A 143,871-nucleotide genomic window follows, 5' to 3' on the forward strand; every position below is an offset into this window, starting at 1 on the left:
AGTTACTTATTCTTATCCATGTCACGGATGGAGATCAGATGACAAAATGTGTTCTGTTGAAATAAAGCCATTTTAATCCCTCATTTTAGACTCTTAGGAACCCAGCAGGCAGAAAGAGCTTTTGTTCAGCTTCCTATTCTGCCTGTTAGTTCGGGGCCCTAACATTTGACTGTAATTTAAATTCTTAGTTTACCTTGTCTCTCTGAGTTTTTTTTTTCCTTCATTGATCTTTCTTCATTATATGGCATCATTATGAGAAGTATCACTTTTTATTTTTAAAGGAAATAGTTTCTTAGTTTGCTAGTTTACTAATTAGTATATGTTTTAAAAGGATTCCTCTTTCTTCTGTTTTGTCTTTTATGTTGTGTAGATGGTGATTTTCAGAGCACCTAATCCCTGAGGATGAGTTAAGCTAAAAGAGGGTAGAAGAATGATTCTTGTTATGGTTAACTCTTGATCTGAATAACATAAAACTAATACACAATCCCCCAAATAGTTTTATTTTAGAACTCAGCTGTAATTTTTCAGGTCTTCACCAAGTTGCCCCCTCATATCTCTGCCTGTCCTCCGTCCTGGAGCAGGGCTGACAGTCCACTCCGTCTAGAGTGCCTGTCCTGCCAGCCTACTAGGAGATGCACTAGTCACGCTCTTTGCACGAGGCCCCAGGGCCCTTGCTTAAATGCCAACATGTTATTTGGGAAACAGAGAAGGAAAACTCTGACTCCAAAAAACCTCCGCTGCCTTGCGGCATACCTCTTCAGGGGAAAGGCTAAGGGAGTAAACCCCGACAGAAAATCCGGAGCTGGAGTCCCTAAGGCGGTTTGACGTTGTAGTCAACACCGGCAACTCCTGCGGCGCACCTGAAGCCAAGCTGTATTGACTCCGTCTTTCCCTTGGACCCTTCAGCTGCGAAGAGAGGGGGGGTCTGCTGCATGGGCAACAGCAGACCCTCCATATCACCCTGCCCAGGCTCTGTAGCTTCAGCTTCACTGGAGAGGACACTCCAGCGTCATCACAAGATGTCGATTCAACACGGGAGGAGACAGATACCGTGTCACTCCCGAGTCGGACTGCACAGCCATTCTCGGTGGTGCAGATAGACTCTTGGGAAGCTACACCGTCGTCTCTCGAGACGGACGGCTGCCGACGATTTGGGAAAGTGGGAGTACTTTAAACCATTGTTTCCTTCTAATTAGCTCTGTCTGTTGGCAACTCTGGTTGGAGGTCCCTAGACACTGTGGGTGCAGGGGCCAAGAGGGTATCAATGGGGATAGTCAAGAACTGACTTCATCTGCACAGGAATACGGAATGTCAGAGGACCTAGTTCACGCATCCTGGCTTGCACCCTCTCCTGATGTGGTGCACGCTGCCCTGAAAGGCCAGCCCTGCTTAGACTGAACTGAGATAATTATCTCATACCGCAGACTGAACTGAAAGCATTTCCGTCCTTCTGACTTTGTTACCTGCTATTAATTCTTAAATTTCTCTCTCTCCCTCAGTGGGTAACCTGTTGCCTTTCTGCCAGCATACATTTCAGAAACTGTTGTATTTAGAGTCAGCATTATTATAAGCATGATGTGTGGTCCAGAATATTCCTGAGTTGAAGAGGCTACTTATATCCCACCGCTTCTCAAAGATCTCCCTTCTCCAGCTGCACCAGGCCGGGGCCTAGTTGGGATTCTGAGAGCTCAGGCCACCAGGGTCTCCACTAAGTCCTGGATGAGAATCAGAAATTTGAGCTTAGTGAGCTAATGGGGCTGAAAAGAAATGGGAGATTGAGACGTGGGTTGTTTTAAAATAGGTCTGTTTATTTGGTGGGGGTGATGAGGGTGTAATTCATGGACTTTGTATTTTGCTTTCTCCTATACTCAGTTCTGTCTTGAGCTGGAGGATCAGTGAGTGAGCTGGTGACCTGGGTTCTGGTTCTGGCTGTCCACTGTGCATCTTTGGACTCATCATCACTTAACTTTTCTGGGCTCCTTTATTTACCAATAAAATTACGGGTTAGAATTAGTTGTGCCGTTAGGGCCTTCTTAGCTGTGGCAGTCTGTAATACAGCCCACTGTTTCTTTATGTGGCACTACCCCTTGGGTGCTGTGTGCCTTCTGCCTCCTTGCACACTCTTCCTGCCTCCAGCCCTGGGAGTGGAGGCTGTGCATGGAAAGGAGGGAATGAGGGAAGCAGGATGCCACATCATGTCCCCTTGGCCTCGCTGGCGAGGGTGGAGCCTGCTGCCTCCATCTGCTGCTCCACCTGGGTCAGAAATCTTTTCACCACCTATGCACTGTGTGTGTGCAGGCTTAGGAACTCAGGTTTCTACTCAGGTCACTATTTAACAGTGAAGAAAGAAGAGAAACCTTTATCTTCAGCCACATTGCTAGCGCTATAAGGTTTAATAAGAGATAAGCATAGAATGGAAGGAAATAAGGCAAGGTTGCCAAGTATTGTAGATGGAAGGATATTGAGAAGACAAGATATTTTAAGGACAGGAGAAATCAAGGCTATACTATATAGGGGAATTGAATAGACTTGGATACTTTAAAAGGAAAACATTAAACCAGTAAGTTAAATATATATATATATATATATCGTCGTCAGCAGCCGTCCGTCTCGAGAGACGATGGTGTAGCTTCTTAAGAGTCTATCTGCACCGCCGAGAATGGCTGTGCAGTCCAACTCGGGAGTGACACGGTATCTGTCTCCTCCCGTGTTGAATCGACATCTTGCGATGACGCCGGAGTGTCCTCTCCAGTGAAGCTGAAGCTACAGAGCCTGGGCAGGGTGATATGGAGGGTCTGCTGTTGCCCATGCAGCAGACCCCCCCTCTCTTCGCAGCTGAAGGGTCCAAGGGAAAGACGGAGTCAATACAGCTTGGCTTCAGGTGCGCCGCAGGAGTTGCCGGTGTTGACTACAACGTCAAACCGCCTTAGGGACTCCGGCTCCGGATTTTCTGTCGGGGTTTACTCCCTTAGCCTTTCCCCTGAAGAGGTATGCCGCAAGGCAGCGGAGGTTTTTTGGAGTCAGAGTTTTCCTTCTCTGATGTGCCCTGACTGGAAGATCAAACCAGCGACACTTAGCTCGCAGGCCAACGCTCAATCCACTGAGCCAAACCAGCCAGGGTTATATATATATATATATATACATATATATATATATATATATATACACACACACACACACATATATATATATTTATGTTATGACTGCCTAAGAGAATTTGAAGGGCCCACATATTAACACATTGTTATCCATCTGTGAAGTCTAAGATATGATGAACTCACAAGGAGACTGGAAAGTCTCTAGGGCCTGTGTTTTGTATAACCCTGATTTGCCTTGGACCTTGTCCTGCTTACTTTTGTCAGGCTAGACAAACATGTGCAAAATGTAAAATTTGTATTTTATAAGCTGCTGAAAGACACTTTTCTCTGTATCCATTCCCAGTGACCTGGCAGGAAATAAATTCTCCAGTACATCCCTGTGCTTATTTTCAGTCCCAGAGAGAGTACGGTGTGTTGGCTTTCCTTTGTGTAGCACAGATTTGCACCAAGTATGCTAAACTTGAAGCTCTTGTTACAGTAATCACCTAAACATAGACACGAGCCCCCATTTTCTCCTAAATTGGTTGTTATTCCAGAAAAAGTGACCAGATAGCCAAAGGGACGCTAACGTAAATTCTCTGCCCTCTCCTAAGCGGACCCTAACTTTATGTAAAATTCTGACATCTTTCGTTATATCCCATAGGCGTCCCAGTCAGCTAACTTGATTCTTTTTAATCAAGATGTGTATGTTGGGCCCTAGAGGCTTAGTAGGCCTGAGCTATAGCACATATGGCTTCCTCTGAGTTCTTGGATACAACGAGCAGGACTAAAGTTGGCTCAGAAAAGGAACAGAAGATAACTCGGGGTTAGTTTTTCTTTTTTAAATTTTATACAAGTGCAGAGCAGTTGGCTGCCATCCCCTCTCAAACTGTCAGCAGAGCCTGACCTTGGCCAAGATTTTGCCTCATCCTCTCGGCATTTCAGCATAGAGTTGCGTTTCAGCCGTGGAATGCTTAACCAAAAGCACATGCTGTAGTGGCGGTTTCCAAAGAGCAAATTTTTGCAAAAAGTCCACATCATGTTGTTTTCCAAAAACAACAGCTTTCTGTGAACCACCAACCCAATAACCTCCCCGAAGTCTTTGGCTTATTTGTACACAAGGCTGAGATTTTTGTTGTTGTTAATAACACTTTATTGAATTTCAGTATAATGAACATACAGTGAAGTGTACAAATCCTAAGAGTACAGCTCGGTGAAATTTGACAAATGTATACCCCCGTGTAACCACGAAGGGCTGTTGGACTGGGTTTTTTATTTTTACTTTTTAACGTGAAATCTCTCTCCTGATGATGTACAGCTTGGAATTAGAAGGTTGTACATTCATCTAGCTGAGCAAATTACTATAAGACAGCACATCCAGATCAAAATGTGAGGCAGATTTGGTGGTCCGAGTCCAGGCAGTTTGCCCTTTTCTCACTAGTAACCTTGGTTACTGCAAAGCTTCATGATGTTTGTTTTTAGCAAGTTGCTTCTGAAAATAGGTAATATGTGCACCTAGTACAAAACTTTTTAAAACATGTAGCGTGAAAAGGGAATCTCCTTGCTAGTCCTTTCCCTCCTTGAAGGTAACCACTGTTACTGTTACCTGTGCATGGCATCGCCTTGAGAGAGAGAGGGAGACAGAGGAAGAGAGAGTGAGAGAGATGTTTGTTTTCTTTATTAAGTCCCAGGTTTCCTCTGATTGTTAATCAGGAATTTGTTTCCCTGCCCTTCTCTTTATTCTCTAGGCTCTAGTCTGGGGCATATATTGCAGAAACTTGGATTCTGCAGCCTCAGTAGGACTAATCCTATTTGTTGAAAAGTTCGTTCTCTCTGTCATTTGGTTTAAAGTCCATGTTTCTCACAGAATTGGCCATGAGCTGATAATTGTTGAAGCTGGGTATTTTTAACATTAGGTTTGCTGCTTTCTAAATACGGATTTGAAATTTTCCACAATAACGTTTTTCTTTAATTCCTATTTCTTTAGCAGTAACTCCTGCACATACCTATCTATTAAGTTTTTTCTTCGTTTTAAAGTAATGCTTGAGCCCTGGCTGATGTGGCTCAGTGCGTTGGGTACCGGCCTGTGAACTGAAAGGTCGCCAGTTCGATTCCCTGTCAGGGCACATGCCTGGGTTGCAGGCCAGGCCCCCAGTTGTGGGCATGCGAGAGGCAACCAGTTGATGTTTTTCTCCGTCTTTCTCCCTTCCTCCCCCCCTCTTTAAAAGTAAATAAATAAAATATTTTTTTAAATATTATTATTTAATAATAATAATAATTTTAGGATTGCAACCTAAAAGCAAACTATAGGTGGGTCGCTGAACAGTCCTACCCTCACCCTGACATCAACTCAAATCAGACATTCAAAATTCCAAAGTTATGACGTGAACCGTGATGATTATTCACCTCCACAAGCCATCCTTCTCTTTAAACATAGGGTTGACCTCAAATTTATTTTGAAAAGCCAACTTCTTTGGCAGGCAAAATTTGATCTGATCATAAATCAATAAATCACTTATAAATCTCAGGCAGAGCACTATTTTACACAACTTACAGGCTCCACAGCCAGGGAAGGAGCCTCTCATTCCCAGCCTTCTCAGTCAGAGAACAAAACGATGCTTGCTTGGACAGCTTTCCTCGGCTGCTCCTCCTAGCTCCCATCCTTGTTCTGTACTCCTCTACGGCAGGTGGATGAGGAATCATGTCTTCTCTGGCTTAGCGCTTCCCAAAGGTACACACTCCAGGAAAAGGAGCGAGGTTCTTGGTGTTTTCCAATTCAAGTTCCATATGGCTTCCCTAGGGCCATTTTATCCTGACGTCTTTTCATGCTCTCTTCTTCATCTTGCTGTAACCTAATAACCCAAGGCCTCTCCTGTCATCCTTAAGAGTATTCCCACTGGCTAGGGAGCCTCTTTCAGCATCCCTTTAGAGCAGATGTCACATTTGAGCAGCATCTGCCTTCTGACAAGCTTGAAGACAGAATGAAGGAGCTCACCGAGTGTTTCCCAATGGAAGTGGGTAACACAGCAAGCAACCTGTGGGCCTGCGACCAATATGCTGTGAGTTTAGTACCCCTGCAGCTTATGTGGGGGTGGAGGGGCAGGTGATTCTCAGATGGGGCAGGGGTCTTCATGGTCGCAGCCCTGTGGTCTGTGCAGGGTCCTGACGCTGGAATAGGTTCCCTTTGGCTCCAGCCCTTTCTGGGCAGGGAGGCAGGATGAGGCAAAATGCCTGGTATGTTTTAAATAGATTCTGCTCACTGCAGCCAATAAGCCCAACAGCTTGGGAGGGGAGTGACCCTTCCTGAAAGGCTTCTGTTGCGCCATTCCTGCGGCTTCCAACCCCTCGAATACGGGCCACCCCGGCCTCCTGCCTCTCTTCTTTGCCTCACTGCACTGGCGTTAGTTGCCCTTGCACCACCCTCAGGCCCTTCTGGTCTTAGCACTGATTACACTTGTATTGGTTTTCGCTCTCTGCTTTATCTTTCCCTGCAGCTGTTTTTCCTCCTGTGCTGTATCTTTCCATCCCTTGGAGTCTGTTCGGTCCACACTACCACGTGCACAGCTCCATCTGCTGCTCCTTGTCTGCCTCTGTCATCTCTTCCCAACTGTCCTCTTGCCCCCACCTCCCCATGGCCTGTTGGGGAACACTCCACCCCCACCTGAGAAGTTGGGTGCAAGGAATGTGAGTGGAGGGTGGAGGAACCTACCTTGACCAACCCCAGTGAGGGGGCAGGTGATAGCTCCTGTCTGGGGAATGGACCTTAAAGATGGCAGATGTTTCTGGGCAGAGTGGCAGTGTAATCGGTAAGCCACATTGGTAAGCAAGAGGAGGAGTCAGAGAAATCAGAGGAGAGGTGGAGGGAAGTGAGGGACTCACATGTGACGGGCCTGCACCCATCCAAGGTGATAATCAGGAAAGGGGGCAGAAGAGGAAGGCCAGGTGGAAGCTGGATGTCCTGAGGGAAAGCCGCAGAGGCTCCAGGTCAAGGGATGGAAACAAGGGCAGTTGGGCCCTGCAGGCGCCAGCCCAGCTCTGCCAAGTGGAGACTCCTGGCGTGGGCGCTGGGCCAGGAGGAAAGGAACCCTTCAGGACCCTTTCTCCCCCCCTTGTCTTTGGTTCTTTTGCTTGTTTTTCTTCCCTGTTCCTGTCCTCATGTTGTATGAGCAGGAAACAAAACAAAACAAAACAAAAGACAGTCTATCTTTGAAAGGGAATGGCAAGATCTGGAGAATTTGAGGCTGGATGCACCTGTGCCTTTGCTGAACTCTTAGGTCCCTTTGCCCATCTGGCTGCTGGAGCCAGGGGAGCCAGCCCCTGACTGGACTCCTTGAATGGAGTCCCTATACCAGCTTGACAGCCCAGCTGAGTGTCAGTGGCAAGGGCAGCCAGCAGTGGTATGCACCCACAGAACCCCTCCTGTGCACGGGGCAGCCATGGAGCAGGGCTGCTGGCCAGCCTGGCTGGAGTTGGTCTTAGGCAGGGTCTGGGCTGAGGGGTGGCTTCCAGTGTGTGGTGCAGGCCCATCAGGGGCTCCTCTCCCCCAGGAACTGAGCTGCAGAAAGGCCTGTGGTAGAAGAAAAAGGAAAACTCTTCTCTTGCTTAAAAAAAAAAAAAAATTAATTAATGGAAGAGGTGATAAATACATGTGGCAAAAAATTAAAAAGGCACAAAATATACAGTGAAAAGTCTCCCACTCCTGTTCTCAAATTCCGCTCCTCGGAGGCATCCCTGGATGTGCCAGTTTCTTGTACATTCTTCTCATTTATCCTTTTTAGGTGTGTTGTAATCCAAAAGTTTTCAGATTGATTCAATGGAATAATTAAATTTTTTGGACGTATATATATGTAGGTAATATATTCAGGGGAACCAAATGGTAATAAAGACAACTGTGTCTCAGTTCATTGCCAATAATTCTTGCTAGGGCAGGGAATGGCTGAAAACATTAAAATAAGTAATTAGAATCCTAAAACACTAGCACTAGGAAGGACTCTCCAAGTCATTTGTACTGAAGATTTTATCTTAAACATAAGAAAGAGGTCCAGGTGACCTACCAGGGTCACCACGCTAGCTAATGGCACACCTGGGAATCATACCCATGTTTCCCACCTCCTAGTCATCCCATGCCCAAGGACACACTAAATGCTCCATCTTTAGGCACTGGCCTTTATGAAATATGTGATTCGGCCTTTATAAAATATGTGATTCAGAAATGGAAGGAAAGACAAATGATTGGACTTGGATTCAGAAGTTTTATCATTGGACACAAATATAGGGAAAGAAATCAGTAATTTAAGGAAAAACCTGAAGTCAAATTCCAATTTGGAAACAGCATGCACACACATGCACACACATAGGCATTGGCAGAAGGCAAGATGAAAATCGGTAATGCCTACTGTCTGTCTAGAGGCGCACACCACCACCCCTCTGCTGAAGAACTTGCAGCCTTCGGACCTACAGTCCAGGCAGGGCTGGAGGCAGAAATAGGCATCTTTTTGTTGGGCTGGAGGGAGAAATGCCAACCTACACAAGAGTAAGAGGACAACCTATACGCAGACACAGGGCCAGGATGCCAAGGGAGAGGGGAGGATGTGCCTGGCCCTGCCACCACAGAGCTCTGCCATTACTGGCTCCTTGAGCACTGACAGCCCCAACTGTTTATACCACTTACCAGAAGGCAACACCCCAAGCTTCACATGCTGACACAATGGCAGGATGGTTTTTTAAAAAGTTCTGTCTGCTTTGACATCAGCTCCAGACACTATGAACAGTTTCAGTATCCAAGCCAGATTGATGGGCCTTTTGATGGCTTCAGAGGGTGGCTGGGTGAGAGGGGACATGTATGACTAAACACTGGCTGTAAAAACACTCCATCGCTTGGCACTGGTACATTTCCAGGCAATGTAGGTCTGATGTAACATGCCTTCTGCATTACTGTTCAATTATTTTGGCTGGTAACAGAGTGGAAATTACACTTCAAAACATATCGATGGGTATTTTCAGCCTTGCTGAGAGCTTCAAAATATACCATTCCTGAGAACCTTCTCTTAATTTCTGCTTCCCAGTTCCTCAAGGGAAATGCAAGCATGCCCTGACTGGCGTGGCTCAGTGGGTTGGGCATCGTCCTGCAAACTGAAAGGTCACTGGTTTGATGCCCAGTCAGGGCACATGCCTGGGTTGTGGGCCAGGTCCCTGGTTGGGGGCGTGAGAGAGGCAACTGATTGATGTTTCTCTTGCATATTAATGTTTCTCTCTTTCTCTCCCTCCCTTCCCCACTCTCTAAAAATAAATAAGTAAAACCTTCTTTAAAAAAGAAAGAAAAGCCCTGGCTGGTGTGGCTCAGTGGATTGAGCTCTGGCCTGCGAACCCAGGGGTTGCTGGTTCGATTCCCAGTCAGAGCACATGCCTGGGTTGTGGGCCAGGTCCCCTGGTGGGGGCACATGAGAGGCAACTACACATCGATGTTTCTCTCCCTCTCTTTCTCCCTCCCTTCCCCTCTGTCTGAAAATAAATAAATAAAATCTTTAAAGAAAGAAAGAAAAAAACGCAAGTATCAGTTACAGGCACCGTTAGACTGAAGGAAAAAACAGGACGAAAACCATAGATCTCGTTAATTCAAATTCTCTTTGGTCTTATCATCTGACCTCTTTGTGAGCCAAATTTTGTTCTAGCCCTAGGTGTGAGGTCCATCCTAATATGTACCAGATGATGAGGTCCTTGATAAAGAAATGAGTATTCTTAAGAACCTGGGTTCAGGGCCTTGAATCGGGGCATCTGATGGAGACAGAAAAACAAAACAAAACACAAACCAGTTCTCTGCCTCATCACATGAGGGATCCAAAAGGCTTAGCCTCCTCTCCATGCCTAGGTGCTGGGTACATGGGCAGCCACCCAGCAATGTCTTGCCCCAGTTGTATTCTGGTTTTCCTATCTCTAGCTGATTGGCCTCTTCCACTCCTCTTCCTGAGCCCCAGACCTGGATTCACAGCTGCCTTGCTGAATGGACCACAGGGAACTCAAGTTCAGGGGATCGTGCCTCCAGAATCTGCACCACCTGTATTCCCCATTTCAGTTCATGGTTACCTTATACCAAAGCACTTGTCTCCTGCACAGGAAATTTACATGTTATTCTCAAATCCTTTTTCTCTCCTCCACTCATCACCAAATCCTTTGAGTCTAATGTCTTTCTCTTCTGCTCCAGTGTTTCTTCACTAATCCAGGCCCACAGAATTGCTTGCTGGGACTGCTGCAGTATCATCATGTTCCCCTGCCACTAGTCTTCAGCCTCTTCACTACAATTTATAACTGATTATGTCACTCTGTTTCAGACTCTTGGACAGTTCTCCATGGCTTACCAGAATAAGTCCAAAGTTCTTACAAAGGCATAGAAGACGTTGGTTAACTGGTCCACACCTGCCTCGCCAGCCTCATTACCATCACCACCCCTGACCATACACACCAAACCACACACTATTCCTGAGCTCCCATACACTTCCACATCTTAGTTCCTTTGTTTGCCTCTTTGGGCTTTTATGGAACTCTTATTATATAATCTGGACCATTTATGTATATTTCTTGTCAGAAGCTGGGATCAGGTTTTGTTCATTTTTATATCCCTGGAGCCTAGAAGGGCCTGGCATGGTAGGCATTAAAGAAGGAAAGAAAAGAAAGGCACTGGAAATATCACCCCCATGGGCAAACAGTCATTGGCTTTACAACTTGATTGGGCTATGTGGCGTTTTCTTGGGTCAGAATGGGGAAAAGCAGCAGCCTGCTGCCTTAGATGTTTATTCATTCATTGCTCATTGCTCGAATATTTAGTGAGTGCTGCCATGATGCCTAATACTGTGCTGGGAACTGGTGATACACAGGCCCTGCTCAGAGGAACTCCCATTCAAGGGAGTTCAGGCATGTGACAAGCACTGGACTAGCATTGTGGGCCATCTGGTCTGCTGTGAAGACCTCTGCCACTCAGCTCCGCTGAGGCTGTGGGGGAGGGGAAGGGACCAAGAAGAAGGCGGTGTAGGTGGGGAGGTCAGGAAGCACTTGGACAGTGCTCTGCCTCTGGGATCAATTCTGCTGACCAGCTGGCTTTCTTTATGCATTTCTCCTTGGTAGGAATTCCTTGCTGTTAACAGAAAAGCATTTGACACATTTCTAATTAGCCTTCAGACTCTGAAATCCTATTATTCCCAAATGCAACAGCTGGGGTATTTCATGATCAGTAATGACATTAGTAGTTCCTGCAGTTATCCATCAAATTGGGGACATTGCTTCCCTGCCTTCTGATGGGACTGCAGAGGACTTTCTCACCCCTCGTCCTGGGCAGCAGGGTTTGGGGGAGGGAGCCAGCTGCTTCTGAGGGAGCACAGTTAGGGAACCTGGGTTACTCGCTATGCTGGCCCACGCTGACCTTAAGTGCATCCCTCCTTTTCTCTGGACTCTTCCTGCACCCGACTCTCAAGTGCTTGACCTAAGAGAAGTGCATGTTTCACAGAACTACCCTGCCCTTTTCCTTACTTCTGTCTCCCTCTTTCCCTCGCTTCCATCAGTGGATACTTAATGAGCATATACTGTGTGCCACTATATGCCAAGCACTGTTCTAAGCACAGAGGAAACAGTGGTGAACAAAATATCAGAACCCCTGCACTTACGGAGCTGATATTCCAGTGGCAGAAACTGATATGAAAAGCCATGGTTATCAGAAAAATAGAATGATGACTAATAAGACTCTTCAAGCCCTGTCCAGGTAGCTCAGTTGGTTAGAGCATCATCCCAATACACCAAGGTCGTGGGTTCAATCCCTGGTCAGGGCACATACAGGAATCAACCAATGAATGCGTAAGTAAGTGGAACAACAAATTGATGTTTCTCTCTCTCCCTCCTTTCTTCTCTCTCAAATCAATAAAAAACAAAACAAAACAAAAAACAACTCTTTGACTTCCTTTCAAAGAATCAGGTCTTCTCCTCGAACTATCACAGTTTATGTAAACTGAACTTATAAATAACTTTTCCTCAGATGCACTGGCGCATTAACTGTGGTCACCTGGCAATGGGTGGCATATGTGCTACTTAGTCCCTGCCTGACTTCTGCAGGCATCAGTCTCTCGTCTGTGAAGTAGAGATGGTCACACCTTCCTCACAGGGTCCTGGGGAGTGTTCTGAGATTGTGTATGGGCATCGCGCCTGATGCATGGTAACATACATTCTATTCACCCTCCCTGCCTCCTTTCCTGCTTAGAGCAGACATGGGGGTCTAAGCTGTTCCCTCCACCCACCTTCTGGGCCCCCACTGCAGCTGCAGACAGGACAAGATGCTTCTGAGCTGGCACAGGGACTCAAGGGCAATGTGTATGTATGCCATCAAGAACAGACATCAGCCTGGCTTGTGTGGCTCAGTGGATTGAGCACTGGCCTGTGAACTGAAGGGTCACCGGTTTGATTCCAGTCAGGGCACATGCCTGGGTTGCAGGCCAGGTCCCCAGTTGGGGGCGCTCAAGAGGCAACCACACATTGATGTTTCTCTCCCTCTCCCCCCCCCCAAAAATAAATAAATAAAATGTTGAAAAGAATAAACACAAGCAGAGGCTGGAGCCCCACACTCCGACCCCCCAACCCTCCAGCCCTGCCTCCCGTCTACTCAGCAGAAACTCGGGAAGAGGCAGCCCCCCACCTGTGAGGCAGGCAGATGTCCTTGTTGGCCCCTGGGTGTGTCTGAAGAGGCCTGTCTGGTGGCTGCACTCTCCTCAGCACTGGTCAGCAATGCTGTGTGTGTGCCCGAGGTAGGCCCTTCAGGAGCCCTCCTCACCCAGTGGCCAGTAGCAGTGCCTGTGACAGTGGCCTCCAGGGGGCTCGGCTGGATTTTGTGTGCTTTATTTCATCCCGCCTTTCCCGGAAACACTGCAAGTTAAGGACTGTCACGCCACATTTTACAGTTGAGGAAACTGAGGCTAGGAGAGGGTAAGAATTTGCCCAAGTCACTCTCCTAATATGTGACAGAACCAACAATTTGAATTCAGGTCATCAAACTCCAAAGCTAGGGTCTTACACTGAGGTATGCCACTCCCCCACCCCCCCCACCCGTTACCCACCACCTCCCAAATCCCCACATCCAACGCAGGGGCAGAGGGTGCCCTGGGGCCTCTGGGAGCAGCAGGAGCACATGGCACTTTGCCGAGCTTACCTGAGTGCTGGCTTAAGCAGCGTTAAGAGAGAAGGGGACCATGCCCCAAAGGAATGCCACAAGGGAGAACATGCCCAAGGACCTGGAAGTCCAAAATAGTGCAGTTGGAGGGACCCTGGAGTTCATTTCTCTGCATCCCCCCTTTTACAGAGGTGAAAGTGGAGGCCCAGAAGGGGAGGTGCACTCCTTGCATACAGAACTGCTGACCTCCCTACAGACTTCCCAGGGGGTGGCAGAAGCCCTGCAGTCATGCCCAGACACTTCCATGGAAAAAGGACTGAAATCCAGCCCCCCACTTACGTGCTGTAGGGCTCTCGGCAATGGAGAGCCCTGCGGAGCCTCCAAGCCCTCATCTGCGGCGGTGGGCGTATTAGAGATAATGTGCATGAGATGCGGCACAGCAGCTGGCACCTGCTATGTACTCAGTGAACTGTAGCTATTATTATCACTCCTGTTGTTTTAGAAGTTCGACAATTGTTAGGCAACACTGTCTCTTAGGTGTCGCTTGATTCTATGGTTCTGCTGGAATCCATTCATAGTACCAGAGCGGAAAGAATGCTCACTGTCACCTCTGAACACAGAAATCCACCTCAGGGATGCTGAGGCTCAGCTCTGCACCTATTTGAAATTAGACTCTGGAAGAAAGGCCATGAGCTGTGGCCGAGGGAGCAGCTGCCAGTTCTCATCTCTTCCAGGGTCCCTGTAGCTTCAGGTCCATCACTCACCCTCTATGGCAAATTTCTGTGGTCAGAGGAGCATGGTCATTACCTGCCCTCTGTCCCCCACCCCCAGGGAAGTTTATTGTGTCCTTCTAAGGAAGGGTTGGCTGTGAAGTCAACCACCATCCAGAGAGGCCACTGCTCCTACAGAGTTTTCTGGTGGGGGTGAGGTGGGATGGGGAAGGCTTCTCTTTGGGACAGAGCTACTGGGGAGTTACAATTTGGTGCAGATGTGTAGCATCCTCTCCACTGAGCCCTGGGGAGTAAGGAGTGAGACTTGTAGAAACTGTTAAATTCCAGCTCTTCCTTCCCTCCCTCTTCTCATGGAGCCCTTCTTCTGGTGCCAACAGAAAACCCACCAGCCTGATTTCAGTTTGGCATGGTCCAGCTTCATTCCCCGTGCCTAGGGCTGAATTTCACTAGGGGTTAATTTAATGAGTTTGGGTACCACATCTTCTCACCTGGATCTCTCAAGACCAAGGGCAACTAGACATGCATAGACCAGGCTGGGATGAGGGGTGCAGCCTATGGTAACCTGGCTGACCAGAAATCCTGTGTGGAAGTGGGGACACCAGCAGGACAGTTCTCTTATACTTCCTTATTGTCTAGAGATTCCCCTGGGGCCTGATTCCTAAGGAGCAAGGTCGCCCTGGCCTCCCACAGAGGATGTGACCACTGCATCTGCCACATAATTCCTGCATCTGTTACTTGTGTGGGTCAGTCTTGAGAGCTGGAGAAATGGGGAAATGAGTGGTGATGATGTGGGGGTGAGTGGAGTAGGGAGCACATTCTGTGACACGACCGTGTGCCTGTTTCCCGAAGTGGCTTCATTTAGTGATCGGGACCCTTTGTGGGCCTTCAGATCAGCCACTGTCCAGCAGCACCAGCAGGAAGCAAACTCCCCAGCATTCGAGAGCCTCCTGAGACCAGACTCGCCCAGCCTGGCCAACTTCAACTTCCACCAAAACCACCCCAGCCTCCTGCACCCCAGCAACGCCAGGCCACTTTTTTCCTTGAACACATCAACTACTTCCCTCCTTAGAACCTTTTCTCCTGCTACTCATGCAGCTGATACTCTGCCCTGCCCTCCTCCTTCCCTGCATCTTAAGAGTTTATTCAAAGATTTATCCACCTTCTGTAAGAAGCCTTACCTAACCTTGCAATACATTATTTCTCCCTCTGTGATCCCCACTTGGTTTGTTTATTTAACATCTATTTATTTAGTGTCTGCTCTGTGCCTGCCAGCCCTGTGCGGGCCTTCTAGAACCAATTTAGCCCATCTTGTCTTCTGCCTCAGTAAAAGTAGTTCGCATGAGATTCTCAGTGCCGCCAGGGGCTGGGGCAGAATCTCAATGATTTCTGTGTCTGTGACTCTGACTACTGTGTTTCCTACTTTGTCCAAAGTGTCAGATGGAGAGATGGCTTCTGGACTGGGCTCTGCCCACTAATTAGTCGCATGGCCCTAGGCGAATCTTCCAGTCTCTGGTCTCCCTTCTTCCTGATGAAATGGTGATGGTGATACCTCAGGGTTGTCCAGGGGACAGCGAGGCAAGACGGAGGAAAGCATCATGAAAGCTGGGAGCCCCAGGCCAATGGAACATGAGGGTTGGTTGTACCCCCATTCTCCTTTCACTGACTGTGAATCAGCGCTCTCTTCGAATGTCAAGTGCACTAGCTTTCGATCCCTCCTCAGGGCGGGCCCTCGGTCGGCTTGGAATCCTAGGCTGCGGAGAATTATGGTGCAAACTAGAGACTTTCCTCTGGCCCAGCCGCCCCTTCGCAGAATATAACTTCAACAACGCGCCAGAGCGCAGTTCAAGCGCAGCTCATATCTGCAGCTCCGCGGCGCGGGCCCAGGCCGGGGTCGCGCATCTCCAGCTGGTGACTCAGGGCCGCTCAGCCCGGGGGTGGGTGGAGGTAGGCGGGACCGACCAAGGCCGCGCGGGGGCAGCTGCTGGGCGCTCTGTCGCCGAGCGTTGGGAGCCGAGATTAGCTCTGGCCCGTCGCCATTCTGCCGCGGGCGTCTGCCTCTCCGGGCCTTCTTCTTGCGCCACTTAGCACTTGTGCTTCTCTTCCGAAGCGCAGCGGCCCGGACAGCCGGCGCGGGCTGGAGCTCTAGGCAAGCTCTGCGTGCGAATGAATGGGCCCCCAGGGGACGCGCGCGCGGGACTGAAGGGCATTAGGACCGTGAGGATCGCTTCGCGCGCCTGTCTTTCCCTATCACCCCCCACCCCCCACCTCTCTCCTTTTTCTGCTCAGCAGGACTGAGCAGCCGGGCGCGAGCGAAAACAAACAGCTGGGGCTGCGAGCGCCCCCGCCCCAGCCCCTAAAGCTCGCCGACCCAGGCCCCTACTCGGGGCGCCCACCCGCCCACCATGAGGAAGATCCGCGCCAATGCCATCGCCATCCTGACCGTAGCCTGGATCCTGGGCACTTTCTACTACTTATGGCAGGACAATCGAGCCCACGCAGCATCCTCAAGCGGCCGGGGCGCTCAGAGGGCTGGCGGGAGGCCGGAGCAGCTCCGCGAAGACCGCACCATCCCGCTTATTGTGAGTCCTCCCTGTGCGCCCAGGCAGCCAGCCGGGGAGCCGCGGCGCGCGTCCTAGCCCCGCGGGGCTGCAGAGGGCGCGGGGCCGGACCAGGGGCTTCGTGCCCGCCGCGCCCTGCCGGCTTTGTATATGTTGGAGCATTCCAGCACGTTGTTATGGCAACCTCCATCGGGCCAGCAAGGCCAGGGCGCACGGATGGAGGAAGGGTGACAGCGGGTGGGGGTTGGGAGAAAGTGCTGCAAGTTTGGTGGGCCCGGCGTGCTTGAGCGACTGGGAACGTGGCGGCTCTCTCGGCACTGCGCCGCGGGGCCGAGGTGCGGGGTTGCCGGTGCGTCGCCCTCTTTGGAAGGCGGCTGGACCTTGCGCGCAGCGAGCCGGCAGTGAGAACAGCGCACGGCTTAAGAGCATAGGTGGCCATGCGCACCCCCTCTACAACCTCCTGGGGGCCAAGGACGTGTGGTGGGGACGTTAGGTGAGGCAGGATCGTTATGGGCTGCGCCCGGCTTTGCATCTCCTTAGCCCGTGTCAACTTGAACCTGCTTCTTTGACACGGAGTACTCCCCCACCAGCACCCCAGGGGTTCTCTGGGTCTGGGAAAGGTCTCGTCCTGTACCAACCCCTCACCCCATCACAAACAGGTGAGCAGGCAGTGTCTGCGGCCAGGCTCGGAGATTTCCTTTCAAGAGGTCAGCCTCGAGAGGTTAAGGCGAGCGGGGAAACAAAGGCGGCAGAGCACGGCTAGGGCCTCGGCGGACCTGCCGGGGCCCTAGGCGCTCCAGGGACCGGGGCTGGGGCGTGCGGAGTCCCCGCCGTCCTGCAGGGGGCGTTTCTGCCACCGCCTCCGCCGGGGCGCAGGGTGACGGCTCTGTGGCAGGGGCACCTGTTGAGGCCGCAGGCTCTGGGACCCACGGACAGGCGCGCTCCGGCGGGCTGCGTTCTTCCGACCCGGGCGGGTGGTGGGCGAAATCCATGGGCGACCCTCGGGACCAACTGCTGGGTGAATGCAGTCTGGCCAGACATGGACCAGGAGGAGGAAGAGCAAAGTGTGTGGCTGAGGGTGGGGAGTGGAGCAGGGCGGCCATTCTGACTTGAAGAGATGTGGGCCCGGCGAGGGAGGGGTGAGGAGCTCCTGCGGAGGTGCAGGGTCAGGAGGGCGAAGGCTTGTGTGGAGAATTTGAGATGTTTGTGCAGAGGCAGCTGTGCCCCGAGAATGTGGTTGTGGTAGTGGGGGCGTCGGTGTGGAATCTCTCAAATTCCCATTCTACCCCAGATTCTGTGTCTTGCTACACACCCTGGAAGTAAAAATCCCCTGCGAAGGAACTATATTTCCTGGCTTTGCCTAAGAAGACCTTGGGGTTTGCTGGTTTTCCCCAGCCCCCTCCCCCACTTCCCAGACCCCTGTCTGGTTGAACTCTATGGCGGTGAGCCTGATTAGGTGGAATGTCCCTTTCTGTCACTAGGACACTGGTTCCAAAGCACTTGTGAATGTTTGGACACAAGGGCTGATGAGGAAAAGGCTCCAGAGTGCTGGGATCTGGGTGGACTGACAGATTGGGGTGGAACTGGCCAAACCAGTAGTGGCCCCATGTACCCACACCCTGAGCTTCCACACCAGGGACTCACCCAAGCTGCCCCTATTTTACATCCAACCTTGGTCTCGGGTAGGTGGGCCCCGAGCTGCAGGGGACGGGCAGGCTGGCCAGATGTTCTGTCCTCTGCGTGTGGAGGAGGGTCTGAGCTGGAAGAGGTGGGGGAGGGGAGAGAGGAGGGAAAACGGAAGGGAGGAGAGCACAGGGAGACTGCTGCTGAGAACCCCAGGCGGGATCTCAGCCCATTTGTCTCTCCTTTGGAGTCCTGACCTTGCTCTTGGACCTCTCCCCTGCTCCTCCTCCCAGGGCCCCTGGAGATCAGCCCAAAAGGCCGCTCAGACTGAGAGCCCCAGGATGGTAGGGGGGAGGGGGGACACTGCTGGAAGCAGGCGGCACTCATTTTGAGGGGTGGGAAGTGGAGGTCATGGGGGTGCGGGTTTCAGTGAACATCCTCTCACCCTGTCCTGCTTCCTTGGGGTTTGAGTTGCTGCAGATTAGAAAAGGGCTGTGAAGTGGAGGCCGACTTGAAAAGGTGAAGGAGCCAGGGAGTGGAGGTGCAGGAAGAGAGGGAGAGAGGAAGTTCCTGGGGAGTGGGTGGTTAGAACCTTCTTTGGCCACATAGGGGCATAGTCAGCCTCCTCCCCGTTCTTAAGCTTTAACCCTGGGTGTCTGTTCTGTAGTCACTGGTCCCCAGACACACACTGCCTTTGTCACAGCCTTGTGTTGTGTCCCTATGTTCCGAGGCAGTTCACTTCAGTGGGATTCTCAGTCATTGTCCTGCCTCCCCCTGAATGTACGCTACCACGCAGGGGCTGTGCAGGAAGCTTCTTGCACCCCCATGCTGATGCACACAGCAAGACCTGAGTACCAGTTAGATGAATGAAGTAAGATTTCTGCCCATCTACGAGAGCAGTCTGTGGTCCTAGCTGCAGACCTCTCTCTTACGTCATTCACTCCCAGCTCCAGGCTGACTTACCTAACCTAGGAGATAGGGGAATGCCTATTCAGCTTCTTCAGCAGTTGAACATTTTGTGCAACTTAAAAGGTGCAGGTGCAGTGGCCAGAGGGATGGAGGCAAGAGTGGAGCGAGGACTGGAGGAGCAGGGAATAAAGTTAGGGGAAACTGAGTGCTGGAGGCTACAGGAAGGGAGACTTGAAGTGGGGGGCCTGAGGGAAGGGTTACTTGAAGGGCCTTAGAGAAAGGAGAGTTGAGGGATGAGGTCAGAACAATTACAGTTGGGTTGAAACTTTTAAAAAAGGAGTACTGAGGTATTATCCAAAATAAGAAATTGAAAACACGGAAAAAACCAATATGGTTGGCGGAGTCTAAGGGAAAAATGAGAATTGGAGGGAGAGGGTATGAGAAATGGGTATTTTTCCTGTTCCTCCGAAGGTTGAGGAGCTTGGAGAGGTGGTGAGATTTGGGCAGAGCTAAACTGATTAGATAAGGCAGGCTCTGAGACTAGAAAGCAAAAGGGACTGGATTAAAACAAGATGGGTGACAGGTGAAGGGATCGCAACCTTGGAAAGATATTATAGGATTTGGTAATGCCCCTTCCCCTTGTCTCTGGGATCTGCCCCATCTGTTGAGCACTTACTACAGGCTCCAGGAACAAAACTAATCTTTTAAGTTTAAGGGTGCCAAACAAGTATGTTTCCCCTTTCTACATGACTTTCCTGTGATCTTTGATTACTCAGCATTATCACTCAGGTTGCAGCTCAAATTAAAAAAAAAAAAAAAGGTTCAGGTGCAGTTGAGGATTGGCTTTCTCCCTGAAATCTGGTTGACTTCTCACTGATCTTCTTGCCATTCCCAAACACGTCTCGCTTTCATGGGGCCAGGACACTGCATGGGGATTTTTAGATTCTTAGAGAATGATGAGGCCAGCCCTGCTGACAGAGGGTGAGAAAATTCAGACGGGTGGCGTCATCCTCACTCCCCTGGGGAACCAGAGAGCTGAGTTGGGAAAGGGAGGGGTCTGCATAGCGGCACGGCATGACCAGGAGGCAGCTCTGCCTTTGCAGTGTCGGGGCTATTCGAAGCCAGCCAAATTGCTTCTGGACCTCAGAGGCACTTGTCTGATGTTGTGGGGTGTCGGCATGGCAACCATAAGGCCCTGATTTCTTGTGGAAGTCCTGATTTTTAATATGCTGTCCTGCTGTCAGCCCATGTGTCACAGATTTTGATGTGAAAAATTGGTCATGGTCTCTGTAAAACAAAAAGGAGATACTGACTGTATCCCTCAATGGCTGCTTACGATGTGATAGGGTTTGTGATTTTCCCATGCTGTACTTTATGGGTAAGACAGTGGGTTTGGGGACGTCCACTTGAATCTACACTGATGCATGCTGGCACTGGATGCAGTGAAACTGGAGGCGAAACAGGCATGGCTGGCCTTCAGTCTCCAGGCCTCACAGTTGGGAAGAACATTTGTGATGGGCTTGGGACTCAGGTTTTCCCTGTGTGAATTCTCTAACAGACGTGGGTGGGATGCTAAGGTGTTACATGGAATTTCACTTTACAGACATATTTTTAAAAGACTATCTATTATGCATATTTTAAAGATAGGTGTACTCATTTGCAACGTCTCCTATTTTGGAACTAGGGAAGTTTTAGGCAAGAGTTTTACTAAACTGGAGTTTCTTAGCCAACGATTGGGATACAGCTGAGTGACCATGGATAATATACTTGACATCTCTGGACCTTGGTTATATTACGTGTTAAATTTGGGTTAGATGATTTCCGTTGATCCTCAGATAAACTTATTCATTTCTAGAAGTGACTAAATGGCCGTCAGGGAGTTCTCCTGAAGGGTACTATGAGGTTTACGGCTTGTAACCCTCGAGGCTTCGCAGGGATCCCCCCTTACCTAGCAGAAAAGAACACAGGTGACGGCTTTCCAGCGCTGTTCTCTGAGAGCAGAGGCTTCACTTAGATCTGTCTGGGTTTATATTTTATTTATAATGTGTGCATTTGGGAACCATGGGAATGTGATTTGCTCAAATGACAGAAAATGATTTTATAATTAATTTGTCTAGGTGAGGAACACAGAAGAGACAGTGGGGAGGGAGAAGCACAAACACCCACAACTCCTTTTGCCAAATGTTCAGGTTGAAAGGGCCTGATTTTCCGCCAATGGAGTCCCATCCTGCGTCATGTCAAGATCTGCTCCGAGGAGTTAGGGACAGCACAGGGCCCTGATGGCAGGAGAGTCCCCTGGGGGGTCTATAGCCCAAAGGTATGGGATTAGTCATAGGGTGCTGCCCATACTGGTCACTTACCCCACTGCACCGATGGTGTTGGGCCTGGCTTTCTTCTCTGGTGGCTATCTGTTGGTTCTGTGAGTGCAGTGCTGAAGGGCCATTTAAGTCTGTGTGGAGGGACACTGATAGGCAAGGTTGGGCCGAACTCTCAGGGGATGCCCAGGAGTTAAGAGGTGAGCTTAGAGCCAAACAGTTCATTACAGTCAAAAGATTGAAGATTTATCCCTGTCTGCTTCTTGAGACCCAAAGCACCTTTCCGGGAAAAAGCAGGGCAAAGACACAAGGAAGCTAAACAGACAGGTGATCCAGGGCTTCTGGAAAAGAGCAGAGAGCAGAGCTTTCAGACGTGAGTCTATGATGATTACACTTGCGCGGCCCTTCGGTTCACTAAATCGGGCACTGTGCTTGGTGTGGCTGTAGACCGCGTACAGCCCGCTCTGGAAAGGGTTTCAAGTGGCTGCACCTCTCTCTGAGCACTGGTGGTCTTTGCTCTACACCCATCCAGCCTCCATAATCTCTGTCACCTCTGTGTCACATTTATGGTGGCTGATTCATTGGACCCTTTGACGCTGTGTTAGGTGTTTTACAAGCCTCGAATCCTTTCAACAACTTATGGGGAAGGTGCCATGATCAGGTCCAGTTAACATATGTGTAAAGTGAGGCTTAGAGAGATTCAGTGACTCACCCGTGACCCAGCAGCTACTGCGTGCCTGTGAGGCTCAGTGTTTCTGCCTCTGAAGGCCATGTGAGGGTCTTGTTTGCCCCAAGCATCTTTAGGGTAAGATCCAAATCTGATGCATCAGCTCGGCTTTCTCAGAGCATCGAGAGCAGGACCCTGCTTTGTATTCATTCCATCAACATTTATTGGGGGGAAAACTGCAGAACCATACGGAACAAAATGTTGGCATAGTAAAGTAGGATTATGGATAATTCCCGTTGCATCTTTTGGCTCTTTCCAACATTGTCTACAATAAGCATCTATTAATGTTACAATGATAAAGCCAATAAGGATAATTATTTTTAAAACTATTTGAAGACTGAATAAAATCATTCTTGATTTCTGAGCTAAAGTGTAGACTTCTTCACCATGTCTCACACTTCTGAATCCCCCATCAATGCTTTGCACTGAGCCAACAGAAAAAGCAGTAGACTTATTTGAATTATTCTGCAGGAACAGAACTGAGGCCACTGGGTAAAAGTCGCAGAGAGAGAGAGAGAGAGAGAGAGAGAGAGATTTCTTTTCACCAAAAGAAAACTTTCTCACTGAACCCATCCATCACAGAATGGCCCAAAGGCCGACCAGCACGTTTCTCTTCACACTCCCTGTCAGAGAAGTCAGTGCTTCCCTCCAACAGCCATGGGGAAGAGGAGGAGGAAAAAGGCTCCTTGTCCCGGCTGTCTCCTGAGATGTCAGGCAGTTCTGTAACAGTCTGAAATCGGGTCTAATTACTGCACCGCAAGAGACCTGGCCACCTGGGATGCAGGGATGGCCCAACACACAGAGCCCAGGGCGGAGGTTGACGAAAAGAAACGTGTAACTGCTGCTGGGCTGTCTCCTCCCTGTTTCTTTGGAGCTGCCAAGCAGGGAAGGAGAGGGGGCCAAGGCTGATCAGAGGCAAAGCTGCAAAGTAGTAAGCGCTGGTGCTGATTGTTCGTGTCTTTCCTGCTCCTGGGCACAGATGCCCACAAAAGGTTTTCTGCCCCACCAAGGCCCCTGAGTCTGAGATTCCCATATTCCACTTATTTATTTTTTTTTTTTTCATTTTCCTTATCTAACCTGGGGAGAGTTTACAGGTAGCCTGTCTTACCTTCCAGGGTCCTGCCCATTGCTTGTCAGGGCAATTTCGGGTGGCAGTGTACCTGGGCTGTGTGTTTATGGAGGAAAATAAAATAAAGCAGCCAGAGGTGACAGGAAGATGAGAGAAAGATGCCCCAGAAAGGCCTCTCTGATAAGATGGTGTTTGAGCTGCAGTTGAATGGAAAGAGTGAGCTATACAGGCACCTAGGGAGAGTGCGTTCCAGATAGCCAAAGCCCAGGGCACCATCTCTGCGTGGTGTGCGCTTGTGCGCTTGGTTGGGACAGTGCAAGGAAGGGTAGAAGTGGTCCAAGTGGAAGGCCAGATCATTAGGCCTCACAGGGTATGGTAAAGACAGGCTCAGAAACGTCCCTGAGTCATTAGGAAGTGATAAATTACATTTGATTTACAGGCTTGGTACCTCAGGGAACTATGCCATTCAGTTAAGAAAATTTTCCAGCAGTATGGTCAAATATATTAGTAAGTGTTGGTTCTTAAACAGGTAAACCTAAGTTCTTTGAAAAAAATGTTCTATGGCTGGAACACTTCATTTCTTTATAATGTGAATCTAATGAGGTACTTGTGTGTGTGTGTGTGCGTGCGTGTGTGTGCGTGTGTGTGAAGCTAGTCAGGGGACATGGAGGGTGCTGGTGCTTGAAGAGACTTAAAAGACAAAAGTTAATGGCACTCAGTCCTGGCCGGGTACGCATTTGGTTAGAGCGTCATCCCAAAACGCCAAGGTTGAGGGTTCGATCCCCAGTCAGGGCACACTTGTACAAGAGTCAACCAATGAATGCGTAAATAAGTGGCCTACACAGTAGCCACCATCCACATGTGGCTATTGGGCACTTCAAATGGGGCTGGTGCAACAGGAGGAACCAACTTTTTTATTTTGTTTTTTTTTAAAGATTTTATTTATTTTCAGAAAGAGGGGATGGGAGGGACAAAGAGGAGAGAAACATCTATCGGTTGCCTCTCTCATGCCCGCAACTGAGGACCCTGCTCAAAACCCAGGCATGTGCCCTGATGGAATCAAACAGGCAACCTTTCGGTTGGCAGGCTGATGCTGAATCCACTGAGCCACACCAGCCAGGGCTGAATTTTAAATTTTATTTAATTCTAGTTGATTTAATTTTAACACAGACACTCGTTTCAGTTATTGGAAAACTTTTCAGGAGCATTTAGAAGAACATCAATACGTGGAAACTACGTTTCCAACTGCACATTTTATGACATCTCAATACAGGTCAAGGATTTCTGGTGAAAATTAGTATATAAATTGAAATGAGTGGTAAGTATAAAATACATACAAAAACAAAAAAATACATACAAAAGAAAAAGAATTAAAATACCTCTGATGTTAAAAGAATATTGTTGATGTGTTGAAATGATAATATCTGAACATTGGACTAAATAAAATCTATTATTAAAATTAATATTGCCTCTTTTCTTTTTACTTTTTTAATATGGCTAGCAGAAAAATTTTAATTACATATGTGGCTTGCTTTGTATTTCCATTGGATAGCTCTCGTCCTTACAGGTGTTCATGATGCCTCTCTAAAGTGCTCAGAGGTTGTCAGTGGGAGGTTATATATATATAAAGAACGTGGATACATTCCTGGTTTACCTTGACTCCAGGATAGTTCTTCCTGATCCATCTGCTGCTGAGTTCCTAATTCACCATCGTCTCTGGGCACGGGACACCTCTCAGCATGCGCCCTTGTCCTCATCCCATCATTAAAACCCAGGTCAATGTTTTCTGCAGTGTCTTCTCATTTTAAAATCGCTTCTAAGCTCTGGCTGTGATGACACTGGGTTTGGAGGAGGGGTAAGAGCAGTGGAGGCGGGGAGCCTTTCACTCCCTTGGGAAGGAGAGAGATTAGTGCCAGTCTGTTGCTTTTGGTGTTTCATCTTTGTCCTGTTAGAGCGAGAATGACAAATAGGCCTCAGCTCTGCTTGCCAACTCAGAACCTGTGGAAGTGGCCATCAGGAGCATGGTGACGAGAAGGGTTCTGAAGCTGCCTCCGGACTGAGTGGGAAAGAAGCGATTGTTTAGCCATGTCTGCACAGGGCATGGACGGGAACTATAGAACATGTGCTTTGTATCTGCTGACCCTGCATTGAGGAAGTTGTCTTCTATGAGTGATTTTGCTCCACCTTAAAGACCTGATATGCTGTAAGACATTGGCCAATTTGAAGAAGCAGTGATGAGGCTTGCGTTGAATTGGCAGACATGCAGAGTGGAAAATGGTCATCTCCATGGATTAGAACCCTAACTAAGGAGATGTGCCAAGAGTCCAAGAGTTTTAAAACATTGTGCGAACTTTTAAAAAACTTGGTGAAGGTGAGTTGGCTGTGGTCTGGGACCAGCTTACTGACGGCCTAGGAGATGGTTAGAGCTTGAAGGCAAGGAGGATAGGAACATGGAGGATCTGGGGGAAGAAAAGAGGGTTGGCTTTTTTCATTTCTTTCCTTCTTCCCTCCCTTAAAATGTCTCTGTGAATTTGAGAACATTTCTTGCTTTTTGGTGCCACGTTTCTGGTTATAGTTTTGTTCAAGGGCGCAGCATGAGGTAGTGGTTATGGGCACAGTCGCTGGAGCCAGAGTGTCAGGGTTCGTGTTCCAGCTCTGGCACTTGCTAGCAAGTTACTTAAGCATGCTGTGCCTCAATTTTCTCACCTATAAAATGGGGATACTAGTAGTTCCCATTTCAGATGGTTGCTCTGAATGAATTCACATAAACTATTTAGAATAGTGGCTAGCCCTGGCTGGGTGGGTCAGTTGGTTGGAGCGTCATCCCATACACTGAAAGGTTGCGGGTTTGATTCCTAGTCAGGCACATGCATAGGTTGCAAGTTTGATCCCTGGGTGGGGCACATCTGGGAGGCAACCCATCAGTGCTTCTCTCTCACATCAATGTTTCTCTCTCTCTTCCTCTCTCTCTCTTTCTCTCTCTCTAAAATCAGTAAAAACATATCCTTAGGGGAGGATAAAAAAATAACAGTAGAATAGTGCCTAGCACATATTCGGTGCTATTCTAGCGTCAGTATACAAATTGGTAATAACAATACAACTTGTCATTATTTGTTAGCTTGTATGTTACTTAGTTAACATAACAAGTCACCATAAACTTTAATGGATGAAAAAACAATATCATTTATTCTCTCTTGTGTCTGTGGTTCACATACATGGGAGTGGCTTGGCAGGGCGGCTCTGGCTCTGGGTTTCTCAACAGGGTTGCAGTCAAGTGTCAGCTGGGGCTGCAGTCATGGGAAGTATCAAAGGTGGCTGTCCCACGACTGGCAAGCTGGTGCTGGCTGTTGTCAGGAGACCTCAGTTATTCACCACGTGCGCCTCTTTACAGGCCTGCTTGAGTGTCTTCACGCTGTGGCAGCTGGCTTCCCCCAGAGCAAGCACTCCAGCAGACCAAGGGAGATATTGCAAAGCCTTCCTGACCTAATCTGGGAAGTCACATTAGCAAAGCAGTGATGTGGTCTGATTACATTTTGAGAGGCCGTTGTGACTGCGGGTTTGAGAAAAGACAGAAGGCAAAGGCAGCCTTTGTGATTGCTTGATGTGTGCCCGGAGATTGCCAGTTGTGTTTCATCTCCTCTTCCTCTAGACGGTCACAGCTGGCTTGCGACCTGAGTATTACCACTCTCATTTTACAGATAAGGGGTCTGACTCAGGGAGGCCAGGTTACCTGCCAACAGAGCCAGAGCTCAACCAGGTTTTCCTGGCACCAAAGTCTGCAGAGATGCCAACTTCTCAGGATGCCCACCACCTGATAGCATGGCTTACGAGAGGAAAACAGACTTTGTGAAGGATTTGAATTTTCTTATTTCTTGAATTCAGGATGGAAAACCTAAAAAGACCAAGAAGTATTCACAGGTTAGACAAAGGAGAGGGTGGGGCCCAGAGCTGGAAGGAAGATCCTGGGCTTGGGGTGGAGTTTGGAGTGTTTTATGGACTAGAAGGATGTGGTCTGGGCAGAGCCCCTGCATTTGGTTTAGGCTCTCCAAGTTAGCAGAACCTCTGAGGTGAGGAGAAGTCTTGGTGTTAACTGAGCTCCAGAGAGTTCCATACAAAGGATTCAGCTCCCCTGCCACACACACACCTGGGCTGGAATACCTTCCAGAAGTAAAATAAATGAAGTAGATCAATATGTATCAGCACGAAAGGAGTTTAAAAACATGATGTTAGAGGGGGAGAAAAACCCGATTGCAGATAATTTAGTATAATAAATACATTTATGCAAATTAGAATAATACAAAACAATTATTTTTATTGTTCCAGGATGTGTGTGTGTGTGTGTGTGTGTGTGCATATGTAAATTTCAAAGTATAGCAATGGACCAGTTGTATAGCAATACACAGCACACGTAGGACAGTGAGTGTTGCTGGAGAGAGATGGGGGAGCAGGCCAACAGGAAGTTTGACTTTATTTGTAACGTTTTATTTCAGTTGTTTTCCTTAAAGGAGAGAGGCTTGAAGCCAATCTGACAAAATGTTAACAAACTGAATTCTGGTGGCAGTGCAAGTGTGTCTTAGTCTGTACTTTTTGAAATTAAAAAAACACTTACATCTAAAAACATTTTAAAAGGAAAGACAGAGCTGGTGCCTCGAGGTTGCTGGGTCACACTGCATGACCGTGGAGCATGAGGGTCGCGGAGGATGGAAGGCAAGACTCCTGCTCCGCTAGCTTTCATGGAGCCTATCCCCACATGGCACTCTTTCATTTCCCTGGAGGACAGTAAAGCAATTCTTGGCGCTCATATATGGAGAGAGGAAATCCATTTCAGCTCCGTGCCTTGTGAGGTTGATGAGGTCTCACTGAAAACCCCCAGTTGAATCCCTGGAGCAGGAGGGAGGGAAAGGATGAGAGGAAAAGCAGGGCAGTGCCGAAGCCCGTGGACCCCAGTGCTCTGCGTGTCTACCCTCCCCACTTTCAGAGGCTCTGTGAGCTCAGCGGTGGAAGTCCATCGTCTTTGTTCCAGCGGGGCTTTGTGGTCATGACAACTGACCAGCTCAGCCCTGCATCCTCCTGCGCTCCACATGCTCATGTGACCCGGGGAGACTCGGCTTGCAAACACATTGACACGGCTCTCTCTTCTCCCAGGACTCAGGCCTGTGGCATTTCTGAGTCCTGATGTTTCACAGGCCTGGGCAGCCCCATGCAGTCCCCTGTCACTGCAGGCTCAGTCCTCTGCCCGAGCGTGGGGCTGCTGGGTAGGAGCTGCGCCTGTCCCCAGGGCCCGTCTAAACCCCAAGACATCATGAAGATTATTAGAGAAACAAGATTCATTCTGAAATTACTTCCTGCTGGTGAGTACTTGTGTTCCCAAAGCACTTCAAAGACCAAGTGTTAGGACTTAATTTTCATAAGTTACCTGATGGAGTTTGCCCCAAAGGACCTCTGAGAAACATCAGAATTGGCAAAGATTATATCTGTACTAGCTGATTTTTTGTTTTCTTTACATGCAGACAACTCAAGCTGCATGATGAGGTTCTATACCCTTCAAGAGAGGCTTGGAACCTGGGCCCCCCCTTGTCTTCTAACGGCAATTCCTCATGTATTTCCCTTGCACACTGCTGCTTGGACACAGTGTTGTGTGTTGGAGCACATAAGCCTGGAGTCAGCCAGATCTGGGCTTGAATCCCTCACTTTACTGATCTCGTGTTGTTCCCTCCACACTTCCCTCCTGTCTTTCCATCACACATCAAGTTGTTCTGCCTCAGACCCTTTGCACAGGTGGTCCCTTCTGTCTAGAATCCTCCACTCCCACACCAGAGCCTGGGCTCAGGCAGATGAAGAGCTTGGAAAGATAGGATGGTGGTCATCACAGGAGTTAAGACCATGGACTCAGGGTCTAAATACTGTACTCAACTGTAGCTCCACTACTTACTAGCTGTGTGATCTTAGGCAGGTTACTTAACCTTTCTGTGCCTCAGTACCTACATCACAGGGTAGTTATAAGAGTTTGATTACTTACTAAAAGTGATGCTGTTAGCATGGTGCCTGGCACTTAGTAAATGCAACCTTAATTATGTTATTATTGTCCTAGTGATTTCTCAGCTTCCCTGTATTGTATGTTCATTCATTTAAGTTACTGTATATTAAGTTGTTGAAGCACCTGCTATGCATCAACAACTCTGCAGGGTGCCAGGGAGTCAGAGGTGAACAAGATATCCTGGCGCCTGTCCTCACGGTGCTCGCATTCAGGCCGGGAAATAGATGATGGCAGAGGCAGGGGTTAATACCTGGGAGGGTGTACCTAAAGAAGAAACATTCGGCTCAGCCATGCCCCTCTTGGTGTGAAAGAATGGACTGCTGCCTTGGGGTGCTCATGCCTGCCCTGCTGCACCATCTCTTTGACCCTCCCCTGGGAGGGACTAGAATCATCCTAACTTCTCAGAGGTTGCAGGGGCGGAGGCGACCCCAACCTCTTCCTTGTCTCTACTTGCTGCGGTTCCTCACAGGAGGGTACCTGCTCTGCAGCCACAGGGGACAGGGAGCAGAGCTGCTGCTTGGTGCCAGCAGTGGGGCTGTCTCACCACCGTCCTGTCTCAAGGGGCTCTGGCTGTCATCGTCAGCAAGGACAGGTGAATGAGCACAGGTGTGTTGGGAGTGGGGTTGGAACAACAGGTTGTTCTGGCAGACGCCATGGCACCTGGGAAGGCAGAAGGGAGGAACCCCCAGCCCTGGGTCAGCTAATTCACCCTGCCTGGTGTATCTCGAGGATGGTGACAGTAGGAGCCAGAGTAAGGAGCTTCTTTACAGATGGGCTGATCACTCGTGACAAGTGCTCCAGGGCAGGAAACTGGTCACCTCACCCTGCATGTGACACTGGGGCCCCAGCCAGCACCTGCTCAGGCATGTAAGCCCCTCATCCAGCAAAATCCTGGGACTCAAGCCCTTGATAAGGTGAGCTTTGTTCCACAGCTTCCTGTGAGCCTGAGCAGTTTCCATCTCTGTTCCGTGTCTGCTTCCTCAACTGCAACATCGGGACAATGAAAGGAGACTGCCTGCAATTTGGAGAAGACCGTGGTGGGGTCAGATTAGATGATGCATTAAAATGTGCCGAATGCAGCCTGGCTTTATTAGGTTGGTGTCACTTATTATTGTGTTATTTTCCAGGGACAGTTGGGTCATGTCTACAGCCCAGACCAAATGGAAGTAGGATGGCTCTCGTTAAAGAAAGATTATTTCATTTTCATAACAAATGTCCTTTGTACCATCAGCTGCATTTCCATTTTAGGGGGCTGTTGTAGCTGCCCAGAGGACAGGTCCATCCACGTTACTCAGATATTAGAGGACTGGACCTACAGCTATAAACGAAGGAAACTGAGCGCCCCCCGCCACCCCTCCCACTGGGGCCATGTCCCTCTCATAGAGACTCTGTGTGTCCCTGGTAAACATCCCAGGTTCCCACTAACTCTGGCTTCTCTGTACTTTTGCTTGTGGCCCATGAACATGGTGACCCAATCCCCAATCCCTTCAGCTCAGGGTCCTTGTCCAGCCAGGGCAGTCTCTCCATTTCCCACCTCCTGAGAGCCCTGCTCATTTTGCTGAGCCCAGCCACAGAGGGTAAAGGTCACTAGTAAACACCTGGATGGACCACTTTTGGATCAGGTGCCCACCCTGATCAAACAGTTGCCGCAAAGCAATCAGAATCAAGGGGCATAGAACACACAGATTCGAACAGCAGGGAATATGTGGAGGGGACAGGGGCAGAGCCCCTTAAAAAGGGGTGGGCAAGAGAACTCTCTGGAGTGATACTGATGTTTTATTTCCTAGTAGGGATTTAGATCACACAGATGTATGTATATATCCAAATTCATCTAAAGGTTCTCTTAAGCTTTGTACATTTTACGTCTCTCCACACACAAAACCTTAAACAAATTTTGAATTCTAGTTAATGATATGCATGTTGAAGCATTTAGGGGTGAAGTGTACTGAGGTCTACAGCTTCCTTTGAAATACACGAAAAAAATGGAGATGGCCTGATTGATGGAGGAAAGAGTGGAGAGGGGATAGATATATAACACAACAAATATAGCAAGACACTAATGGTAAAATCTAGGTGGTAGATATGTGGCTATATACTATACAATTCTTTATACCTTTCAGCACATTTAAAAATGTTTCTAATAAAACATCAAGTTTTAATTGAAAAAAGAAAGGCAGGGACTGACTGCCACCTCAACATGATTTGCTCTTTCTCCAGTCAAAAAATGCAGGATGCTAGTGCCCCAGGCCAGCTAAAGAGTGCTCGGCATCTCTTGACCAGTTTTGAGATGAGTTGATTGATAATTGAGAGAGTCTCCAGTATACGTGAGTCACTCACCACTCCTAGTTTTCCAGATCAAGTCCCCACATGAAGCCAGGTCACTGGAAGGTGGCATACCCGGCAGTGATTTGTGATTTTGCTCGCTGTTGGAAAGTCTTTGTGGAATCACATCTCTGCTGTCACACCATCACTTTTATAGAACCCCTTTCAGCATCCCTGTACCATCACCACTGGCATCATTGTCATATTTCCATTGTGTGAGAATCCCCGAGGTAAAACCACCGGCCCTGCAGGGGCTTCGGGGCTGGTTGCTGTTGCAGGCCCAGCACAGTGGGCCTCTCCTAGATGCTCAGTACATGTTCACTGTCTAAATGCAAGGATGAGTGGATTGCAGAACTCAGTGCAGAAAAGAAGAATCTCTCTCCTGGCTGATGGGTAAGCTTTCTTTTAGCGAACAATGAGAACTAAGCAGCGCACAGTGCTTCCTTTTTGGTACATCTATAGATTTAACAGAACAATTACAACTGCGCCGGTAGCCTGGGGTCCCTCACTGGCAGTGGGCGGATATCTAGACCCTCCCTTTCAAAACTCTGAATTTCTTGTTTTCTTGTATTTAATGATACAGGAATATGTAATAAATAAATGAACAGAATTCAAGTCTAATTCTTTCATTTAGCTGTTGAGGAAAATGACTCAGAGAGGTTAAGTGACTTGCCTGAAGGTGAACAGCAATCTGCTCAGCAGCAGAGTCAACAAAGATCCCCCCTTTCCGGCCTCCACAGTTCTTTCTCCTGGACCACACTGCCTCTTGTGTTCGTATCTGAGATGATGCAACTACCTGTAAGTGAGACACACTAACTGAAAATCCTAACAGCAGGGCCCAAATCCAGTAGAAAATCTTCCATTTAATCCTCATCTGGGTATTGAGTGACTAATTCTGAGGACTCAGAGAAAGCCCTCCATAGCAACAGGAACTCTGAATTATCCTGCAAGTTTCCTGAGTCCTCCAAGACTGTGGAGCTAAGAAACCAAAATATTTCTTGGAATCGGTGATCATGCAAGTCCGAAGCAAACTAGCAAAGGTACCTGCCACTGCCTCTCTCAAGTCTGCACAACCTGCTTCCCAGCACAGACTGGAAGAAGAGCCCATAGGATCTGAGGAAATGACCTGGAAGGCCACTTGGGAGCCTGATTTTCAGGGGAGGAAATGACAGAGAGAGGGTCACTTGTTTCAAGTCACACAGTTTGTTTCTTGTTTGGCAGATGAGGGCTGAGATTCAGGCCTCCTGGCTATCATTCTTCCCACTCTACCCTGCTGCCCCTTTGGAAAGCCACAGGACATTTGTTCTCCATTAGGGCGAACAATGATGCAATCAGAATAAGTTGAGAGCCAGCTGCGCAGAAGTCTCAGTGGTGAATGAATTAAGTGGAGAGGCTACCAAACCCAACCCACACCAACATGGCGGGCCCACGAGACCACAGCACTCCTGCGGTAACTCCAGCATGTGTGTCCCTGAGGCCTGGCGGGGCCAGCACTGCCTTCATTCTTCTGCTCTGAGTGAGCACCTAGCCTGGCCGGTGAGTTGTGGCCCCAGACCTCACGAGTTTACCACCTGGAATCACTCAGAGATGATGAGATGCAGGGGACCTTCACAAAGTACATCCTCAAGGACTAGAAGGTTTCGTAGGTTTCCATCAACTCAGAAGTCTGTGGATTGGAAATTAGTCAGTCTCTATAGCCTCAGAACCTTTAAAAACTCACCCCAGCATCTGGGAAAGTCAGCACCCGGAAAATGAGAGTGTGCCCATGCGACCCGCGCTCGTGTTTGGGTCTGATGTTCCTGGATAAAAAGCCCAGGTCAGCAGTGGATGGAGATCTTCAATTGTTTTCCCTTTGGGGCCAGTGAGGGCTGCTGTGGTGCTGGAGGCACTGGAGAGGTTGAGAATGGCTGAGCCTGTGCTTTGATAAGATCACCATTTGGGAATCTCTGGTTAAATTAGCATAACAGACTTAAGTCTGACGGGACTATATTGCTAGGCGACCTGGGAGGCTAGCAACCAGCTGCTTCTGGTGGTCAAAACATCTGAAATCTTCACTTTGCTAGAAGGCTTAGGCTTTGTAGTTCTCTGTTGCTGGTCTCAGGCCTAAGGCCTGGGAGGGCCTTGTTGGCCCAGCTTAAGTCCTGTCGTTACCTTTTGGTGGGAAGAAGTGGGATTTCTTCAAAGGGTCCTGCAAGGACCCCTCTGACTTCTGTGGTGATGTTGGTGGTGGTGGGGGGAGCACCTTTGATTTAATCCCCCCGAATGAGGTTGTCTCAGAGATAAGAGACAGTTCCCTAAAAGAAAACCAGGGTGCCCTTTGGAAGAGGGAATGGATGCTGGGCTTCCTCAGACAAAGGCTGTTGTTTATGCCCTATGTAGAAATTGTTCCGGGGCGTTCTTACTAATTAATTCAACAAACATATGCTCTGTTGGTCAAAGTCAATGCTCTAACATGTAGGATTTTTAAAAGCGAGAGACAGTGCCACAAGGCCAGTTACTGTTGCGTACCCAGATGTGCATATTTATCATCAGAACTGAATGTTTGCAGACGCTCTCAAGTTTGCCCTTAGTCCCACACCAGCTTGCCCGATCTTTGCAAGGTTCCCAGGAGGCAGTTGTTCCCTTTGCCTCAGGAAGCCAACATCTTGGACTGCCTTGCAGGCAAACAGGAAGGGGAGGAGAGAAAACTGTCCCAAGTCCTCAGAATTAAACCCAGGCTGCCTGTACTGGGAACAGCTCTGCACAGCAGACTCCACCGTCATCCGTCTGTGGCGCCTCTCCAGAGAGGTGAGACCACAAGACTTGAGCGTGGGTTTTGCCCTTTGGTTTCACTGTTGATAATTTTAACCTAACAGAAGCAAATGAACGGGTTATAAAAAGCAGGAATGCTCTCATTGACCCCAAGATGCTGTGGTGGAGGGTGATTGAAAGATTCATATTACGAATGTGACTCCTGAGAGAACCTTCCAGGACTCAGACTTGTACACTTCACCTCTGAGTTGGGAACAAAATCTCAGCCCAAATGGTAATAGTCTCAGGAAATTACCAGCCCTTGAAAATGAGGGTGGAGAATGAAAATGCCATTTCAGCTCTATCTGGAAAGAATTAAATGCCAAAACCCTCCATCCCAATTCCATTATTTGTGCCAGTTAAGTTGTGTTAGAGCAAACAGACCTCACCTGCTCTCAAGACACTTGGAGCCCCCGGCCCCCGTGGTTCTCAGAGGTGGAGGGCACTGCTGCCCAGGGGGTGGGAGAGAGGGGTTAGAGGCTTCCAGACCCACTGAGGCTCTGTGACCTTCTTTTCCTATTTAGATTTTCCTCTTCAATGCTCTTTACCATAAAGTTAAGGGTTAGGGAGATTGTTTTAAATATATTTTTTAATATGTTTATTGATTTTAGGGAGAGAGGAAGGAAGAGAGAGAGAAACATTGATGTGAGAGAGAAACATCGATTGGTTGCCTCCCATATAGGCCCTGACCAGGAATTGAACCCACAGTCTAGGTATGTGCCCTGACTGGGAATCGAACCCCCAGCCTTTGGTGTACAGGTTAATGCTCCAACCAACTGAGCCAACACCAGCCAGGGTGGGAGATTCTTTGTGGAAGGGCTTGTCTTTGTTATTTTGGTAAGACTTGATATTTAAAATTTTTACATAGAAGTGTTTCAGGTTTGTCCCCAAAGTCTACTGGTGGGACTCAACTCTGACTTCCCCACGTCTCTACACTGGATGGCCCCCAGATGGACCAGCTGTGCAGACAGCTGGGCACAGCTGAGTTGGTGAGGATACAACCGAGTGAGACCAGGACCCATCCCCACCTCTCCTGCTCTTGGCCAGGGGAGTGGCAGAGGGTGCACCTTCCACAGACAGACACCAAGCCCTAACTTTGACCCTGGCCTGACCACTGGGCACCTACGCTGTGGCAGAGGGCCCACCTCTGCTGGGAAGGCCCCGGATGAAATGGAACAGGAGTCTGATCCCCTGGGTTTCAGTCCATCTTTTCAGCTGTGGAACCCCCTTAAATCTCTTTATTTTAAAATCTGTAAAACAGCTATTATGATAATACACACAGGCCTATCTAATGAGATCGTGCATGTGAAATTGCTTTACAAGCTATTCAGTACCATTAAGTCTAAGGAACCACAGTCATTACTGCAGTGGGGGCTCCAGGTCCTGTAAGGGGTGTGACCCCCAGGACTGCTAACTTGGGAGAGGTTGGGCTGCCCCTCTTGGGCACAGACTGGATGGTGTCCACATGTGTCCCTCTGTCTCATCCTTAACATTACTTTAAGAATAGCTGCAATTTATGGAGCATTAACTCTGTGCCCAGCACCATGCTAAGCATTTTACACACATGATCTCATTTTCTTCTCCCAACGTATCTGTAGGGTAGACACAGAGAGGTCAAGTAACTTGTTCAAAACGACACAGCCAGTCAGTGGCAGAGCTGGGACTCCCACCCAGGTCATCTCATTCTCAAGTTAGTGCTCTTAGCCCATATGTCAGACCTCTTTGTTCCCCATTATGATCTCTGTCCTGAGGCAGATGTGGAGCGCCTGTGCTGGGCGCTCCCTGCTCCTCCTGGGAAATGAGGCCAAAGCCAAGGCAGGCAGGGCAGGGAGTGGGAGTCGCAGCTGAGAGCCTGGGGAGCATATCTGATTGCTCCTCAGTTCGTCCTCTCCCTGCCCCCTAAGACACCACCATACCCTTCACCCCACCCTTCATGGATCTTATCTCCCACAGGAAGTCCTTCTTTATGCCTCTCCCAGCCAGCCTCCTGCCCTAACTAGACCCAGCTGCTCGCTCTTTGCACTCTGGGGAGAAGGAGAATCTCTTCCTCCTCCCCATGATAACATTTCTTCTACCAAACTCAAAGATCTACCTAAAGGCCCTGAGCCTTTGCTCTTCAGTCTAGTGAGGTTGGCCTCCCCTTGCCCATTTGGTTGGCAGGTGCCCTGTGGAAAGGCTGGCAGATGCCTCCTGGGGACAGTGGCTGCAGTTCTTGTAGCCCCTCCAGGGTGAGGACAGGGTTGGTCCACTAGGCGGCTTTGTCTCAATGTAGAGTTGGATCATAGTATTATCAGCGGAAGTGGGGTTCTTGTGGTATCGTAAGGGAAAGAATTTCCATAGACTCGCACGGGAAGATGGGGTTCTGTGGTATGGCTTATTGATGTACAGTTAAGAGGTTCTCCTCCTAACTTCCCTATGTCTCATCTCCATCGATCTTGCCATGGAAAAAGTCTAATTGTGTCTTCAGTAGGGCCAGGATGAAGGCCACTGCCCAGAGTTTATGCTCCATGTTACAGTCCAGTCCAGCATCCAGCTAGCTTAGTGTGTGTTTCCAGCTGTAGTCCATTGCTGTGCTCCCTCCCAGAGGCCATGGACCACTTGGCTGCTAAGGCCACATGGCCATGAAGAGAACAGGTGCGTGCACCATGTAAGTGTGGGTCACAAGCAAGAGAAAGAGCTTCTTTGTTCCCCTGGGGTTCGAACTAGGAGCCTGGGTTTGGGATGGAACGGGTGTTTTCTCAAAACTATCAATCAACTTCCCAAGTTTCTGCGGGCTTTGGATAGGGCCAATTCTCCAGTTAGATGACAGGCTTCTATGGTCCAGCACCATCCCCTGCAGCCCCAACAATCTGGTACTGGAGTGGAGAAGGTAGGAATGTTATTCCCCTTGGTGGAGCAATGCTCTAATCCACTGGAGTGAGAAAAGCTGTGGCTTCCTGGTGAAGCAAACAGGCTCCTGCTTCCCAATTTGTTAAGCTCAATGTCTAGTCTCTTCCACTCCCCTTCTCAATATCTAGCTAAACACTGACAGTAACAATAGTGCTGGGAGCAGAAGACGTTTTGTTAATTGTCCTCAATAAATTGCAGTGCTTCCTTAATGACCTACAATGAGAAATGTAGGCAATAAGAAAATTCGATGGAGCCTAGAGGCTAGTGTGGCTCAGTGGATTGAGCACTGGCCTGTGAACCAAAAGGTCACCGATTTGATTCCTGGTCAGGGCACATGCCTGGGTCGTGGACGAGATCCCTGGTTAGGGGCAACCGATTGTATATCGATATTTCTCTCCCTCTCTTTCTTCCTCCTTTGCCCTCTCTCTAAAAATAAATGCTAAAATATCTTCTTTTAAGAAAAGAGAGTTAGAACCAAAGGGTCGTTGGTTCAATTCCCATTCGGGGCACATGCCTGGGTTGCTGGCCAGGTCCCCAGTTGGGGATGCACAAGATTCAACCACACACTGATGTTTCTCTTCCTCTCTTTTTCCCTCCCTTCTCCTCTCTCTAAAAAATAAATAAAATCTTTAAAAATTATCTGTTAAAAAAAGAAAAAGAAAGGAAAGTTAGAGGGCACTTACATCCATTTATTAAGCCCTAAGTATATGCTAGGAACCTGTTCTGATCACTCTACACATCTTATAGTGTGTAATCCTTATACCCCACAAGCTGGTACTTTTTTTGCAACCATTTTATAGATGAGAAAGCTGAAACCTAGCAGAAGTTAAGTACGTTTCACTGATCTAATGGCCAAATCAGTAGAAGAGCCAGATCAAACCCTATTCTGCTTTGCTCAAAGCTGGGGCTCTAAACTCTTCAGCATAGTGTCCAACTCTCTCACAAAGAAACCCAGACACTTAAGTAAACATTAGGAATTGCATTGACTTCTCTCTCCTCTCTCCATCCCTCAATGTCTGAACCAGATATAAAAGGGATCTGTAGGTTTGGCACTTCCCTTTCAGACTATTGCTTAAACAGGCCTGGCTCTTTATACTCTCTGAATATTTAAAAATACAGTTGGACAAACCCAAGCCATTTTATTCAATTAGATGGTGAGTTCTTCCCTGGCTAGCATTTATTGAGTACTTAATTTATTTAATTAGATGGTGAGTTCTTCCCTGGCTAGCATTTATTGAGTACTTAATGTATGTCAAGCACTTTGTACTAATTGTTTTATTTATTTCTCATAATAACCTTAGTTAGGTGGTATCCTTATGAGGTAGTGCTGTGCAGTGGTTAAGCACTTGGTCCTTAACATCAGACTGCCTGCTCTGCTGCTTGCTAGCTGTGTGACCTGTGTGACTGTGGGCATGTCACTTAACCTCTCTGTGCCCAGTTTCTTCCTTTGTAAAATGATGTAAAGTGATCACCATAGAAGAGTTTGTGAAGGTTAATATGTGTGAAATACTTGGAATAGCTGCCTGGCAATATAGTAAGCATTAGTTATTATAGACCTGCTTTACAGACAAGGACATTGGAAGGTATCATAGCTTGCCTAGCTAAACTGGGAGAGCTGACATTTTAAGCCAATGAGTCTAATGCTGGAACCCATGCAATTAACCACTACCACCTCTTAGTAGCCCCAATCCCATTACACTTTACTGAGTATAATTTATACCATAAAATTTACTCACTTCAAGTGTACAATTCAATGACTTTTCCTAAATTTATAGTTGTGGAGTCATCACCATAAATCAAGTTTAGAACATTTCTATTATCTCTAAAAGATCCCCTTTGCCCATTTAGTCACTACCCTTTCCCACCCCCAGCCCTAGGCAACCACTAATCTATTTTCTATTTCTATGGGTTTGCCATTTCTGGACATTTTCTATAAATGGAATTATATAGTATGTTAGTATGTAGTCACGTGTCTGGCTTTTATCATTTTACATAATTGTTTTTGAAGTTCATCCATGTTGTAGTTTGTATCAGTAGTTTGTTCCTGCTTATGATAAATAGTATCCCACTGTATGGAGATATCTTGTTTTTTTAATTCATTTACCAGTTGATAGACATTTAGATTGTGTCCACCTTTAGACTATTGTGACAACCTTTTAAATATTTAATAACTTGTTATGAAAAATTTCAAACATGCAATGAACCCCCACGGACCCATCAACCAGTTTCAACATTTAACATTAACATCCATTTGTTTCATCTTGACCCCTCTCAGACATCATATCATTTCACTCTTTAACTTTGTCCTTTAAGCATATACTTTTGAGTTAATTTTTAGTAGGTAGTATAATCATAAGATTCTAAAACCAAATACATAGTTAAAAAGGTCTACAGTGAAAAGTTTCACTCTGGAAACTTCTATCTCCCATGTGCTCAGTTTTCACTTAGTGTTATTCTTCTTCTTATTATTATTTTTTAATCCACACCTGAGTATATGTTTATTGATTTTAGAGAGAGAGAAAGTGGGTTGGAGAGAGAGAGAGAGAGGGAAAGGAACATTAATGTGAGGGAGAAACATCCATTGGTTGCCTCCCATATGTGCCCTGACCAGGGATCAAACCCACAACCTAAGTATGTGTCCTGACTGGGACTTGAATCTGCAACTTTCTGATGTACAGGATGACACTCAACCAACTGAACCACCCAGCCAGAGCTCAGCTATTTTTATGTATTCTTCCAGAATGCATATGTAAGAAAATATAAACCTATAGTCTGCCTACTTTTTACTTAAAAGGTCAGGATATTTATGATATATACTGTTTTGTTCCTTGATTTTTTTCACTTAACCCTATAGCTTAGAAATATTTCCAGATCAGAAGATTGATAGTTTCCTTTTCTTTTTATTTTTATCTTTACAGCTGCATATCGTTGCACTGTATGGATGTACCATAACTTATTTAACAAGCCTCCTACTGGTGGGCATTTGGGCTATTTCCAGATTTTTACTATTATAGGCAACGTGGTGGTCCATAAACTTGTACATACATAATTTCTCACTTACAACAGAATATCTATGGAATAAATTTTCTAAAAAGGAATGGCTGGGTCAGAGAGTATATGCATTGGTAGCATTTGTAATTGTCATTGATTTTCCGTCTTCGGCAGTTGTACCAATTTACACCCCACCAGCAATAGATGTAAGTATTTGATTTCCATCACCTCACCAATGGAGTGAGTCATCCAACTTTTTAACTTTTACATAATAGTTCTGTTTTTAGTTCTTGCCTCATTTTCTTTCTTTTGCTTCTTATTTTGCTTTAGTTTATACATTTTTATGTGAAGAAGTTTTGAATGGGTTATTACCCACACACCTTGAGTCATTTTAAAGGCTTTTTTGTTAAGAGCCCTTCTGAGATATAATTTACATACTATAAAATTTATCTGTTCAAAATACAACCTTCAATGATTTTGAGTCTGTAGCTCATTTTAAATGCTCATCTCTAACCTTAAAAAAATTTTTTTCTAATTATAGAATACCTGTTTAGTCTAAAAAACTTGGAAAAACAAAAAACACCAAGAAAAATAACCATAGCTCAAAATATCCATTGTTAACATTTTTTTAAAATGAAAATGTTACTAAATGTATATACATTGCTGAAGTTTGCTTTCATCATTCTCAGTTCTTTTAAGTCTCTCACTTAATGCCTTAAACCTCTGGGTCTGTTAGTCAACATAATCCTCATCGATGGTGATAATAATAGCAGTAATGATGGTACTCCCTATTTACTATGAGCTTGTTGTGTGCCAGGCACTGCCTGTTGCATAATTTACTCGATCTCAATTATTCCTTGAAATAATTTGGTGACATTGGTACTATGCTCATTACATTTTACAGCTAAAGAAACTGAGGCTTAGAGAGGTTAAGTAGTTCGCCTAATGTTAGACAGGTAGCAAGGGAAGGAGCCAAGGCTTGAACTCTTAATCTGTATGACTTCAAAACCTGTCGTCACTAAAATACACTTCAGATTAAAGACATTCAGGACTGGTTCAAAGAAATAGCCCTTTCCTGGGAAGAGCCATGAGGATACAGGGGTTACAGCCCCTCAAGAGCAACCTGGGCGCCCACCAATACCAGGTCCCTTTGTCTTGGGGTGGGGCTGTTTCATGGCCTTCAAAAGCACCTGCAGGATTCTCTGGCTGTGTGTGGCCACTCCCTCCATGTGCTTGCAGGAAGGGAGTGGAGGGAGTGAGGGATGTGTTTGTGAAGTGGCTAACATCACAAGAGGATGTGGGTACCCCTCTTGGCACAAGTCATTTTACAGCTCTCCAAGCCCCAACCTGTTGTTGTGGAATTATGATGCAATTGCAAAAACACTGAGCTCTACACTCCATGAATGCCTTCCTGTTCCCCCCTCTCTAACTTCCCACATCCCCCCACCATGTTCCAGCCTCTCAGACACTTTGGGGGTACCTCCCCCAGGTTTACCCAAGCCAAGTAGCCAGCAGGAAGCTCCTGGCTGTTAGCTAGAACAGCAGGTTGGCTGCTTGGTTGCTATGGCAACAGCTGTTGTGAGTAAGTAGACCTTGCGGCAGAAGACAAATTAATAAGCCAAATTTGGGGGCCCAGTGAGAAGATCTGGTAGAGGCTTTATTGGGTAGATTCTGTGTTGCTGGAGTACGGGTTGAGGGTGTGACTGAGGAAGGCTGGAGGCTTTTGTCCTGCAGAGGTTGCTCTCCTGGGATGGGAGAGCTGCATCCATATCCTCAGAGATGCTGAGACTCAGCTCTGGACATCACCAAGGCCACGGCCTTGCACTTCTGCTTCCAGCTGTGATGTGTAACAGCAGCCCTCCCTCTGAAAACAACCAGAAGAGCTGGACAAAACATTAAAAACATCTGTGTGAGGTTGAGACTGAGGTAGACAGGGCAGGTGCCCATCCTGGGAACCCCCTGTGGTGCGTGGGGTGGCCCTGGGGCGGCAGTGTGTTGTTCCCTCATCTCTGTGCTACACTTAAAATTGCAAAAGTCCTGGAGAGAGTGGTTTGTGCCTTCTGGACTGCCCCTCTCCTTCCAGTCTTCCTTCGTCCACTCCAAGCAGGCTTTTGTCCCTACTGTTTCTCTTAAATGCTGTTTTCAAGGTCACCAATGACCTCCATGGGACTAGCTCCTCTTGTTACCTCCCAGTCCTCATCCTTCTTTTCTCTGAGCTGCTTCTGAGAGTCAGTCACTCTCTTTTTCTTGTCACTCTTGATTTCTGAGGGTCCCCATGTGGCCACCTGTTACCTGTGTCCTCCATTTCTGTGTACTGGGACTTGCCCCTCCCTGATGCTCACACTTTGGAGGGCCGGGAGCTCAGGGCTTGATCATCTTGTTTGTTCTCTTTTCACCCGCTCCCTAAGGGATTGTATCTTGACTCTTAGGTCCCTGGGGAACAGGTTCTGAGCCAGAGACTTGCCTGCAGCCGGTTCACTGGGCATGCCTTGGGGTGAACACCTGTAAGGGAGTAAGGGTTGTGGAGGGAGCAGTGGAACTGTGATACTCTTGCAGCAAAGTCTTCAGCCAATGGGGCTGGAATCTGGGGAATGCCAGGCGCAGTGCTCTGCAGTAATTAGCTCATCAAGTTCTCATAACGCCCTTGTGGAGGAGGTTCTGCAGGTGCAGAGGTTGAGGCTAGGTGAAGTTATCCAGCCTGCCCACGGTAAGGAGTTGGGTGGGACTCAGACCCAGTCTGGCTGCCGCCCCAGGCTCACTTTTGCTTTGTAGAGCTTCTAAACAGCATGTTGAGTCAACTCTTGGGCCAGGTCCATTGGAGGGCCTGCCAGGATCTGCAGCTCTGCCAGTTACTACCCTCCCCATTGGCACCCTAGAATGCACCCTGCAGGGCTCCTCCAGCCTGTCCCCAGAGCCCCCCACCCTACCGAGGAGAGGGAACACATCCCTCCAGAGGTCTGGGGCAGGAGGTGGAGGCCCCACAAAGCTGTGGCATTCTCTTTTATTTAAAGATGGCATGCAAAGTTTGAACCTGCCTCTTGTTTAATGGAAAAAGAATGTCCTGTCTCCCCAGTCTTCAAACAAAAGGAAGATGCACAGTGATTATCTCATGTCTGTGCATATAAGCCTGAATGGATTATCTCATATCCTTGAGGTTCACGGGCTTGCCTTTGAGAAGCACAGACCCACCCCTTTCCCTAATATGTTGGGGGCTGAGAATGAGGGCATGTGAGCAGATTCTCCCTTGCATCACCTAGGCCTGGAGCAAACCCCACCACCACCACCACCACCATCCTTCTTTCCTTTCCTCCCTTCTCTCCAGGTGCCCAGGGCTGCCTGCCGGACCTCCAGCTTCAGTGTGTGGCTGCCAGGCTCGGGTTGGGGGGGCAGGAGGTGGTGCCAGAGAGGCCGTCTCTGGATTCCTCCTCTGTCTCCTCTTATGACACAAAGGTGGCTTGGGATCAGCATCTGATAGAACTATTCTCAGGTGATAAAATAATTAAAACAGCCCTATAGGCAAGATGAAGGGATGAGGACCCAGAGCACCAGACCTCTCTTTTCTCAGTTCCCCACCTACCACTTTCAGGGAGGGATATTTCATGTGGTGCTGCCATTTGCCACAGATTTACAAAAAAAAAGTCAGTGCCAAAATAAGCAAATCTCCATCCTTTGGGGTGAAACCCTCTGCCTTCCTGAAGAGCTTTTATATTTAAAGTATATGTGTGTGTGTGCCACACATGCAAGCATACCTGCACACATGTACATATATGTCCCAATATACACACCCCTGCCTATGTACATACATGAACACACCCATGCCACCTATAAGTAGGCCCGTGCGTGCACATGCACACACACACACACACACACACACACGTACAACCACATACTCATACAAGCATGTAGACCCAGAACTGGAAACCCTGACCGGAGTCAGGCCTGGAGTGAAGCCGTTCTCACCTTTGCTGTCCCTAGGGTTGCCACCATTGTTGCTGCCAGGGCCACCTCCAAGAGCTGCTGTTTCCCCAGGGAGCGAGGTGACATTCTCTGATCTCTGGGAAAACTGTTTTTGCTTTTGCCTCCCCAGAGCCCCACCTGATGTTTGAAGCCTGCTGGAGAGGCTTTGCATGTAGATTGGGGGAATGGCCATTGAAGCCCCTGCAGAATTTTCATAGCATCCACCATGTGGCTGGAGGGATAGTGGGGTGGGTTGGCTTTGGATGGAACCTTCTGGGTTTCACTGACTTTTGAAGGGAGGGGAGTCAGTTTGGGCCCATGGGAGGAGGCCTGAGGGCTGAGGACTGGGGCATTGGTGTGGGTGGGAATTGGAGGTGGAGGAGGGGTACTGGTTTGGCGTGGAGTCCCTGAGCTGCCCAGTGGCAGAGGCCAAGGGGACTAGTCCACCTCTGAGAAGGCCAGCTAACATGAGGGGCAGAACCAAGAATTAAAACCCATGTTCACTTAAAATGTTTATTAGGTTTTTTAAAAATCACAAAAGCAGCACATGCCTGTTTTAAAAAGTGCAAAAATACAGGGAATTTATATTTTTCTTGTTTTTTAAATTTGTTTTCTTTCACACAGGAATAATTTCTAAAGAAAAAGTTAAAAGTCTCTCTTCCTGCCCCTCCTCCCTACCCCACTCCAATCCCATCTCCCTGAGCTTAAACATTAACAGCCTGCCATGGAATTTTCTATTTCTTTCTATCATCATAGAAATACATGTATACATACATACATAGCTGGCTCTCTCTCTCTCTTGCCCTCTTTACACAGAAAATGGAATTGTACCTTATAAATGATTCCTCAACTTGCTTTCTCCCTTAAATATTGGGGACATCTCTCCAGGACAGTGTGCTTAGATCAATGTCCTTCTGCAGAACAGCCCCATGACAGTTCATTTAAACAGTCGCCACTAATGGACTGTTTAGTGTTTCAAGTCTTGGCCAACATACACAATGCTGTAACAAACACCCTTACATATCAGACTGTACGTGCTCATGCTTTTAGTTCTGCTGTGTAAAGCTTCCAAACTGAAACTACTGGTTAAAACTGTGTATCTTAAAGTTAAACCTACCTTGCCAAATTATTTTCCCCAAGGCGGTGAAAATGAATACTTCTGCTAGCCCTGTTTCCCATATCCTTACCAGCACGGATGTTATTATTCTTTTCTCATGTTTGCTCGTCTGCTAGAGGAAAATGGAATCTTATTCTATTTTTATTTTCTATCTCTCAGTTCTTTGGTATGTTCATTGGCAATTTGCATCTCCTCTTTAATAAACTGTCCATATCCTTTTCCCATGTGTTATCTTGTTTGTCTTTCTCATATCAGTTTGGAGGACTCTATGCGTATGTCAGGGATTAACTTTTTACCTGTCCAACATTGTATAAATATTGAGTTATTAAATAATAGGATATTATATGTCTTTTGAATTTGTTAGTTGTATTTCTGCCATAGGAAAATTCTTAATTTTTTGGATAATCCAGTCTATCTACTTTTTTTCTTTCTTTTTTTATTTTAAGAGGATGTTTATTAAAGCTGGGGACAGTGACACAAAAGGGCCTAGGAGAGAAGAAGCTACAGGAGAGAGACTTGACAGGGCTTCTTTGGCTCCTTAGAGATGTTACAAGAAGGAAGTGAGCCGAGGCAGGGCTCACTGGGGAGTCATAGAAAAGGGGGCCTCGGGGACAGGTTTAGAGGGTTAGCTCAGGATAAGCTGCCACTGTCCATTGCTGTCCTGGTTGCAAGTCTTGTGGGGGCCTCTTAGAGTTTAGGAGATGCGCACCTGTGAGGGACGAAGTGGGGGAAGGGAAAGGTGCCGGTGTGCTCCTGGGAGGGAAAGTTCACCTGCCTACTTTTTTCTTAATGACTGTGAGCTTCCTGCCTGCCTTAAGGGTCTTCTTCACTGTTTGGTTATTCTACTAAGGTTTACTATAATATTTTTATTGATTTTTATATTTATAGTTTAAATTAATCCAGAATTTACTTTAGTATCTGTCGTGAAGCAAGGGCCTAATTTTGTTTTATTCCATAGAAATAGCCACTTATGCCAACACTATGCCAAACTATCTTTTCCTCACTGAATTAGAATACCAATTTGTCATATACTGAGTTTTTGTATGTATTATTCTACATTGTATTCTGTTCCATGATCTATTTGTCTTATGCTCAGCCAGGACCATATTATTTTTGAGTATAGTGGCTTTAGAGTTCATTTTAATAATTAGCAAGGCAAGTCTCTTCCATTTTTTCTGCTTTCTTTGGGGGGTTTGGGGGCAGAGGGAATAGAAAGAAGCAGGGCTCTTTTCAGATGTTTGTTCTTCCAAATGAACTTTAAAAATCTATTTTGTTAAGATGAAAGCAGAGGGAGAGAAAATGAGAGCTGTTCCCTCTGGACGGTCCTTTGTGAGTTTGGAAGCCTCTGCTCCTGCCACTGCAGGGGGCTTTTAGGCACTTACTGCTGTGTGATCCTGTGAGTACACAGCAGTGAGGTGAAAAAGATAAAGGCAGCTTTAGCCCAAGCTTAGAACTTTCCCTGTGCAGAATATTGTGGTGGTTTCCCTTGGAAAAGAGACACAAATTCATATTATGCTTATAGGGTTTGGTAATTATGTTTTGGTTTAAAACATGTAATGGAGCGCGCTTCAAAGAATATCCTGTACATGCCACTGTGGGTATGTAGGTAAGCTTTGTTCGTTTGTGTCTAAGAGATACCAAGAGGCAGAGTTGCTGGATAGGAGGGCATGCACATTTAACATTCCACTAACTACCACCAAATTGCGCGGCCCTCCATGGGGCCATCCTCCCAGGCTCTTGGCCATCTCCCTCGCCTTGTCAGTTGGCCCCTGCGTGGTTCTTGGGCAGCATGCATGAGGTTGGTTCCTGGTACAGCTGTTTGAGGAGCTATTGAAGGGGGTGGACGGCCGGCTTGGAGTTGACATGATGCTCCTACCTCCATATCCCTGCCCCATTCAGCCATCCCAAGGCATAGCTCATACAACTTTGGGTTTCCCTTTGGTTCTTTTTCCTGTTCGTGAAACCCTCCCAACTCTAATGTTTACCAGCATCATCTTCTCCTACACACACACACACTACTTTAGAAGTGCTTGCTGTGTGGCAGTGCCCTGGGACTGCTGAGCTGGATTCTATCCCTAGCTTTGTCCCTTTTTTCAAAATCTATATTTAACCAGTTTAGCCCTAAAGGGAATTAGCTAAATCAGGGCTCCAGTGAGTGCCTGAGGCTTGGGATTGCACTAGGGGCTCTGAATCTGGGGTCCAAGAGGGGACCTCAGGGAGCATGTGAACCTCTGAAACTGCCTACACCAGCATGTGGGTTAACAGGTGTTGCTTTTACCTGGGTCTCAAAGCAGGTGTATGACCTCTGACCCTCCCCCAAAAGGTTAAGAACCATTGCCACAGGGACAGAGTAAGTAGCTACTTCAAAAGTAGGCAGAGTGAAGGAATGGCATTCTAGAATCTAGAGGGATTCTTAACAAGAAGGGATGGAAAGGGAAGCTATATGCAAAATTTTGCATGAATATACCTTCTGAGACTAGGACACAGAGATTACATTGGATCTCCCGAGAGCTCATAACTTCCAAACTTAAGGATCACAGATATGGAGGCTTAATGATGTTAAGGTATTCATGTCATCTGAAAGGGGGAAGATATTTCTAATAGTGACTTTTTTCAAGTTATAAATGCATTTATTTCGTGGTTGAAAGTCTGAAAATATCTTCTGGAAATCTAAAAATCACCTATAAGCCCAATACCCAGAGATCATACTGTTGAAAAAAAGTTCTTTTCAGAGTGTCTGGTATCTGTCTGTCTCTCTCATTCTCTCTCCATATATGTTTATGCGAGTCTATGCAAACCTAGAATCATACTGATTTTTTAAAGTATATTTTATTGATTATGTTGTTACAGTAGTCCCAATTTCTTTTCCCTTTGCTCCCCTCTTCCCAGTAACCCCCTTCCCTCTAGTAACACCACCCCCCTTAGGTCATGTCCATGGGTCATGCATATAAGTTCTTTGGCTTCACCCTTTCCTATATTATTCTTAACTGCTCCTGTCTATTTTGTACCAACCAATTATGCTTCTTAGTCTCTGCATCATTTCCCCATTTCTCCCCCTCCCCCCTCCCAACTGATAACCCTGCAAACGATCCCCACATCTATGATTCTGTTCCTATTCTAGTTGTTTGCTTAGTTTGTTTTTGTTTTTATTTTTTAGATTCAGTTGTTGATAGTTGTGAGTTTGCTGTCATTTTAATGTTCATAGTGTTGATCATTTTCTTAAATAAGTCCCTTTAACATTTCATATAATGACTTGGTGATGTTGAACTCTTTTAGCTTTACCTTGTCTGGGAAGCACTTTATCTGCCCTTCCATTCTAAATGCTAACTTTGCTGGACAGAGTAGTCTTGGTTGTAGGTCCTTGCTTTTCATCACATTGAATACTTTTTGCCAGTCCCTTCTTGCCTGTGAAGTGTCTTTTGAGAAATCAGGTGATAGTCTTATAGGCACCCCTTTGTAGGTAACTCTTCTTTTCTCTTACTGCTTTTAAGATTCTCTCTTTATCGTTCACCTTTGGCATTTTAATTATGATGTGTTTTGGTGTGGTCCTCTATGGGTCTAGCTTGTTTGGGACTCTCGTGCTTCCTGGACATGTATGTCTATTTCCTTCACTAAATTTGAGACATTTTCCTTCATTATCTTTTCACATAAGCTTTCTCCTTCTGACACTCCTATGATTTGGATGTTGGCACATTTGAAGTTGTCCCAGAGGTTCATAAACCTCTCCTCATTTTTTTCAATTCTTGTTTCCTCCTCCTGTACTGGTTGACTGTTTTTTTCTTCCTTATATTCCAAATCATTTATTTGAACCCCAGTTTCCTTCTCTTCACCACTGATTTTGTGTGGATTTTCCTTCATTTCATTTAACATAAACTTTACTTCTCCCCTTATGCGTTTGCTGTACTTAAGCATAGCTGTCAAGCCTGTGAGCATCTTTATCACTAGTGTTTTGAATTGTATGTCCGTTAGGTTGACTATCTCCTCATCTGTGAGGTTGGCTATTATTAGTGGTTTATGTTGACTTGTCTTGCTGTCCTGGTGAGACTCTTGAGATATTAGGCTTCAAGGCTAGGAAGTTTGATCCGCAGGGTTCAGGATGGCCAAAAGGGCTGGTTAGCCCAACAGTGTTGGGGTCAGGGGTTAGGATTGATGAGACAGGATAGAAATGTGTGAGACTGTCAAAGGAGAAGAGGTCACAGTGACAGATCTCACCCAGGAGAAGTAAAAATAAGCTGTAAAGAGCCAGGCTCGTTGTAAGGCATTCTTTTTAGTAAGCAGCCTGTGTTCCATAAATACAGACATTCCAAGCACTGGAGAGGAAAAGTCTCAAAGGGTTTCTTTTTCCACTTAAAAAAATAAAAATGACATAAACATAGTAATAACCAAAAGGATGGAAAATCACCCATAATCTCTCCATCCTAACACATTGCTCTTTTTATTCTTCAGTGTGCCTTTCTTATCACAGTCCATAATTTTTACATATCTGCAGTCACAGAGTATATGCAATTTTTATCCTGCTCTTTCCTCCCATTATTGAGCAAGCATTTTTCTATGCTGCTATAGCGCTTTCATAGCTACTGTTGTTAGTTATTTTTTCTTTATTTCACAGGTAGTAATTATTCATTAAGACAAATTGGAACATCCACATAAACAAAAAATGGAATCACAATGCACATATTAATTTGTAGCCTGCCTTTTTTCACTGAACTATGTTTGGTGAACATCTTTCTTTGTATAACAATATATTTCTACATCTTTTTAAATAATTGCAATGTATTGTACTGAAGGAGGTACTATAATTCATTGACCTAATTCCCTATTACTGGAAATTTAGGGTATTTTTTTCTCCACAATCTTTTGCTATTATAAATGGAACCTATTTTTAATCATTTCATTAAGACAGGTTTCTGAAATTGAATCATAAATACACATCTTCTTCAGACTCTTGATACATCCTGGTAAATTTACCTCTAGAAGATTTATACCAAGTTATATTCCCTCTAAGGACACATAAGAGTGTACTTATTTCCCCACAGCCTATATCAATTATTGTAAATGGCTGCCAAATATTCTTTTCAGTTGATGGAACATAATTTACTTATTTGTTTCCCTACTGTTGACATTTGGATTGTTTTCAAATTTCCAGCCTTATAAACAAGACTGTCACAAACATCTTTGTGCTAAATAATTGTCTATAATTAGTTATATGGTTAAAATAGGAGTCCTGAATGAAAAAGCATATTTATACATGTCACTCCCTCCATCCAAAGGTTAAATTTTACTCTTCTGGCCCTGACTGGTGTGGCTCAGTAGGTTGGGCAGCGTCCCGCAAACCGAAAGGTCACCAGTCAGGGCACACGTCTGGGTTGTGGGCCACATCTGATGTGAGGCAACCGATCGATGTTTCTCTTGCACATCAATGTTTCTCTCTGTCTCTCTCTTTCTCCCTCCCTTCCACTCTCTCTAAAAATAATAAATAAAATATATTTTTAAATTTAACTCTTCTTGGTATATGGGATATTTGGGGCTTGGTTGGCACCCTGCCATAGTTACAGGAAGGTAATGGACAGAATGAAACAGAAAAGGCCATGTGCCAAAAGATACACTGCTAGAAATGTACTGTCAGACAATTTTCGAAAAAGGTACTAATTTAATAACCATTCTAGTGGCTTAAAAACAATTTAATGTAATATTCAAAGATATTAGTCAAGGAAGAAAAGCACTATAACCATTAATCCACAATAATGTCATTCCCCACAAAGAACTGTTCCAATGAAACATCTATTTCTGTCCCTCCCAGACCCAAAGCTGGCACACTGATCTGCCCAGCTCATGCACGTGGCAGGAGCCACTAATGGGGTTCCCAGGTTACCCTGTTTCCTGCAGTCCCTCATTCTAGAGATCCTTTGTATTCTTATCTCCTGTCCAAACCTCAAGACCCCAGAGGAGGAAGTACCATTTTGATGACAATCAGAGCTGCTGACCACTCCTCCAGTTCCTGTGAAACCGGGGTCTCTGGGGCACAATGTATGCACCTTGTTGATGTGACAAACACCCCTGAGCACCTATTGTGTGCCAAGCACGGGGTAGGTCACATAAGAAGCTCTTGGGTGTCCTCCACAATCTGCAATAAATGTGTACTGAAGACTGATGGAGTGAATGGATGTTGTTATGGATCATTTAATGTTCAAAATGGAAGAGGCCTCAGAGCTCATCTTGCTCAACCCCCACCTTTTATACAGTCATTTAGTGAGGGCTCCCATGGGCCAGATGCAATGATTTCATTTACTACTTGACACCCTTGGGCGGTAAGTATCATTACCTCCTTTCATAGCTGTGGAAACTGCTGCGCATGGAGGGTAACTCAGGTGCTGCAGAACGCTTTGTGGGCTAGCTTGACAGTCCTTCTCACATTCCTTGGCCTGCCTGCCCCTGTCAGCTGTTACTAGGTAAAGCACTTGACACCAGGGACTGTAGAAAAAGTTTTTAAAAAAACCCACAAAACTTCAAATGATCAAAATGGGGAGAAAGAGCGCCAATTGCTAGTATGCCTGAGTACCAGCCTCTTCAGGGTGCTCTTCTGTGGTTGGTGCCTACAGCACAGGTGAGGGGGGTGGCCCCTGATTAGGGTTTACTTCTTAGTCCCAGCCGCCCGCTCCATTTTCCATCGTCAGGCCTGTGCTTTGGGGAGAAATCACATTGTTGCCCAAGCATCACCTGAACAGGATGCACTTGCAACAGCCCTTCCCACCTCCACACTAGGGCTCAGCCCCCGGACACTGCGCCACTCCCTCCTCCGCTTTGAAGGGGAACAGAACATGCCACCCCCGAATATGCCACTTTGGCATATTTATTATTTTGAGCTGTAGGCACTGGGAAAACAGCAAATGCATGGAGAGCCTTTCTCTGAACTCCTTCATCTGCCTAAAGACAGATCCTCCAAAAGGAACTCACTTGTTATAAGTCCCCTCCCCAGAGTTTCATCACCCAGAGAAGAGAGACTCATCACGGGAGAGGAAACTAGAAGTTGGCACCACACCCAGACTGCTTGTCACAAACTGTCATACCTCCCATCTAGTCTTCTCAGAGCCCATCCATCTTCCCTAAAAACCATTCACTCTCCCCTAAGAGACCTGCATTCCTCTCTCCTTTTCCTATTAAGATGATATTTAATCCTGAATTCAAAGCCACTTTGGGGAATTACTCATTTTCCCCCAGTATCTCCCACGTATACATGAGGTATACATATTAATAAACTTCTGTTTTTCTCTTGTTAATCTGTCTCTTACCACAGAGGTCTAAGTCCAGAACTCAGAAGGGTAGAGAAAAATTATTTCTCTCCCCTGCAACTTCCCTTCCCTTCCTCTCCATCAGAAACAACCTGTTCCTGGCTGACACTTCTGCCCTCAAATGTTACAGCTGAGGAAGGACTTACTCTTCATCAATTTATTTATCCCTGAGATTCACTCTGAAGATGAAGAGATTGATGATGACAATAAATAGCTCAACTTTTTTTATCTGTTTTTAAAAAAATAACTTTTATAGCCCTGGCTGGTGTGGCTCAGTGAACTGAGCACTGGCCTGCAAACCAAAAGGTCAATTCCCAGTTAGAGCACATGCCTGGTTTGCGGGCCAGGTCCCCAGTTGGGGGTATACAAGAGGCAACTGATCAATGTTTCTCTCCCACTCTTTCTTCCTCCCTTGCCCTCTTTCTAAGCATAAATAAATAAAATCTTTAAAAAATAAGTTTTATAAAATATTAATGTTTATTTATTTAAAAACTCAGACTTGTATAAAATAAAAGGTAAAATTCTTCCGCCTTCCTCTTCAATCCCTATCACTTTCTGGAGGTGACCACTGTTTAGCAGTTTGCCATGTATTTTCCCACATATTACCTATGCATTTACATATGCATGTATTTATGAACTGTTTGTACAAAATGAATAATACTATGCATACATAACTATTCCTTCCAACATTTGTTTACAATTCTACTGTAAGGATAAACTATAATTTACTTAATTAGACCTCTACTGATAGGCATTCAAGTTACTTCCAGCATTTTTTATAAATACTACTGTGATTAATATAGTCATACATTTTATGTACTCATGTGAGTTTAATTAAAAGTTAATGCCTAGAAATGTAAGATGATCATATAAGGTGTATACTGGGACTATGTCAGGAAAATCAGTTATATGTTCACCTAAAAATGGAACTTCTGAGTCAATAAGTAGTATTTAAAATACTGATGTTGTCAGACAGCTTTAGTCATACCAATTCATAATCCACCAACATATAAGAACTCTATTTCTTCCAACTTTAAAAATACTGAGCATTAAAAAAAACACACTGAGCATTATACTAATAATTATTCTTGAATATGCCAGATAAATTAGTAAGAAATTGTATCTTGTTTAAATTTGTATTTATTTAATAATCAACAAGGTTGAACATTTTAAATTTATTATTGGTATTTTATATTCTGTATTTTTATGGATTGTTTATATATTTTATGTCCACGTTTTAAAAATTATTGGTACTTTTCCTTTTGATTTATAATAGCTCTTCACATATTAAAGAAGTTAGTCCTTTGTTGGCATATATTAGGCTAATATTTTTTTCCCGTTGTGATGTTTTTATTTTGAATTTGGATGTTTTTAGCCTTAAATATTTTTAAAGTATATGTAGGTTTTTTATGTGATATTTGGATTTTATCCCCAAGATTGTAAAAAAAATAACCAATTTTTTTTACGCTTTTTGAATTTTTAAAAATTTTGAGCCACCTAAATTTTATTTCAGTTTAAAAAATGAATTCAGCTTTATTCATTCCACATTGGCAAGTCATTTTTTAAACAATTTTTATATATTGATTTTGAGAGAGAGAGGTGGGGGGAGAGAGACAGAGAGAAGCATTGATTTGTTGTTCCAGTTAATGATGCATTCAATGGTTGCTACTTGCATGTGCCGTGACCAGGGATTGAACCTGCCACCTTGGCATATCAGGAACAACACTCTAGCCAACGAGCTACCCAGACAGGGCTCTAGTCACTTTTCGTAACATCATTCACTGAACTTCATTCATGTCTCTCCCATACCCCTGCCATTTGAAGTACAACTATATCTTATGCCAACTCTCTATTTGTACGTGTGTCTATTTCTGACCTCTTCCTTTTTTTTATTGATCTATTTGACCATATACCAGTAGTATCTTGCCATATAAAGTCTTCAGTCTTTAATATGTCTTAATATTTGGTAAGTCTAGATTCCTTTTTTTTTTTTCAGATTTTTTTCCTGATTGTTCACTGGTGTTTGAACTCTTGCAGTGGAACCCTCCCTCACCCCCAACATGGTTGTTATTTAATCAGGATTGCATTGAGTGTATAGGTTAAGTCAGGGAGGACTTACATCTTTATATCACTTAGACTATATGAAGAACATATATAATATTTTTCTATACGAAGAACACATATATTAAATGGTTTACTTAGATTATATTACAAGCATGACATAGTCATTGTGTTGTTGCTCATTAACAATTACAGTTCACTGTGCTATGGGCAAACACTGCAGGGACGGTGGTGCATAACACCCTATTTCCATTGATCCCAGCATGGGCATCTGTGATGCACTGAGATTAGATGATTAGTGTCTCTGATTTCTCATTGAATAAAACTGCACCTTTAGCATATCCGAGAAGTAATCAAAAGGCTCTATCCATTAAAAATATTAGCATTATTCCTGCCCTGGCTGTTGTGGCTCAATGGATTGAATGCTGGCCTGTGAACTGAAGGGTCACCAGTTAGATTCCCAATCAGGGCACGTGCCTGGGTTGTGGGCCAGGTCCCCAGTTGGGGGCATGTGAGAGGCAACACATTGATGTTTCTCTTCCTCTCTTCCTCTCTCCTTTCCCCTCTCTCTATAAATAAATATAAAGAAAATCTTTAAAAAGTATTAGTATTATTCCTGCTTCCAGATTTTATGGCCAATTTTTATTTTGTAAAAATTGGCCATAAAATGCTGGTCTGCAGGAAGAGGTGCCAGTCCAGGGGCATGGTCCCTCTTGAAGGGACAAGTTGTACCTGCCCCAGAGGTGGCCCTCAGAGAAGTCATATATATAAGGCAGGTTGCTTTTTTCCAATTCCCCTACTCTCTCTTTTTTCTTTGCTTAATCTATTTAAAAAGTCACCTCTATTGTGCTCTCTATTGGTGGATCAAACCTAATTAATTACTAGTCATGAACCATAGGTAAAGTACTTCTATACTTGACCTACAATGCCAATAGTGTACTGCGTCAGCCACTACTCTAATTTAGCTCTTTGTTCTGGGAAGTATTTTAAACTGAGTTGCCCAGCCCATGATGGGGTCTTGCTGAGTTCTAATGGGTTGAATGAGATCCTGACCCAGCTGGTCCCGACCTCAGTGGGTGAGGTTGGAAGCTGTTGCCACCCTTAAAATAGTCATACTGTACGTGTTCTATGTGTTACACAGCCCCATTATTCTTTTTATTTTTCCAGTTAATATCGGATAGGTTCAAATTCAATAGATTCCGAAATGAAACACCTGAAGTGCAGTGCTAACATACAAACATTGACATATTACTGTTGCGTGACTTGAGCACAACAGCTGGTGACCTGCACCCTATGTTGGCCGGGAGGCTGGTGCTGGGGCCCAGGAGCCCTGCGGTCGCCCTGCCTTGGCAGTTTGTCCCACTGGCTTCCTTTCTTGCAGCTGCCGAGTGTGGCAGTGTTGTTTCGGGGGATGGGACCAACAAAGAGACAAATCAGCTTTGTCTCCCCCCTTTGCTGTGATTGCAACAAAGGTCATCAGGACCCTGAGGGTGTCCCTGAGTGGGAAGACCCAAGACCCAAGGAAGTTTGGTTGTGGGCTTTTTTAGTCTCAGGAATACAAACTCTTGTACTTTTCATTTTTTCTGTAGTCTTCCTAGCTGTGAGCAGAGTCATGCCCATGTCAGGCCAAGAGATGATGGCTTTGGGCAAGTCCCCATCTGAGCCATGGACTGATGCTCTGAAGCCTGAGCATCAGGAGGGAGGCATCCTCCAGGCTGCACTTGTCTGGACCAGGTTGTGTTCCAGGTGCCAGAGTCCAGCTTCCTTTGGAGTAAAGAGACTCAGAATTGGAAGGAGGGTGCCTGGCACATCAGGGCCCCAGAGTTGTCTGGAGGCACATAGAGGAAGCTTTGTGCTTAGCTCTGCAGCCAGACAGCCTCAGATCTAGTCCCAGCCCAGCCACTCAGCTGCTGTGTGACCTTAGGCATGTTGTTTTACCTCTCTGGGCCTCCATTTTTCACCCCTATGAAATGAGAATAAGAGCATCTGCTTGATAGGGCTGCTTGGAGTTAGAAATAAGCACCTAGCCTAGCATCCAGCTTCTTGTCAAACTGGGTAAGTATCATTGCAGATCCTCAACAAGCAGTCAGCATCAGCTCATTCTATAGAAAAGGCCTAATCTTTTCTCACACTCTGCAGAAGTGTGGTTGGCAGGGTAAGGCAAGGTACTGGTATCCTTCGCAGACCAAAGGATGCTCTATTCCAGCTGCGTAAACTCATAAGCACAAAGAAACTCAGCTGTCACACCACATATCCCCCCCGTGGACCACCCTTAACAGTTTTTCTCTCCCTAGATGTCCTCTGGGCTGCGCAGAGCCTAGGAAATGAGACCTGGAATATCCCTGGATCTGAGCAGAGACTATCTAGAATAGTGGGCCTGATGCCTTGTCTCAGCCTTGAATAGAGGACCGTGTTTGGCTGAGATCCCTAAGTGAATTGGCAATGTACCCCACTCTTCCTGGTGAGACCACTTGTGCCATAAAACTGTGCAGGCATGAGCACTCCTGGAAGAGTCAGGTCATTGTGGGAAATGTAACTGGAAGCCCAAAGCGAGCTTCCCAGGCAGCCGCTACCCTGTACTCCTGAGTCTGTAATGGAACCAGAGCCTCCCTGGGCCTGCGGGCATAGGTGGTGCAAAGTGGTGGTTTCCATAGCAGCCGTGGAAACTCTAGCTGAGCTGCAGTGGCTCCGCTAATGGTGAAGCTACCAGTCAGTACAAATAGAGGCCGGACACCAGACTCATGGGCAGGAAATCAGGGACTAATAGCTAAGGACCCTCCTAATTCTTGGTCCTGTGACTTCACTGGCCCATGACTGGCAGCTGCTCACCATCCTGCATCTGTACAAAGCAGAAGCTCAGCCTTGGGACACACTGGAAGCTCCTCGAGAGATTTGAGAGCTCCCGGTGCCTGTGTCCCACCTCCAGAGACTCTGATTTAATTGGTCTTAGGAAAGGCCTGGACATCAGGATTTTTAAAGTCTTCCAAGCTGATTCTAATGTGTGGGCAAGGTTGAGAACCACTGGTAAAAGGCAGGCGAGCTAACAATAATTAATAATTAAAGGGGGTCAGGGGGAGGTAGAAGAAGGTATAGGGGGAATAAATGGTGATGGAAGGAGACTTGACTTGGGGTGGTGAACACACAATACAATAAACAGATATGTATTGTAGAATTGTACACCTGACATCCAGATAATTTTATTAACCAATAAAGTCAAGAAAGAAGGAAAAAATTATAACTACCATTTATGTGCCAGATACTGTGCCAAGCACATTATCTACATTCTCTCCTTTAATCTTTCCAAGAATCCCCATTTTTGCAGATGAAGAAGCATGCACAGAAAGGGGAAGAGAGCAATGAGCACTGGCAGTCTATCCCCAGGCTGTCGGATTTCAAAGCCCAGGCTGGTAACCCCTATAATAACTGCGTTGGAGTCACTGTGAAGAGGAAGATGGGGACATGTCTGGGGCAGGCCCCTCAGGTTCCCTTGATAACCCTGAATTTCCCCTGTACCCAAGCTGAGGTTCCAAACCCTGGGCCACCCCCACCCAGCATGTAGATAGGAGGAACACTGGCAGGCAGGTGGAGCTGGCTACTTCCCCAGAGCCCATTGACTCTTGGGGAGGCCCTGGGAGACCTGCCTGTTCGTTTGGGAGAGGTGGAACCTGAGACTTTGTGCTCAGAGAGATGGTGAATCATGTGCTTCGTTTCCCAGCTCACGTAATGAATGGCAGGCTTTCACTTGGGACATAGCATCAGATGAGAGTTTGTTTCCCAGGGGAGTGGTAGGGACTCACATTTTGTTCACCAGGTGTTTTGGGTTTAAAGCAGACTCAGAAAAAAAAGTCCGGAGGCATCCATAAAATCGGACCAGAGCCTTTTTATTTGCAGTTCCATTGAAATTTAGTGAAAGGCAAACCCAGCAGGTACCTGTTTTACTGGCAGTAAAAGGAAATTGGACAGTCTGAGTTGTTTAAACCTAAAATTGAGGGGTACATGTATGTTTTAAAAGAAAATTTACAAAGCTTAGGGATCTGTGTTGAACAGTTTTTGATGAACATGACATGGAAAATATTTTCCTTTCTCATTTTAAACCTTCCCATTTGCTGTTTGCTTTCTAAATTTAGAAGTCAGGGAAAAAAGATGCAAATCTAGCTAGGAAAAAAACGTCAAGCAAGTTAGGCAAGTTTCAAAGTTTAATTGAAGCGAGGGGCTGAAAATAAAACTCTCCAAAATGAGAAATAATTCAGTTCTTCTCATTTTATAGGACAGAGTTATTATTTCAGCTTAAACCATTTTAGATGTGATTGACCTTATTGGACATGGAAGTATCAGCACTTCCCAGAACAGACTGGAGAGGAGGCAGCTGCCTAAATGTCAGCCAAGACTGCTCAGCGAGAGGCTGGAGGGCAGTGGGAGTTTCCTCAGGTTGTTGTCATTCATTGTCCCCCCAACCTTGTCCCTGGCCCTGGCAAACCAACGGCCTCTTAAGCCATGGTCTGGATGGAAACCCCCACCCTCCCCCAACCCAAAGCCCGAGCACAGACCTGCTGGCTGGAAATGCCCCACCCGTCCCTGGGTTCAAGTCACTGGGCCAGATGCCAGAGACCAGCCTGGTATCTTGGAATGATTGGCTGCCACCTACACCATGTCCCTGTGATTGGGGTCTCATTTTGTTTCTTATTTTTGGAGAATGGTTTTCTGTTCATTGAAAGGACTTGAGGACTGACATCTCTGGACTTCTAGTCATCTGAGAAGAACACTCAAATCAAACTAGTTTAAGAAAATAGATATAGATAGATTTTTTAAAAAGGTAAATTTGGAACAGGTATGACTGACCCCAGGGACCCAAAATAATATTATTAGAGCTCTTTGTTTCCATCTCTTGGCTCTGATTGTTTCTTCTTGGTTTCATTCTCCAGACAATATTTTTTTCTTTTTTTAGTTGATATATAACAGACGTGCAACATTATATTAGTTTCAGATGTACATCAAAATGATTTAATATTTTTATATATTGCATAACGATCACCACAATAAGTCTAATTAACATCCATCACCACACATAGTTACAAATATTTTTCTTGTGATGAGAACTTTTAAGATCTATTCTCTTAGCAACTTTCACATGTATTGTACAATACAGAATTGCCAACTATAGTCACCGTACTGTACATTAGAGAGACAAGCTTTCTCCATGTAATTGGTAAGAAGATCCTTGCCTGTCAAACTCAGCAGTGCTGATAAAAAAGAGCTCACCTTATAAGAAAGTCTCAGGGAAGATTCTGATTGGCTCAGAGTGGGTCAAATGACCATTCCTGAACCAGTCCCTGTGTCGGGAGTACAGTGATAAGATTGGTCTAGTCTGGGTCTTGTGCCCACCCCTGTGGTAGTGACCAAGGTGTTGGTTAGACAGGGTACAGTGATTGACAGCCCTGTCAGGAGCATGTGAATGGATAAGAAGATCCCCTAAGGCAGGCAAAACCTATCCTGCCACCTCTTTGGTCCACCTCAGTCCTGAGTGTTCTATTATCCAAGAGTGTGTGTGAGGAGCTGGGGAGCAAGCAGGATGCTTGAGGTCAGGATGGTTCATCATTCATATGTTCATTAGCCATTGCTTTTGAGTCCCATGATCACTCAGGCACTTTCTGGTCTTTGGGATCAAGCATTCAACAAAATAGACAATCCATGTCTTAGTGAAGTTTCTATTTGTATGAGAAGAAACAGTCAAAAAGATAAAATAAATAAGCAAAATACACATAGAATGGCACACAGTGCTCTATAAGGGAAAATAAAGCAGGGCAGGAGGACAGGGAATTTGATGGTGGAGTTCGGGTCACAGTGTTGCAGATGGTGGTGGGGAAGGCTCACAGAGGAGGTCACAGTTGAGCAGAGTCCTACAGGGGGTGAAGGAGGGAGTCATGCTGACATCTGGGGGAAGAACCTTCCAGAAAGAAGGCAGAAGGAACAAAAGGGCTAAGGGGAAGGTGCCAGCCAGCTCAAGAAACATAAGGAGGCGCATGTGGCTGGAGCAGAACCAGGGAGGGGGCAGCAGTACAAGCTGAGTCCAGTCAGGTGACAGGGTATTCACTCACAGAGTCTCCTGAGCCACTGTGACCTCTGGGGTTTGTACCTTGAGAGACAGTGAAAGCCATGGAAAGTCATGGGAAGTGGCAGAGGCTCCTATTTGTTTCCTGTTTTCTCCTCAATCCATTATCAGTAAGTTGAGAGCCAGAGACACTATTTAGGTGTTCATTCACTCACTCATATTCATTCCTTCATTCAGCGAACCCCTACTCAATACCTACTGTAATGTCAGGTGCTGGGAGCTCAGAAATGAGGAGCCCACCACCTAGTGGAAAAGAAAGAGAAGTAAATACAGATGTCAGCACCATGTGATATAAAAACTCCACAAACAACTTCCAGTGCCCTCACCCCCTACAGAATGGGCAGCAGTGCAAGTCCCTCAGTGACTCCAAGCCCAGGATCCCATGCTTCTCAGGCTGGTCCACATATAGCTCCTCATGGTCCCACAGCCTAGAACCAAAGGATGCATTTACCCCTTGTGTGCCGATATGCTAAGTAAGCATTGTGGGTGGGAAAGGACGATAGCAGCAACACACTTTCCCTTTGGGATGGGGAGAGGGGAGCAGCATTCACTGGTATCCAGTCCATGGTGCCTGCACTGTTTCCAGTCTCCTGCCCCAGCTGGGCGGGGTGGAGTGAGCTTCCATGGCCAGTTCTCCAGCTACCTGTGCTCCGAGGTTGGGAACGGCGGGTTTCTTCGTGACCCTCTGTGGCCTACCTTGCATGGAATGGGGGAGCAAAGGGGCCAGGTTTCCAGATTCCTCTTCTGGGGGCCATACTGCTCTGTGTTTATTTCTGTCTTCATAGCCTCTTGTACAGTGTCTGCATATACTGAACTTTCAGTCACTATTTGTTAATACTAATAGGATGCCCACAGGACACCACTTGTGGGTACCCAGGGCAGGAGTCTAAATCAGGTTGTGGAGTATGGGGAAGGCATCGGGGACCCCTAGGTTTGTGGCTTGGAGGACCCATCTCTGCAATGGGCAGTGCAGAAATAGCTGCTTTGGTGATGAGGGAGGGATTCGTTTTGAGGTGTTGAGTTAGAGGTACCCATGGGATAGTCAAAGGCCTGGAAGTCTCCAGATCAAAGAACAGAGCCAAAGGAAAAGGCGAGTTGGAGAGCTGGAAGGAAATGAGCCGTGGTGTGGGTGTGGGAACTGGGGCTACATATCCCAGGAAGGAAAGCACTGGGCGGTGACTGGTGTGAGGCCAGGAAGGCGCTGGATGGAGAGGAAGAGACAGCCCAGCAGAGGTCACATCCCGCCCTTCCTCAGTAGTCCCTCTACTTGGCTGGTCCAGAGCCAAGCGATGTTTCAGTTCCAAACCCCAGGGACTGCTGGGTCAATGTGGAAGCAGAGCTAAGACCTCTGGGAGGAGGCAGGCCTGGGGTTCCCATGGCACCCTTTCTTCACAAGTTGTTTCCCAGGTGAAGGGTGTCACCTTGGAGGCAGGCTGGACCATCAGGGGCTATGGCTCTGTGGGCAGGAGCAGCAGATGCTTCCTGACAGCATCTTTGGGATGTCTACTCAGTTTTGGGGTCCTGCGAGGAACTCCTCTCGAGAACCTTGGCCTGAGCAGACAGATGCTCTTCCACAACGTTCTCTGTGGCCCTGAGGAACTTTGAAGGAGATGCGGGAAGGCAGCAGGCTGGGCATCAGGGAGCAGCCTCCTTCCCCTTCCTGACATGTGTCTGGTGCTCCGCAGAGCATTGTGGAACAAATGGGTGGATGGATGAGTGAGCGAGTGAATTCAAGCATTTGTGAGCAAATGAATGAATGCTCTGGTGCATTGGAACTCCCAGAAGCCTGCCCAGGGCCTGGTGATGAGATGAGGGGCTGTGTGCCCATGTTTATTGGGCAATGGGTGAGTGTGTGATCACAGAGTGGCCTTAAATCCTAAATAAATAAATGTCATTTCCCACAGTTGAAGGACAATGAAGTAGCATACTCTCCCTTGGGAGCTTCTGCAGTTTTTCTTTTCTTTTAGCTTCTCAGCCATCACCTGGAGGCTGCTCTCCATCTCCCTAACCGCAGCTGGAAGGACAAGGGGAAGTTAACACCCGTTCTTTTCCCGGGTGGGAAGGGCACAAAGGATCTCATTCTCACTCTCAAAGTTGGACAGCTTAGGTCCTTCCAGCATCCAGGGTTCATGTCAGGACATTCTCCTGCCCTCCCTCCTTCCCTCCTTCAGTCTTTCCTGAAAAGGATTTTGAGCCCATGGGAGCTCAGCTACACCTGTCCAGCTCTTGGCCTGTCACCAACTCAGAATATCACAGTGCGGCAGCTGTAACCTTGTCACCACCCTGAGCGCCTGCTTGTAGCACAGGGCTGACTAGGCCCAGTGGCCACAGTAAATCTCCCTCACTGGTTCTGACCTTGGGAGCTCAGGGACTGGCTCCTGGGACAGGATTCCGCTGGAGGTGGGAACACTACAGAGTGGCACCCTTTAAGGGGACCCGCGCTCCCTGAGCCTTCCACATTCCTGTCTGGTGAGGTTGGGAGCTGCGCTCTCCGGGGACCATGGAGGCACTGGCCTGCTGGGGGATATTCCTAGGCTCACCCAACACAGCTGCCTTCCTGGGACCATCTCTCAAGGGGCAAGGCCCGTGACAGAGTCCTCCTGCAGGGGTTCCATGCATGGACAATTCTCATCCGTCTTCCTGCCATCTCTGTGTGCCCACAGCTCCAACCCAGACTGCTGGTCACGTGGAAGGGTTGGAGTCAGGAGGCACTCACAGCTGATGATATTTTGAGGCATTCTGGGGAATGTCTGGCCAGCAGTTTGGTTCAAATAATGAGATATCAGGGTCCATCCATTCATCTCAGATATGTTCTTCCCTAGTGTCTTTCATGGGGGGACTTTGGGAGCGCAAAGTAGGGTGTGGCTAAGAGGAGGGAGGCTGGGCCATGGCATCTGTCATCCATCACTCCCAGCACTTAGCACGGGTGGACCCAGTAGGTCTGGCATGGGGCTGTTTCAGCAGCAAGCACAAATCTATGAGAAGATGCATCACTGTCTGTGCACCTGACTTCTAGCACTTCTGGCATGAGCCTGTGAGAACCTGCTTGTCCTCACAGGTAGTTCTCTGTGTAGCCGCTTGTCTAAGCCTTGCATGTTTTACTGATCATACCTAGCCCAGTGTCAGGCCCAAGTTCACACCTAAGAGACGGTCAATCTTCTGGTAGCTTGGCAGCTTCTAACCTCCTTAACGATTCTTTCAGGACACCACATCTTGGGGGCCTGGTGTGGTCTAGAGTCACATCCAGCACATAGAAGTGGTCAAGGATTTGGGTTTCAGAGTGAAAACAACTAGTTTGAATCCAGAACCTGTGACTTACTAGCTCTGAGCTTGGTCTTTTAAAAAAATAGACTTTACTCTTTTTTTTTTAAGAGCAGTTTTAGGTTTACAAAGTTGAGCAGAAGGTACAAAGAGTTCCCATATATTCCCTGCCCCCACACACGGATACTGTTTTTGACTTGTGGAGCCTCAGTCTCCTCATCTGGACAGTGGGGGAAATAATGCCGTGCACATGGAGTTGGGGTCAGGTACAAATGAGGTCTGGCGGTTGGCTCCCATCCGGTAGTAAGTGCTCACCACACAGGGGCTGCTTTATGCTGGGGCCCCTCTGATGCTGACCTTTGTCTCAGGTGACAGGAACACCTTCCCGAGGCTTTGATGAGAAGGCATACTTGGCCGCCAAGCAGCTGAAGGCCGGAGAGGACCCCTATAGGCAGCATGCCTTCAATCAGCTGGAGAGCGACAAACTGAGCTCAGACCGACCCATCCGGGACACCCGTCACTACAGGTGTGGCCTCCATTGTGCCTATGGAGAAGGGCGGTGAGGAGGAGGGCCAGCCCAAGTTAGCCTGGTTTTTTTCAGTCACATGGATGTAAGAAATGAGGAAGACTTCCTGAGACTCAGCCTACCTATCAGGACACTCACCCTTCACCCTCAGTTGCTTACCTGACTCCTGTTTATTTCAATTGACCAAAGAGAACTTCCCAGCTGGGACCAGGGAGGCCCCTCAGCACCACAGTCTGAAGTCCCAGTCAGAGTGACTTGCCAGGGGACCACAGGGAGGTTGAGGGGGTGGGTGAGCCCGGTGTCCTTGGTGCCCTGCTGGTGGTGCCTGAAGTGAAGGGGGGCCACCAGGCCTGCCCACACTGCTCAAACAGTGGAGAGCCTTGCACGCCCCATTAACACCCCTTTCCTTCTTCTCTTCCCACCCCACTGCCCTCACTCCTTGAAACCCCCAGAAATGCTTCCCAGTCTTGTCCTTAGTTCTGGCAGGGTGGTAGCTGGGAGAGGCCACCGACCAGGGCCAAGGGTGCCTTCCACGGTAGTCCCAGCTCTGACTCTGCTCAGTGTGAATGACCGAGCTTGGGAGGGTCATCAGCCCCTCCTGGGTTCTGGCCCTTGTTGTGTCCTGTCTAAATTACACTGAGACTAAATCTCCACCTTTAGTCTCTGTTCTTCCTGCCCTCGCCTCCAGGAACGGTCTCAGCTCCTTACCCTGAAGTGGGAGCCTCCCCTCCTCCCCACGGAGCCTCTGCTCCTCTTCACTGAGCACATAATGGGCCCCAGTCCTGTACTTCTCCTGCCCCGCTCCTCCTCCTTACACACTGTCTCCTCTCCTGAACCGCCCCCCCCCCCCACATACACCTTTATGGCTCCCTGCAGTGTCCTCTCTTCCAGGAAGAGTCCCTTGCCAGCCCAGGCTGGTTAGGGGGCCCCCTCTGCTCTCCCTGCAGACACCTAACAGAACAGCAAGGGGCTGATGGAGCTGCGCCACCCACGTGCCCGCAGCTGTGAATGGCCAGCATGGGCTGTGGCGGACCCAGCTTAGGTACCCGGAGCCACGCTGGTCCTGGTTTGAGGGTAGGCGAGAATGTCTCGGGTCAGCTGCTTTTCTTCTGAAGCAGCTACTCCACAGAACAAAACATGTATGTGAGATAAGGGTGCAGAAGGAGACCTGCTTTTAGCACCTTTCTTGTCACTCATGGAGATGTACCTGAAGAGCAGTGGGCTTGGCGGCCCGTGCCACGTGAGAAGGACGCGGCGTTGGGGGAGCTCCAGACAGTCCTCCCTGTCCTTAATCAGCCCCGGCACCCTTGGCCTCCAGAAACAATTCTTGCTCCCAAATAAGGCAATAATTCTGCTCCTCAGGAAGCCTTCTGCCCAGGTCTAAAGGCTAGTTCAGGTCCCGGAAACTCTTTCTCAGTCAGTGCTGGAGCAGTCTCCCCTCCTGTCTGCCTGCGCTGCAGGGCCTGCAGGCGTATGTTCACGCAGATCCACTCGGAGACCTTTTGTGGGCAGTCCTGACCGTGGCCAACCTAGACCCCAGGCCTGGAGGGTCTGTGGACCCAAATCTATGATTTGAGAGGCTGGCCTGGATCACCTCTGCACTCCCTCCCAGCTACCCCCAACACACTGAACCCTCTCAGGTGTTCACCGAGGAACTTAAAGGGGAAATTCCTTTTGGGAATCCATACCTTTAAAAATGAGACTCTTCAAATCCAAGGCAGTGGTAGGTCATTGAGCTGGGTCTCCCCTCCTGCCCCAGAACTGCTGCACAGCTCTCAGAAGCCTGAGGTGGATCCGGGGCACATGTGTGCATGTGTGTATTTCATGTGTGTGCGCACACATGTGTGTAGGGAGAGCAAAGGTGGTGCTGGCTTTGGTGGCTGGACCTCCCATGGTGGAGCCAGGTGTGCTGGCCTGAGCCACCCTCCAGGCAGCCACTTCTGCTGGACTCTAGGCTAGTTCCTGGCTCAGCCCTCAGTCTAGGGAGCTCTTCCCCAACGGGGAGCAAAAAGACCTAAACCATACAAAACAGACCTACCAGCTCCAGAGCCCCACACTCTAAGCACAAGCATGGGACAAACCTCTTCAGAGGCTCCTGGCTCCTGGGAGCTGCCGGATAAATCCCCATCACCATAGATGTAAACCCCAGGGAGATGCAGGCTGGAGAGAGTTGGAGAGGGTGGCCGAGAGGAGGTCAAGGCTACCAACCTCAGTGGAGAATGAGCATCGCAATCCAGATTCCCTCCATCGAAATCCAGATTCGCACCAGATGGTTGGAGTTCAAGGATAGAGACCTGGGGGCCCTGGAGGTCCATGCTGGGGGGTGGGGTGCCAGGAGGTGGCTGCTCCTCCCAGCACTCCCCATCTCATCAGACCAAGCCCACCCCCCTACACACCCCCTACCCACAAATCAGCATGGCTCTGGAGGATGGGCACTTGGGAAGCCGGGCGGAGGTGAATTTCCCTGCCCCTCCTACCCCCATCCCCTTTCAAGGAGAATTATTTTGAAGCCTCTCAGGATTTGTCCCATGGGGGCCCCAGTCTGGTGGCCCTCCTGCCTGTCTGACCCAGTCTGCTCTGCAGGGCAAGAAGTGGGCCTGGGAATTCAGCTGTAAGCTGCTGCCAGCGGAATGAATGCTGTAATGAAAAAATAGTCACTGCTGGAATAGTCAGAGAGCAATTGTAATAAAGAAGATTGCCATGAGAACCAGCGCAGCGGCTGCCTGCCCGTCGGCCCCAGGAGTGGGGATAACGCCTTCGCAGAAAGACGGATGAAGGCTGGCCTGAGTGGAGTGTTTTCACTCTCTTTCCTGAGGCAGGCAGCCAAGTGTGGTGTCTGGAGGTGGCGGGGAGAGAGTGGGCTGGTGGGAACTGCCTCTGCCGTCTTCTCAGGGGCTAGTGTCCTCCAGGAGTTCCTGAGAGGCTGCTCCCCTGCCTGGTGCCACCAACCAGCTGTTAGTGTGGGCAGTGAGAGGGAGGAATTCGCAGGCCCGCAGGATGGGGGTGGAGGGGCACTCCTTCAGATCCCGCCAGATGTCCTGGGGCAGGATGGAGGGCGGCAGGGTGTCAGAGACAAAACAGAGGCTGTTTATCCGCTGCCCTCATCTGTCTCTTGGCTGCTGCATTCAGAAGAGAGTTCTGTCTGCATCTGGGCCTGGGGCCCGTGTAGTGCCTGCTCTTGGTCAGAGCCCTCCTAAATGCCTCAGGGACTGTGGGGGCCCCAGTGCTCTAGGTCTTTGGTGAAGAGCTTCTCGGCCTGGGAAGGCCTCCTAACCTGTGGTGTCCTTCCAAGGACTCCAAGTGGGGCAGCCCGAGAGGGTGGAGTGTGGGCGTGGAAGGACAAGGCCCACATCCTGGCCTCAGGCTTTATTTCTCTGTCTCACAGAGGTATTCTGGGGGGCAGCAGGCTGGACAAAGAGAAGTCTCAAAACCTGCCCTGAGGACACTCCCACAGCTGCCCTCTGACCTCTCTGCTCCCTTCTCAGCTGCCCATCGTTGTCCTACTCCACGGACCTGCCAGCCACCAGCGTCATCATCACCTTCCACAATGAAGCCCGATCTACCCTCCTGCGCACAGTGAAGAGGTAGGCCCCGCCTCGGGATCCTCATCTCAATGGCACTGCTCCCCAAGGCCTCGGGGTGACCGGCTGAGCCCCGGGCTGGGGAGGACATTGAGGTCGGGTGCTGTGGCCAGACAGGCCCTGGGAGGGGGAGTCCTGCCTTCTGAGAAGCTGGGGCTGGTGAATCAGGGTCAGGGAGACCCCAGAAGTCAGTTGTTAGCGAGATGCACAGTCCAACACAAGGCCACGTTCCTAGGAGGCAGGCAGAAATGCAGGGGTCGGGAACTGAGAGAGGCAGGGATGAACATGAGGCCTCAGGTGATGATGCCAGCTCAGTAGGTACCTGTCAGTGATCCAGAGAGAGGTGCCCCTTTCATCCTCCTAAGGTTGGCCCTGTGGTCAAGTTTAACTCCTACTCACCCTGTTTCTTTAATGAACTTAGGTAAGAGTAGGGTTCAGAAAGGTGTTCCTGGTGGTATTCCGGGGATTAAAGAGGCTTAGGTTTCCTTTTCCAGGGAGTAGAGGAAGACGAGAGATGGTGGGAGGCAAAGAGTTGGGGAGCTTCCTGAGAACCCTCCTCCAGACTCATGAGGCCCATACGAGCCTGGCTAGCCTCCTAGGCAAGAGCCTGAGGAACACAGTGCTCCTCAGCCATAGATTAGGGCCCAGCGGTAGGCAAGCAGCTGCCCATGGTCAGGGCACTGACCCCTGAGCTGGGTGGTGGGGGAGCCCCCTGGCAGGGATAGGTAAACAGAAGGTGGCCCCTAAATCTGGGCTTCTCTGTCCCATCACTGCTCCAGCGTCCTGAACCGAACTCCTGCCAACCTGATCCAGGAGATCATTTTAGTGGATGACTTCAGTTCAGATCGTAAGTACGCACCTTCTTCTGTTGCCTGCCTCCCAGCCCCTGTGTCCCCAGAAGGCTGAGGCATACACTTTGGTGGTCCTGACCATCTTCGCAGGCTGGCCTCTGCCCCGCACTGGCACCTTCTGTCTTTTCTAGGTGCCCTCCCTGGTGCCAGCGGAGGAGAAAGAGTCATGTTGCTTTGGTGGGATACCAATGAGATGACAATTTAAAAAATTTGAAACAGCATCAGCAGCATCCTTTCTTATTACAGCTGTCAGGGGAGAAGACTGTCCCTTCAATCTAGCTCCATGGATGTTAGACTGGCGACATGCTGGTGCTCTCTGGCGCCCCTGGGGGTAATGCCATAAGTACAGGCAGTCCTTAGTCTCGCCTGGTAGTGGGGGACCCAGGGCAATCCTTTGGCATCTAGAGGTGACCATGCTCCTCCATGCCTCCTTGTCCCCAGTGCTTGTCCTGGGCCTGGTATGGGCCAGCTCCTGGGCAGTTCCAATGGCAGCCAAACCTCTTGTGGTCTGATGCCCGTATCTGAATGAGCTTTCTTTTCGCCACCCTCAGCTGAAGACTGTCTGCTCCTGACCAGGATACCCAAGGTCAAGTGCCTGCGCAATGATCGGCGGGAAGGTAAATTCTTGGACCCTGGGTGTCACTGCAGACCCATTCTGGCCTAGATCTCAGCACTTCCCACACCATTTCGGTGCCATGCCGTACAAACCAGCAAGGTCCTGCTGCGTTCCTGCGGCAAGAACCGAAGTCTGTAGAAAGACCCTCCTGCCGTCCCAGGCCAGCCCCTACCCCAGCATGACTGTAGGCAAGTTGCTCTGCTGAAAATGAGGATAATAATAGTCCCCTTTCTGTCTCACACAGTTATTGTAGGGATGAAATGAGGTAGGCTGTGCGGAAATGCTTTGGGACAATCCAAGGGCAGTACAAAGCAGATGTAACCCCTTCCAACTAAGAGGTGTTTGGGGCATCGATGACAGCGCAGGATTCTGCCCGGCACTCTAGGGGACACATAAGAAGTGTAAAAACGTGGTCTCTGCCCTCAGAGAGTTATGATGTCACCAGGGAGTCAGAATCCACCACAGTAACAGGCGGGTTTTAATTATGTGGTGGAATGGAGATCGGAGGAGAGGGTGCTGGAGGAGAGGGGCGTGATCAGGGAGGGGACCCTCGTTGGCGAGGGACAGCATGCCAGATTCAGGGACCCTGCCGAAGAAGCTTTGGTCAGGCGCGGTACACAGGGACTACTAACGGCCGTCCTCCCGAGCGCACATCCTGTAAAGCAGGCATTTACTTCTGCTTCCTCACAGTCAGTCCTCAAAAGTAGATAAGGAGACTTGGGTTTAAGGAGGTTCAGAAATATCCCCAGGGTGGGGATGAGTACCGGAGCCAAGATTCCAACGTGGGGAGGGGATTCATCCCAAAGCCCAGCCTTTTCACCTCCTTTTTACTCTCCCTTCCCAGGGGAATCCAGAACTGGTCAGCAGGAGGGATGAGGGTAGATGACAGAGGATCTTAAGCCAGAAAAAGGCATTTAGACTTGATGAGGCAGATAGTAGGGAGCCATTGAAGGGGTGTGTGTGTGTGTGTGTGTGTGTGTGTGTTTGCGGTATGTGATGGGCGGATTTAAGAAAGACCAATCAGGCTGAAGGGACTTTCTTACTAGAATGGAAAAGGCCAGAGAGAAATTTCTAAGTATGGCAGGTTTTCAAATAATGTGGTTTCATTATAATGTTGATGAGTTCCTATGGGAACTTAATTATTGCTTGTATTAATTAGCCTATGGTAAAAACTGGCTTTGTTATATGTCATTTCACTTGAAGTCACAGAAGGTGCCTATGACGTTAAGTGAGGACTTACTGCCAGGGTCGTAGGTACATTTAGGTCTGGGGATAAGCTTCGGGTTTTGCCTAACAGATGTACATTTATGCAATGAGATTAAGGCGGTTTAAATTAGGTGCTTTATAGCTCCCTACTGAGTGAAAAGATGGGACAGAGAGACTACTGGACTGATGGATAGAGGCAGAGTGCTGGGCAGAGGGGTGACCAAGACGTGACTTGTGTTTCGAATTCTTAGAGTGAGGCCCTTCCGTCCCCACAGCTCACAGGGCACCAGTGGCTGCTCTGTCAGGGGCAGGGCCAGCTGGATCTCCTCTCTCCTGACCAGGTAATTCCCCAGCCCTGACCAGGGAGCTGCCAAAAGCAAGGCTGTTGTTTGACTGTCAGTGCGCCATGGGCGAGTCTGGGGGAGTGGGGGTGGAAGCAGAGCAGAATCCAGCCCCTGCAGGCCTTCTGGGCACGGGCACTCTCCCCGACAGGCAGGGGTTGTTTTCTCTCTGAATCTCAACATAAGGCAGCTGAGGCTCAGAGAGATTCAGTAACATGCTTAGGGTGAGCGTAGGGGCTAGCATACTGACTCCAGCCTGTCCTAGGCCAGAAGTCTCTCTGCATGTCACTCTGATGGTACAGCTGCTGGGGACCACCCTGAGCGTCCTACAGGGTGGGGGGAAATGCTTTTGGTTTCTGGTTCTCCTTTGGTATCAAACCACATTTTATTGTCACTTCTATTCACTGAACTCTGTTCACCAGTGTGTCCCGTGAGCCCAGAACAGTGTCTGGCACACGGAGGGCATTCTGAGAATGACCTTGGAGTAATAATAGTTGATGGGTGGATGAGAGAAAGAAGGGAGGAAGGAAGTAAACAAATACAGAGTGAAATTCAGCACCAAAAGGGGCGGAGAGCCCAGAGACTTGGTGGGGACGGCTGGGCAACCAATTGGCCCAGCATCAACCCGTCCACATCCCCTGCAGGACTGATCCGGTCCCGAGTCCGTGGGGCAGATGTGGCCTCAGCGGCCGTCCTCACCTTTCTGGACAGCCACTGTGAAGTGAACACCGAGTGGCTGCAGCCCATGCTGCAGCGGGTGAAGGAGGTGAGTCTGTCTGTCCCTGGGGAGCTCTGTTCTCTCCGACATGCCTGCCATGTTCTCGGCATGAGGGCGTAGGAATCGTCAGTGAGCTGGGTAGGCAGAGTAGGAGCCTAAATGGTCTGCTGCCTCCTGAGTGACTTCACCTCATTGAGCCTTATCATCTGAAAATGGGGATAATTCTGTTTGTCCCACCAGGTTGCTGTGAGAATTAAGTTGGATGAAAGCCTGGGCGAGCTATAAAGATACTGCTATGAATGGGTTGTTTTCTTTCTGAGCAAGGCTGGGTCCTGTGCTGGAGTGGGGGTGGGGGCGGTTTGGGTCAGGTTGGAAAGCCCAAGGAGGAGGGAGGAGAGGACAGTGTTCTCAAGGAGAGATGAGGGCAGGGGGCCCTAGCATGTGCTTGCTGTTCTCTAGAAAGGGGAGGATTAGGACAGATGGAGGAAAGGATGAGGTGATTACAACTCACTATAAAAAGACAAATATCCCAATTTAAAAATGAGCACAGGATTTAAATGGCCATTTCTTCAAGGAAGCTACACAGTGGCCAACAAGCACATGAAAAGATGCTCAACATTCTTAAGTCATTAGGGAAATACAAGTCCAAACCACAATGAGGTAACCGAATAGGAGGGCTATAATAAAAAAGATGGACCATAGCAAGCCCTGGCGAGGATGGGGACAAATACGATCCTTCACACATTGCTGGTGGGAATGTGAAATGGTGCAGCCCTTGGGAAACCAGTCTGGCAGTTCCTCAAAAGTTTAAACATTGAGTTAGCACATGGCCCAGCCTTCCATAGCTGGGCATGTGAGACATGCACACACGCCACACAAAAACTTGTACACAACTGTTCAGAGCAGTATTATTCAGAATAGCCAAAACATGTAGACAACCCAGCTGTCTATCAACTGATGCATGGATAAACAACGTGTCATATGTCCAATGGAATGTTATTCAGCCATAAAAAGCAATGAAGTACTGATACATACTACAACATGAATGAACTTGAAACTTATTCTAAGTAAAAGCTGGTCACTGAAGAACACATTATATGACTTCATTTGTATGGAATGTCCAGAATAAGCAAATCCATAGAAATAGAAAGTAGATTAGTGGTTGCCAGGGGTTGAGAGGAGGGGATCATGGGGAGTGACTATTAATGGGTACAGTGTTTCTTCTTGGGTGATGAAAATGTCCTGGAATTGGATAATGGTTGCACAACCTTGTGACTGTACTAAAAACCATTGAATTGCACACGTTAAAAGGGTGAATTTAATGGTACATCAGTTATATCTAATAAGATTGCTATAAAAATGTAAATTCCATCTCAGTACTAAACAGTCTCTAAGAAGGACAAGGGGAGGCCCCCACAGAGAAGCCAAGGATGGTCTCCCCTGATCCTCCACCTCCCAGGCTTATCCTGAGATGAGTGTGAACTGAGGGACAGAGCCAGATTCCAAGTTGCAGAGAAGAGGATTTTGAGGGTCAATGAAGAGTGGGAAAAGGAGAGAAAGAAGGGGCTCTGTCCCATGTCTCTCCAAAGAGGGCTGATAGAGGGCAGTTAAGTTTCATGTGCACTATATGACACAATTCACTACCGCCATTACACCCCAATAAAAAAAGCTTTGGTAAAATCGACATTACCCACCAATGTTTTGGAGGTGGATTTGTGTCCTGGAGGTGATTGATGGACTAGTGAACCTGACCTTGAAGTGGATATGACAAGAAAGGATTGACACCCAGGTTACACAAGGGAACACAGGGGCCCTGCCCTCAAGCGGCTGGTGGCCCAGTTGGGAAGACCCAACCCAAATATGAACAAAGGTGGGTGACCATGAATAAAAGAACCGTTCAAGCTAGCAACAGAAGAACTACCTCAGGGAGCATATCATTCACTGTCCCAGGAATTGTCTGGATTGCAATTATGAGAGCAACTTAAAAGAGGAAGAGATCCTCAGCCTGAAGCAATCAGGGAGAGCTTCACTGAGGAGGTGAGATTCCAGCAGGGCTCAATATCATGTGAGAGGAAGAGGCTGGTAGAACATTGTGCCCATGAGACCCAGGTGGGACCTTGCAAGAACATGGATGTGATGATACCGGACAGCTCCCAGGAGCCTGAACTGTTACAGGAAAAGCTGTGTATATGGCCTTATGCCTTGGAGAGACCTTCCTCCCAGAACAGGCAGCTGGCCCTTTTCTCAGAGTCCCTGGTCTTATGCCATTTCTCACTTTCTCTCCTAGGACCACACCCGCGTGGTGAGCCCCATCATTGATGTCATCAGTCTGGATAATTTTGCTTACCTCGCTGCATCTGCTGACCTTCGTGGAGGTGGGTCCTGCTACCAAGGGAGGGGCACTAGACCAGAAACGAGGCACATGAGGGCAGGCAACACCCCTGGCTTGGGGCTCTTCTTCCCTGCTCTGCCAGAGGGTCTCACAACACTGTTACCTCCAGAAAAAGCAAAGGGATTGGGTAGGGCCCTGGGGCTGGGGGCAAAGGGCCAGAGCCAGCAGGCGCAGGCTCCTGGCACAGTCAGTGGCAGAACTAGGCTAGTCTTTCCCTCGCCCCAAACACTGACACACCCTCCCAAATGCTGCCAGCCCAGGGACCATGGCCAAGCCCTGGCAGATGGGCATGATATGACAGCTGTTTTGAGGGATAGAGAGGGAACCCTCAACCTTGTGTGAATTCCTATGTGGACCCCCCGGAAATGGTCTGAACCTGAGCCGTCAGATATGGTAGTCATACCCATGTTGGCTCTTATACTTGAAATATGACTGGTCTGAATTGAAATAGCTGTAAGTGTAAAATATGCACCAGGTTTTGAAGCTTTAGTGTGAAAGAATGTAAAATATCTCATTAGCAATTTTTTTATGTTGATTACAAGTTGAAATGATAATATTTTAGCTATATTTTGTTTAAAATGTATTACTTCAATTAATTTCATATGTTCCTGTTACTTTTTGATATGGCTACTAGAAAACTTTTAATTATCTGCATGGCTTTCATTTCTGACTTGTTCTATATTTCTTTTGGACAGCTCTGGTCCAGACTGTAGAGCTGTACTGTCCCATACAGTAGACAAAAGCCACATTTAGCTATCTAAATTAATATTAATTGAAATTAAATGAAATTTAAAATCCAGTTCCTTGGTTGCACTACTCACATTTTGCATGCTCGGTAGCTGCATGTGGCTGGCGTCTACCATATTGGACGGTGCAGAATAGAACATGCCCATCACTGCAGAAAGTTCTACTGAACAGGCTGCTCTGGAGTATCTATTGCTGGGAGCTAGTGGTCAGAATGGATTTTGTATTTTGGGTCCGGATTTTCAATAAATGGACATAACCATTAATTAGATCTTGGGATTGAGTGGGACACTGAAGGGAGCCGGGCATTTCTCCTTTGGGAAGTCACCTCAGGACCTTTCCACTTACTGTCCCCCTGCCTGGAATTCCCATTCCCCAGACATCTGCATGGATCAGTCCTTCATTCAGGTCTCTATTCAAATGTCATTTCATCAGAGAGCAATTTCTGACTGCCCTTACTAGAATAGCATGAGCATCTCTCCTTTATTTTCTTTTTTAAGTACTTCTCACCCCTGACTGACCTATTACCCATTCGCTGATCCATCTTGCCGTCTGTCTTACCCAGTAGATTGCGGCTGTACAAGGGCAGAGACCTGTCTCATTCTGAATGAAGGAATGGCTGCATGCATTTCCCAGGGCCCTCTGTGAACCAGGCTCAGATCAAGGGAGACTCTGAGGGGGCAATAGCCACCAATGAATGGGCTCTGCCCTGAGCCCAGTTCTTACCCTGTTCTGTCCCTTAGGATTCGACTGGAGCCTGCATTTCAAGTGGGAGCAGATCCCTCTTGAGCAGAAGATTGCCCGGACAGACCCCACCAAACCCATAAGGTCAGGGCTCCTGTGAGCTTCAGAGAGATCCCTTCTTTCCCTGGGTCTGGGGCCTGGGAGGCTGCTGGGAACCCATTTCAGTCACTGGGGCTTCTGAGGATGTCCAGCCTAAGTGCTAACTCTGTTCTGGGCCCCAGGGACAGAGAGCCCAGAGGCCAGACATCCTGACCCGGTGACTTTGCAAGCAGAGGATTCTGGGGCAAGTGGGCTGGGATCTTGGGGCCAGATAGAGGGGCTTCCAGCTTCTTAAGCTCACATGCTGCCTCTCTCCTTTCCTTGTTCCCAGGACACCTGTCATAGCTGGAGGAATCTTTGTGATTGACAAGTCCTGGTTTAACCACTTGGGAAAGTATGATGCCCAGATGGACATCTGGGGGGGAGAGAATTTTGGTAAGTTGGAAATATAACAATAGCAACAACAATAATATCCATTATTGAATGGATAACTCTGATCAAGCATGTTCTATGTGTAAGGGCCTGTTCTGAGGACTTAATCTTCACAGTGACCTCCTGAGATAAGTACTATCATTTCCATTTTACTAATAAAGAAACTGTGGTACAGAGAGGTTATTAAGTAGTTTGTCCAGAGCCACACAACTAGTAAACAAAGAGAATCTGGTGGTTAGGGGGAGCCTGTGACCACATGGCTACACATGTATGTGGAAGAACATACAGGCTGTGTCATGGACCGCAGCTTAAACACCTGGTTGCTTTGCTACCAGGTCTGGGAGTGTGTTCAGCAGAGAGTACTGGTTAAATGTAAGAGATGGGGTCACATTGCCTGGGTATAAATCCTGGCCCTCTGATCCCATCACATATAAACAGTGCCCTGGGGTTACTAGTTACTGGGTTACTGGATGAAAACCCTATCACCCACAAGCTGTTTGGCCCTGGGCAAGTTAAAGCCTCCCTAAGACTCAGTTTCCTCAAGAGGTTATTATGAATACTAAGTGAGATTATGAGTTAAAATGCATGGCACAGTGCCGATGGCCATTATCATTGCTTTTGATAATGGCTGTGGGAACCCTCTAATCCCAGGAGGAAAGGGATGAGCCAGTGAGTTCCCAGGGTTGCTGGTGAGGTTCAGATTAGGTAAAGGCCAGATACAGGTGGCCCGACGTGGGTAGTTTTAGGGGGTTTAGTAAAGGGTCTGTTTACACAGTGTGGGCAAGACAGAGGGAACCACAGGCGCAGTCTTGTGTTGGGCAAGGCTGGTGACTTTTGAGAGGTGTCACTACCCCTAGGTCTGAAGGATGGGGAGGGAGCGCCGCCCTACAGGAGCTGTGGTCTTGGGGCACCTGCAGCCAGCTCATGGCTCCCAGATGGAGGCAGTGAGGGCGGGAGACACCCACCCTGATTCTCCCCTCTCTCACCCCTGCTGGCACCTTTGCTGGCTGAACCTGTGCCCCGCAGGTAGGCAGCCCAGAGGTGCAGCCTACCCAGACAGCCTCCCGGACCAGACGAGGAGCGGGGTGGGGAGGGTGCCAGGCAGGGCATCCTGCAGGCCTCCAGAAGCACGCAGGTGATTTGAGGCCTATAAATACAGAGGCACATCCTTGCTTTTGCAGTGGACCTGGTCCTTCACAAGCTCTTTCCCACAGCTTTCTTTTTAATCCCACCCAGGTTTCTTTCTAAGTAAATAGAACTGGTGGAATCGCATCCATTTGACAGGTGGGAAAACTGAGGTGGGCTCTGGCTTCTGGATTCTGGTCAGGGAACTCTCCACATCTAACGGGTGTGTGGAGCGCCTTGACCAGAGCCACTTACATGTTGTGAGGTGTGATCAAAGTGAAACTCTGTGCTTCTGAGACATGAGGAGCAGGCCTTTCTCCCTCTCCCTGATCGGGACAGAGATGAGCAGCGGAGCTTACAGCAGTCCTCATCCCTCCCCCCAGCCAGCCGGAGTGGAAACTGGCGTGGGCTCTCTCCCCTTGTAAGTTATTCTTGGAGCCTTTTCCAGCCAGGCGTCTGGAGGAGTAAATGTGGGAACTGGGGTGCGATGACCGTGGCATTCTGACGTCCCTTCCTGTCTTTAGGCCTACGTGACCTCCTTTGTGTCCTCGGCCTCAGTCTGAAGGGAGTTTTGGCAAAGCCTGTTTCCTGTAAAGACTTAGGAGACTGAGAAACAAACTGACGGTCTCTCTTGCATCCAGAAGCCTTTTCTTCCTTCCCTCCTTCCTTACTCCCTCGTTCCCGCTCTCCCTTCCTTCCTTCCTTCCTTCCTTCCTCCCTTCCTTCCTTCCTTCCTTCCTTCCTTCCTTCCTTCCTTCTTTCCTTCATCTTCCTTCCTTCCTCTTTCCCTTCTTTCCTCCCTTCTTTCCTTTTCTTTCCTTTTCTTTTCTTTTTCAGGCTGGGGCCTGACAGGGAAACAAGTGAATGATAGCTAACTTCAAACTCTGCCTGAGGTGAGGGCTCCATGGTTGGGGAAACTTGAAAGGTGAACCGTGGAGTGGTCCTGGAGAGGGTTTTGTTTCTTAGAAGAAAGTCAAAGAAATGTCTAGGCTCGCCACAGTTTTGAGCTGGGACACTCCTGCCACTGGTGGGTTTGACCTTTCATTTTGATTCTTTGTTGAAAGAAGGGAGAAGCTCAAACCAAGGCTCCTTCCTGTGTCTGCCAGGAGAGCCAAACTCGGGAGCCAGAGGCCGCCTTGAGTTGGGGTGGCACATGTGAAAACCTTGGGAGTCACATTCAAGATCCTTTCAAAACATAGTCATGTCACTCCACTGCTCAAGACCCAGCCACTCTCCTGCATCACTCAGAGCAAAACCCAAAGTCCTGAAGCCTGTCCTTCCCCTGCAACCCACACCATCAGCTCTGTCTGACCGCACTCCACACTCCGCTCCGGTCGCCTGGCCTCCTTGCTGAGCCTCGAACTTGCCAGCCTTGCTTTTGCCCTTGCTTATCCCTTGCCAGAATGCTCTTCCCCTGAGAGCCACATGACTCGACTCCTCACCTCCTTTAGGCCTTTGCGCAAATGTTCCCTTTCAGTGACAGCTTCCCTAATCAGCCAGGATAAAACTGCAGCCCTCTGCCCCAGTTCCACGTACCCTCTCCCGTCCCTGACGGGCTTCCTTTTTCTCCATATTGTAGTTGTTCTCTGATGGATTGTGTATGCTACTCATTTTCTTGTCTACCTGTATTTTTCTTTCTTATTTTACTGTGATCTTGTCTCTCCTCACTAACATGTAAGGGATTCTAGAAGAACATGTGACATACAATAAATAAGTGCTCAGTAAAAAGTTTCTGAATTAACCAAGAACTCCAGTTGTACAGTGCAGCTTGCCGGACAAAGTGTGAACTTTATGTTGCAGTTTTGCAACTCTTTGGGTGCCCTTGAAGAGGTTATTTAACATCTTTGATTTCCACAGTTCTTACTAAAAAATATGGGTGGGCACACAATACAATATATCGATCATGTATCATAGAAATGTATGCTTGAAATCTTGTTGATCTTATTAACCAATGTCACCACAATAAATTTAATTAAAAAATAAGAAAAGAGGGTGTTAAAAAAAAAGAAGGTGTTTAACATGGAGTGGGTGTCAAACTTGAGGACCTAATATTTTGACTTTGGAATTTTGTTTTTGGTTTTATTGACCCTACCAGTCACAAAGGGCTCTTGTCTGTCATTAAATTAATGGACAAGATAAAACTGCTTTAAAAATTGTATATGGGGATCATAATACCAGCTTCACATGGTTACTGTGGGATTTAGATATAAAGAGGATGGCACATAGTACATGCTCAATAAATGGATGCTGGTTACTGCTACTGTTAATGCTATTGTTGTGAATAATGATAACACTTGATAACAGTGTGGACAATATGGACTGAGTGGATGAAGTGACAACTAACATAACAAAGCTACCCTGGCAGAAATGTGACCAGAATGCAGATCTCTGTCCCTAGGTCTGTCCCCAGTTTCAAATCTCTGTTGCTTGAGCCAGCTGCAGAGCTCTGATTGGGAGAAGGAACAGAGGCCTGCCCATTTGCAGTCAGACCCAGGGCAGCCCAGGAATGTAGACAACCCTGAATGTGGGTCCAGATATGCCGAATGTCCAGTCCTGGCCCCTGGACCACATCTGAAAGTCTCCTGGTGCACACAGGCTGGCCAGAAGGTAGGCGTTAGACCTGCAGCCTTCCCTCCCCGCTTGGCTGCTCACTGGGAGGCCCTGACCCGCTGTACCAGGTGAAAGCCCTCAGGCCTGGCCAAAACCCACAAGTGTCCTTACAGCCAAATGGAGTGTGGGAAGAGAGACCAAGGGATGGAGAAACTCATAACAAAATGGACTTTTTTTTTAAATTAAAAAGAAGTGTTATGGTTATGAATTTTCTGGGACAGGAAGGAGGCGTTTTAAAGTCACAGGGTGTCCAACTGTGGAACTAGTATGAAAGAAAGTAGGAAACCAGAAGAGATTATGTGAGCTTCATCCGATTGCCAGGGTGGGTCTTACAGTTTCTGAGTGGAGAACACACCGGGTAACTTGTGATGTCCCTTCCATTCTGGGAGGTGGAATGGCCACTTCTTTCATCTCCCAACAGTACTGAGGACCGCAGCCACCTGCAAAATCTTGTTCAGCTCCGCCGCACCATCAGAAGGAAACCTGGCTTGAGAGGGCCAGCAGCAGCTTGTCAATGGGAACCCCTGGGCACGAGAGAGGCCAGGGCCAGCCAGCTGCAGCAGCCATGGCTTGGTTGGTGGCTGGTTTTCCAACCTCACAGATGCCCAGAACTGGCTGCTGAGCAAATGTATTCTTCCTTAACTCGTGTCTGGATGGGGCTTCCTGGACAGAGGCAGAAAACGATGCTGCCATTTGATTCAGTTTTTCTTCTACATGTGGTCTTGGTGTTCCTTTAAAGCTTTCCCCACTGCTCTTCCAGAGCTCAGAGGGTGTGTGTTGGTGGTGTGTGTGTAAAGGGTGTTCGTGTATGGAATGTAACTGATGAGTGTGAAGGGTGGGGTGTGTGCGATGTGTGTGGAGGGTATGTGTGATGTGTATGGAGGGTGTATGATGTGTGTGGAGGGTGTGTGTGTGTTGGTGTGTGTGTGTGTGGAAGGCATTTGTATGGAGTATATGGAGTGTGTCTTGATGTGTGTGTGGAAGGCATGTGTGTGGAGGGTGTGTGTGGACCGGCATGGGGTAAGCAGTCAGGAGCACATGCAAACTCAGAAGTGGGAGCACCCACGCAAACTGGCCCAGGAGCTCCGACGCCAGCATGTGTCTCCAATGAGACTACAGAGGGAAGGGAAGCAGCCCCTTCCTGTCTTCACTCAGTGGGGCTTGCCAAGGGGCTCTTTCCCCTCCTGATGGCTGCCATCTCCTGCAGAGCTCTCCTTCAGGGTGTGGATGTGTGGCGGGAGCTTGGAAATCGTGCCCTGCAGCCGAGTGGGCCATGTCTTCCGGAAGCGGCATCCCTACAACTTCCCTGAGGGTAATGCCCTCACCTATATCAGGTAGGTCACAGAACTAACAGCCCTGAGCTTGGAGCCAGAACACCAGGGTTCTAGGCCCAGTCCTATCAACTGACTTTGGGCAGCCACCCTCCTCCCTGGGCCTCAGTTCCCCTGTTGGCCCCTATCCCAGGTGTTCCATTCTGGATCCCAGGCACTTTCAGGGGTGGAAGGATGAAGTTGGGAGTGTTGCCACCAGGTTTCTCTTGCCTTGACTACCTTTGTCCTTGCGGGTCTTGGAAAACTGGGCAAATGAACAACCGGGAGCTGCCCTCCATTCACATGGCGTGGATGCCATGTCCTGACTCTCACTTGGTCAGCGTCTGCCCATCCATGTCCCCAGCCACAGGCCTTTTAATATATACATTTTCATATATACAGTTTGTGAGAGAGAGAGATGCACACACACCATGGATTTGTGTTTATATTTTTATATAAATGGGATCCTTCTCTATGTTTTTCCGGTACCATACTTTTCTGCCACTCAACACTAAATTACAGACATCCTTCCCTGGCAGTGCCTGCTAACAATGGCATTGTGGTTCAAGGTTGCCTAGTACTCCATCATGTGGAAGTAGTTCATTACCCTCCATTGATGGGCATTTAGGTTGTTGCCAATGTTTCATTAAACAAATATTCTTGTACATGTCCTTATTGCCTATGTGCAGGTCTGTCAGTGGAATAGACTCCTGGAAGTAGAGCGTCAGAGAATATATATGCGTACTTGATGGATATGGACAGATTGTTCTCCGCCCCAGTCAGTCTTGTTTTGCATACACTCCTGAGATGTTCATCACTCCATGTTCTCATGTTCTCATTAATGCACAGAGCTGATCTTAATCCTAACCCTACCTCTGTTGCTGCCTTGGTAACTTTCTTTTGCTCTTTCCCCTTCTTTTAGGAATACCAAGCGCACTGCAGAGGTGTGGATGGATGAATATAAGCAATATTACTACGAAGCCCGTCCCTCGGCCATTGGGAAGGCCTTCGGCAGGTGGGCCCCTCCGCCATCCCTCTTTGCTTCCCTCCACTCACGTTAGCAGAACTTTAGCCAGAATACAAAATGGGCTTGCAAGCATTCACGATCTCCTTAGTTACTGAGCCCCACCTGCTGGGCTCTTGGGGCCCACTCTGGCATGCAATGCAGAGACAGACACTGGTCCTTGAAGCGGATACACCCCCATGGGGAGAAATAACCAGAGAGGGCTCGTTTATGAAAAAGAGTTTCTGCTCACAAGCTGCTGCGGGAAAAGGGACCTCCGTAGGAGTATGTAGGGATGAACTGTCTGCAGAAAACATGTAGGGTTTTGCCTTCATCCCGAGTTGTTCCAATCTGATTGTGCCCTGTTAGACTATGCTCCTGTCTCTGACTGTTATGACTACAGTCTGGTTAAGCATTTCCAAAATGCAGATTGGTTGCGAAGTCAATTTAGCAGGCTGTGACCAGCATTTTTTTTTAAATGATAGAGAACGAGAACAGTAGAGATTAGTACAGAAGAGAATAGAGAATGGCAGTTGATTGCTGTGAAGGGTAGTATAGTTTCGCACAACTCTTACTTTATTATGTGTATGTGTGTCTACCTAAATATGTACATGGGTAAACTTGATTGCCATGTAAGACGTAGTTATTTCTTATTTAAGATTGTGGTCAGAGAAGTTTAAAAACATGATTAGTGATCATCAATGAATCTTTCTCCCTCTATTTACTTATATCTAGCCCTTAAAAAAAAAAAAGGAATAAATTTCGTCACTATTTCTTTCAGTGGGGAACTAAAATTTTCCCTTATGTCCCTTAATATATTTGATTCTCACAAAAACCTCCTGAGGTAGGTGGTTATGTCTTCAGTTTACTGGAGGAGAAACTGAGGCCCAGAGAGGCAGTGAAGGGCACCTGTCAGTGGCCATTGCGGTCAGTGTAGCTGAGGAAGGTGAGGAGACCAAACTGTGTTGTCCACCAACACATCAGACGGTCCTGATTTGCTCGAATTCCTGAACGACTTTTCAAGTCTGTTCCCCTTGTTAGACCCTTTCTGCTAAACAGCAGCGCACAAAAGGAAAACCTGAGTTCATTCAGGCTCTGTTCTCTGTGGAAATAAGGACCTGTTCTCACTGAGGGTTTGTGTGATGCTAGCTGAGGGCTCCCGGAGTGAGGGGAGTACAACAGGGCCCCCTGTGGGCTGGGCTCATCCTGAAAGGTGACCAGGGATTTGAGGAGAGGAGTGGCCAGGAGATCTGGGGTCTGAGAATGACTCCAGGCAGGTGGCTGAGGCTGGAGGGCAGGCTGGGTCCCAGCCTCCTGGTCCTGGCCCACTAGGGTGGGGCCTCTGTCCTCCTTGGGGCTTCCTCCCAAGCCCCCTGGCCAGAGCCTGAGCCTGGCCTCCTCTTTCAGTGTGGCCACAAGGATCGAGCAGAGGAAGAAGATGAACTGCAAGTCCTTCCGCTGGTATTTGGACAACGTCTACCCAGAGCTCACGTGAGTGCAGCCCTCAGCCTGTGCATCTGGCCTGGGTGGGGGCCAGAAGCCTGGGGGACCCCCCATCCCAGGCAGTCTGGCTCTTTCTTGGGAAGGCTTTGGGGGAACTGGGAGGACGTTACCAGGAGTTAAACATGACCTATGGTAGGAACCCGATTTTTACCAGACTGGGTCTTCATGCTAGAAACAGACATTGTCCCCTTAGGAAAGCAACACTGCACTTCGTAGCAAAGGCCACAGAAATAACCATCCCCTTTGACTGTCTTCTCTCCCTTCTGGGTGTTTATTCTAAGGAAATGAAGCAACGGAACAAAAAACTGTTGACAAACAAGTAGATGTTCACTGTAGACTTCTCTGCTGCTGGGGAAAAAATCGAGAAACAACCATGAGGCATCGATCTAAACAAATATTATATGTCCATTAATATTATAATTGTAAAGGCTGTGGAAGAGCACAGGGAGATTTTGCTGTAGCAAATTCAGAAGCAACCTGCAAATGGCGTGTGCACTAGAGCTGCGGTGCATAGGAGTGTGTGCGCGCGCTAAACAGGGCTGTGCGTGACCAGCAGGTGGGGTGGAGAGGATTCTTTCTTATTTCAACATCCTTTTGCGTGTCTTAGCTACGTCCACATGACTCATTTCCTCACCTCCTTCAGGTCTGTCTCAAATGTCCCCTTCTCAGGGAGGCCTCCTCTGAACACAGAATTTGCAGACCACCCCGTCCCCAGCATTCTGGCTTTGTTTTTCTCTCCTGCCCTTGTTGTCATCTGGCATGCATCTGGCTGGTTAATTCTGGGATTATCTCCCTGCACTTGACAGTGAGCTCTATGAGGGTGGAGGTGTTCATCTGTTTGGTTTGCTGTTTTTTCTCCAGCTCCTAGAGCAGTGCCTGTCACAGAATGAGCTCTCAATAAATATTTTTGACTGAATAAATTGCATAGTCAATAAGCCTCAGTAATAACTTTGCAATTAGCATTCTTCCTGCTATAGCTGTCACCTTGGGGAGCAGGCTATCGCACTGCTGCCAGCTTTCTCCCGGAGATGCCGCCGTGACTTTCCAGAACACTCCACCCCTCAGTGCTTACATAGCTTTGAAGGGCAGATTTGATTTTTGGAAAACAGCCATAGTTACATTATAGTCAAGACCAGTGAATAAACTAGATTAACCCAAATCATATAACCCTGGGTCCCAAATACAATGTGACAAGACTGAAACAAGTCACAAAAATAAATAATGCTTGGAGCAATTCCTAAGAAATTCCAAAACCTTTTGGGTGATGGCAGTGTCCTTGGAAGAAAGTTGGTGGCCCGGATGACCCCGAGCTTCCCGGATGATGGCTGTGAAGGGAAGAACAGTAATTTATAGAGGTATAATAAATGAACAACTTCCTCAATTGACCACTTTTAAGCGGGTGGTTTCATTCAGATGTATCATTTCTAAGGAAAACATTCATTTCTTTCCATCTGTCAGAGTTCATATAACATTTGGATGGAGTTATAGACTCTAGGCCTTGGGCAGGAGCTGGGAAGCCCAGGGGAGGTGTTGGGAGAGGGGGACCGAGAATGTGCGCTTCCCGTCCTCACCCCAGTCCCCATGCAGAGTGTCACAAGTCATCCCCCGAGGACCAGGAAGTGTTTTATAACTATCAGAACCCTGGATTGATTGATCCCAAGGCAGGAGAGTGGCTGAAACCAGCAATGTTAAGTGAGGAACACAAGTCAACTTCCGTTTGTTCTATCACTGTGTGGAAGTTTATCTATTTTTAAAGATTTTTATTTATTTTTTTATTTTTAGAGAGAGGGGAAGGGACCCAGCCTGCGACCCAGGCCTGTGCCCTGACCGGGGGTTGAACCAAGCAACCTTTTGTCTATGCAGCCACGCCCAACCCACTGAGCCACACCAGCCAAAGTGACTGTGAAAGTTTCACAAAGTGATTTATTGCTGTTAAGAGAAGCCACACACCTCATTATATCTCAATGACTCCTCCCCAGTCTATGCATTCATGGTCTGCCTCGGATTTCAGGGTGAGGGACCAGGGGTGAGAAAGGAGATCAGTTGGCCCAAATGATACCAACTTTCTTCCAAACAGGGGATCCTAATAGTTGGCCCACACTACTGCCTGAGGTTCTGTGAGAACGGGTTGATTCTGGGGTTCTAGGGGCTTCCAACCAGCTCTGAGGAAGGAAGACCTGGTTTGCCTGAGATCCTGTGGCATGTCTACATTGAAGAATGCCAGAAGTGTTCCGATGCCCCCCACCCCTGCCCAGGTTCTCTTGCTGACTGAGATAGCAGGAGGCAGATAAGGTTAGGCATGTGGCCAGACTCTAAGCCCTTCTGGTTCCCCGTCCCCTGCCATGGGTCCACAATCCAAGAGCGTGTATAACCTCCCAAACCCAAGTATACAAACCGGCATCTCCTGGCGCCGGCAGCCTTCTAGGGTAATTGCGCATAGGGTAAGATGCTGTGTCTTATGTCAGTGTGTGTGTGTTTACGCATATTTTGAAACTCCTTTTTGACATAACAGTATGTTCTGAACGCTTGCCCACATTACCAGATAGTCTTTCACAGTCATTTTTAATGGCTAAAGGGTTTTCCATCCCAGAGATGAATCACGATTCATTTCGCCCATCCCCTGTTGGGTATCTAGGAATTTACAATGTTTTCATATCATTAACAACTCTGAGATGAATATTTTTAAACTAAATCTAAACATAATTATTGTTGTAAGATGGTAAGATCCCTGAAGTGGGATGGTGAGATCAAAGGTGTGCACATTTTTAAGGCCTTTGATACATAATAATAATAGCACATTGCCTTCCAGAGAAGTTAGGCTAATTTATGCTTTCACTGGTAGGGTATTGATACTAAATATATATATTTACATGCATACATATAAATATATATTATTTACATATAAAATGCATTTTATATGTAAATAATATATAAATACACATCATATACATATATGGTAAACAAACAGTGCTAACTCTCTAATATGTATTTCTTTAATTGTTAATGAGATTAAACACATTTTCATATTTGTGCATTTTAAATTTGCCTCTTTAAAGTGACCCCTTCCCCATTATCCTGAGATTATTCACTGAGCCCACATTCAGGTCCCAGCCCCTCCCCAGGCTTTCCTCTTTCTGGACTGGGGAGTTCTGGGTTTCTGGTCTAAGCTGTCTCCCCATTGGGTCCTCTCAGACCCAGCCTCCAGGCCAGCCTATGGGGCTCCTGGACTGCTCAGATCCCAGTGGGGCCCAGGCCTGTCTTTCAAGAGGAATCCCTGCTCCCTTCCTCCCCTTCTCCCCTGCCTTACTAGCTACATCTGCCCCCAAGTGTTCCCTCCCACTGAGACAGTGGTGCCAAGGGCGCTGGCTGAGGCTTCCCTCTGGGTAAATGCGGGTAAGGTCTGGGTAAGCTGAGGAGGGCAGCAAACAAGCCTGACCCCTGCCTTCTCTCTCAGGGTCCCGGTGAAGGAAGTACTCCCCGGCATCATTAAGCAAGAGGTTAACTGCTTAGAATCCCAGGGCCAGGACACTGCTGGTAACTTCCTGCTTGGAGTAGGCATCTGCAGAGGGTCTGCCAAGAACCCGCCAGCACCTCAGGTAAGCTGCTTAGGACCCAGAGTGGGGTGAGGGCCTTTTCTTTGCTCATTCTCCTCCTTTCTCTGTCTACATCCTCCACAAACCTGCTTTCCCAGGGACCCTGCCAGCTGTCCCCTCCCACCCTGCTTTTTGGATCTGCTCCTGCCACATTCCCGTCTCCTTTCCAGCCTGTGACACAACTGCCCTCCGTGCATCAACCACCTACTCTCTCCTTAAAGAGGGAAAGGTGCTGCCCAAAGGGCACCCAGCTCTCTCCTAGGGGCAGCTGTGGTCAGTGTATGTGAGGGGTGCAGGGCATCCAGAACTCTTGTATGTGCACATGTGCACAAAGTATGAGTGTCCACATACCACGTCAAAACAAGAGCCAGTCATGGAGCCCCCGTCATGGACAGACATTCTGCCAGCCCTGGTCCCAAGTCCTGTCTTTCTCCCCCACCCCCAACATCCATTGCCCTCTGGCCAGCTCCAGCCAAGCTCCTCCAGTATTTTATTGTGAAAATTTTCAAATGTATAGAAAAGTGGAATGAATTATACAGCGAATACCCATACACCTACCCCTGTTAGTAGAGGATTTTACCAAATACACAGTATATTTGCTTTGTCACCTATCCAACCAGCTGTGCATCCATTGATGCACTTTTTGACTCAGCCTTTCTGGTTTCTGCCCTGAAGGCATGGCTGTTCAGTGACCATCTCATCCAGCAGCAGGGGAAGTGCCTGACTGCCACCTCCACCTCCATCTCCCCTGGGTCCCCGGTCATACTACAGGCATGCAACCCGAGAGAAGGCAGACAGGTAAGCCTTCCTGCCCCTGGGCTCAGAATGGCCAGCAGCCCCAGAGGGACACACAGTGGGAGTGGCCGTCTCTGGCAGGGGAGCCCCAGGCTGAGACATACAGACTTAAATAAACTCTCCAGAATGAGGAGCTGTGCGGGCCTAAGTCATCATCAAGGTCAAGTCTGTGATTTTACTTGTGAGTAAGTCCTGCAAGTAAATAGTTGCTAAATGTCTGTCCTGCCAGCCTGTGAGGTAAATGAGAGCAGGGAATATTTGTCTTGTCAACACAGTCCCTAACCTCTGGCAACCACCACAGCCAAAATAAGTGTTAGCTTTTACTGAGAGCCCACACTAGGACTTTCACACAGATCACCTAATCCATTCCTCCCAGCAACCCAGTGACATAGGCTCTAGTACTATCCCCATTTTATAGGCCATAAGACCGAGGCCCCCTAAATTTAAGAGATGTATGTATGTTAGATCACACAGCAGGGTTGGGGTGGAACTGGGATTAAAACCTAGGTTAAGTGTGATCCCTAAGCCCACAGTTTTATCCCAGCACATAGTAGATGCTCAGTAAGTATTTCTTGACTGCTGGCTGACTGGGGAAACCAAAATCCAGTGACTTCCAAGCTGTCATGCTGGCCTGCCTTTTCCATTTGTCAAATACTCATTCTCTCACCCTGTCTCCACTAATCCTGGGAGACAGCTCAGGCCCACTATGATGCTCATAGAGATGAAGTTACTTGGTTAAGGTACATAGCAGCCAGGGACAGAGTCAGCCTGGCTCCCTCTTCTGTCATTCCCTACCTGGCTATGAGGGCTGCACCTCTGCTCAGGAACTGGAACACAAAGGCCAGAGGCCCACTCCAGCTCTTCTTCTGCCTGCCCCTCCTGGGTAGCCCTCCCCGTGTCTGACTCTTGCCAGCCTGCAGGGCAACACAAGGGGCGAGGGGTCCAGCTGCTCTGATTCAGCCTGCAGAGTTCCCCTCCCACCCTGTTCTCTTCGCCTGGGTCAGGTCTTTATGGGTGACCGCCAGTGCTGTTCCAGCCTGGGAATGCAACCCAGTCCCCTCCTTGCTGGACCTGAGAGACCCATGTACCAGGGCTTGCTGGACCCACCAGGCATCTCTGAAGCACTTTCTGATTTGGGGGACGCAGATGGTCCTGTTCCCCCCATCAGGCTGCCTGCCCCTTGCCCTGCAGTGAGCGGGTCCTGAGGCCCCCTTCACCTGGAGCATGGAACTCGCTGAGTGTCAAGCCTTAAGCCCACTTCCACCCCCTCCTTTTTTTTTTTTTTTTCTTAATTGATTTTTAGAGAGAGAGAGAAACATCAGTTTGTTGTTCCACATGTTCATGCATTCATTGATTGCCTCTTGTATGTGCCCTGGCTGGGGATTGAACCTGCAACCTTGGCATATTGGGATAATAAATACTCTAACCAACTGAGCTACCCAGCCAGGGCCCCCCTCCTTGCTGAGGCCAATGCTGGAAAGTAGCTCCCAGGTCAGCCACCATGCAAATGCTTCTCTGGGGCTGAAGCATCTGTTTTCTCCTTTGTGCTGACACAGCCTAACAGGCTTATGGGACCTCCCTTGTCCCCACTCATTCTGCTCCTGCAAGTCCTGCCGGGCCCCCAACAGCACCAAGGGCAACAGGGCCCCCTCCCCCGGGAGGACAGGATGAGCAGCTCTCCCACTGCCAGTGTCTTCTCCAGTCTTGGCCTCCCTTATTGGTTCCCTTTATTCCCGTGTCCAAGGTCACTTGGGCATCAGGTATCGGAGAGGTCCTCTGTGCATTTGAGCCGGTGTGATGGAGTCAGCAGGTCCCAGCTTGGTTACCCCCCTCACCCCTTTAAATCTTAGTACCCTCATTATAAAACGAGGAGCTCTCTCCCCTGTCTGCCTCGAAAGGAGTCTGTCTGCAAGAACCAAGTCTGTGGAGATGGGAGAGTACAGTGAGGGGACTCTTTCTTTGGCCAGGCTCAGAACTGAGTGGCCAGGGGGATCAGTAGGAAGTGAGAATCACGTGGCTTGGGGAGCATCTCCTAATGATTGGGTCCTTCATTCATTCATCTATGCACTCATTTTTCCTAAAACAACTGCACTGGGTGCCTACTCATGCCAGGGAATATGCAGATCATGTGGGCCACAGGGATGAAAGAAGGACATGGTCCAGCGATGCTCAACTGGGCACAGTGTGGCCAGCCCTTCCCAGGAGGTCAGACTAGAAAAGCACAGGCAATAGGATGCTGTGAATTCCAGAGGGACCAAAGACCCTGTCGCACCCACTACCCATGACCTTTGGGCCAGAGACCCCTGGCTGGGGCCACATGGGACAGGGGGGCTGGTTCTCAGCCCCGAGCCTCATAGCACTGCATCCTCAAGGGGAAGCCACACTCCAATGCCCCTTTCTTCCACCCTGTTTGTGCACATCCCATGTAGGTTCCTTTCTCTGCCCATCCCGTGTCCCCCGCGGCCATGGACCCAAAGCTGCGTGCAGCTCACCACCTCCCTTCTCCTAGCTGCTCTGAAAAAACATGGCCCCTCCCCCTCAGAGCCCTCTGGGCTCCATCCACATGGTCACAAGCACTCCCCACTTCTTAGGGAGGACAAGGTGGATATGGGAAAAGGGGAGATGGAGGCATGGGAGGGAAATAGGAAAGAAACCAAAACTAGACCAAGTGTCCAAACTGCACTTCATCCACCATCCAGGCACTTCCAAAATGTTCCACCAGAACAGCTTTCCTTCCCCTCGTCAACAAGCCTGGGGAAGGGGAGGCACCAGAAGGTGAAGGCACTGAACTGGAAGCCCCTTCATAACTCTTATAGGGAGGGGACTCAAGTGCCCCCACCATCCTGATGGCTTCACTCTTCCTCTCTGAGGAGATGGTGGCCAGTTCTCACTCACGGGTGTAAGTAACCAGCTGCACAGTGACAGGTGAGGGCCAAAGCTTAGAGCTGCAGGAAGAACTCTGGTCTGAAGGAGTCAAAGATGCTCCTGGTCCAGGAATTCAAACTCAAGTGCCTACTGGAAGCCAGTGGGGAAGCCCTGGCGGGACTCGGGTGAACTGAGATAAGGGTCCATTTACAGCGGAGAGCAGCCCCTCAGCCGCAGCCAGCTGATGCCATGAAAGGCACTGAGCCAGGTCTGAACGGAAGCTCAAAGTGCAGATTTTTATGTGGCAACTAAGCCAAATTTTAAATTAACACCGTGCAAGCCAAACAAAATACATCTCTGCATTAGATTGAGCCCATGCGCCTCTGATCTAGACAGTAACTTCACGCCAAACTACAGAACAGAAGTGCATTGGGAGGCACAGGCTTAAAGCTTGTGTCAGGTAGGGGGGCCTCTTATGTAAAGGACACACAAACTGTTTAAATGGGGGCCGGGGTGTCCTAGGTATATGCAGGGCCACTTATACACATGTGCAATCACGGTGTGAGTGTCCTTATAATTTTTAATCACTGCTTTCTCATGCGTCTCCTTCCCCTCTTCTCCCCACAGAGATGGAGGAGAAAATCCTCTTTCATCCAGCACTCAGTCAGCGGCCTCTGCCTGGAGGCCAAGCCCACCCAGCTGGTGACCAGCAAGTGCCAGGCCGATGCCCCGGCCCAGCAGTGGCAGCTGTTGCCGCACACATGACAGTAGCCCTGGGGCCTCCTGTACCTTTTGCATGAGACTTTGGGACTAGAAGGGGGTTAGGGTGGGGGAGTGTAAAGCGGGCTGTTTCCATCTCCTCACATTTCTGCCGGAATCATCAGCAAACACCCCTGCCGCAAGACACCATTCTCCAGAGCTTGTACAGGGAGGGCACGGGGGCAAGCCCCGATGCCCCAGCTGCCGACCCGCCCTCACCCCGGGACAAAAGAAAGTCGGGATGCTGGGCAGAGGCTGGGCGCGTGCCCTCGCCCTTTGTCCCTTCCCTCCTCCTTCCTGGGGGCCCTCCCCTTGTTGGCTGGGGAGAGCAAGGCCAGAAGGCCGCACAGGGTGCCCACTGTGTCACAGGGCCTGCGTGTGGGATCAGGCATGAGAATACAGATGATGTGAGTGGGGAGCCTGAGGCTGGGAGGAGAGGCGCAGCCTTTGGGGCAGGCAGGGAACCAGAAGGGGGTGAGAAGCTCTGTGGCCTGCCCCAGGCAGGTGCTGGGTTGCGTGTTGGAGGGATGGAATCGGGTGAAGGATGGGTGATTGCAGAAGGACATGGACGGAGAAGCAGCCAAAGAATGTGTCCCTTCCCTGGGAACCTAATCCTCCCATACTGTCCAGCCCCAGGGCGTTGTGCCTCCAGTCCTGTGCTCTGGTCCCCACCTTCTTAGCAAGAGGCTGCAGGGTGACCTTCAGGGGCAGCGTTGGGACACAGTTTACTCAACAGACCCCACTTCTGTTTGGCCATGTGTCAGGACAAGATCTCTCCCTTGGGCCTTAATGACCTGCAGGTGTCCTGTCCCCCGTGCCTGGGCCTACCATGAGGCTCCCATAAGGTCAGGCAGCCACCACACACCACTGAGCTGCCTCATCCTCATTTATAGTTTTTGACTCCTGCCTTCTCAAAAGCCTTTGCCTCTGTAAATACAGCATTATGGAATCAGGGTGGCCCCTAGGAATGGGACCTCCTTTCTGCAGGATCGACATTCCCTCAGTCATTAGTGAGTAAGCCTTCCAGGCTAAACCTCATCTTCATCCCCTGCCCCAACTTCAGGAGGGAGGCCCTCAAGGCTCAGTCACTGCAGTGGGCCGGAGGCTGGCCGGTGGTTCTGTACTGTGTAGAGAGGTCCCAGTTACTTCTCATAGCCACTGGACTTTCCCCTCACCCCACGGTCTGGTCTTGGAACCCCTTCTGTTATTCCCAGCATCCGTCTTCTCAGGCGGTGTGATCTTGGGCAAAAGACTGGTGGTACCAGGACCCCTAGGGGTCCCCCTTCCAAAGCAAACCAGCCTGAGACCCCCTGGGAGTTTATGGATTCCAGAGGGCCTAGGAATCTACTGAAATTGTCCCCGCAAACAGTGTATGAATGTGCATACATGCATTTTCCCGGGGAGAGGGCCCATGGGCTTCCCCAGCTTCCTGCAGAGGCCCTTGACCCCTAGAAGATCTGAACCTCTGCTCTGGATCGGAGCTGCCACCCCCCTGGGCTGCCGTGCCCCATCTCCCTCCCTGGTGTGCCTCGACTGCTGTCGCCTGCTCGCTCCATGCCACACTGGGGTCAGGAGCCAAGGGCCCCTGGTCCGCAGCACCCAGCCCAGAGGGTCCTCAGTGGTGCCCTGTCACCTCCTGGCTCTCACTGGCGTCCTCTCGTTGGCGCGCGTGTCCGTGTCTCAGCGCGTGCCCTGTGGGCTCGCCAACATGGAGGCTGCACTTCCCGTGTCCTCTGTTGTGATGTTCCGTCCACCTCCATCTCTGTGGTGCGTGTCCGCTCTGGCTGGCGGCCTGAACTTCGGGGATGGGGAGTGGGGGCCCCTCTGGAATGTGAGAGGGGCTGCTGCTCAGAGAGCCTTAGAGGCCCGCCTGCCTCACCCGTGGTCAGACCAGGCTCGGCGCGGTCAGCTGCCGTTTGCGGGACTCTGCCCTATTCTGTTTTTGCTTTTCCTCTCCGTGACCAAAGCATGTGCCACTAGCTGTCCTTGAGGACCTCGTCGTCATGAAACACACACCTGGAATAAAACCACTTCTCACACATCCGTCCATGTGCACCAGCGCCTTCCTTTCTGACTCCAGAATCCTGCCCTTCAGCGCCACCTGGCCTCATAGCGAAGTTTGGGCCTCTGTTCTGTAAAAGTGAAACTGGGAGCGTTCAACTCCAACCTGCTCCTGCGCCTGAGAGCTTGCTCTCTGACCTGCGTGCCCCATGGTACCCCAGGAATCCCTGAACAGGCTGGGTGTGCAGGCAGGAGCCAGCAGGTGGCCCTGAGGCTGAGGCTGGCTGGGACCAAGCCCAGGCTCCTGTGACCTCACTGAGGGACACTACATGGGGCTTCTAAAGGAAACCACCGGGCTTCTCCAAATGCTTGCCTTTGCCAACCCTTTCCTGAGCGCCTGCCCTGGCCCCTCTGAACTGCCCTTCGCCTTTACCACATAAGAAGGTGGTGGTAAATGCAGGTGGGACCATCTTCCTGGGTAGAAACAGTAAAATAATTGCAGAAAGAGTCCCACCGCCTTGCCTTGTTTGATCGGGTAGCAGATGCTCTGCCTAATGTTTCCATGGAAACCGATGGAAAGCCCCTGCCATTTCTGTGATCAGAAGCTGAACCTCCCCAGGTAGAAATAAACGCTTTGGTGCACATTTGAACTGTAGTGAGCAGGCCAGTGCAAGACTAAGCCTCTCCTGAATGCAGCTATTTCCATCCTGTCCCCACCTTGTCCCAGGGCTGCTCATCTGGATTCCACAGAATTTATGAACACCAGGCCTGAGGGGTCTGGAGCAAAGTGCTTGCTGGTAACAGTTCCAAGCACACAGTATGGCTGCAGAGTCCAGCTTGGGCTAAGCTGAGCAAAGGTGACAATTTATTGTAAGACATTGGTGCAGTCTCTGTCCATCCGTCCATCCTCTTGAGAAGCGCAGACCGCTGCCCACCACCTTCTTGGGCCCCTCTCCTGGCCAGGCCAGGCCAGCTGTCCACCTTTTGTCTCTTTTCCCTCCCACCTTGAAGGGCTGCTTCTCCTGAGGTATGCTCTTGCCATCTTCCAAACCTACCTCTCCAAGGCCCATTTTCTCTCCCACTTACCCTCCCCACCACCCTTTTTTTCCTGGAAACTAAGGCTTTGAGCCTTTTGCCAGCTCCTGGAGGAATCAGCCAACGCCCTTGGGCTGGCCAGTAACAACGGGCCTTACATAACCCAACCAAAGAGTGAGGCTCCCAGAGTACTCTGGGGTGGGGAAGGCAGGAGGGACCCTGTATGGGGCCAACCTCGTGATTGTCCAGCAGCAGCAAGGGCTTGCTGCATCCCTGGGTCTCTGTGACTTTCACAAAGGCTCTTCCCTGGGACCCAGCCTCCTCATTTGCAGTTCAGAGACAGAACCCTGGCAGCAGGTCTGTGCTGAGGGGTCTGGCACTCCCAGGCCTGCGACTGTCTTCCAGCACTGAGTGGGGTGTGGCGAACAGGAAAGGAAACCTGGAAGGGAAAGGCTGGACTGTGTAATGTCCTCAGCTTCGTTCCCAACAATGTTCTCAACGTCTGGTATTTCTGTGTGTCCCCTGTGATGCTCTGAGGTAGTTCGCTCCAGAAGGGAGGGGACCCAGGCAGCTTCTCTCATCTGAAGAGGTCTTCACTGCCAGGCACTCAGCACAGACTTCGAGGCAGAAGAAGGAGAGGCCCTCTCCCCTCCCAAGCCAGGGGAGTGGGCCCCTCCCTGGGTAGCCCAGGGGGGTTAAGACCCCAGAGTCACCTGAGGACAGCTGTCTGCTGTGGAATTCAACCCCATGGAGTTCGGGAAGAGGGTCTTAGGAGTATGGCCTCCAGAGACCTGATCAGCAGGGATGGATCCATCCCACGCTGCCACTTACTAGCTCCGAGGTCTTAAAAAAGTTATTTCCTCTCTTAGCCATGGTTTCCTCACCGGTAAGACGGGGGTTTTCCGAGGACTGATTTATTAATGACTGGAAAGCATCCAGCCCTTTCTGAATGCTTAGTACCCAAGTGTCATTGCGATGACCTTTCTGAGTGCCTATTCCATACTAGGTGCTTTGCTGGGGCAATGACACAAACGTAAACAAGACAGGGATTGTTGTTGCTCTAAGAACTAATGTTCTAGCAGGGAAGATGGACAAATGAGTCAGCAACCATGATGCCGCAAGGTAGAAGCTGCAGGAAGGCAGAAGCGAGGAGAGCAGCAAGGTGGGGCCCCTCCCTGTGGCCTGGAGGCTGCATGATGCTCTGGCTGGGGAAAGGGGGAGCTGGGTGAGGACTAGTGAGGTCAACTGGTCCTACTAGCCCAGCTGGCGGCCCAGTGGGCCAGTGCTGAGTGGCCTGGGCTTTATACCTCAGTGCCAGCAACATCACGGTGATGCGGACCAGTTGCAATCATAGAAGAATTCTAGAAGAAAGCTATGGGAGACATTTAAACCCAAGCAGAAGTGCCTTCTGCTTCTGGAGCCAATGATGGTTCCTCCAGGGCCCTCTTTTCTTTGTTAGGGGAGGGGAAAGAAAGGATGGGGCTACATGGTCTGAAAAGTTCAGTGATTCTATCTAGAGCAGTGGTTCTCAACCTTCCTAATGCTGCAACCCTTTAATACAGTTCCTCATGTTGTGGTGACCCCCAACCATAACTAAAGCATAGTGATGAATCACAAAAACAATATGTAATTATATATGCGTTTCCCGATGGTCTTAGGCGACCCCTGTGAAAGGGTCATTCGACCCCCAAAGGGGTCGCGACCCACGGGTTGAGAACCGCTGATCTAGAGGGAATGAATACAAATCACCAGAGGTGTTCCAGCAAAACTTGTTTTCTCCTTCCTCCCTGGCTCAATGATCTCTGACCCCCTCAAATTTTCTGGAAACTAGTCTTGTCTTTCAAATAAGTATCTCCCAGGGTGCATCCAGATACCCTTCTGGGATCACCTGACGTGCTTGTAAGCACCTAAGTTCCTGGGCTCCAACCACATTGGCTACCTCCAAATTTCCGTATGTGTGATGAGTGGCCTGGGTGATTCTGACATGCATTGAGTCTGCGTCCCTCTGAAACAGGAGGGCGAGGAAGCCATGGAGGGGAGAGTCAGGACAGGCCCAGGTGCTGGACTGAGTACAGGGCCCTTGATCTCACTGCGGGAAGGAGAGGCCATGAGGAAGGAAGGCCACCCTTGTGCTCCTCATGACACTTACCCTGGGAGCCAGATGAATGTGGGGACCAGATCTAGCAGAGGTCTGAGCCAGAACCAGCCCCTGAGGAGAGCAGTGATGGGGAAAATTCCCCAGCTGGACAGGAATCCAGGGCTGAAGGAGGATCTGTGCTTCTGGCTCCAGAACCAGGAGGTGGTTGCTTAGAGCCTCCCTGTAGGGCCTCTGGGTTAGAGGTGGCTCGCAGCCTGGCAGGTGGCTTGCTGAAGTGTGGCAGCCTGCAGCCCCCACAGAGCTCAGGGGCAGCTGTAGAGCTCCAGGTTTCTCTGTTCACAATGGCAAAAGGGCTGCCCTTGCTCTAGGATGACTCTGATCTCCAGTGCCCTGTTCTCCATGGCAGTGGGAGAGTGGGGGTTGTGAAGATTAATTCAGGTCACAGTAAGTAGTTGGGGGCAGCAGGTAAGCCAGCAGAGCGGCATGGGTGTGTGCATGACCTCAGCCCTGTGCTCACATCCCACAGACCTCCCCTTTCATTCTGACGGATGCTGGGCAGGTGAGCAGGCTCTGGGCAATGGCTGGAGGTCCTCGGGGATTCCCTCATGCATCATGCAGACTCTTAAGCTCATCACAATGAACAGCATCAAGCCCACAGTAATGTGCTGAACACCTACCACACAAAGGACATGGAACGGGCTCAGAGGAGTCTTGTTAGCCACCCATGAGCAGGACTGCCCATCCCCAGACACCAGACAGCCAGGGCAGCCTCTGTTCTTCACCTGCAGTCCAGCCAAACTGACTTGCGTCCTATTTCTGGAAGTTGTTTTCTGCCTTCTCTTGTTTGTGCTTTTGCTGTTCCTTCTGCCCTCTACCACGTCATCTCCATCGGTCAAATACTACCCATTCTTTCAGACAAATGCTGCTTCCATAAGGGAACCTTCCCAGATCACCCACCTGTTGGAAAGCATCTCCCTAGATTATTTCAATGCCATGAATGTTCCTCTCCAGCCAGTGGGCACCTTCCTCCTTATGCAGTGCTATGGACTCGTCTTCTCTAGTCCTTATTTTCTTCTCTTTTCTATCGGACGGTGGTTCCTTGATAATGGAACCTACGTTTGTTCCAGCTTTATACTTCCCACAACCACAGCACAGAACCTGGTTCTCAAGATCTCCAGTAAGCATTGGCTTGCTGAATCAACGAAGTAAAAGATTCTAGCTGGGATTGTGTGTGTGTGTGATAAAGCATCTAGTAGTCAGTGCATTGATTGCAGAAAGCACTCAGTTTATATTCGTTCATTTTTCCTCTCACTTGTCCTTAAAAGCTTGGTATCTTCACAACTCCACCCTTCCTACGTATTTGTTGTCTCTAAGCCCTCAGCAACCATGTGCTGGGGATGCTCAGAGCGTTTCCTGGGGACCCGGGACTTGGTACCATGTGCATTCTCTCATTCTGTCTCCAGCAACTCCCATGAAATAGGTTCTGGTATGCCCACTTTATGGAACAGGGAATGGGGAAAAGAAACTTGCCCAAGGACAAATAGCAAGGTTTATACTCAGTCCCACATCGGTGTAGGTCAGGGGTTCTCACATTGTGGTCTCACAGACCAACAGCATCAGTGTCACTTGAGAACTTAGTAGACATGCAGACTTTTAGGTCCCGCCCAGACTGATTGCATTAGAAACTCTGGGAGTGGGGCTCAGCCATCTGAGTATATAAAGGCCCCGGGGGATGCTGATGCACACTCGAGCTTGAAAGCCACTGGTTTGGTGACTGAGATGGGTCCTGGTCCCCTGACTGGAGGGCACTGAAGGCTCAGAGCAGATGCTGCGTGCCGAGGGCTGCCTCTGTGCTCCAGCGCTCTGGGCTGTGACGCTGTGACAAATTTCTCCGAGTGGAGAATAACAAGCATGAGGCTGGGCCAAGGTTCAGCACTGAGCCAGATGCCACATGCCAACCTTGCTTTGTGTGATTGATGAGTTTCTTCCCAACACCAGCCATCTACAGCTGATTTCATTATAGAAAAGCTTCCACCCCAGCAGTCATTAATCAAGGGCTGCACCTCGTCGCCCTCCAGGTGGGCATACATTACCATGGGCTCTGTGGCTAAGTCCTTCCTCTGCATCACCCAACTGACGACATTCACAGCCAGCACTGTCACTTGTTCACCAGTCGCTGAGGTTCACACATTTTAGCATCTTGAATCTTTACAACTCTATCAGGTAGGTATTTTCATCATCACCCCATTTACAAACTAGGAAATTGAAACCCAGAGAGGTTAACACACTTGCCCAAGTTTACCGGGCTAGTAAGGGGAAGAGCCAAGACTTCAAATCATGGATTCTGACCCAGGTCTATGCTCTTTCCTGCCCTTTGCTGCCTTTCACATATTAGTGTCTATCCTCCTTCCAACCCTGACACTTCTGTATTGTCATTTCCCCACTTTGCACTTAAGGGGATGGGGCCTCATGCAAATCTCTGAGTCTCACTCCGGAGCCCAAGGCTTGTCCTCCTGCACCCCACATGCTTTCATGAGTGATTCTTAGAAGCCTGGGAAGTAGGGTTGACCAGGGTTCACTCTACCAGTGTAGAACTAGCCCAAGAGGCTGATAGACCCAAAGTCACAGAGCAGGAATTCGCGGGGACCAGGACTGGGCAGAAGCGAGAATATGACACAGTGACAGGTCAGTGGCTGATGACTCTGCCTGGTGTTAGGCATCTTCTCTGGAGCCCAGGAGGGTGAGGCTCCCTCAGTGATCTCGACAACAGGCTGAGGCTGCTTTGCTCAGATGTCTGCTTTCTCCCACATCCTCATGAGGAATCTTGTTTTCCAAATGTCTTCCTGGCTGTAAGGTTCTCTGTTCTCCATTATTTCCCCTCTGATGCTAGTTGTGTGCTTGTTCAAGGGGAACCTCCTTTTGCAGACCTGCCCCTGTGGCGTTGTTGGCCCATAGTGGGGACGGGAGAGTGCCTAGTGGAGCCTTATGGGTTCACCCACAGTTTTCACCAGGCACCCGGGGCTTTGTATGCTCAGCAATTAGCTGTGCTTATTTGAAATTTATTCTACCCACATGTGTCCATCCCAGTTATTTCTTGATGTGCCAGCAGGGGTGGAGAGCTCCGGCCTTACAAGGAGAGAACAGTTGCTCCCAGCCCAGCCACTGATGAGCAGGGTGACCTTCATCAAGTCACTTAGGCTTCCTGGGTCTCAGTGTCCTCAACTGTAAAAAGGGGATGTGACGTGGGGGGAGTTCAAATGAGAAAATGCTGTGGTCCGGCCTCATGAACTGGGAAGCCTCTGCAGTGGTCCGGGAACAGCAGAGACTATGTCTCTGACCCTAGGGTAGGCCAGAGCTCTTAGGCCCAATGCGGGGGACTTTCCAGCTGCTACAGACATTCTCCAGCCATCAGGGTAAGGCCTTGAAGTTCAGATGTGAGGATCTGAGGGGGTGGGAAGCCAACCAGAAAAGAAGAGGTGAGGAGTCCAGGCACCCACTTTGCTCCTGAGCTGGATGGAGATGGCTGATCTGACTATGAAACCGTTTTTTGGTGGCACTTGCTTTTACCTTTGAGAAGAAAGGAAAGTAGATTCAGCTGGGGTCTTGATGTTCCAATAAGGCTTTGAAAGTCTTCGGGCTAGTGGGGAGGGCTAGGACCAGATCCGGAGGGAGGGTTATGAGGCAGGAAGAATGGTCCCCTCAGGGTCTTCGGAGCAGAGCTGCCCCTCTCTCTTCCGCATCCGCTGCCCCACATGGGAGAGGGCTCTTCGGGCCTGCCTCACAGAACAGAGGACATGGGGACTGTGATGACGGACCTCGGCAGGTGGCCTCTGTCTGTGGAGGCCACACGGGGCGTGCAAGGCCTTGCTGCTCTCAGAAGGAGGGCACCCTCTGAGGGAGGATAATGAAGCTACAGTGCTGAAAAGGTCTCACCGCTATTTATCAGTGACACAGAAAACGGCGATGCGGGACGTTCCTTCCCAGCGCAGAGTTCACTCTGCCTGGCAGGGGAAAATGAGCAGAAGCTGTGGAGCCAAACCTAGAGCTGAAGCCTGGCTGTTTTCTTTTACTAGCTGGGCAACATGAGTCAAGTTACTTTATCTTTCTGACCTCAGTCCACTCACGGATAAAACAGGGACAAAACTGCGAATTCCTCAGGGGTGTCGTGAGATTTGAATGCGGCGGCATTTGTGAATGGACTGGAATAGAGAAAAGGGGACATGGTACCCAAAGGAACGCCCAGACTCTCTGAGGACATAGTTGTCTTCGCAGCTGGAGTGACTGAGCTTGACACAGAGGAGACGGGCACCAAGTATTTGTGAAGGAATGAGTGAAGGGATAAATGAATGAGTGTAGTAGCTCTGTCTGAGGCAAAAGAGCCTCTCTGGGAATGCTTTGACACCAACCCCAGCCCCAGCCCAGGGCCCCCAGGACTCCAAAAGTGGGCATGTGTTCAAGACAGGCTTGTTAACTTTGCAGAGAGAGGCCTGTCAGGCGTGGAGCTGAGAGTTGGACAAGTGGATATAATTCATGGGCAAGAATTACTATCTCAAGCTTCCTTAAGATTCCTGGCTTCCATCTCTAGCCACTGGGTGAGGGGCCTTCCTAGGGGTTCTCTGGGTGTCTATACATCCCCCCCTTACCCCGAATCAAGGTTGTATCAGGCTGGCCTGTACTCTTCTACACTCCCATTAGATTGCAAACTGCATGAAAAAAAGACTTGTCCACATCAACCAATGTAGTGCCTCATGCATGGTAGGTACTCAATGCATGTGTGGTGAGTGAATGGATAAAATAAAACCGCTGTTCTCCCTCCGTTCTGAGAGTCTGGTCTTAGACACAGGATTGGGAATGCCTGTCAGTTTTGTTCTCCAGCTTTCTCTTCTAATCTGGCTGATTTGGGTTTTCTAGGACTCAGCTGATGTTTGACCATGAAAATTCCTTTTCCGTAGGCACAGGAGACCCAGCATTTGCAAGTTAATGCCAAATCAGTGCCTGATTAAACAGACAACAAATGTAGAACAAAAATCACACAGCAGAGATGGTACAGCATGGTACCTACCTGGTGAAAAAAGTACATACTAATGAATTCGTTAAATTTAGGCTAAGGCAGTGAAAACTGCAGCATTGGGATTCTCTATGGTTTTAGTTTTAACTGGCAGCAAAAAGACCTTGATGAAGGCTTTTCTGTGGGCCAAGCCCTAGAAGTTTTTGCCCCAGGCTATATGTCTCTGCTCAGGAGATAAGTCTTCAGTTTATTTGCATACAAATTGCAAACATCTACAAAATCTTCAGCTCAAGCAATTTTTTAAGTAAAATGTTATTGCTTCCCTGAAGGCTGTACTTTCTTAGTTTTTCCCAATATTCTTCTCATTTAGCAGCCACAAAGGGTGACCCAGATTTTCACCAAAGGAGGCAAAGGAAGGGAGCGCAAAGAAGGGAGAAGGTAGTTGGACGATCGAACCCATGTTTTAGGACACCTAGAACCTGCCCCAAGTATTTTAAGTATTATTTTAATTCTGAAGCTAACTCTGTGGGGTAGACACTATTATTATCTCCATTTATAATGAGGAAATCAAGGTTAGGAGATGGTATATGAGTTGCTCAAGGTCACACAACTAGGAAATGGCAGGGCCTGAACCCTAAGGGTGTCTGCCTCCTGGAATTTTTTTTTTTTCTGCGGAAAGCGTTATTGTTTCCATTTGGCATGGGAAAGGGCTCCAAATGGTTAAAAGGCTGATTAGCGGTTGCAGAAAGAGGCTCAGGCACCAGGGAGACGCAGAGGGGCCCCTCAAAGGCCTCTGGGCTCCCAAAGCTCAGCTGAGGGCGGGCCTTTCGAGGAGCTGCTCAGGAGCCCAGCCTGGGGGCTGCCAGCCTGCAGAGGTTAGTCAGGTGGTCTCCCGTCTTCCTGATGAGTTTCACTTCCTCATCCAGGAAGTGATTCTCCAGGATGTCTCAGAGATGAGAGTCTGTGCGAGTAGGACCCAGGACCTGCAGGTCCAGAAGGGCCTGGCTCGGGTTCTTCTCCATGCCATGGCGGCTTCCCTGGTGTCTTGAGTCATACCCCACTCATTCGGGAAGGCTCCAGCACGTCCTGGAAGAGAACGTGTCCCCAGCACTGGTTTTGCATCTGTAAGAGACACCTGGGGCCCTCATGGAAGAGGCCCAGGCCCTCCAGAGCCAGGACGTTGCAGTCAAAATAGAAGCCCGGAGAAAGGTAGGTGCAGGAGGCCAGCAGGTGCCGATTGACCAGGTGGTCTCTGCCTCAGTGGAATAATTATGAGGGATTTGGGAGCTCATCATTGCTCGGCAATAAGGAGTTAAGCTCAAAAAATGGTGTTGGCTGCTCTTAGAGGCTGAGGATGGCTGAGGCCGTTCTGAAGGTGGTGACTGGAAAAGGGGTTGGAGGGTGGTCAGAGGCTGGAAGAAGGGGTGTCCCTGGGTCTGTTCTGTCTAAACACTGTTGAAGTAAGAGTCAGATCGGGGGGACTGCAGAGTGCACTGTCCCAGAATTATATTTTAAACTGTACTACCTGTATAAATCACTTACTCTTTACATAGCTTTAAATATATAAGGCAGCCCTGACTGTTATAGCTCAGTGGGTTGAGCATCATCTTGCAAGGTGAAAGGTCGTTGGTTTGATTCCCAGTCAGGGTATATGCCTGGGTTGCAGACCAGATCACCATTTGCGGGTGTCTGTGAGAGGCAACCGATCGATGTCTTCCTCACACATCAACGTTTTTCTCTCACTCTTCCCCTCTCTCTAAAAATTAATAAATACAATCTTAAAAAAAAAAAAAAAAAAAAAAAAGCCCTGGCTAGTGTGGCTTGATGGATTGAGCACCAGCCTGCGAAGCAGGGGGTTGCCACTTTGGCTCCTAGTTGGTGCACATGCCCAGGTTACAGGCTGGATCTCTGATTGGGGGCGTGCGAGAGCCACACATTGATGTTTCTCCCTCTCTTTCTCCATCCCTTCCCCTCTCTCTAGAAATAAATAAAAATCTTTAAATAAATAAATAAATATATAAAGCAGCCCGTTAACTTGTTAACAGTAGCATACAGGGTCTACTGACTTGTCCCTAAACTCTTTTCAAATCTGAATGTGCTAAGGAGGTTTCTGGAGTCATTGTCAGGATAGGGTTGGCTACATACTTTGTGGAGTTTATTGAAAACTAAAATTATGGGTCATCTAATTCATAAACCCTTAAGAATTTCAGCAGTGTACGGCCTTGTACAACTGCACAGATTGCAGGCCCATGAAGCTGCCGGAGTTGGGATTCTCAGTAGAAACATGTCCATTTTGTCTGGGTACCTGGCATTGAGTCTAGTACATGATAGATAGCAAAAAACTGTTGGCTAATTGAATGAACCAATACAATAAATATCCATCTACTCCTACATACCAAGCAGTGTTCTAGGCACAGGGGATATAGCTGCAAGCAAAGCACACAAAGTCCCTGACCCCATGAAGCACATATTCTGGAGCGATGAAAAAAATACAAGGGCACTGGCCCTGGCCTGGTAGCTCAGTGGGTTAGTGTTGTCTTGATACACCAAGGTCTTGAGTTCTATCCCAGGTCAGAGCACATATTGAGTTGGCCAAAAGGTCATTTAGGTTTTTTTCCGTATGATGGCTGTAGTAGCGCTTAGTTGTCTTTAACTTCATTTGAAACAATTTTGTCAGATTGTATTGGGACAGCTTTCAGTTATATCAGTGTTCATTTTAAAAAATAACGTCAAAATTGATGAATTTTTGTGTAACTATTTTAATATTAAAGATGGAAGAAGATACACAATATTTTCAGTGTATTATGCTTTATTATTTCAAGAAAGGTCAAAACACAAGTGAAATGTAAAAAAAAAATTTTGTGCAGTGTATGGAGAAGGTGCTGTGACTGATTGAATGCGTCGAAGTGGTTTGCGAAGTTTCTTGGCACTATTGACATTTTGGCCACATAATTATTTGCTGTGGGGCTGTCTTGTGCATTGGAAGATGTTTAGCAGCACCACTGGCCTCTACCCACTTAAAGCCAATAGTGTGAGATAGCTGACATACTTGAAATATCCAAATCAATAAAGTTATTGTGGAAAATGAAGAATGTGTCTTTTATTTTATGGAAAAAATGTAACAAACTTTTTGGCCAACCCAATACAAGAAGCAACCAATGAATGGATAAGTAAGTGGAATAACAAATTGATGTTTCTCTTTCTCCCTTCCTCTCTCTCTCTCTTAAAAAGAAAAAAATCAATAAAAAGAAAAGCACCAAGGGCACTACTACCAGGTGGTGGGGATCAATGTGGGGTCATCTTGAGGCTTCCTACTGAGACAGGATATTGAGAAGCTAGGAAAATTTCTTGGCAAGTGGAATAAGAAAACTGAGACAGCTGAACACAATAGCTGAGCAATTACAGCCAGGCGCTGATGATCACCAGGGCAGAAGACAGGAGTCCCTGGCAGAGGGCAAAACTGGGAAAACAAGGATCTCACCCGCAGGGTAACCTTTCCTCCCTGGAGATAACAGCTAGGCCTTAGTTGTATCTCAGCTCTGAGGCCAGAAAAGCAGCAAACCCAGGTGGGTGGGTGGCAACAGGAAACAGATTGCAACGACTAAAGACCCCTTCTTCTGTCACTGATCTGAGGAGACCATGATCCTAAAAAGGCTCGCCTGGAGAACTGATGAATAGTCTACTGAAACCCTCCCCTGAAACCTCCCCTAAGATTCCTGCCAGCAAGAGAGATAAAAGCCTCAAGACAAAGGCCTAGCCCATGCCATTAGCTTCTTCCTCTTCTTACCACTTTCTTCACAAGTATGGGTCTCCTTAACCCTAAGGCAACTGGCCCTGGCAGCTTGTCCCAAGCTAATCCCCTGAATGTGTTTCCAAAGCTCCCCTTTCTCTGACCCCTCAGGGAGCCAAGGCAGCACGGCCTGGCATGTGTCCCAACTGGGAATCAAACCAGCAATCTTTCTGTTTGCAGACCACCGCCCAATCCACTGAGCCATACCAGCCAGGGCTTCTATGCTAGGCCCTTCTTTGTTTCACAGTCCCCAGCTTTAATAAATGTTTTTTCATAGTTGCCTACACTCCTGTTGTGAAATCTTTCCTACATGAAGTCAAGAACCCACACACTACCGCTGGCCGTAGGCAGACCCGCTCAGGGCCAGGCCTCATCTGGTAACACTACCACACAGATCCCACCTCTTTCTGAGGTCAGGAGACCCAGGGAAACATTTCCAATCAGAACAGTCCTTTAGGATTTGTGAACTCAGCTATAAAGAAGAGACCTTTCTCAAACGGGGGAGCTTGGAGACTCTGTGGACAGCCACGTTCCCCACTAAGTGGAAGAAACTGGTGCCTGCGAGGATGAAGCTGACACTTAAAGGGAAGTAGAGGCCAGCAATAGCAGGCAGGCCTGACTGCCCACGTTTCCAGTTCATTTGACCCTGAGGTTCACCTGTGCTCTGACCTGTGGTTTGGTTATACAAGTCAACAAGCTACACCACCTCTGTTGTCACTTAAGCTAATTCAAGGTGGGTTTGTAATTTTAACAAGTGAATTGAATGACAACCAGCTAATTGATCCAGAGTCTTGCCCTGAGGCAGCAAGTCAGTTAGGAAACCAGGTGAGAACCAGCTGCTGAGGGCCTGAGCTCAGGCACAAGGGATGATGATTAGGGCCCAAACAGGAGAACGTAAGAACTGAAGGCAGGATCGTGTAGGACTGTCCTAGTCACTGTTGTATCCCCAGAGGTTAACAGTGGGTCTGGCACCTAGAAAAGTGCTCAGTATTTGTGAAAATGAGTGATTAAATGAATGAATGAAGGCAGGAAGACCAAAGTAAAAGCTAGACTTGCTGACCAGCCCTGACCAGTGTGGTTCAGTTGGTTGGGCGTCATACTGCCAAGCGAAAGGTCGCCGTTTCGATTCCTGTCAGGGCACATGCCTGGGCTGCGCGTTCTGTCTCTTGTTGGTGTGCGTATGAGAGGCAACCGATCAATGTTTCTCTCCCTCTCTCCCTCCCTTCCCCTCTAAAAATAAAATAAATAAAATCTTAGGGAAAAAAAAAAAAAGACATGCTGACTAATAGGAAATGGAAGATGACAAAGAGGAAGAACTACAACCTCACTGGCTGGCTGGCGGCCCTAGTCAAGACAGGAAGAGCTGCTTTGGATGGCGTCATTGGGTGAGAGTCCATCACTTTAGATAATGTGTTCAATTTTGAACTGCTGGCGTGTATTTTCAAGATTAGTGGCTGGTCTTAGGAAAGAGAGGGGTTAACCCACTACATGAGGACCATCCCTGTCCTTGGCCTCCTTAGCTCTGACCAGTAACCAGCTGAGTGAATCCAGTGTGTGCACTCAAAGCCTTTTTATTTGCTGGAGTAAGACCTAATTTCGCAAGTAGGCAATGATCACAACCGCCTCAGGGACCGGTGGTCCTTGATTAGGAACAGCCTAAAGTTAGCATGACAAAGTCAGCTGTCAAGTGTCAGCCTAATGAGTCTTGCTGACTCCCAGCACAGTTCTCCAGGGTCCCCTGTATGACAGCTTACTTCCCAACCAGGCTGGGGAAGATGATAGAGATGAGTTGAGAAGCTTGAAATTGGGTGTTCAGAAAACACATTTGCTTTTCTCCTTTGGGGATGCCCACACGGAGGTTGGGCATAAACAGCGCCTTTAAAAAAACTGGTGTTATAAGGCTGACTGAAGTTGGAAATGACCCTTTTAGTCTGGTATTCTGTGTCCAGTAAGAAGCAGTCTAGGGAGATGGTTAAGCAAAGGTGGTTCAATTTCACCAGAATTGAGTTTAAAGTGCTGTGTTGACATCTCTGGGCGAAGCTCATTAGCATGTGTCAGAAATGCAGCTTCAGTGGCTCCACACATCCCCTGCTGCTCCAGGCTCACTACAAGCTCAGCTTCCCTAAGTTCCTCCACGTTCCTCCTGCCCGAGTAGCCAAATAGTGCAGAGCAAAGTTTTCATTTGTGACCCAGTACATTTTGCTTTGAGAATGCCTCATTCTCTCTTCCGAGCTCAGGTTGCGGGGAGTGCTGGACATGAGATGCTGTGAATGCATGGCAAAGCACTAAGAGGGGTAAGGGGCAGGTGCTCATGGCCAGCCCCCAAACAATCATATGGGCTTCAGCACTGTAGCTATGCAGCAGTCAAGATGAGAATATCTGCATTAGCAATCCCTTAAAAAAAACAAAAACTTTTCATTATGGAAAATTTCAAGTGCATAATGGTACAGAGATTAATATCCACCACCCAGTTTCAACAACCGTCAGTTTATAGCTAATCTTGTTTCATTTGAAACAAATCAGTCCTGGCTGCTGTGGCTCAGTGGCTTGAGTACCGGTTCGATTCCCAGGCAGCGCACAGGCCTGGGTTGCAGGCCAGGTCCCCAGTTGGGGGCGTGTGAGAGGCAACCAATCTATGTGTCTCTTACACATCAATGTTTCTCTCCCTCTCCTTCTGCCTCCCTTCCTCTCTAAAAAATAAATAAAATCTTTAAAAAAATATTTCAGCACATACTCTTTAAAAATAACAATACCATTGTCAAACCTAAAACACTCAATACTGATGAATCTTGTACTGGAGAGCGGAGGTGGCTCCTGCGCTACCTTACCTTGGATGCCTAACGGGAACAATGTGTCAGATGAAAGTCAGAAGGTGGCAAAGGATAAAGGCAAGGCAAGGTTATGCCCATATTCAGATGCACTGCATGTATATGTTTAAAACATTTCTTGAAGTAGCCTGATAAGAGAAGTTAAAAAAGATAAACCAGCAACCCTCAGTTTTTAATAACTGTTTAGCATTTTCCAGTGCTACAAGGACAACCCTTGAGAGAACAGAGACATGTTGGGAAGCGAACAAGATTCCTTCTCTGATCAGCCGGCGGCCGGACTGCCGTAGGGTCCTGGGCCTCCACAAGGTGCAGGGGCAACTTTACGGTAACATGAATTTTAGACTTCTTTCTGGTAGGGTTGTTTTAACAACAGTATTAGATATTTCTGGGAAATAAATTTTATTAAAGTATACAGATACATAGGGAAAGTGCACAAAACTCTATGAAGTTCACTTGTATTATAATAGCAACTATCACTGACTGAGTTCTATGTTTGTCCTGAGGATTAAGTTAAACACTGAAAATGAGACGTAAACAGAACAACTGCTATGAGGGCAGCCAGTCCTATGAATGTTCACCATGTGAAATCATCCCTGTGGATGAGCAGGATGGGAAGGGCGTCCCCACGTGGAGTGGCCTGGAGGGGGGAGTCAAAGGACAAAGCAGAGGGAGATGTCTATGCAGACCGTAGCCAGGTGCAGGGTATCAGGGCCCGGGTGGGTGAGGAAGCTGTCCATGTGGGTGACCGCGAGTGATCCATGGACTCTCAGGGCTGCATGCTCTCAGCTGGGCACCAGCAGGCTCACTGTTGGGTGGAGTGTTGAAGTGATACAGCATCTTTTATAAAAACTGTTAATCCCAGTATCTAGTAGGCTGGTCAGTTGGAGAAATTACTGGTCAGTGTTAGAGATGGTCACTGTTCACAAACAGGTCACACAGGCCTCAAATACTCTCTTGTTTTACAGGGGTTCGTTAGCCTTTTATACAGAAGAGGGAATGAGGCATTCGCAGCCCAAGCATTTGAGTGCCTCCTTGAGTCTGGCTCAGAGAAGCCTTCAAGTGGGGCATCGAGGCTTTCCACTGGAAATCCCTTAGAGCTGCATCAGTACCTCTTGCTAATGAGCATGTGCCCTCAACCACCTTTCAGTACTCATGCCTTCCAATCCTTTCATAACACTCCTCTGAAGGGAGGAGGAAGCAATGGCCCCTCTCTCACAACTGCAACCTCTTGTTGGGATTTGTTTAATAAATGGGAAGAGCATCATGGTAACCCTTCCTGGAATTGCTTCGTAGGGGGAAGTGGGGTAACCATGCCTCTTAACAGGCATCTGGCGTCTCAGACAGTGTCAAGGACAAAGCCATCTCTGGAAGGGCTAGGGCCACTGGGGAGAAGAGGCCCCGCCTTGTTGGGTGCTCTTCAAACTGTTTATCCTTGAGCAGATACTAAAAGACTCAACCATCTTTCCAAAGCCTAGAGGGGCAACGTAGTTGGCCAAGCCTGAAGGGTCCTGGAACAGATAGGTACTCCCCAATAAATGCTGTTGGTGAAGGTAGGAATTAACATTACCATGGCAATCCTTCCAACCTCAGGCTTCCAAGAAAGACACCCTGATCGACACCATTTCTCTTAAATTACAGTCAGCAGATTTTAAATTCAAACATCTGTTGACTAGGATACAGGGCCTATCTCAGTTAAGTGATGTAATCTGTCCTCATTAGCCTTTTCCCTACTCTCTTGAAAAACATAAAGAAAATTACCTTTGGCACAGCAGAGGCTTTTAAACCAAGTTCTTTGCAATATGTCTCACATTGAACATCTAGTTGAAACACATAATTATCAAATCGAAAAGTATGTGCTAGATAAGTTGACACAAGATCTGTAAATGTAACTTAAGAGATTACTATTGCCTTTTAAGTTAAAATATCTTAGATCAGGCCTGCAAGTCCATGTAATGGAGGAGACAGAAATCACGAAGAATCCACCCCCCCCACCCTGCGGCTAAGGTTTCTATTGCTGAAATTCCTGAGACCATCATCTAACTTCTTCCAACTTCTCCATCTCCCAAATGTCCTCATGGTTTCAGTCTCTCAGCCCCTCTGTATCTCTTAGCTACCTGTTGTCCAATGTCTGAAAAAGTCCCTTCACTTAGTTCGTTGTTTTCCAGTTAAGTCTGCTCCTTACTCTATTATAAATAAAGTCCTGGGAGCTTATAAAAAATTCTCATTTTCCCAGGTCCTAATCCAGATGGACTAAATCAGATTCTCCAGAGCAGGAGCTGGCGAACTACAGCCCACAGACCAAACCCAGCCTATAGTCTATTTTTGTGTGTATGGTGGGCTAACAATGGTTTTTACATCTTTGAAGGGTTATAAAAAACACAAGAATTTGTGACGGAGACCATGTGTGGCCTGCGGCCTAAAATATTTACTATTGACCCTTTACAGAAAATGTTTGCTGACCCTCTAATTCAGAGGAAGGGTCTGGGAATCTGATTTTCAAAAAGCTTCCAAAGTGATTATAGCGTACCAGTTGGCAGACAAATATTTGGAATCCATTACTGTGGTGGAAAAATGATCTCTGGAACCAGAGGCCTGGATAACTGCTTTTAAATTGTTACTTCTGCCCTGGCTGGTGTGGCTCAGTGGATTGAAGCGTTGCTGGTTCAATTCCCAGTCAGGGCACATACCTGGGCTGCAGGCCAGGTCCCTAGTTGGGGGTGCACAAGAGGCAACCACACATTGATGTGATGTTTCTGTCCCTTTCTTTCTCCCTCCCTTCCCCTCTCTAAAAATAATAAAAATTTTTAAAAACCCTGTTATTTCTACAGTTATAACAGTTGATATGCAGGAATTAATATAAAACATAAGGCATTCACGTAAAGTATCTCTGTATAGTATAGCACAGGCCACTATTAAGTAGTTATTTTATTATTTTTACTAAAAAAGCACTCATTGGTTGAGTGCTTCTGGGTAAAGTCACAAGGTGTGCTGATTAATTCCACTAAAAATGTTAACCTCCCTACATTTGTTTCCAATGTGCCCCACCATCTTCAAGGCCCCTGATATAGCTATTCCCTCCTTTCTTTCTCAAAGGTGGTAACCTATTTTATCATTTAATGGATTGAGACCATCTAACACAAACCTTCTCAACTTTCCATTTCAATTTCTTGAGTTTCATTGTTCCATCAGTACATGTAAACATTTTCCCTCTTCAACTGGCATTGCAATTTTAACCATTATTCAATTATATTTTTAAATCTTAGACCCTTCCTCTATTTACATATATGAATTGTCTTTAAAAAAATCTGCCCAACTTACCATTCCATATTACCACTCTTACCTTTCCTAGTTTCCAGTGAACTTTGCCTTCCTTGCCCATAGTTACTCCATTTCCCTTACTCTTGACCTACAAATTTGGTTTTTGTTTTCATACTTCATTACTGAAGACTTCTTAAACTCCAAATCCAAAGCCTTTTTATAGTTTCTCATCTTACCCGTCAGACTTGACTTAGCTTCAGGGACATTATATTGTTTTCAATCTCATCTACACTGAGCAGTGAGTTTAATCCTCTTGAAATGAAGCTGTAGCTTCTTCGCATTCAAGGCACCACCAGTCTCCTAGATATTCACTGTCTTCCAGCCATGACAGCTTCCTTGCTCTTCCCCAAACACCCCCAGCTCTCTACTTAGCCCCTTGTTACTCCTTATTGTTTTCAAATTTTAGCCATTCCTCAAGGCCCAGTTCGAATGTCCCCTTTCATGAAGCTAGCTAGATGTGACATCTCACACTTCTTAAATGTCTGTGGGCAAAGGATTAACAAAACTGCCACTGCTGTATGGACAAATTTGATCTTGGGTTAACTTTCTAGCTCTGGCTGTGTATTACTAGGTAAGATTGCTTAAGATAAAAATGACTTCTAATGGACAATTTATACCTAGACTGAGAGAAAACTGAGCATCTGCTGGGAAGATACATCTTTGTTTCTCTGAATGTGATGCCTCATAACTGGATCACGTCTCTTACAGCAACCTAGAAGCTGTCTATGGAGTTATTACAAGAGATTGTATATAAGGCTTCTAAGCCAGAGTAGCTCTTAACTTACCTGCCTTATCTCTTGCACCTGAGCTATCATTTCTCGTTGCGTGCAGAGAATAATTCTTGGATAGCTGTGTAAAATGCCATGAGGACTACTTACTTCCATGTAAGTGAAACACTTGATGCTGGATTTGTGAGCTGTCTTCTGTGTTTATATGCTTATGAGCAAACTGATGACAAACATGACCTATTCAGGTATTGTGAATCCCAATATTGTTAGTCTGAAGTTTCCTTTGATAGGCACCAGAGATTAATTACTTAACTCACAATTATAGTCATTTTGTGGGGGTTCCAAAACCTCTCAAGATTGTCTAGCAAAGTTTTGGTGGTACTATTTTGTGAGCTGGGTGAATCACCTGAACCTGAACTTTTTTTCACCATTAATAAAGGAATACAGTACTCCCTCTCTTATTGCGGGTATTACGTTCTAGACCTCCCCCGCAAAGAAGGAAACTTAATTTATTCTACTCTTAAACCTATGTAACATTAACATATGTATACAGTATGTACTGCAAAATCCTGCAATATAGTGACAAATCCGCAATAAATATATTTAAAAAAAAATCCTGTGATACAGTGAAGCCGCGATGTTAACCGCAATATAGAGGGACTACTGTAATTATTTCCTACCTCAAAGGGTTGCCATGATGATTAAATAAGATACATAAAAATGTTTCTTTCCTAAACCCCTGGCTGGTGTGGCTCAGCGGATTGAGCACTGGCCTGCGAACCAAAGTGTCGCTGGTTTGATTCCTAGTCAGGGCACATGCCTGGGTTGCAGGCCAAGTCCCCAGCTGGGGGCACACGAGAGACAACCACACATTGACGTTTCTCTCCCTTTTTCTCCCCTCCTCTAAAAATAAATAAAGCTAAAAAAAGTTTCTTAAGCAGTCAATGCTATGCCTAAGGGGTAATGCCAGTATCATTATGCTAGTATATAAATTAATATTCCTTTTTAAAAAAAATCTCTCTACAAATATAGTAGTATTTATTAAACAGCTCATATATTAATTTTCATTCCAAACTTCAAAAACGATCTGGTAAAGAATGGGCCACGCTGATATGAAGCTGATGTTAATACTGCCCTGCCCTCTTTCCCCCAACATGAAGTACAGCCTGCTTTCAGGACAGTACGTAACAGTCTGCTCATCCCTTGCTTAAAGGAAAACAGTTCACCACCATTTGCACCCCACCAACAGGATAAGATACATAACTTGGCCAAACAGTGCAAATGCCACTTTGTGAGTTGCTGAAATACTTTAAGCCAGAGAACTGCAGGTGAAGTGATAGTTAAAACCTCCCTCTTACACTTCTAGGACCGCTTAGATCCAATGTTAAAAGCAAGCAGCAGCACAGCATTGTCAGGAAATAGTTTAGAAATTTCCAGGTATGTAAGACCAAGTGAATTAGAGAATCAGAAATTTTTTCATTTGTCTGGTCTCACCTTTACATAGCAGCATAAAATATCACTTTATAAACAGAAAACAAACCCGTTTTACTACAGGTGGGGAAACCACACAATCAATACGGTAGTCCCTCTCTATATCGTGGGATTTTGCGGTACTGTATACATGTTGTTAAAGTTACGTAGGTTTAAGAGTATAGAATTGTAAGGTTCCTACGTCGTGGGGGGGGGGGGTGTCTAGAACCTAATAACCGCGATAAGCGAGGGAATACTGTACTCCAACTCTGACATGGGAACAGTGGCTGTAAGCTTGGCCAAATCACTTAGTTTCATCAGACTTCACCTTAACAATGAAAACGTTGCTGCTTCTCCTCTTCTAATACTGCACACAGTTAAATGTGTTATTTCTCCATATTTATCCCAGTCCTATTCTTCCTTTTTAGTTATGATTCAAAATATTGCTCCTCTCCTTTTTGCTCTCATCACCCGGCATCTAGGACCCAGATGTTTTCTTACATTCCATAGAAAATTCTGTTTTCCTCTGTAAGCCCAATACCAGAAACTGTATTGCATCTAAGAATCCAGGGATCCCATTCCCTCCAGATGTGCTCTAGAGTTAAAAAAAGAAAGAAAAAAAAGCCAAATTGTATCCATTAGAAAAATAAAATTATATTAATAGGATAGGCCAAGTAAAGAGGGGGACAATCTGATTTTATTTTGGATCAATTTTTTAAAAAGACTGACTTTATTTTTAAAGAGAGGGAAAGAAAGGGAGAGAGGGAAACACTGATTTGTCCCCTCACACATGTTCCTTGACCAGGACTGAATTTGCAACCCTGCCATGTGCCCTGACCAGGAATCAAAACCACAACCTCTTGGTTTATGGGACAAGTTTCCAACCAAGGGAGCCACACCAGCCAGGGCAAGCACCCTGATTTTAATAATCCTTTGATACGGCGATGACATTAACAGAATAATTATTCTGTAGAAAAAGTGAGCACATAAAAAGACTAACTTAAAATTTGGTTCTGCATAAAACAGATGAATGTAGAAGTGGGGTTGGGGACAAAGGGAATATTGGGACACTCATGAAGCCTCCAAAAAGATATTACTGGCTATCAGTGATAATAGTAGAATCAGGAAATGCCCATATACTTGATGACTGGAGATACAATATAGCATTTTGTGCAAACCACGTGACCACACTCTACATAAAGAGCAATATTATTTTGAACTTTTCTATGGTCTTTCCCTCCCCCTTACACTGTTACGGGAGTGGTAATCAACATTCAGCTGCTGAAGGCTATGAGAAGGGCACAAGGATTTCCCAGAAAGCCCATGACCAAAGCTAAGGAACTAACCCAGCTGCTCCTACAGACAAGCCATGTCACCGGAAAGTCTTTCGTAATGTGTGTCCCCAGTAGGTACAAACCTTGGATCTACAAATGAGGTCTACTTAATAAGGCTAGAAAAATAAGGTAAAGCTTGTTAGTTTCACATAAATCACAGAAAAATTCAAATTCTGTAGTAGTCTATTGGTTTTCAAACTGACAATGCTTCACAAAAATATTCAATGTTCAGAGACAAAAAAAAAAAAATCACGCAGGGGAAAAATATAACTAAAGAACATTTATTTATTTTGCACCAAGACTTTATCTTAGGACATAACTAAACTGGGTCACCACCCCGACCCCAACTTGAAGGGTTAGTACAGTGAATGTTACAAAGTAGATATGAACATTAACTGATGAAGAAAAACTTCCTTCAAAATCATAACAATGTTTCAGTAAAAAAACAGGAAAAGAAAAAAGGGGGGTGATCTTGTTCGATGCCATTATCATCTAGCACATTCAACCCTGACTAGAGTGTACCAAAATGGAAACAGGATTCCTATAATACAAAACTCCCACTACAGATCACTGTACACCTGTATTCCAAGCCCACCCTCAATCTTCCGGCACAACTATTTCCCGGCCTGTTGGGCCTGCCGACGAAGGAGCACGTAGATCTTCTCTTTAATCCAGTCTTTGTTATAAGGCTGGTATGTCTGGGTATCAGCTCGGTAACTGAGGAACAAAAAAGTAATAAGCAAAGTTATAATGGTCACTACTGTCATTTTTTTAAACCCCAAATTATAACTGCCCAGTGATGGCACAGACACACACACGTTCATACATGAACTTAATAAAAATGTAAAAGAGCTGATTACATAATTGTTGAACTTTTAAGTGACAGGAATTTTTGATCACCTAGTACTTATAGCAGAAAAAGAAACCAAGGCCTGGAGATCTTAAGTTAAATGCTCAATGTGTTTATCCATCTACTTAAAAGACTATGACCAGAAGCCATGTGTTCTTCTACAAAGTTACTATTTTTATGGTTGCTTTAGTGAGTAAAAAACAAAAACCAAACACTAGTGCCACAATTTCAGAGTTGCTAAATTTATTGTGAAAACAAACAAAAATACACCTTTAAAAACATGTATTGCCACAGACTTCTTCCCCAAAATGTATTAAACAAAGAAAAATGTTTTCACCTATATTTTAGGATTTGCTTTTCCAAATAAATAATGCTAGAGGCCAATGGAGAATTATTAGGAGACATAACAAGCTCCAAAATGGTTCTTACCAAAAGACAAGGGTCAGGACTAGTATTGGCAATGAATTCCAATGGGACTTTAGTGTTTTAGAAATCTGTAGTGTCACTCAATGTATCTACAGAAGACTTAAAAAATATAAAAATTCATCTGACCTACAATTGAAATCTTGCTGGGTAGGCCATAAATTAATTTTGGGGAAAAAACTAAAACAATGCACAAACACAAAGCATATCGCAGTGTTTCAAAGTCATGTGCACAATCTGGTGGAAACACTGCATGGCATCCAAGAGAGGCAAAGGTGCAGTTTGCCTAAAAAATAATACCTTAGGGATACCCTAGGACAGTGATTTACAACTGATGTTGCAAGAACACCTGAAACTCCAGCTAACTCCTAACTACGACTTCTCGCTCTCTGCTAGATCACATACAGCCTGGAAACTCACCATTATTCCTCCCACCGTGTTTCTTCCTCCAGCTATAACCCCATTTCTCTGCTCCCCTCCTTGTTGGCTGACTACCATTCCTCTTCTCTCATGAGCATAACTGCAGCTTTGTTGGCTTCTTATAGTTTTCTGAGCTTTTTTCTATCACCATTAGGACCTACGTATTTTTCACCACTGAAAAACATATTTACTTCTAGCACAGTGTCTAGCATAGAAAAAATTTTAACTTGACAAATTTCTGAGAATAGAAAACATATGGATCTAAAAATCTCACTCTAACATACCAAAATATACATTGGGTTAACACTGGGTAGAATTAAATTAAATTCCATTTCAGTCCTGCATATATTTACATTTTAAAAACAGTCATGAAGACAACGTTAGTTTAAATCCAAAGCCAACTATTTTGAGACAAAGACTACAAGGGAAGAAAAACGAAGAAAAAAGATTGTTTTATTTAAGAAACAAAGAATCAGGGCTTTGAGCTTCTTAATTAGCATCCTGTCTGCGTACTAACTGTATCAATTAGTGAAGTTCTTTAGATTTTGTGCTTTTCTCTTTATGATGCCAGCTTAATTTATGAGCCATATGTAAATGAAGTATTATTACCTACTTAAAATGCACAGATCAGTGTCAGAGTAAGTTCCTAACACCATAAATCACCTCAAATATATAAATAAGCAAAAAAAAAAAAAAAAAAAAAAAAAAAAAAAAAAAAAGACGACAACAACATAAGAGACATGGTGGTAAATACTTACACAAGACAGCTGAGGTCTGCCAGATCATCAATAAAGTCAAACAACTGGCTGATATCATATGTAATAGAGGGGCTGTTGGGATTCATTCTCTTCAGATGTTCTTCATACATTTTACAAACTCCTAAGAGAATGGGGGGAGGAGGGAAAACCAAGATCTTATAATTGCATACTTTGGATATCAGTAGTGTTACATGTTGATATCACAATACTTATTTTCATAAACTTAGGTTGTGAAAAGAAAGTCAGTCACGTTTGTTTTAACTGTTACCACTAGGAATTAAAAAAATATATATATAAATTCACCAAAATGTTGGTATTTTGTGCCTTAACAAAATAAAATGATTACTTCAAGCCACTGGATCTAAAAGATCTTTAAAGATTTGTCATATGATGGTTCAAACCAGTGAGGATGTTGTAAGTCTTACCAGGGTTTTCAATAAATAAATAAATATTCCTAATGCCTCAGAAGAAAGAAAAACACCACACTTGGGAATGATGGAAATTTGCTTTCCAATTCTGATAGAATACAAACACACACACACACACACACACACACACACACACACACACACACACACACACGAAAACCAAACAAAAGTGGCAATTCTGGATTTAGACTTGACTCCATCTACTGAACCCTGTTAAACAGAGATAACAGTATCTTCATAGAGCTGTTGTGAAGATTATGTGAAACAACGTATAAAAAGCACTAGCACATGTAACAAGCACATACGTACTAAAATTTAATAAAGAAAATAAAACGATCAAAGTCATGATAGCAAGCCTACATTAACATAATTATCTACAGAGCACATTATTTATTTTTTACTTAGTGACACACACCTCTCTTGTTCCTACAAAATGCAAGCAGAACTTTTTCAGTCCATTCCCACTTCAAGGACAGTGGTACCTTGGTAGTCATTAATTTGTTCTGGAACTCATGACGAGTGCCGAAACTGACAAGCACCAAATGATGAAGCATTCTCTCTTGCGAGGTGGCATTATACAGCTACCACTGTACTTAATAGTGAAAAACTATATGCTTTCCCACTCAGGTCAGGAAGAACACAAGAATATCTGTTTTGCTACTTGTATACAACACTGTACTGGAGATGCTGGCCAGGGTGATTTGGCAAGAAAAAGAAATAACAAAAATTCAGATTGGAAAGGAAGAAGTGCAACTACCTCTATTCACAGATAAAATGATCTTCTATACAGAACTTCATAAGGAAACCACACACATGCACAGGAACTAATAAAGAAGTGCAGCAAAATTGCAGGATGTAAGATCAATATACAAAAACCAATTGTATTCATATACCCCAACAATAAACAATCTGAAAAGGAAATAGCTCCATGTATAATAACAAACACACATAAACTCATAAATAAATTTAATAAAAGACACGCAAGTCCTGGCTGGTGTGGCTCAGTTGGTTGGAACATCGTCCTGTGAATCAAAAGGTTGTATGTTTGATCCCCAGTCAGGGCACATTATGAGAGGCAACCAATTGATGTTTCTCTCTCTCAAAGCATTAAAAGTGTCCTTGGGTGAGGATTAAAAACAAACAAATAAAAAAACCACTGAAACTACAAAATGTCACTGAAAGTAAAGACTTAAATAAAATGGAACAGTATCTTGTGTTCATGGATTGGGAGACTTAATATCAAGATGGTAATACTCCCCAAGATGATCTATAGGTTCAATGCAACCTGTATCAATATTCAAGTTTTTGCAGAAATTGACAAGTTGACCTTAAATTTGATAGAAAATACAAGGATAGCCAAAACAGTCTTAAAAAGAACAAAGTTGGAAGACTCAAACATCCCAATTCCAAAACTGACTACAAAACTACAATAATCATGACAGTGTGGTAATGTTTATGCATCAAGATAGCATACAGATCAATGGAATAGAAACAAGTTCACAATAAACCATTACATTTATAGTCAATGGCTTTTTGACAAGGATACCAAGACAATTCAATGGAGAAAGAATGTCTTTGCAACAGAAGATGCTGGGAAAACTGTATAGTCACATACAAAAGAATGAGCTGGACTTATATCTCAGAGGACACATAAACAGTCACTCAAAATGGCTCAGAGACCTAAATAAGACCCAAGTAAGAGCCAAAACTATAAAACCCTTGTGAGAATTCTTGTGACTTTGTATAGGGCAATGGCTCCTTAGGTATGACACCAAGACCACAGGGACAGAAGAAAAAATATGTAAGCTGGAATTAATCAAAATTTAAACTTTTTATGCTTCAAGAAAGTGAAAAGACACAGACTAAAACAAAACCTCTGCAATACATATATATAATAAAAAACTGTTATCCAAAATATTCAAAGGTCTCCTAAAACTCAACAGTAAGAGTAAAAAAAAAAAACCAAAAAACAAAAACTCAACAAGAAAACAATTAAAAAATGGGCAGAACATACAAACAGACACCTTACCGAAGATACACAGATGGCAAAGAAGCATTAGGAAAAGATGCTCAAGATTGTATTAGAAAGCTTGCAAAGCAAAACAATAAGATATCCCTATATACCTATTAGAATGGCAATAATCCAAAACACTGACAACGCCAAATGCTGCCAAGGATGCAGAGCAATAGGAAGTCTCATTCCTTGCTGGCAGGAATGCAAAATGATACAGCCATTTCTGAATATGGTTTCAGTTTTTTACAACGCTAAGCATAGCCTTACCATATGATCCAACAATCATACTCCTTGCTATTTACCCAAAGGAGTTGAAAACTAATATCCATACAAAAACCTGTACACAAATTGTTTATAGAGGTTTTATTTGTAATTGCCAGAACTTGAAAGTAACCAAGAAGTCCTTCAATAGGTGAATGGATAACCAAATGGGGTTCATCCATACAATGGAATATTATTACATGATAAAAAGTGATTTACTGTATAATCCCAACCATATTCTGGAAAAGGCAAAACTATGAAGACATTAAAAAAATCAGTGGTTGCCAGAGGTTTTGGAGGTGGGGGAAGGAAGGAACAGGTGGAGCACAGGGCATTTTTAGGGCAGTGAAACTATCCTGTTGATACTGTTAATGGTGGATACACAACATTATGCATTTGTCAAAACCCACAGAACTGGCTATTGCTGGTTAGGTCAGCTGGTTAGTGTCATCCTGATACACTATGGTGCAGTTCGATCCCTGGTCAGGGCACATACAAGAACCACCAAAGAATGCATAATTAAGTGGAACAACAAATTGATGTTTCTTTCTCTTAAAAAAAAAAAAAAAAACAATTAAAATAAAAACCATAGAACTATACAACACAAAAGAATTAACCCTAAACTAAAATATAGACTTTAGTTAATAATAGTAATGTATTAATACTGATTCATCAACTGCAAACAAATTACTAATTGGGGAAATTGGGGGGGCGTAGTGTGAGAGGAAATATGTAAGAACTTCCTGTACTTTAATTTTTCTGTAAACCTAAAACTGCTCTAGAAATAAAGGGTACTAATTAAAAAAATATCAAGGTTAGTAAAGACTATTGCAGAATCAAAGACCAAACATAATATAGGTAAGCCAACAATCTGCTGAGGCAGCATGTAAACATAGTCTACCTAGATGGCAAGCAAGGATGTCAGCAGAGAAAGGGACCTGAAGGGAAGAGGAAAAAAAAAAGAACAAGAGCCTTGCTTTTCTTTAAAAATCAGAGCAGAATCTGATGACAACCAGGAAGGCACGGTGCCAGTAACCTAGATGTCGCTAATTATTACAAGTAGCTTTTTTTCCACAGGTCTACCCAATGTTGGCTTTAAATGATCAGATTTTAAGTAGAAGCCAGTTAGCTCTGCATAGCAACAAACTCAGGGACATGCCTAGCAGCAAAAACAGAGACTATAAAATCTTTATAGGAGTCCTGGGCTGGTGGTTCAGTTGGCTGCAGTGTCATCCAGCGCCAAAAGGTTACGGGTTCAATCCCTGGTTGGGGTGCATACAGGAGGTAACTGATCCATGTTTTCCTCTCTCTATCCCCTCTCTAAAACCAATAAATATATCCTTGGGTGAGGATTTTAAAAATATCTTCATAGGAAAAGAATGGACACTTAGCTACAAAGGGCACAGGGCAGGCACAACTGGTTTACGTGATGTGACAATTCAATGTAAGGATAAATGCAATTTGTGACAATCTAATCATGTGCTCTGATCTAACGGTTCACCAAGTAAAGACACAGTAAGGAAAATAGTTCCCTTCAGGGTGGTGTCAGCTTATCAAACGCACAACAAATTATACTGATTTGGTTCCACTTGTCTTTATTCGGTGAGCTAATTTTTACTTGTTAACAATATTCCTAAATACCTACTCCTCCTGCTCAAATGAACAATCCAAGATATCTGGAGGGGAAAACAAACCCAGTTCCTAAATGACATATATTCTAATAGTGAGTGTCAGAGGAAAAAAGATGTCTACCCCATGATTACTGTAGTGTTTAAACGCACCTTCCATGCATTCGTTCACTGATTCATAGTCGGCGTAGGTTCTGCCCTCTGGCCTCTTGGTGGGCTGCACCAGCAGAATGGTGTGAGACTGCAGGAGAAAAATGTCATTTCGGTATAAAGTTCTAATTCATATTTGAGAAATTTGTAGCATGATATAAAATCCTTCGTGACAAATCTCACTAGTTTCAATACTTACTGCTCAAAGACAAAAATAAAATTACTAAGAATAAATGACAAAGTTTACAAAACTATAGTCAAAATGATTATTTTTAAGTGGCAGCGCTTTCCTGTTACCAGCTTAAGATTATAATGCCTTCCAAATCAGTTTTTGTCACTTCTTATTGGAGCAATTTTCGGAATCTTTTGTTTTTATTAAAAATCCGAATATATTTGTCTTACAGTCTTTTTTCCCTTTTTCTGGACAGACTTAGTCCTTGATTTCCTTATAGGTCCTCTTTCTCAGGAGAATGACCAGTACAAAATATATAGTTAAAAAATATAAATACACAGAGTGAAACCTCAGTTCTCAACCAGGGTGTTCCCAGGAAAGTCTAGATCGTTCAGTTCTCCAGATGAAAACTCTTTCATGCTGACATTATGGAACCTCCATTCTTGAACTTAATTCGTTCAATTTGCAATTGAAGAGGTAGAAAAAGAGGGAAGGCAGGATATCATTACTTCGCTAATCAAGGAAATGCTTAGGAAATGGGGAGAAACACGACATTTTATTGAGAAGTATTACCCTGACAAAGACACTGCAAACAATGCAATAAATGACCTTATGTTTCATTTCAGGCAAGTGTTAAAACACAGGCAAAAACAATCACTGGACAGGCTTTTAATGAGAGAGGCCCAGGAGCCTGAAGCAAGCTCTAGGGGAGCAAAGAAAAAAAGAACCTCAGAGGGGCTACGATGTTTTCGTGGGAGGGGATGCCCCTTCCAAACAATAACCTCCCTCCACCCCTCCTCTCTCTCCATATTCATTCAGTCGTCAGTAGCTCTCAACATTAAATGTTAAGTTCTAGTGTGTACATAAATTTGATTTTTTTTTTAACGGTACATTTAATTTCCTTTTTGTTAAATTTTCATTTATTCAATATATTTCATGTCCATTTTGGTTTTTAAGTACTTATTTATAGATTAAGCAGTACATTACACATGTACAGTATATAAAAAAGGTTAAAACAATCATTTGAAGGTCTGGAACAGATTAATTCAATTTCCATTATTTCTAATGGAAAAAAATTTGGTTTTTGAACACTGCTTCTCAAACAGCCTTCCAGGATAAATTAGAGAGCTAAGGGTCTACTGTATACACAAAATATAAATACAATTAGGCAAATATAAATATGTATTTATATATTTGCCATGACAGAAAAATATCGTGAAACATAATCAGAAAAGTTATGCAGAATTAACTTAATAAAATCTCTATTCTCTGATCGATCACCAAGGAACTATGATTCACTCCAATGAATGTTAATCTGGCTGTTACGTTTTTTTCAAGTCTCTCAAAAACATGAACTCTAAATTCTCAGTAATTCTGAGGAAGAAAATACAATATATACAATTTGCTCATTAGTTATGAAAGAAACAGAAGTTTGTTATCTCCAGTAAAGCAAAAGTTAGACTTTCGAACCAGGAACCAAATATGAATTCTAATTTTTAATTCTATAAGGAATTATCACTGGTATTTGTCCAATGAGAATGAGTTACAACTGCTGCCACCTTCTCAGAGTTTAATCTAAGCATTAACACAAATCAAATAGTGACAGAGAAAGGAAACTCATTGATTCTGTATAAAGTGACTTGCACAAAGTCACACATCTGGTTATAACAAAACAGGAACTGGAAACCCAATTTTCTTATTACTAATCCTCTCCGGGAGACTATGTTGGGTCATATATTGAAATACCTTAATTCAGAAAAGTACAACCTGAAAAAGTGCTTTCTTAATAATAGCTGCAAAACTTGTTAACAGTAACTGCCGCAACCAGAAAACGAAAGTTTCTTTATCTCTCTCTGAGCATTTGCTTTTTGTGGATTAAAAAGAAAAACGAAAAAAGAGAAGAAAAAACCCTCCCCGCCCACTGCATTATTACGCGAGTCAGATTCTAAGGAACCCGGACCCTCCGCTGAGCCTATCTTTTCAGCCTCCACATCCAACAGAATGTCGATACGGGTAAGGATAGGCTTCAGGGCTGAGAGCAACGCCAACCTAGGCTTCCAGGGGTCTTAGAAAAGAGAAAAAGTTCTGTTTTTTAAAAAGCAGAGCACAGAAAAATAGGGAATAGCTGCGAAAGCACACTACAAAACAAAGACCACCTTTCTTGGCCCACATCCTAGGTGCAGTACATTCAAACCGTTAGTTTTGGGAACAGGTTTTCAGACATTCCCTCGGCCATTGTTCCCGCAGTAGGCTAGGGCGTCTGGAGAGAAGAGAAGCGTCCCTACGTGTGCCCCTACCAGACAGCCACCCAGACGGAGCGCGCAACCACAGGGTGGACCCGGGTTCCGGGGCCTAGTGCTAGGCCCTGCGTCTCCGCCGCGGGAAGGGGAAGGGGAAGGGTCGCCCACAAGCCGGGGGGCCGGGAGGCGGCACGCTCGCCCTAGATGGATTGGGTAAAAGATATATGGGGATGGGGTCGCCCGGAAGGCTGAGGGGTCGGGAAGCCGCTCAGGCGTTTCTCACCATGGCGCCAAAACTCTTTCACTGCAGCCGCCGCCGACACCACCACCTCACACGAGCTTAGCCGCACGCCGCCAACAGCAAACCTCCGCGAGAAGAGCCGCCGGAAGTCGTCATAAGCGCACCGCGAAAAAGTCCTTTGGACCATAGAGGCTCACATGTTTCCGGTAGCCAGAATTGCTTCCGTTTCCGTTTCAGCCATCTTGGATAAGGGCAATGAGATACACAGGGAATCTTTTGGAACGTAAAAAATAATCTTTTTATTTCAAAACTCTGTATTCCGTACTCTTGTTGTTAGGCGTACGGCTAAAGTAATCACCGATGTAGATACTGACACAAGTCATCTTTCATTAGCCCTACTAAAAAATGGCGGCTGTATAAGAACCCTGGGCCAGAGGTCGGTTGTTACCCGGAAGTACCCTTTTAAAAGGAGGGGGCGGTAAGGCAATCCGGAAGTGGATGTAATGAAGGGGTGCCACTTGGCGGCCATGGCTGCTGTAGTATCGGTAGCTTCGAGTCAAAGCCCAGTGGAGTGGAGCAATATGGGCAACACCGGGTGTAGGGCAGAGACAGCTTTGTGTTGGAGTCGCTGCTGAACCCCTCAGACCCATCGTTAGAGACTACAGGACTGCTTTCCTCATTCGAGACTCGGAGGAGAGTTTGCCGGGACTGGTGGGCTGGTCCCAGCCTTGGGGGATCATTGGCAGGGTAGCCCAAAGAGCTAGGGGTGCCGGGAGAACAAACAAGTTGGCTTGAGTTTTTTTTCTTTTTCCTGCTGCTACCTGCAACATCGTCTGTGGAAAGAGTGGACTTTGTGCCACCCTCATTACGACCATCGAAAAAAATCGCTCATTCGCTTGTTTTCCCCACTGACTTTTCCCATCTTTGTTGAGCCACCGGAATCCAGTGACTGGCATCTGAAAACCCAGGGGCTGGGGACCTAAGATTGCTGAAAGTTCTCTCTGGTGCTAATATCAGCAAAAAGGGGCTGTTTCCAGGTACGCTCAATAGAAAGGTGCCCCGTGAACACACCTGCTGGTTGGGAGGACGAAAGAACTGGAAAGTCCCTCTTCTCTTGGAATCACCACATGCATTTAAGAACCTTTCGAAGCCACTGAAAATTTATAGTCTGGTGGTGGTGGGTGAATAAAGGAGGGCAGAATGGATGATTTCATCTCCATTAGTCTGCTGTCTCTGTCTATGTTGGTGGGATGTTACGTGGCTGGAATCATTCCCTTGGCTGTTAATTTCTCGGAGGTAAGAAATTTGCAATTTTTTGTCAGCTGTCAGGATGGTTGCTAGAAAGGAGTGACAGTTGTAAAGGGAAGCTGCTTCCCCAGTTAATCTCAGCGCTAAAGGTCTTACTAAGGAAGACTTTTTAAAAAAAGATGCATAACACTTATAATAAAAACAAATCTCATATTCAGCATTAGAGTTCTTAACCTGGATGGGGGGATCCGCTGCAGATCCTGGAGTACTCTGAACTGCCTAAAATTGCATACAAAAATTTGGAGCTCTTTGTTTTCCTGGAGAAAGGCACCTTAACATTCTTTTGATTCTCAGAAGTTTCAAGGAAAGGTTCCTGATTGCTATCAGGAACTATAAATGGTGAATGTTATTTGTTCATATGAGTTAAGATCAATGTAACTCCTCTTTTTTTGAGAAAAATCAAGCATAGTTTTTTGAAGAAAGGTAGTTTTTTTGGATACCTGTATTAGAATGAAGAAAAAATCCTTTTAAAAAACTTAGGTTATTTGTAACTCGCATTTCCTTTTAAAGAAGTAAAGCACTGGAATGGATATTCGAAGTTGTTATTAAATATTTGCTTAGAAATGAAACTGTAGGAATTAAGCTTTTTTTTCCTAGGTAAATTCTATTATTTTGACCAAAGTATTGCGAAAATAGTGAGATGATAAATTGTAAAAATAAAGTTCATTCATGAAGGCTGGGAAGCACAAATTCTACCCATAGAAAATAATAGCTCCCCATATTTCTAGCATTTCTTAGGGACTAGTGTTAGTGTAAATAGGAAGACCAATAAACCTAATTTATTTTACAGTTCACTTTCATTTACATGAAATATGCTTTTTATTCATGTTCTTAATCTAGGTGCTGCTTTGTTATTCAATACTTTTTTCTTAAGAATGTCTCAGCACAAATAAAAGATCAATTAAACGATTAGTTATGGCAGGATTGGTATTTGGAAATGAGTTAAAACAAGTAGTCTGAAATTGCTATAACAGTGGCGCCTACTGCCATATATGACCATCAAGAGGTTTATGTGACATTGATTTCTCTGTCATTTTCTCCAACATTTCTTGTCCCCAAACCAACTTTCTTGATGTTTTTGTAACTTCTCTTCCTTGCCTTTTGACCTGGTGACTGTACCTTCATGCCTAAATATTTCTAAAACAAAGGAAAAAAACCTCTGACTCTCAAATGCATTTATAAGTAACTGTGATGAACAAGATGCTCTTTTCCTCAGCATATGGGAAGGAGAAAAACTAAACTTGTAAAGCTTTACACAGATGAGGTCCTGTCTAGTAAAGGAGTTGGACACACTGGTTTAGCACTATCTTATGTTTTTTGATTCAGTTGTTAATAAGGAGTTTTCTTTGGCTCTAAATGGAAATACATGTGTAGGTTGAGAGCCTACAACTTAACATTACCTAGTAAAAACCCAGCTTAGCCAGCGATCTGATTGATGAATGAAATTAAGATATAAACGATGGCCAAAGAGGGAGTTTAGCCCCGATTATCTGAGGATTGTAGTTTACCTGAGTGTGTCTTTTTGTCACAGAGCTGGTAAGAGTGCAAGCTCTGTCTTCATCAGAGCTCTAGGGCAGAGTTCCTCAAACTATGGTAAATGATTGGTTTTTGTTTAATTTCTATTCCATTGAAGACCCAGTATATTTGTAAAAAATACTAAGAAAATGAAGTGGGGGGAAAAACACACAAAATAAAGGCCCAAAAGTGGTATTATTAAATTGAAGAGACATGTAGTTACTCCTTTTATTATAATGATCACATAGCCATAAATTTTTTGAAGGCCCTTTTACTTTCATATTTTTTTGTTATAGACTAGTTTGGATTTATAATGCCACATTTTTCATGTGTTAAAACAGAAACCATAGGTATACAGATGAAAGTAGTGCTACTCTTGCTTTAATAAAGAATTTAAGATGATTAATAATGTACTAATAATAATGTACTAATTTCAGAAGGTACTGTCTGTGACACGTTGTATGGTTCAAAATCAGTGTCACTACTTGAGCAAGCTCTTTAACATCCACCTCTGGTTTGTTAGATAACAGTAAGATTGGTGTCAGGATACAGTGAAATAATATAAGCACAGGGCTTAACACCGTATTTAGAACATAATAAGGATTTTTAAAAATGTTGATGTTTATTCTCAGTATTGATTATGAAAACTTTTTAAGGTTTCTATGATATTTTTATAACTTTGTTCTAAATGATAACCCCTTACCGCCACCACCACCGCCTCCTTTTAAAACATGGGAACCTCCTCAGCAATTTGTTTGGAACCTGGAAAGGTCTCATTTGGGAGTTGGCATGCCTGTTCATGAATGTTCCATTTGGAGAGGCCAAGGCTTTTCCCATAGCCTCACTGCCCTGCCTTATCATGCTTTCCTTAATATTTAACTTTCTTTTCTTCATTATACTTATTCTCATTTTAAGCTGAGTTTTGTTATTCATGTGAAAAAGTTTAGTCTAGTTATAATAACTGACTCATTTAAATAAATATCGTTAGGGCTTTGAGTTACCACCAAATCAAAGATTTTTTTGTCTAAAGAACATTCGTTCAATATGCTTTTTTCTGGCAGTTGGTTCTTTTTGAAATCGATTAGACAAAATTGCGCTTTTAAAGACTTTTGCATTGTATGGTATATTAACCTTTTATTCTCCTATGGTCATAGAATAGATTCTACTTTTTTTTTTAACATGTTAGAAATTTCATTTCTAAATTCTCATATTTTAAAGTTTGCATTTTCTGTGATTTACCCATACCTGGAAAGTAACTGTCTTTTTTTCAGATTATTCTTATGAACTTACTGCCTCAAAAGTATCTCTGCTTGGTAAAACTAATTTTGGATCAAATAAAATCTCAATACAATTTCATTCAATATTATTTTCCTGAAAAACTTTTCTCTAGGATAGTATATGGATAAACATCATTGAAACCTATGTGCACATTAGTATTAACAATAGTTATTGCTTATTGAGCTCCTTCTGTGTGCCAGGCACTGATATATATCATCTTATTTAAACCTCAGGATGAGACTAAGGCAGATGCTGTTAAACCTCACTTTACCAATCCGCACACTGAGGCGTGGAGAGGGCACAGACACTGGTAGAGGTGGATTTGAAACTAAGCCAGTCTGATTCCTAGTCCAAAGCACTGGACCATTAAATGATGCATTGTTTTCCTAATGAAAACTGTGTAAAAAAGGAATGAAATGGATCTAAATGGGCACCTTTTAGCTCCCCAAATTAGAAACTTAACACCATTAATATTGTACCCCTTGAACTCCCAAATATAGGCATTCCCCCCCCCCCCCCCGGCTGCTTGTCATTTAATTTCCACTTGGTGCAAGGCACATGGTTACTGAGTGTCAGGAGGGCTTCTGTGTGGCTTGGGTAATAGGGGCTCCCTCAACTTTTTTTTGTGTTTTGCTGTTTTGCTGCAAAAGAGCCCAACAGCTTCTGCCTTTTACAGCCTGCCTAGTCTGTGGGGTGGGGTCAGGAGGGGGAAGGAGGTAGAGGAACAGGAGTATGAGAAGGGACTCAAACGAACATAGTGCCTCTGGAAGTCTGGTGGCTGGTGGTGGTCACTTCGGATGCGGGCCTGGTTTTGGCTTTGCTGGGCTGGCTGCCAGGCTGCTTCCTTGTGGCTTCCCAAGCCAGGTCACCGGTGGTCACGCTGCTGGAGGCCTGGGGAGGTTCCGAATCCTGTGGGGACTCCAACACTGTGGCCATGAATGGGATAGTGGGCTTCTCGAAAAAGAAGTGCACCCACCAGTGACCCAGGTCAGCCTTGGGGAGACTGGGGCGGTGAGTGATGGTGTCCCCAGGGTACTCGGCACTTCCACAGGAGTGGTTACTGGCAGTGGAGCCGAGGCGATGCCACTAGTAGCCGGAGGTGGCATGAGCCTGTCCCTGGAGGAGTGGCTGCCATGCTTTTGCTTGTGGACAGGTGGAAACCTTGGCAGCAACCCCTTGCAGGCCTAGGTGCACATAATCACAGGTGGTGGGAACCTGGTAGCCAGGCCATAGAGCCCATTTGCAAAGGAACCACAGGAGGCCACTGCATGACTGAGACTCATGGGATCCCAACTTAGGGGCCTCACTAATATCAGCTTTCATGGAACCTCTCATGCCTGTGCTAGGCCAGTGTAGCAGCACTGAAACTACAGAGGTCAGCAGTCTTCAGATACCTTTGAAACCTGAGAGAAGGAACTATTTCTTAGATGCCCTTTAAATGAACACCTACCAAGTTGGAATCTGAAGCAGTTCCTGTTTGAACTATCCCAAGATTAATTTCACACTTTATATTTTCATAGTTTAGTCATTTGTCAATGGTACTTCTTAAGAATTAACATACTTTTTGAGGGAAGAAGACCTGAAATGGATTCAGAATTTTTCTGTATGTGACAGTCTTAACCTGTCCTCTAATTGGAGACTTTAGCTGCAAGACGTTGTTGAATGTTAAGGTTTAAGATCCTCTATAGCTCCTTTTGGAATTTTAGGTAACATGTAATAATACTAAACATAAGTATAGGTGTGGCATTTTAGAAAACTCAGTCCTTGAATACTAATATTTAGTGTCTGAGTTTATTGAAATAAAATAGAAATAGGTGTCAGTTGGCCTGGAAGTTGAAATTCTTTTACCTCAATTACATGGATTTTCTTTTTTTTTTTTTCCAGCAGCAAAGCGAGGTGTTTATTCATGAGTCTCAATTACATGGATTTTTAAGTGATAGGGTTTGGGGGTTAACTACTAGATAATTACATCAAACTATTTATTGCAGACACTATTTACCTGGGGGTCAATTTTCTATTAAGCAAAACATTTTACTGTAGCTTCTGCACCTTGTTGTAGGTTCCTTTCATTAATTCTATATGCGTTTGCCAAAGGCAAATTGAGGAAAGAAGACAGGTGCTAAAAGCAAAAATGAGACAGTGAAATGGGTTTTATAGTGAAGCAGTTTAGCATAGTGCTTAAAGAGTCAAGATTCCGAGGCTAGACTACCTAGGTTGAGATCGTGGCTCTGTCATTTGCTGGCAATGTGAGCCTGGGCTAATTACTTGAACTTCCTATGCCTCTGTTGTCAAGTGGGGATAATAGAAGTACCTACCTCATAGGATTGAGTTAATAGATTATAACAGAACATGCTTGACACAGTAAGTACTTAAATATTAGTTGTTATAATAGAGAGGAAGGAGAAGAATATTGGTAGCACCTGTCTTGTGTAGAACTTGTTCATCCAGAAATCTCATTAATCTAAAATAGATTAAAGAAAAAAAGATTAAAGATTTAAAAAAGCTAAATAGCCTAAAGAGCAAGCATTTTACTTGCTCCCTACTGTGCTTGGCACTCACTTGGCTCCTGTGAACCTTCCTGTGTAATTATAGTAGGCCAGTATGCCAGTCATCAATTTATCGCCTCTCAGCTCCATATTCACTCTATTGACTACTCTACAAAAATGGATCTGGGCCCTTTAAATATTTTTCCTTTGCCAGCTGGCTCTATGCTGAGCTTTGTCAATAGAGGATACTGGAGACAGCTTGTTAAAAGAAGGGGTTTTCCTTCTTGGTTCTGGCAGGCTCCTGAACAACTTCTCTGCCATCAATTCTGGTAGTATAGGCAGGCTCCCCAGTGCGGGCGCCAAGAATGGCTGTGCAGTCCGACTCAGGAGTGACACGGTATCTGTCTCCTCCCGTGTTGAATCGACATCTTGCGATGACGCTGGAGTGTCCTCTCCAGTGAAGCTGAAGCTACAGAGCCTGGGCAGGGTGATATGGAGGGTCTGCTGTTGCCCATGCAGCAGACCCCCCCTCTCTTCGCAGCTGAAGGGTCCAAGGGAAAGACGGAGTCAATACAGCTTGGCTTCAGGTGCGCCGCAGGAGTTGCCGGTGTTGACTACAACGTCGAACCGCCTTAGGGACTCCGGCTCCGGATTTTCTGTCGGGGTTTACTCCCTTAGCCTTTCCCCTGAAGAGGTATGCCGCAAGGCAGCGGAGGTTTTTTTTGGAGTCAGAGTTTTCCTTCTCTGTCAACCACAGTACAATTAATAATAATATCTATAATAATAGCTACAGTGTCAACTTAAGTGTTAAGTTCTGTGTAGCTCTTAACAGTAACCTTGTGAAAGGAAAGAAGTCTTGTCCTGTTTATAGATGAAACTCAGCCTCATAGTTTACTAAGTTCAAAGCCGTTAGTGATACAACCTCTAATTAAATGTTCATCCTTCAGAAACAAAAAGCCTGATTATATAATAGAAACTCTTTGTGGAAATTTAGAAAATATGATAATGTGTAAAAGGAAAATAAAATCATCTAGCCCTGGGCAGTGTGACTCAGTTGGTTGGAATGTTGTGCTGTAGATCAAAAGGTTGTAGGTTTGAAGTCAGGGCACATACCCAGGTTGTGGGTTTGATCCCAGGTTAGGGCAAGTAGGAGAAGGCGGCCAACAGATGTTTCTCTCTCTCTCTCTCTCTCTCTCTCTCTCTCTCTCTCTCTCTCTCTCTGTCACTCAAAGCAATGAAAAAAAAAAAAAAAAGTCCTCAAATGAGGATTAAAAAAAGGAAAAATTATATTCTATCGTACTGTCCAGTTAGAATCACTAGGAACATTTTTGTTTTCTTTCCATTCTTTTTGTTTGCATTTTTAACATGGTTGGTTATGTGGTAGATATATAATTTTATATTCTCCCTTCTTTTACTTGGCAGTATAACATAAGCATTTCCTTTATTATTATAAATATGTTCTAGGCATTTTTAATGCCTTCATTATATTCAGTTATTTTATGTACAGGAATTCTTATTATGCATTTAATTTGTTTTCACAATAGTGTTGAATGAATATTTTTGTGTCTGATGTTATGACCATATTTCACATTATTTCTGCAGCAGTAGAATGAAAGAATCAAAGGGCATCATTGAGTTTAAGAAGGTTCTCAATATATATTACCAGTTTTTATAAAATTCATTTTTCAAAAAAATCCAAATGACACTGTAATCTCAAAATCATTGAGTACTATCATTGCTAATTTTTAAAACTTTGCCTGCTAATTTGATAGAGAAAAATATTTCAATTTTAATTTTCTCACATCTTACATATTAATAACTATATTTATTGCCAGTGTTTTCCCATGTTCTTTCCCAATGGATTATTATTTGTAGTCACATTGAACAATCTTACGGGATTTTCATTATGTTTACTTCTTTTGTATTTAGAAATGACTGATAAGAAAAAGAAAGAGGAATTAGTCATCGTCTTCAAGATTGGAGGAAGTGACATTAGTAAAGTATTGCTTGTTACTTACTTCTGTGCGAAATGTATTAGGAAAGGGAAAGCCTATATGATGCTGGCAAAATGGCAAATATATATAGCATTGTTGGCTTGAACTTAAGTATTTGGTTTTGTTTTGTTGTTCTTGTGGAGGAGGGGCTTAGAAGCTTTCCCCTGCATACTACTGATGATGTTAAAGATAAGGAATCGCCCAGTTACTCTGTGCTAAGTGTGCTCGTATCCTACTCCTACAAGATAACAGTAGTAATAATAGTTATCGTCTCAGCTCCTTCTTAAAGACGGCACTGAACTTGCTCAGGGTCACACAGCTGCTACTCAGAGGCAGGAAGCTTTCTGGCATCTTGTCTCAGGTGTAAGGATTTGAATAACAAAGTTCAGATTTGAGTTTCCTTCATTACCTGTTACTGACACTTAGCAGATAATGTAGTGGTTAAATTGACATTAGAAAGTATATCCTTGAGCAGGGGTTGGTGTGGCTTGGTGGATTGAAAGTTCACTGGTTCTATTCCCAGTCAGAGCATATACCTGGGTTGCAGACCAAGTCCCCAGTCAGGGGTGTGCGAGAGGTAGCCTATTGATGTATCTCTCGCACATCAATGTTTCTCTTTCTCTCTTTCTCCCTCCCTTCCTCTCTCTAAAAATAAATAAAGTCTTTAAAAAAAAAAAGTGTGCCCTTGAAACAGTTGTTTTTAAGAAGACGGAGAAAGCCTTTGTTGCTTGAACAAGAGTTACTCTGTACCCTCTATATCTCATCTCTTCAGTGTCTAGAGCTTGTAAGGAACCAGTTTTATAACAGGAGATGCATCTTTAATTTTTTAGGAACTACAATTGATGATTTCAGTACTAAAATGAGCATATTACAGGGGGGTTGAAATAAACTGTTTTCAATGTTAAAAGCTTTAAAAATTATTGGCTCATATTTAGTGTAACCATACAATTCATTGACTGTTTCTGTGAGCAAGGAAAGAAAAACCATTTAACTACCTTGGTGTCTGCCATGAAAATTAAACCGACTTCAGAGTTTTTGTTGATAGTTAATGGCATTGAAAATGGCATTGAGTACATGCTGTTGTCTTAAATAATACGTCTGGTCAGTCCTTTGGCTCAGTCAAGCTACAGCTGTGGAATTGTAAAATGAGATAGCATAAAACCAATGCATTGCACAGTTCATGCCTCTCTTGAGCAAATATTTTATTTCTCTGACAGAAACTATCGTTTTGGGAACTTTTCATCTTGAGCTACACTTGGAATTTGTAGTTCTTCCTTGATATATAGCCCTTTTTTAAAAAAATGTGCTTTATTGATTATGCTGTTACAGTTGTCGCAATTTCACAGGTGAGCATGGCCAAGTGGATTGAGCACTTGCCTGGGATACAGTTGTCCCAATTTCTTTTCCCTTTGTTCCCCTCCACCCAGTGGCCCCCCTCCCTCCAGTTGTCCCCCCCCCACCTCAGTCCATGTCCATTGGTTGTGCATAGAGTTCTTTTCAATATCTTCCTGTCTACTCCACTCCCTTCTACTATGCTTCTTAATTCCTGTACCAACGCCTTCCCTTTTCCCGCTTCCCCTCCTTGCTGACCTCCACCCATAATGTTCCCCATACCTATAATTCTTTTCCCACTCTCATTGCCTACTTAGTTTGCCTTTGTTTCGGTTCCCTAGATTCTGTTGTTGGTTGTTGTGATACAGTTTTCATTTTAATGTTCATAGTTTTGATCCTCCTTCTCTTAAACAAGTCCCTTTAACATTTCATGTTACAGTGGTTTGGATCTGATGAACTCCTTCAGTTTTACTTTGTCCTGGAAGCACTTTCTCTGCCCTTCTATTCTGAATGACAGCTTCGCTGGACAGAGTAATCATGGTTGTAGGTTTTTGCTTTTCATTCCTTTGAATATTTCTTGCCAGTCCCTTCTTGCCTGCAGAGTTTCTTTTGAGAAATCAGCTGATAGTCTTATTGGGACCCCTTTGTATGTAATTCTCTTCTCCTCTCTTGCTGCTTTTAAGATTCTCTCTTTATCCTTCATTTTTGACATTTTGGTGTGGTTCTCCCTGGGTCCAGTTGTTTTGGAACTCTCTGTGCTTCCTGGACCTGTAAGTCTGTTTCCTTCCCCAAGTTAGGGAAGTTCTGCTTCTGTATTTTTTCACATAATTTTTCAATTTCTAGTTCTTCTTCACCTTCTGGCAACCCTATGATTCTGATATTGGCCCGCTTATAGCTGTCCCATAGGTTCCTGATCCTCTCCTCGTTTTCCTCACTTCTCGTTTCCTCTTTCTGCACTGGTTGACTGTTTGTTCCTTCCCTGTGTTCCGATTTGTTGATTTGATCCCTGGTTTTTTTGCCCTCACCACTAGTTTCGTATGCATTTTTGTTCATTTCAGCAGGACTAACCTTCATTCCTTCTCCGTCTTGTTTAAGATCTGCTGTTAGGTCTGTAAGCACTTTTATAAGCAAAGCTCTGAGCAGTGCCTCAGAACGATTTCCTATCTGCTGCTTCATTAGATTAGATATTTGCTGTCTGGTCAGCTGCGTCACCAGGATCTCTATCACGATCTGTGCCATCCTGACTGTTTTGTGTTTACCTTTGCTTCCTGGGCAGGGCTGTCACACCTCCTACACTGTGGTGGGCGGAGCCCTGTGCACCCGTCTCACCACGCTGTGACATTTTCTGTGGGGGTGTGGGTCCAAGATGGATTCCTGCCGTTCACTCTCCGCTGAGAGACTGGGAGCCTCCTCCTCCGTCCCCACCCCCTCCAGGCCTCAGAGTCCAAGGCTTTGGAATCGCCAGCTGACGGGTCCAGTCTGCAGCCGGGGGTGCTCCCCGGGTGCTTCTCGCCTCCCCTTAAATACGGGTGTCTGTGTTTACCGCTGTCCTGCCTCTGTCGCTGCTGCTGCCGCAGACAGCACAGCTTGAACTCTCCTCCCCGGCTTCGCCCCTCCTGCCTGTCTGGATGAGCACCACTTCTTTATAACTTTATACGTTGGACTTCCATTTATTTTCTGGAACTTCTCGTATTTATGGTTTTGCGGTAGCTGTATTCCTTCTTAGTTGTGGAGGGAGACGGAGTGTGTCAGTCTAGGCCTCCACCTTGGCCAGAAGTCTCCTGTGTTTGTTTCCTTCCATGTCCCAGGGAGAGCTGTAGTTCCTACTACGTTTAAGGGGTGGAGCCTTTGGGATTCCTCAGTACAGGGCTACCTGTTTCACCACGTTGTGGCGCTGTATGCAGGGGAGGGGTCTGGGAAGGAACAATTCCGCTTGCCCTGCACTCACTCCTTTTCCAGGCACTTCTCCCACTTCCTCACTGGACCGGCGCCCCTCTAGCTGCTGCCCTGGCCATCGTTCCCAGAGTGGGTGGGTCTGCGGATGTTCTAGGACCGTGGGGGCCCTTTAAACAAGTGGACTCTGCTGAGACTGGCAGTTTCTTCCTTTGCCCGAACCCCCACTGGTTTGCACAGTCAGAAGCAATGAGGCTTGATTTTCCCTGGTGCTGGGACCATGAGCTGCGTGGTCTGGTGAGGAGCTGGGAACGCTCCCCAGGTGTCCCTCCTGACTTTAAAACGTATGACTTCACTTGCTGCCGGCCTGCCACTGTTGGCGCTGCTGCCGCCACCACACCGCGTCCTCTCTTCCCTGGCTCCACCCCTCCTACCTGTCTGGATGAGTATTTCTTCTTTATATCTTTGTTTGCTGGACTTCCATGCACTTTGATTTTCCGGAACTTCTGGTTGTTTCTAGTTTTGAGGTGGTTGTATTCCTTAGTTGTGGAGGGAGATGCAGCATGTCTGTCTACATCTCCATCTTGGCCAGAAATCCTCTGTATTATTTCTTACAACCATATATAATCAGCAATTATCTCAAAAAGTTTATTTATTTTTAGAAATCCAATTTTTTGTTTTGTTTTGGTTTCCATTTTTTTGTTGTTCTGTTAACAGTTGTTCCTTCTTTCCCCCATTGCTCTTCTCTGCCCTGCCTGCCTCCTCCCTCTCCCAATATGTTTGCTTTTATTGTATTTTTTTCCATTACCATTTTTCCCCCTTACACCCCACTCCCCACTGCAGTCACCACCCTGTTGTCCATGTTCACGAGTCAGTAATTTATTCCTTTTGGTTACTGAGTAGAATTGCATCGTATAAGTTAACCAGTTTGTTTATCCATTCTCCTGTTGTTGGACATTTGAGCCAGGTAAAGCTTCTATGAACATTCTGTACATAGATCTTCATTTCTCTTGGTAAAAGCCCACAAGTGGAATTACTGGTTTAACTTTATAAAAGATTACCAATTTTCCAAAGTGGTTGTACTATTTTATGCTCCCACCAGCATTGGAAGAGAGATCCAGTTATATCCTTGACATCATTTAGTGTTGTCAGTCTTATTAATTTTAGCCATTCTGGTAGGTATGAAGAGGTATCTCATTGTAGTTTAAATTTACCTTTTCCTGATGTCTAAAGGATGTTGAACATCTTTTCCTGGGCTTATAGGCCATTCATATATCTTTTGTGAAGTAGCTGTTTCATGTTATTTATTTTGTTTTTATTTTGTCTCTTACAAAAAGTCAGGAGGGACAATTGCTCCTCACCAGACCACACAGCTCACGGTCCCTGCACTGGGGAAAAGAAAGCCTCATTGCTTTTGACTGTGTATTTCAAATACAAGCCCTTCCTCTGTATGTTAGGTTGGGTTCCCAGGAAAACAGGCTCTGACAAGGAGATTTGCTTGCCAGAAGTTTGTTGGGACGAGCTCTTGGGAATAATGTGTGAAAGAATGAACTGTAACTCAGTTGCAGTAGCCGCCTCAGCTCACCCCACAGCAGTCTCTGGAGATATCCTGAATTAAGGCAAGGGGATCAGCCTCTGCACTCCCTCCTGGTAACCCAGTGGACATAGTCAGTGGATGTGGACTGCCCTGAGGGGGGGGGGGAGTCCTTCCCTTTGGCCCAAGGTCAATTCCTCTGTGAACCATCAGTAGACAGCACTCCCACCAGCTGGGGGAACAGTGTCTCCAGCATGAAGTGGGTGATGGGGCCAGTGTTACCGTAGCATTCACCACAGATATATGCATTGCTGACATTTTCTTCCAGTGTGTAGCTTGTCTGTTTTTTTTAATGGCTCAGCAGTTACAGGGACACACAAACATAGTGTTCAGTGGATGTTTTAAATTCTGATGTTGAATTTTTTTTCTTGTGGTTTGTGTTTTTGTGTTCTCACTAAGCAATTTTGCCAACTCAAGACATTGAAGGTATTCTGTGTACATTTTCATTGATTAGAGAAAATGATGAAAAGATTAATCACCCTAGAAAAGATTAATTAATTACCCTATCACTCTACACCAAATAAAGCTGTTTGTCCTTCTTGTATTGTTCATGCTCTGTCAGTTTGTCTCAAGTGAATGCTGTGATTACCAACACTGGTGAGTCTAGTAACTTGGAAAAGACAAAGACTCTTAGAATAGCTCAGTATTAAATATTAATATTAGTAATACCAGTGGTTTGGTGTCATTTTTCTGAAGTGCTTTAATCATTTTTTTCTGTTTCCTCCTAAATCTTCACAAGGCATGTAGAAATATTCTTATTTTACAGAAGGAAAGTTGAGGTACTGAGTTGTTAACTAACTTGGACATAGAGTCAGTTGTATCTCCCAAGCCTGTGCCCCAGCCACTGGGTCCATTCAGCATCCTCTCAGTTTATAAGTAGCTCAGAATGCCATCCTAAGTGTGTGAAGGGCTGACCAGGCCTGTGTGATCAGATTGTGGGAGTTCCCCTCTTTGCTATATGGCAAATATTAGTTGGTAGTGTTTTCAATAAAGACACAGTGAGCTATAGATCCCTTCCTTCTTCCCAAACAAGAAGGAGGTAATATTTCAACCAGCCTGTCAGCTAAGAATTCATCTTCCCATAGAGGCTGCCTATATATTTATTTCCCTAGCCTCATAGACACAGGCTCAGTAGTACATCAGAGCTAATACAGCCACTCTTATTTTGCTAGCATCATAAAGGAAATTAAAATAGAAAAGTGAAGAACATAATATACCACTAAATTATTGAAACTTTTTCATAGCAATGTATATAATTACCCCTTACAGTTTTTATGACCATTTTTTACATTGCTAAGATTACTCGAGGAAGCCATATAGGATATGCCACTCTTTCAAGAAGTTTTGAAATATAATCCTTTATATTTTGTATGTCAGAAGGCAACTCTCAAAGAAATCTGGGTAAAATAAAATAAATTGGGATTCAGTTGGTTTATAACCATTATGGCAAACACATCAAGTTGTATTCATTAAATATCTACAGCTTTTTGTATGTCAATCATACCTCAGTAAGTGGTTTAAAAAAATCATGGAACACTTCAATATTTAACTAAACACATTTTTTTGTTGTTGTATAAATAATACATGTCAATTATGGATGTTTTATAAATTGTTATAAATTATATATTACATGTTATGTTTATAAATTATAAAGTAAAATTTGTTAACATTTAACTTGTACTTACATGTGTACTTTTTGTTAAAAATATCAGATTATCAAAAAACAAAAACCATGTTGTCTGCCACCAGCTTTTTCATCATAGCAGTATATTATGACTTTCTATAGCCATTAGTAGACCTATATCATAATTTTCAGTGGCTGAGTGTTGTACTGTGAGGAAGTATTAAGTTTATTTAGCCAATCTCCTTTGTTGGACATGTAGGCTATTTTTGGGTTTGCACTTTTAACAAGTGCAGTGGTTATCTTTGCATAGTTCTTTCCTTAGAGTGAATTTCTAGAAGTGAAATTGCTGACTCAAAGAATTCACATCTTTTGAGATGTTAAATCTAAATTGCCAAATTGTGATCCAGATAGACTACAGCATTGCAAATTCCTTCCCGTGTTAGACAAGTATGCTATTTCTCCCTGTCATGGAGAGTAGACAGGTTTCTTACATCATTGCCAATCTGGCAAATTTTAAAATGTCATCTTCATGTTTTAACTGGCATTAATTATTCAGGAAGCTGACCCTTTTTCATTTTCACTGGACATTGTAGATTTTGGTCTGACAAATGAGCAGCTCGCAGTCTTGATTATATCTCAGAAACTTCATTCCATTCATTCATTAGTCTTTTCAATGGTTTCTTATATTTTCTTTCCAGGATCGACTCAAGCTGGTGACTGTTTTGGGTGCTGGACTTCTCTGTGGAACTGCGCTGGCGGTCATAGTGCCTGAAGGAGTGCACGCACTTTATGAAGATATTCTTGAGGGTGAGAGAGAGAAAGGCCTTCTTTGAGATGTGTTAATGTCATGGAGGGTTGACAGGAGCTTAGTAATATTTTTTCTGAATTCAGTTCATGTTTGCCATGGAAGTGTACCCTGAGAAGAGTTCTTAAAATACATTATTTGATATCTTTGACATTGAACATCACAATTCATGAGTACCACTTAAGATTTATTTGTAATAATGCATGAATTTAAGTCTTTCAGAGTATGACTGACCTTTTTTAATGCCCACTCAAAAACTTCCTAAGTCCTACATATGATGGGTACTTTTAGTGCCCTTTAATCGAAAAACTATGTAGATATCCATTCACATTTGGATTTAAGGACTCTCTATAGTAAACTTTGTAGATGGCTGGTGAGGGCCCCTGCAGTAAAGGAAGTAAAAGATAACTAAGAAACTGAAGAACACTCTCCTGACCTGAATATCAACAAGCAGAGAACAGAATGTTGTATGAGAGTGAATGCTGGCCAGTGGGCTAGGTTCACGCACCTGCTCAATAACTTGGTCCTTCAAACCAACTTGGAAACAGAGTTGAAAACATAGTTGATCCAAATTTGTGATTCAGCAAAATCAGATTACTACTTGTCATGGAACTTCACAGATACCTCTAGAATAAAGAGGTCGGCGCCCTCCAAATGTTTTAGTAGCTACAATATAACATAGTCTTTCAGGTCTCAGTTGAGGAAAAGACCTGTGTCCTTTATCCAGAGTGATGATGCTCTTACACCTGAAGAATGAATGTAGGCATAATGGTAAAGGGTAGAGATTGTGGGGGTCTTACTGCAAAATAAGACTCAGGCAGAGGATTTGCCAGCTTTAGGGGGAGAAAAATAATAAATCAGGAGCCTTAGAGCACTGGTTTCTACTCCGTTTTTGATCACACATCCTATTGCGTAAAAAGATATACATGCACAGATTTACTGTGTACATTATAAAACACATGCCTAAAGTTATAGAAAAGTTTAAAATATGAGATTTAAAGTAAATATGTATTGATCAGTATTTTCTTTTATATCCCAGTGGATCAGCTTGAACTTTCCTGAGTGTGAGCTTTCCACTGCAGAGATCAGTATCCTGGTATACTAGGAAGCATTCAGACCATGACTGAACAAGCAATTAAATTTTTTCCTTGGCTTTGTAACTAAGAAAGAATTATGGATGGCAATAGTTTTCTAAATTTGTCTGATAATAAAAGCTCCAGGTGTTGGGGAGTGCATTTTAAAAATATAGTTTCCTGGTCCCCAACCTAGACTGCAGAATCAGAATATCCAGGGAAAAGGCCTGGTAATATGTTTTCAACAAATTGCCAAATAATTCTTATTAGACAAGTTTGAGAAACACTGGGGTAAAGGAAAGAAGTGCTTAAGGTATAATTTTCTTTAAATAACAGTTTTATTGGGATATAATTCACATACCATGTTTCAGATACAGTTTTAAAGTTTACTGTGTGTTGGGTTATATTTATTTATAATTTTCAGTTTTTCTGGTTTTGGCTCAGAATTGTGGATCCATTTGAAAATAGATACAATGTACTTTATAAACTTGCTTTTGCAAAAATAAGCATTTCTGTCTCTTAAACCTTTCAACATGGATTAGTCTTCAGCCATAAGCCATCATTTAAAATTTACTTTATTATTTTTATTTATATATTTTTACATTCACTCTTTTTGGTGTATACCTCTGTGACTTTTGACAAATGCATAGTCATGTTATTGCCACTGCAGTCAAAATACAGAACTGTTTCAATTCATAAAAAAAATTCTCATGCTGCCCTTTTGTAGTCACATCTGATCTCTGTCCCTGTAGTTTTGCCTTTTCCAAATGTCATATAAATGGAATCTTATAGCCTTTGGGTCTGGCTTTTTTCACTTAGCATAATGCATTTGAGAGTTATCGTATTGTTCTATGTGTTAATGGTTTGTAACTTTTTATTTCTGAGTAGTATTCTGTTGTTTGGATGAACTTTGTTTATGCCTTCACTAGTCAAAAGACATAGGGGTTGTTTCCAGTTTTGGTGATTATGAATAAAGTCACTGTAAACATTTGTGTACCGGCTTTTGTGTAAACATGAGTTTTTATTTCTTTTCCACAAATACTTATAAGTGGGATTGTTGGGTCATATGGCACGTGTGTGCTTAACTTCCTAAGAAATTGCCAAACTTATTTTCAAAGTGATTGTATCATTTTGCGTTCCCATCTGTAATGTATGAGCTTTCCAGTTGGTTCTCTTCCATGTCAGCACTTGGTATTGTCTGTTCTGTTTTAGTTTTTTATTCTAGGCATTTTAATAGGTGGGTAGTGATATATCCATGCGGTTGCAATTTGCAATTTCCTAATTGGTAATGTTGCTGAACATCTTTTCCTGTGCTTGATTGCCATTGTTATACCTTCTTGGTGATATCAGATCCTTTGCTCATTTTTTTAATTGAATTTTCTTCTTACTATTGAGTTGGAGAGTTCTTTATATTTTCTGGATACAAGTCCTTTTTCAGATATGTGATTTGCCAATATTTTCTTCTAGTCTGTGGCTTATTTTTTCACTCTCTTAATAACCTCTTTCACAGAGTAGTTTTTAATTTTGATGAAGTCCAATTTATCAGTTCTTTCTTTCATGAATTGTGCTTTTGGTGTCATATCTAAAAACCTTCGCTGAACTTAGTTCACAAAGATTGTCTCTTGTTTTCTCTAGAGGTATTATAATTTTAGGTTTTATATTTAGGTCTAGGATCCATTTGGAGTTAATTTTGAATACAGAGTGAAAGTTTTATTTTTTGCGTGTGGATAGATTCCCAATAGTCCCAACCCTGTTTGTTGAAAAGACTATTCTTCCTCTATTAAATTGTCTTTGCACCTTTGTCAACAATCAACTGACCGTATTTATGTTGGTCTCTTTCTAGACTCCATGTTGTTCCATTGATCTGTTCATGTACATGCTTTGCCAATACCACATTGTCTTGAAGACTAGCATTATAGCAAATCTTGAAATCAGACAGTGGAGTTTTTTAACTTTGTTCTTTTTTTTTCAAAATTTTCCTTTGCCTTTCTATAAAAATTTTGGAATGAGCTTATCGATGTCTACCAAAAAAAAAATCATGCTGG

At 46.0% G+C, this 143,871-nt stretch overlaps 3 protein-coding genes across 3 annotated transcripts in view; 2 read left to right on the forward strand and 1 right to left on the reverse strand.

Annotated features, from left to right (window-relative positions):
- Positions 1 to 16,019: 16,019 nt before the first annotated feature.
- Positions 16,020 to 92,120, forward strand: GALNT16 (polypeptide N-acetylgalactosaminyltransferase 16). Its single transcript, XM_090271039.1, has 15 exons — positions 16,020 to 16,531; positions 64,345 to 64,502; positions 67,988 to 68,086; positions 68,863 to 68,930; positions 69,486 to 69,551; positions 71,742 to 71,863; positions 74,103 to 74,190; positions 75,695 to 75,779; positions 76,066 to 76,169; positions 81,109 to 81,235; positions 82,134 to 82,226; positions 83,622 to 83,705; positions 87,172 to 87,313; positions 87,986 to 88,108; positions 91,598 to 92,120. Exons 1-15 carry the CDS (start codon positions 16,355 to 16,357, stop codon positions 91,733 to 91,735), a joined length of 1,674 nt encoding a protein of 557 aa, XP_090127165.1. The 5' UTR covers positions 16,020 to 16,354; the 3' UTR covers positions 91,736 to 92,120.
- A 23,479-nt stretch (positions 92,121 to 115,599) lies between these two features.
- ERH (ERH mRNA splicing and mitosis factor) lies at positions 115,600 to 125,165 on the reverse strand. The gene is given in 5 exon segments (XM_090272082.1): positions 115,600 to 116,056; positions 117,791 to 117,911; positions 122,275 to 122,362; positions 124,967 to 124,978; positions 124,980 to 125,165. Coding segments are annotated over 5 exon segments (510 nt in total). The 3' UTR covers positions 115,600 to 115,953.
- Positions 125,166 to 125,429: 264 nt separating this feature from the next.
- Positions 125,430 to 143,871, forward strand: part of SLC39A9 (solute carrier family 39 member 9) — a 33,791-nt gene continuing 15,349 nt past the window's right edge. The window contains exons 1-2 of the mRNA XM_090272083.1: positions 125,430 to 126,220; positions 140,647 to 140,755. Coding sequence (XP_090128209.1) covers positions 126,125 to 126,220; positions 140,647 to 140,755 — 205 coding nt within the window. The 5' untranslated portion in view covers positions 125,430 to 126,124. The remainder of the gene's footprint in view (positions 126,221 to 140,646; positions 140,756 to 143,871) is intronic.

The sequence above is a fragment of the Furipterus horrens genome, unplaced genomic scaffold (assembly GCF_987537825.1).
Source record: "Furipterus horrens unplaced genomic scaffold, mFurHor1.1.pri manual_scaffold_3, whole genome shotgun sequence".
Taxonomy (NCBI): Eukaryota; Metazoa; Chordata; class Mammalia; order Chiroptera; family Furipteridae; genus Furipterus; species Furipterus horrens.

Excerpts from the sequence above, each read along its gene's own strand:
- GALNT16 (XM_090271039.1), top strand. The coding sequence starts at position 16,355 with ATGAGGAAGATCCGCGCCAATGCCATCGCCATCCTGACCGTAGCCTGG. Across the intron at positions 74,191-75,694 it reads ATCTGCTGACCTTCGTGGAG|GATTCGACTGGAGCCTGCAT; the intron begins GTGGGTCCTGCT and ends TCTGTCCCTTAG. Across the intron at positions 88,109-91,597 it reads ACCCGAGAGAAGGCAGACAG|AGATGGAGGAGAAAATCCTC; the intron begins GTAAGCCTTCCT and ends TTCTCCCCACAG.